This window comes from Poromitra crassiceps (assembly GCF_964638095.1).
Source record: "Poromitra crassiceps genome assembly, chromosome: 11".
Lineage (NCBI taxonomy): Eukaryota > Metazoa > Chordata > Actinopteri > Beryciformes > Melamphaidae > Poromitra > Poromitra crassiceps.
Genome location: NC_139643.1, coordinates 18,324,135 through 18,426,627, shown reverse-complemented (window position 1 = coordinate 18,426,627; position 102,493 = coordinate 18,324,135). Strand labels below are relative to the sequence as shown.

The 102,493-nt window shown below is 44.0% G+C and overlaps 1 protein-coding gene across 1 annotated transcript; it reads right to left on the bottom strand.

The window, feature by feature from the left end:
• Positions 1-33,875: 33,875 nt before the first annotated feature.
• LOC310785524 (H-2 class I histocompatibility antigen, Q10 alpha chain-like) lies at positions 33,876-100,696 on the bottom strand. The gene is made up of 10 exons (XM_083646643.1): positions 100,541-100,696; positions 98,270-98,542; positions 97,694-97,984; positions 96,393-96,677; positions 70,234-70,353; positions 70,051-70,110; positions 45,033-45,068; positions 44,648-44,691; positions 40,433-40,465; positions 33,876-38,790 (listed from the first exon to the last, which is right to left on the bottom strand). The coding sequence occupies exons 1-9, from the start codon at positions 100,605-100,607 to the stop codon at positions 40,436-40,438; spliced, it is 1,206 nt and encodes a 401-aa protein (XP_083502769.1). The 5' UTR covers positions 100,608-100,696; the 3' UTR covers positions 33,876-38,790; positions 40,433-40,435.
• Positions 100,697-102,493: the final 1,797 nt, after the last annotated feature.

The following is a 102,493-nucleotide window of genomic DNA, read 5'->3' as shown; positions in this document are numbered from 1 at the left end:
AATGTTGTGAAACACATCTTTCAATATTTCAGAAGCACATCAAATCTCAAAAGCAGAACTATGTAGTAAGCAGTGGACTTAACCTCCTGCCAGAAAACATTTGGTAGGAACAGGAAACGCTTATTTTCAAAGGATCGTTTTGGAATGAAACTCTCTGGGCAAGGACACGTACCAGAGGGCTGTACCACAAATGTTGTATAAGAAGATCCAGGATCTGTCCATTGATCTGGTTTGTCTAAACCAGATAATTGGCATCTAGCTGGATTTTAGTTAACTCGTACCCAGGTTTTGCTAATCAAGCTGAGAGCTCGTGCACATGAAAATGCCCGTGCACAGGAGCTCGTGCCCGCAAAAGAGGCGTGGTTTTTAACAACTGCCAATCCCAATGCAATATGGACTGCTAACTTCTACAGCGCCAGACACGCCTATTTCCTCATTCATTGAAACCGCAAATCGTGAAGCTTTACTACTGTATGTCAGAATAAAAATCCGCATTGGATATTATTAGCCTGTTCCTGAATGACTGTCTAAAGTTACTGCGCTGCTCTGTTTATTCTCAACAGAAAAACTCTGCCTACCTGCATCTCTCTCTCCTGCCCCCCTCATGTGTCGAGGAGGGCGAGCTACCGCTGCATGTAAACGGGAATATTAGTGGATTATTCATTTTACTCAGAATATTGTCATTTTCCGAATATGGGCAAAAACAGGAATATTGTGTGCATGTAAATGTAGTCATTGTGTTCCGATCTCTTTTACCCAATTTAGGTTTTCAAATGCGACCATTATCCAGATAACTTCTCTGGATACAGGTCGCATTTAAAAACCACGTGTAAATGGGGTGTTATAGAAGCGGCTGCACCGCTTACTAAAAATAAATCTATTTTGGAAGTTGAGAATCAGTTCAGAATCAATAGACCCTTTTCACGGGGGCCATTTTGTGTCGAAAAGGCAGGGTAAGCAAAACACTAATGAGGGTTTCCAACTTCCATGTTTGGAAGATGGAAACCATCATTACTGTTTTTTTTGCACCTGTGTTTCCCCTGCCTTTTTGACACAAAATGCCCCCAGTGAAAAGGTAGCCTGGTAAACCAGCCGGTCACGTGAACTCGCATTTCATTTTGTTCTGCGGGACCGTCTGGCCTCAAGCCCTAGGAGGGCTTTGCAAGAAACTGCAAAGCAGACAAGCCAATCAGCGACTGCGCTCAGTGCCATGTGATTGACAGTGCAAGTTGGCCAATTAGGGACAGACTAACGTAGTTGATGATACAGGCCGATGCTGTAGCAAACATGGCGGCTTCACTAGCAGTAACGTTAACATTAGCGTAAACACAACCATAAGTTATAGCAGAAATAGACTCAATAACAACAATTAAACAAGAGCAAGAGTATGGCTTTCTTCTTTTATGCAGTTTCTGGGCGGAAAATAAGTTTTCGCTATTCTTCCAACTGAATTTGGCAAAAATCATTTACAGCAGAATCAGCCATAACGCTACTTCGCTAGCTTGCTAATGTTGCTACATGCTAAAGTGGCTGGCTCTGCACTGAATAGCGCACTGTGATGACGTCACTTGTTTTGTTCTGCTGATTGGCTGAAGGCGTTTGTCAACGCAACTACTCCCGCCCATAGAGACACTGCATGAAATAGGTCACGCCCAGCATCATTTTCCTTGAATTAAACATAGCTAAAAGCTGTTGTGTGGTGGGCTGTGCAGACAACAAATGTTAAAAAATCGCCAGTTAAAGTTTTTTTGTACTCCTGAGTCCTGAGCAAAACAAGGAAGCCATTGAGAATTGGCAAGAAGAAAAATGTGGATCTAGCTGTCAAGAAGTAAGTTGGAGTGTTCATCTTCTGTATATACGATATTTTTGTGCAACACGCAACCATCCACGCGACATGGGAGAAGGCCAGGATTGGAGGGGGGGGTTCTGTTTTCCCCCGTCTTGGGCGTGGTTTCTGAATGATGACGCGTTGCGCAGTGTCTCTATGCTCCCGCCCCTGCAAGCACTGGGTGAAAGCTTCAGGCTAGACGGTCCCGCAGAACAAAATGAAATGTGAGTTCACGTGACCGGCTGGTTTAACAGGCTTGTGAAAAGGGTCTATTATGAATTATTATGAATGGATTTTTGGGAGACTGCTACTTCCATCAATCATGACCAACCAATCATCCCTTGTTAGCATCCCTTACATTCAGTCCTCAACTCTCCACCCTGATAGCTGATGTGTGGTGAGCGTTCTGGCTGCTGTGTATCACCCAGGTGGGTGCTACACATCGATGGTGGATGAGTTGATTCCCCCCTATATTTGAAGCACTTTTGAGTATGCAGGAAGGCGCTATATAAATGTAATAAATTATTATTATTTAAAACAACAAACAAACAAAAGGAAGGTGTTGGTGTATTCCTGAGGGAATCATGGTGGATACACTTTACAGAAATAGGTTTGTGAGCAGAACATTATAGGCCCTATCGTTGTACGGCGCTATCGTTTGCGCGCCTCTTATTGCTATCTTCTGCCTCCACCATCCAGTTTTGCGCTGTGATGACACAGGTGTAGGCGTGGCCCAGGCGTCTCGGTGGGCCTCTAGCCTATCATGTGTCTCGCACAAGTGTCATTTAGCGCTGTGGGGAAGATACCGTCGGTATGTGGCGAGCGCAAAGAGAGGTTTGGGAGTTGCCCGTTCCAAAATAGGCGTTCCAGCGCAATGTGTTAGAAAAAATCGCCTTGGGTGCTCTCAATTTTAACGCCAGGAAATAGCTGGTCTTAGCGCAAACGCAGACGTAGGCCTGAGCGCAGACAGTCTCCACATCTCCGTGCAGTGCAGGAAATCCTTGATTGGTTCCATTTACGCACGGCATGGATGTCACTCCACTCGCGCCTGCACACACTCTTCTCTCCTCGGAATGTCACATTGATTTTCAACTATTGCCTACATTGCAGAAAAAACACACCTTGATTTAAAAATGAGAATTCGTTTGTCATGGTTTTATTAGGCTACATAATTCCCGACCATACAGGTCTGTGGTGTAACATTAGATTACTTTAGGTAGGAGAGGGTAGGAGAAAATAAAAAGCAAATTTGATCTTTTCCAACCATTATACGTTTAATAGCACCGCAATAGCCCTCTCCACTTCCCTCGTCGGGGGGAGAGAGAGAGAGACACCCTCTCCCCATCAAGCAGACAGTGGCGGAAGCATGTGTCTTTATGTGCGCCAAGGGGAAAATGATGGGCTAAATTGGTGGGATTCGATGTATATATATATTAATAGAAACTAATAGAAAATAGCTGATTAATAAAATGTGTGCTGGTGGAACGAAATTCAACTTAAAATAGACCAGCATCACTCATCGCCGGCATATACTGCATGCGCAATTACGCATGCAGTATATGCCCGCAGCGGAGATGCAGGAGAAGAGAGCCCGAAAAGGAATAGGCTAAGCATACGTCCATACAGTCAGACGTTTGGGCAGCAGCCCTTTTTCAGCGTGTGAAATGGCAATAATACACAGGTGATTCACAGGTGGGCATGAGCACGTTATTTTATTTCTATGAGAGCCTCATCTCTCTCTCTCTCTCTCTCTCTCTCTCTCTCTCTCTCTCTCTCTCTCTCTCTCCATCTAGGCTATCTTTTCTCTGTCCCTCTTTCTCTCTCTCACTCTCCCTCTGAGTGAGGAGGAAGCTGCTGACGTGACGCTGTGGTTTTATTGGCATGACCACACCTCCACAATGCTTTTGGGCATAAACACGCCTATACGGAGACGTGCGCCGAGATGACGTGAGCGCAGCTGGCCGACACGCCCACAATTAGGGCTTTGCACGACGCTATTCCAGTGCAAAACGGGCGCTAACGCAAAGTGGGAAGATAGAGCCCTATGAGTTTGTGACCTGAACTGACTGGGAAAACCTTGGCAGAGTGAACCCAATGTGGCTACAGCAACTATAGTAATAATACCGTCACACTGTAAGGGGCTTAACCTCTATCAAGTTGTACTGGGCAGCTCTTAAAGGGGGACTAACCCCCCAGATATGTATCAGAACAGTGATTTGAAAATACCTATGGAAAAAACCAAGAAATGACATATGCTCTTGTCTATACTAAACTCTTTGGCTGTGTTCAAGTCAAGATTTTTTTTCGGAAATCAACGCCATTACAGTTTGCCTACCGCCTCAAAAATAATTTATTTGAGAGGGGCAATATCTTTATAAATATCAACAACTAGCCAACGCTGGTAGCCTGTATGGAAAACAGCGTTGCTCAAAATGGTTGAAAGTTATATCAATTTGGCATTCAGTGGCGAACTAGAAATTTAATTATTTTTGTCCCATATGTGTGTGCGTGGCAGCTGTATTTATCGATAAGAGCAAAGTGAAGTGAGGCTCGTTACCGCAGCACACAGCACAATAGGACAACCCCCCGCTCTGGGGTAACACAATGCGAGATTTCTCCACGTCATTCCCTCGTACAACTAGCGATAAACCGCGCAATGAAATCCGTTTTTAATTTGCGTTTTGGGGCTTTTCGTGATTCTTGTTAAAAGTTACTGCAGCGCAGGGCAGTGTCAGACCTCCATGTGAAGAGCTCCGCCCGCGCGTCCCCGCTGCCTGGAGCACAGCAGCTCGTGCTCGTGCTCTAAAAGGCAGGGTGCCTACGAGCTGCTCCCTGGCCGGCAGAAAGTGCTCCAGACTCGGTGTGATAATCCTGTAACAGCATTTGAGCTTATTCAGGTAAGATATTAATAATGTAATGACACATTCAGCGATAAACTGTCTACAATGAACACATATGTCAAATATGACAACGTGGTGTTAAGTATTTTAAGAGCACAGGAGCTACTTGCCTGATCAAATCCATTCCGCGCAGCAAAACACACACACAGCGAGTCAACCCCCCCCCCCCCCCCCAGTCGCTCTGCTCTGCTGACTTCATTTCCTGAAAAGTTGGCGTTGCTTGTACACAGTGACGATATTACAGTAGCCGATGTGTTTAGATCAGCTTTGTCACGTTGTCACGTCGTAGTATAGCATTATATTTTACATGTGCGCTATACTGCGATAAGATTTGTTTGTGGAAGGATGAAAGTGAGGCTCTCACTTTGATGCTGGGCTCTCGGAGCTGATTGCTGCAAACACACAATAAACCCCTCCCTCCCTCCGGGCAGTCAGTGCAGCAGCTCTGTGTCCCCAGCGAAAAGGGGCACAGAAGACCACCAGTCGTCCTTGAGAGGATTCCAGCATTCGTTGTCTCTCAACCTAATTATATGGAATTCTGGACAAAATCATATCTAGGCTATAAAAAATAAAAAATAAGATTTACATGAGACCAAATCTCATCATAGGGCCCCTTAGTATGAAAAAGGTTGGGAATGATTTACTTGCTATGTCCTTCCTTTTATGATTATAGTGGCATTTATTGATAGTATTGTGTTACATAGGAGTTGGTAGGAAAATAACAGGCGATTGTAATAAATTAACAGGTCAAGTGACATCATGGGAATAGGCTTGGAGTTGTGAGGAGCCGAAAGGGTACAGGGGGAGTAGTGGAGTAACTATCTTGAAATCCCATAGTCTTTGGTTCACCGTGATGTCACGACGTGTCAAATATCCCATTCATTTGAGAAAAGAAAAAAAAGCAGTGTTCCACCCTTATGCCAGATATGCTGCTGAAAAATGATACAAATGGTAAAATTGCAACAGTTTGGTGTCAAATGTGGAAATTTTGACCAGAATTCTTCACACATCACCCCCAAAGTCATATATATTGGTTAAAAGCTGAAAAAAAGTGTTTTGGGGGTTAGTTACACTTTAAGCACAATTTATGCTTTGTCTGTCGACACTTTTGAAACCGTCGCCGACAGAAATGAGGACTTTAGTCGACACTTTCAAGTGTCGGTGAGCAGTGTCTGCTACCTAGTGAAATTTCTAGTGTCGCTGACTACGTCACATAGTGTCGTGCAAGTGTGATTGGCTATATAGACGTCACGCGCTTGACTTCCTTGTTTTGGTTTTCACTGAAATGAAATTAATGAACGTATCCCCACTATTTTTATCAGCATGTCCTTGATGTATGACTTCGTGAAAATCACAAAGAACACCGTGAGAAACTTCCCAGAGAGAGAGGAGGTGAGTTGTGTGGTTGTGTGTCGTTATATGTGGCTGCAGCCAAGTAACCTATGTTACATCTTGCCTCCGACGTGGTTTCACTGGCAGTCTGTACTAGTTCTCTGTTTATAGCGTTCAAGTGTCACGTGACCGATGAGCCGAGGAGAGAAGCATAAATGCAGCGACATGGGCGACACTTTATTTATTGTCGGCGACCATGTGTTGAGCAGGGGCGGTTCTAGGCCTCCCAAAAAAATAGCCCACCCAAAAAAATAGAGGCAAAAAACTTTTTTTTTTTTTTATCCCTCTCCAAATCCATGGTGGTCATTAGTAGCAGTTTCTGACTACACTCAATGCGCTGTGTGCATGTTTCCCCCCCCCCTTTATGTTCTTAGGGTGGGCTGAGACAAAAATTTAGGGGGGTTCAGCCCACCCGAAAAGTTTCTAGAACCGCGGCTGCGCAGGCGCTCCCTCCTCCATCTATCTGCCTAATCCCACATCACTTCACACAGGTCACACACACAGTACAGCAGCGAAGTGGTCCTCCACAGTCCACACAATCGTTCTCCCCACTCATGATCAATGAAACTGAGGTGAGCATTGAGCAGTCAGAGTCGTTAGTAGTTACTTAATTAGCGCATATTGATATGCAAATTAGCACGTAACGTTGTCGTAGGCTAAACAAAAGAACTTGTCGCTATGTGCCTGCCAGACAAACAGGTGGACTGGAGGAAGGTAGGTAGGCTACCATGGCACCAGCCAGCCATGTCATGCTAGCTCGCAGTAAGCGGGTGTAAATGGATGTGATGTTTTTTGAGAAACATATGGGCATAAGTGACAAACATTTTCAAACGGGTCCCTTGTTATCTGAATGAAATTAAGCCCTTCAGAATCGCAAGTGGCTGCTTTACACAGCCTGTCTGATGTGATGATGACGATAGCTTAACATGCGTGCATGGCATCACTTATGTTTTGCTGTGATGTTAGTTCAGTATCTCAATAAAAGTTCTTACAGGCTTGTTATTTCCCTCTAAGGCAGGGATGTCAGAGATACGGCCCGCGGGCCGGATCCGGCCCACGGGCAGGTTTCATCCGGCCCGCGAGATGTTTTGGAATATTAAAAAATATATATATATATATATTATTATTATTATTAAATTCGCACCCCATTATCATGAACTACGTGTGGCTAATAAGCAAGCTAAGAGTTCATTCATAAGTTAATTAACCTGCACTACAAGGAAGTATGTCAGTAGGTCATCAGGTCTAAACAAAGCTGCCATGATGCCACGCTGGAATTGAATCGCGCATTCAGCTACCTACCAAAAAACAAAAGAATCAACAAGATCAGGCGCGGACTGCATAATCGGGCACGTCGGGCAAATGCCCGGTGGCCTGGCCTGGCCTGCAAAAAAAAAAAAAAAAAAAAAATTGTGCCCGCAGTCAGGCCAGTCACTGAACAGCAGGCCAGGCGCCGCCTACTGGTTTACTAGTGGTTTTATTACTTTATTCAGGATTAAAGTGGGTGCATCTCATTGTAAAATTGGACTTGGCCCAAATTGGGCTTCAAACGGCCCAAATCGGGCTTCAAACGGCCCAAATTGGGCTTCAAACGGCCCACATCTGGCTTCAAACGGCCCAAATTGAGCTTTAAACGGCCCAAATTTTTCTGACGCCGGCACGCGCGTCGGCCCGTATCGGCCTGGCCTGCTTGGTATCTAATGCCCGGCCTGAATTATGATCCCAGTCCGCCCCTGAACAAGATGCTGTCGAAAAAGAGAAATGTTGACACGGAATGCAAGCAGTTTCAAGAGAAATGGAAAGAGCAGTATTTCTTTTGTGAAGTAAATGGGTAAATGAGTCGAATTGATTTTAGTTAAAAAAAAATCCGGCCCCCATGAGGTCTCAGTTGAACAAATCCGGCCCTCTACCTAATATGAGTCTGACACCCCTGCTCTAAGGGAGTGCAAGGCAGATATTTAAACAGCCTTGTTTGTGTACAGTACCAGTGGCATGGGAGTAATAAAAAGGGATTAAGGACCAGGACCCCTGGTGGTCAGTAAGATGGGCTGGTTGAGCCAATGTTAAAATAATCTTTATTTATTATTTATTTTTGCTTTAAAACTATTTTTTAATTTTCTGCTTAAAGTTCATGAAAAAAGTGGCATTCTTGTTTTTTCACACAATAATTTCATAATACCATTTGTAATGCCACCGTTGTAGTGCTGTTCAAAATTAAAGTACATTTTCTCAGATTTATTGGTGTCTTTCTAGTCACACAATTTAATAGTCAGTGTTTCCCATACACTGATCTATTTGTGGTGGTACACCCTACATAGATTTTGACCCCCACAAATACTGCCACATATTAATTTCAACTAGTTGACTGCAAACTCCTGCTTTAGTGCTTACAGTATATTATTATCTTGTCGGAATATTATTCCAGCCAATAAGTTAGGAAGTTCCCTTTTGATTAAATTTTACTTTTGTTTTGCCTACAAAGCAAAATGTTACTTTACTTGAAACTCCCCTGAAGTGATTTTGGTATTATTTATGCAAGCATAATTCTACCATATAGTAACCTGTATGCAGAATATATATAGTATATATAGGGAAACAATTATTTTTTCATTGCTGTAAAACCACAGAACGGTAAAGAAGATATTGATGTGTGTAGTTCTTCATAGATCTAGTCTCTTCATTTTGATCTCAAAGTGCGCCAGTTTGATCCATTTTTACTTGAAACTGTACAAAATTTTCTTCCGGGGGGGCATGCCCCCGGACCCCCCTAGGGGTTCAGTGGTCCATGACCTTTGGGTGGGCTGAGCCCACCCAAAGCTCTGATGCTAAAACCGCCCCTGGTGTTGAGCGACATGTTCCAATAAGTATAAATTTGGCTTTAGTTGTGGATGTGTAAAATTGTATTAATGTGAAGAAGGGTGATGCTGGTAAAGGACCATGCAGACAAAAAACAAAAACACTATTCTATTTTGAAGGCTCTTACCCCACTCGCTGAAAACATACGTGTCAGATGCTCTGTGTTTCACTTCACAGGTGAAGTTACTAGAGTCAGTCTTTAATATCGCAACGCTCATCGTGAGCTGGTGGGTGTCGTCTCCATTTGGGCGAACGCCTGTGGAGTTCAACCCGTCCAGCTGAGTCAGCATACGGCCGTTCCTCCTGATCAGCATCTCGATCTCTTTTACGTAGAAAGCTGTGGCCATGCAGGTCAAGATGAGCTGGCCCTCAATTCCGGCCTTTGGCTTTGAAAACATGTGCACCTCTGGTGGAGCTGCAAAGACAACAAGGACAACTGAGTTACACTTCTTATATTGCTGTCACTACTACTACACCTAAAGCCAATAATGATACAAATACTAGTATTGATCATGTTTACTACAACAACAAATAATAATGATACTACGGATGGGACGATATATCAAAATTCAATATATTGCAATAAAAAGATGTGACAATATTAGTATGGTGGGTCAGATAAATGAATGGTAATATCAGCTCCATGTTATTCTGCTGTAGTAATCACTGATGAGACTCTTGACCATCACAGTTTCACATGCTCTCTATCTCATGGTGGCCAGGCAGCTGCAGGTACTGTAGCAGTAACTGTATGCCACATATCACTCTTATCAGATATTTGATAAACACCAACCATCACATGAAAAAGACAACCGTTTGAAGTTGATTGCTAATCAATTATCAATACTATTGCTATTACTACGACAGCTACTACACCTAAAGCCAATAATGAGACCCCCCAGGATTCCACGATTGCTAAATTTACTGCAAATGTGTCTGTCCCGCAGAATATGTGTATGATACAAAGACTCACATTAATGATAATACTACAACAAACAATGATACTAATGGCAAAAGCAAACACTACTACATCGTTCCTACACATTCCATTTCAAAATCACAGTCCAATGCCAAACTTGTATTATGGTGTTTGCTGATAGTGGCTGGATGATTTGGCCACATTATGGCGTACCACACCAGTTCAGGCAGAACACTGAAGTCATGAACATTTATCACCAGCTGTCCAATTCAACAGCTGACTCTCACCATCATTCACATTGAAACAAGTCAATGAGGCACTCTTTACAGTCTGACAGCTCACCCTGCTGGTAAGTGATGGCACTGCTGCTGTTGACCCAGTCCACCTCCCTAACCTCCTGCTGTTATCTGTTCACAGGATGCTTGTACAGACTATCTCCAAATTATAACTGTTTTGATGTGGTTTTCATATGATTAAAGATATGTCTGCCTTGTGGGGTTTAAGTCGCTCCCTGCAGAATCTCTCACATGCTGCCTGGATTCAGCCTTTTCCAACAATACAAGTGCATCAGCATTACTAGTGCTCTGAATGGTCCAATCTCCTTTGATGCAAGTGTCTCTGGCTGAACTATAGCTGAGACTACAAATATTATGATTACTGTAAGTAATGACAGTAGCTTTACAACTATATTAAAAACTAAAGAAGCTAAACAAATATGGATTAATACATACAGGCCTTTTTTAGCTGAATCAAGCCATATTTCCAGAGCACGGTGACCCACTGGACACAAAAATGCTGCAGGTAGCCTTTGGTCCTCCTCACCATCTGGTCCTCATCCCACTCCCTCTTGGTCGGTAGGCCATAGTTATCCGGGGCAATCCAGCATGAGTTGGCGTCATCAAAGGACAGGAAGTCATTTCCGTCGTAATTGTACATGTTCATGCCGCGGGTGAACTTGCTGGAGCCGTCAGGCTGGGTGTCAATCACACAGCCGACCCTCCACTGAAGAACATGGGTGTCTGAAACCAGATGGATTGGCAATTTCAGAGGTAAATACTGGCTAATAAAAAATTTAACTATACTGTGAAAATAATAAAAAATAAATAAGGAGAATAAATACAAATACATTCACATTTTTTAAATTGAGGAGATTTCTTTGGCATTTCCTCTTTTTTTGCTGTATCGAAAATGTTCCGAATCCTGAATTTTGACCCATTAAACCCCTAGTTCCTACGGTCAGATGTTACCCAAGATTCCATACTAATGTTGTTTCAATCATGGGAGACCAGAGGGTAAGGTTAATCAGCAAGCTTTATTAAAGTATGGCATGGCGATAAGATTCATGGCCTGAAACGGTATGGCACTAATTCTGATGGCGTGGCAGCATGGCGACTGATTCTTTGGCGTAGTGACTCCGTGGCAAGATGCCTCTCTTCTTGAGGCGGGAGGGCATCTGCTCGGGCTAGAATAGAGAACCCCCCCCCCCGTAGGGGATTCTTCGGGAGTCAATACATTGGTGGTGGACTGGGGAGGTGGGTGAGGTGAAACGCGGCTTCCAGAGAAGGGATAAGATCAGCTCAGGTGCAGCGGCCAGAGATCAGGGAAAGAGGACGATGGTGCGCCAGCGTGGCTATAAGTACTGCCGCGTCATAGCCTCGGCACTGACGACATTAACGCCGTCACCTAGGCAAGTGCGTCACGCTGGGATTACTGCACTTGTCGTCACGCTAGGATTACATGTGATGTGATGATGAGGTCGCTATGTCACTAGATTACATGTGGCACGAGGCAGCGTGTCTGGTCTTCATCTTGAAACTAGGTCGAGACCATCATTTCAATCATGAGAGACCAGAGGGTAAGGTTTCTCAGCAAGCTTTATTAAAGTATGGCATGGCGATAAGATTCATGGCCTGAAACGGTATGGCACTAATTCTGATGGCGTGGCAGCATGGCGACTGATTCTTTGGCGTAGTGACTCCGTGGCAAGATGCCTCTCTTCTTGAGGCGGGAGGGCATCTGCTCGGGCTAGAATAGAGAACCCCCCAAAAGAGAGAAACCTAAAAAGGCCAACCGGTCTGCTCGCCTCGCGATACAGCGGGCGCTGGGCGGAAGGTGAAGTTGTTTTGCCCCGTATGTACAACGCTACACGTAAACGAGTGACAAAGCAGCTGGAGGATGTGCCATTCTACTCTGCTACGATGGACATGTGGTCCAGCCGGACTATGGAGCCCTACATGAGTTTGACAGTGAAGCACTTGAGTCCTGGAACCTGAGTGAAGACCGTCTCGTTTGCATGACAACAGACAGCGGCTCCAATATCATAAAGGCTCTGCAACTGAATGAGTGGCCCAACCTACAGTGCTTTGGGCACAAACTGCACAACGCAATCAGTAAGTGTCTAAAATGGCAATGCATAGCTGCATCTGAACTGTAGTGCTTTAAAAACAAGTTACTGATTGCTAGATTAATGAAGCAATCAAGCCATAACCAACATAACCAAGACAGATGGTAAACATTAATTGTCACTTTATTAATCCCAAGGGGGAATTGATTTTTGCCTTAAGCCAGGTTTGCACTTTTATTCCCAATAGAGAAATTCACATTTGTTTGCTAATCTTTGAAATAAAAACAACATATTTGAAATAATTCCTTTGACTTTTGTAGTTTTACAAAAAAATCAAAATCGAAATCGAAAATCGGGTTTTGAGAGAAGAAATCGTCAATTTTATTTTTAGGCAAAATCGCACAGCCCTATGCTGCGCTATGACTTTAGACTCGCCCCTGCGCAACGAGCGACCTACGGCGGCTTACTGCTGGCGCTATAATTTCGGGGAGACCGCCACCAATGAAATGCGATGAAAGGGTGCTACTGCGCGGGTTTGCCTTTGCCATGCTGCTTAAGGCGGTTGCGTTTTTGGAACGTCCGTTTGAAGACGATGGATTTGGTTCCGGCTTCGTCACCGGCCATGACTCTGCATTCAGCTTAATCAGAGACATGACTTGATTTCAGCCTAGACAGTGGCAGTGGATTTGATTTCCAGTTTCGTCGACAGCGAGACTAAGCATTCAGCTTAGTCAGAGACAATGAATTTAATTTCTAGCCCCCTCAGCCGTATTGTGTTGCAAGGACCAGAACTGAATGAGTGGGCAGAGCTAAATGCGAATGCACCATGTGACTAGGCCTGCCATGAGCTGGATATTACGGGCCAATAATTTGTGGGGATGATCCCATGTAGGCCTTCTAAAGTGCCACTTGTGACCTGTCCTGCTTACGCGACGGAATGAATCAATGACGCTTAGGCTATTTAACACTTGAACTCTGGAAATCTTGGCCAGCAGGATAGCACGTTCAAATATTAGCAATTGTAGGCATGCATGAACTAACGCCCCTTCCGGCATACCTAGCATTATGGACGCTAGATGCTCGATTCGCTAAATGAATGGGATTAATGCCGGGATGCGATTAATGTCTTTTCTGAGGCAACCCGGTGCTGAAGCTGGCCTTGACACGTGATTGATACGGAGATAGAGGGACGCAGGAGGTCTCTCAGCCTGATTGATATGACTGACAATCCGCAAGCGGCAAGATACCGAGAAGCATTATTATTATGAATGATGCAAGGATGCGGTGACGCACGGTGTTGACGGCCCGGCGATGCCTGGAGAAGCCTGGACACCAATAATCGCCGAACGGATATTTTTAACTTGCAGCATTGTTACCGTGGAATGAGAGTAGGCCTATATGTGGAGCCGTATGCCGATGATGGGCATTGCCCCGCCGCACGGTTAAATATCCGAATCGTGGGCTACTGTGACCTCACTTGGTTTGCCATTTAATGAGGAGTATATTCAATGAGCAGCACGGCTTCTGTTAATTTGACTGGATGACTGGAGCATCTTGTTTTTTTGTTTTTTTAAAGTTTAACTCATTGAGTGCCAGCCACTTTTGGAGAACGGACGCTCCCAGTGCCAGAGTTTCAGAGCTTTTTTCAGTGATTTCTCGAGGCCCACAGAATATTGTGTGATATTACTATGTAAACAATGAACACGCAAAAAGAACGATGAGACTCTTTTCTATCATCAGCAAAAACAGGTTTATTGATATCATTTTCCGTTCTTTAGTTATCAGCCGGAGAAGATAGCTTGATTTAACAAAAAAGAGCCTTTTTTTTCTAGGAGCTGAGATAATGGCCCTTTTGTGAAATTAAACATTTCAAACACATCACTGACTCTGAAGCGTTTGCCAACCCTGTCCTGCTGCCTGGGTCTGTCTGGGTGTTGTGTGTGTGCTGCTCTGCGCCCCCCCCCCCCCCCCTCCCCTCCCCTCCCCTCCCCTCAACTGCACACTCCTCCGTATGGGAGGTGGCTCTCGCTGAGTTTGCTCTGCACTGTGAAGGGTGCGCGACATACAGCTTTTTTACAGCTTCCGCGTGTGTTTGTCACCGGCTCTTATGCTTCCAGTTGAGAATAAAAACAACTCCACGGCTGATCAAGGGAATGGGCTGTTGCAGCGGACATGGAGGAGCTCAATTGTGGGAGCAGATTGGCTGCTTCTGCTGCAGGCACATCTAACGTTAAAACGCTTCATGCATATCGATGCATACGGATGCGATGCGATTTCCGTTTCCCCAACGACTTGTTCTCTGTTTTTCTCTGCCTTTCTGTTAACCTGGAGAGCACTGTCGCCACCTAAGGGTTCTGTAAAATAGGTTATAGACCTCCAATAGCTACAATAGTTGTACCAGAGATGTATCAGGGATTGATCCACGTCCCACCGTCAAAAAACGCAATTGACGACAATCGTCGTCTTTGGCACTCTACGTCAGTATTTGAATTGACGACAGCTGTCATCAATGGCATTCAATGAGTTAAAACGGAATCTGGCTGTCATTAGGCATTGATTAACTGAATGCTATGCTAACTGATGCTTTGAACATCCATTTGCAATGATTCTGGCTGGCTATTAACTATTGTAAATTGTCGCAATGAATGTAATTTGAGCACGATGTGTGAATACATTTAATATGAATTGTTTAGGCCTAATTATTTAACACATTAGAGATGTGTGTAGTTCTTCATAGCTCCAGCCTCTCCATTTCGCTCTCGAATGCACCAGGTTATTTAATTTTGCGTTATTGGATGAAGAGACATTTAATGTAGCTCCGCCGTCTTTCTTTAGCTATAGGCGAGGATATAACGACCAGTTCAAGATTGTCAAGAGATCATTCATTCACTATGATAAATGCATTGCTACTTATGCCCAGCTCGTTTCCTTTGCGCCCGACGTGCGGACCGCAGGGAATGGTTAGATGATTGTTTTTGAAGCACGCCGAAATGATTTAAAATTAAGATTTGGTTGCTAAAATTATATGACACTGTTATGTATTTAAGAGGTGATTACATTACCGTTGCGCTCGACTGCTGTCCGGGACGCGCTCCGCGGGCATTCCCTGCGCTCGGGGCTGACGATGCTGCAAGCCGTCTCGGCTGGTATAGCATTTAATCGTGGGAGCCGAAATCCCCGACCACGTCGTGGAACTGCGCCTGCCTCGAACGTGGACGTGCTGAGAACGATGATCGAGCAGGACCTGCGCTTACGATGGCTTGATTAGCAGGATCAGAACAGCGGACGCTTGGAGACTGAATGGCTTGATGGCCCGAACAGAACAGGGCCGCGGATGGATGAGACTTGAAAATGAGGATTGCATGGCTGCGGCCAGCTCCGGGCCCGGAGCGCTCCCCACTTCGCCCCTCGCGAGACTGCGAGTTATTACCGTCCTCGCGCGGGCCCTGCTCGTCGACGAGATCCGCCGTCCGAGATGCACTCGGTGCCGCCGGAGCCTGCTGCCTGCTGCCGTCTGCCCCCCGTCTGATGAGCGCACGGGGCTGGCGGCTGGGAAGCCTGCTGCGTCCCGTACCCGGGCTGGGATGTTTCGTTGTGCATCTCCTCGTCGGCGCTGGATGTCCCGACCTCGAATTGGTACTGCGCCTCGAGGTCCTCGTCTTCGAAGCTCGACGTGCTGAGAGAGCGAACGGGGGTGAGTGGTACCGCGAACACGAATGGCTTGATGGCAGAATCGGAAGGAATGGGGCAGCTTGAGAATGGCGAAACACAGCTTTCAGAGAAGTGAAACGCGGCTTCCAGAGAAGGGATAAGATCAGCTCAGGTGCAGCGGCCAGAGATAAGGGAAAGAGGACGAATAGCCTGAATAGCCCGCCATTTCCTAATAAAATGGCGATCTTAAACTCGCACATTTTTTAACTGAATTTGGCAACGCGCAACTCGCCCCTTCCATGCAATGGAATGAAACGAAACTTGTAGCCTATGTTGGAAGTAGTGAAGTGTTTTTGATTGATTTGTTCATCCATCAAACCTTTTACTGACAGACTAACTGTAGCCTAAATATCTTACTTTATTTTGAGGTGCATTACATTGTCAGCCAGAAATTATTCCCACTTCAACTCTCTTTCTCCTGGGTGCACCTAACGTTAAAATGCACCAGATGACAATCCATCTTATTTGTCCTCAATCTGCATTGAAAATGTGTGAAAATTCACCTTCTTGCAACAGTTGTAGCCTAAGCTAGTGGTTTTCAAAGTGGGGTCCCCAGCAAAAAAGGGGGATTAATCTATGTTCACTATAATTCCATCCATAAGTAACACAATCACAGAATGTATGACTATTTTGGTCATGGGTTTCATATAATGTCTGATAAAACATCTAAATGCAAAACTCTTATCAGATGGGGGACCCTGGAACAAAATCTTATCTATATGGGGGTGCGTGGTGTAATTTGTGTGATTGAATTAAACTGAAATTAAGTTTGATGTTGCCTGCTGTAACAGTGTGGATCTATAAAGCGGTCTGTAGCCTAATGATTTCTATTGATCTTGTTTCCTTGAAGGAGACTGGTGCTGCTATTGAGATTACATTAGGTATAGGAGTGACATATTTGGGACCCGTTTCTGGCCTACCTTGATGAGGTTAGGGGCGGTGGGTGACTTGCTCAGCTGGTTGGCTTGGCCCCTTGTATGGGAACCCATATGCTTTTATAAGCATGTAAGCACCCTTATATGGGTGGTAGCACCATATTATAATTGTCAAGCAATAGTATGCTTTGCTTTGTTTTCCAGCTGTGTCTGAGCTTGTTTGTTTTGTTTTGTTTCTATGTTGTTAAAATCTGTCTTCAAACTGCAAAAGAGAAAGAAAAAAAAGCATCCTCCCCTATTGCCAAGCTCACCAGCCGCCACTCATATATATATATATATATATATATATATATATATGTATACATATACACATATGTCAGATGTCAGACACCCGCTGTTTTCAAAAATACCCCACATTAAAACATTTACAAATGTAATCTATCATTTTAACTTTGTGTATCATATTATCAGATTTCCCCCCCACATATTTTTACAAGACCACAATAATTACTTCTAATCCAGTCAGAAGTCCATTCTTCCAGAACTGAAAGTGAAGATCACAGACTTTTAGTTTCAATGTATTTATTTTGCGTCTTCACTGCCACCTATTTAATATGTAAGAGTGCACAGTAACCGTGAAAATAGTTTCCATTAAATGCAACAATGAGCTGTGTGGTAAAGTGCACGTTCAAATGCTTTAGCTGCTTTAACAGGAAAAAGATGACTGAGTAAACACACCTCAATCTCATGGTGTGAAATGTGAGACAACCAAGTGTGTTTTGCCAGTTTTGAACACAGACAGCAGGGGGCGGTAGATACACAGAGCTAAACTCAGAGGCCTCCTTCAAGTCCCTTCTTATAACACACTTTTTAGACTTGCTTCTAATACCTGATTCACTGCTTTATGTTCTTTTGTTTTTATATTTGTGTGCCTCTGGTTTTCCTGATCTTTACCGTTTAACAGTAACAATCACACTGACGTTAATAAATATTAGTATTTATTCATTTCAGTGTGATTTTCAGTCAACAAGTTTGTGATACTGTTTCGACCGCCTTTATCACTCCATGTCAAAAACATCCATGTCAGAAAAATCCTTCGGTAAGCTGTCCGGATACACAAATAACTGGACAAAGAGTGAATTTATGCCTCTGTCTGATGTCTTCAGCTTTCTGGAAAATCTCCCATTCAAATTGACAAAAGCCCGCCTCACCCAGGGGCGGAGCGACCCTATCAGCCCAGAGGGGGCGAAGCTCTTAGGGGGGCCCATGCCGCAGAAGAAAAATTTGCCTTTTTTGCATGTTTGAATCTGTTTTAGCCATATTTAGTGGAATATCTCATTTTAAACACACCAATGTTATTGTCTATTGATTGAATTCCTCTCACACTCACACCACTGACTTTATTAACACATTGAGTGCCACAGCGCTTCAGTAAAATTGTCTGGAGCCTGTGCCAGGTTCACTTCCATTCAGTTGAAAACAGCTATAGAATTTTTTCTATTAGGGCTATATTTTCATGGCTGGACTCTAATGAAACATTGGACACTCCTGCTTCTCTCAAAGAAGAAATTTTGTTTCTAGACAGTTCCATTATGAAATGACAGCCTCTGAAGGAAGAGCACTTTCAAGGGTTTTCTGCTGTTTTTTTTTACTTTTCGAGATAAACACACTTTTATGTAAACAAAGGTCACAGAATGAATTCTGCTTCAAGTGTGATAAAATGCTATACCTAAATGAAAGGTTGGAATGTCTACTTTACCTTGGGGGAGAAAGTATGTAAAAAGAATGTTTCATTTATTTTTTACAAATATTTGAATACAGCTTAGTCCAACTTCAAGATGCTCCTTTTTATGGCATCAAGGTGTATGTTGCAGGCCATCTCTCCATAAAGAAACATGATATCAACTTCTTTTTTTTTGATGATGAAAGTACACTTCCTAAGCTTTCATTTGGTGTGTAACAATCAAATATTCCACCACAACATTTCATGCAGTGTATTATTTTCTTCAAAAAAACCTTCAAAGTAGTTTCCAAATAAAACAAATTTTTATGCATAGTATTTTCATAATAGCCCACAGAATGAATTCTGCTTAGAGTTGAACAAAATGCAATACCTCAAACGAAAGGTTGGAAACTCAACTCAAGTCAATAATAAAAAGTATGTGAAAAGAATCTTCCATTTATTTTCTACAAATATTTGATTACAGCTTTTTTTTTTTTTTTTTTTTTTTCAAAAGAACCAACACATTTTATGAAAAAAGGGCATACACATGACTGATGCTATTACTGTGTTACAACTGCTACTATTCTTGTTACAGTAATGACACTGCTATTGGACGGCTTGACAACAGTCAGACAGCAGGCAGTTTGTGTTTGGAGGTAACGTTACTGTAGTCTTGAAGGACTGAATCCCGCTACAGCTTTCTCTCCAGTGTCTCTACTTTTCAACTGTCAAAGCAAATAAACATACTAAAGCTTGATGGACTGCCCACACACTCGTTGACACTAACTAAACTAAACTAAACACTGCATCACTGGCTGAAGCGGGGGTGGGGGGGTGGGGGGGGGGGTGGGGTGGGTCGGGGAAAGTATCACTGTGAGTGATACTCAAAGTAGCACGGGTACAGGCAGAGAGGTACGTGGTCACAGCCAGGGCAAACGTACTTGGTCTCTTTTCGGAGTCCCTTGGCTGCGCAGTGCGCACATTTTCGATACATTTTGGTTTTGGTGGCTGGGACTTCGACTGCCAGTGGCACATGTCCCGCGAAGTCCACATCCAGCCTCGCTGAAGCGGACCATTTGCGTGGGTGGACTGGTGTTCTTCCTGGAAGAGGAGGTTGGGGAGGGGCCGGAGGAGGAGGGGGATCTGCGGTCCAGGATTTGACCACAGACAGGATGAAGTCTTTCAGGGTTCTGCAGCTGGTCGTTGGGTTGCGTGCCCTGTAGACAATGAACGCATTGCTCATTGCGATCTGCATCAGGTACATGACAAACTTAGAGCTCCATTTTGCAGTCTTCCTGATGAAGGGGTAATAGGAGATCTTCTGGTCCAGGCGATCCACACCACTCATGTACTGGTTGTACTCCACCACGCATGCTGGCTTCCTCTGGGGGACTCTCTCACTGTTTCCTTTTTGTCTCACCTCCACAGTTGTCATCTCATCCTGGTGGAAGGTAGAAATCATCCGGACGATGCGTTTGTCTCGCCATGCCAGGACCATCACTGTGTCATTGTGACGAGCGCGGTGTTCACCTACTGCCAGGTCAGATGTGGTTACCTCGCGGATGGACGGCGGTTCTCCCCTGTTGACACGGAGTGTGCCAGCTGAGTGGATCTGGAGGCCGAGGAGAAGACGACACATTGACTCGCTGTTGTAGAAGTTGTCCATCCACAAGCGATATCCAAAACCCTCAAGGCCGGCAATCAGGAAGCGCACGGTGTCATGCAGGGTACTGTGAGTTCCACAGTATGGCTTCATGGCGTAGCAGTAACCATTGGCTGAATCACACAGAATGTAGCTTTTGATTCCGTACTTGGTGGGTTTGGCAGGATTGTATACACGGAAACGTAAACGTCCTCGAAAGTGCAGCATCCCTTCATCCACCGAGATGTTTTGTGACGGCTGGTACAGCTCCTTGAATTTGGAGAGGAGCAGATCAAGGACAAGACGAACCTTGTGGAGCCGGTCGCTGCCATCGACCTCCCGATTGTCGCTGAAGTGGAGAAACCGCCAAATGAGCTGGAACCTGTTGCGTGGCATTGTGCTCCCGAAGTATGGTGTTTCAAGCGCCACATCAACAGACCAATACTCTGCCCAACTCGGCTTCTTGATGATGCCAGTAAGGAAAAGCAATCCCAGAAACCGCTTCAGCTCCACCAGGGTCAGCGGTTGCCAGGCGTTTACCCTGGAGTATGGCAGACACAGCTCATCTATGACAGCAATACACTGTTCCGCGTACTTGTTGGTCTGATCGACAATGAGCAACAGCAGCTCGTCGCAGAGGAACAGTTCCACAAAGTCGACAGGCTTGTCGGACTGGACTGATGCTGCCGCACTGGGACCTGGCACTGCGGTGAATGGCAGCGTTTTGGGGCTCCAGTCAGCCATATCCCGCCAGCTCGGAGGATCCAGGGAGGGACGAGACTTGCCCGCTAAAACAATGAAATAAAAGGTTTTTCTTCAGACAATTGTGATATGTAAACAAGCTGTCTTTTTGACAAAATCCTATAATCTTCTCACCTCTTTTGCTTGAAGATGCCGGCAGATGCTGCTCTTCCTCCTCCTCCTCCTCCTCCTCCTCCTCCGACTCTTCTGTATAGTAAAAGTGAGTTTATAAAAATATATTGACATTTCTTTCCAAGTTTCCAAGTTTGTTTTCAATATCAGATGAATAATTGTAATTCTAAAATGGCCTTCATCTCACCATCACTGGAGGTCAAGCGCGCACGACGTGTGACGCTGGGGGGACGTGTGACGTCGTCGTCATCTTCCTCCGAGCTGTGCTCCAACTCTGAAATTGAATATTTTACATGGTATTATTAGTATGCTAACTAATTGCAGGATCGTTATTCTTACCAAGCTTTGTGTTGACGAAAATAAATTGATGAATAATAAAAGGTGTGTGGGTGTGTGTTTATTTTATTTTTTACATTTCTACCTCCTCTATTTTTCTCCTGCTTCTTTTTATTATTAGACATTACATTACATTACATTACGGCATTTGGCAGACGCTTTTATTCAAATCGACTTACAATATCAGAACTTACAATATCACATTTTTGTCAACAATCGAGAAGTCATCTATGCATACAATCGTCTGGCATTTACAGCTTTAGTAGTAATAGTTTCCTGTAAAGGATCAATAAAGTAGGCTATCTATATGTAGGTTCTAACCTCTGGAAGCCACCTCGTCCAAGAAGGTTCGCCTCTTAGGTCCAGGGCCAGGGGGCTGCCATTCCTCATCTCTGGCGTCGTCAGGAGATGATGAAGCGGTCTCCTCCGGCTCATCGGTGTCGGTTTCCGGGAGATCTCTCTCCCGAACAGCACGACTGAGAGCCTGTTGCAGTGTGAGCTGCCCAGGCCCTGGGCGCGGCCCACCACGTTTACGCTTGGCCTTGGGCATGACAGCTAAACTAACTAACGCTAGTCTAACTGTACACTAACGCTAATCTAAGACTAACGCTAGTCTAACGCTAGTCTAACACTAACGCTAGTCTAACAAAACAGACACACAAGACAGACAGACAGACAGAGACACACAGACACTTTTTTTTTTTTTTTTTTTACACAGATGCTATCTACCCTGACCTAACGCTAAATGATAAATGCTAAATCTAACACAGGCACACTCGCTAGCACACACTCACACACACCCGACACAACCCACCCACGCACTCACCTCACACCAAGCACTCGAATCCACTCACTACACAATCTCACAAACTAATCTACTAATCGCTATGTTACTAAATTCTACTAAATGCTACTAAATGCTATAAATCTATTCTCTGCTACTGCTACTGATACTGCTATTGCTACTGCTACTAACCACTCCTACTCTACAAGGAGGCTCTGAGCGCCCCAAGGTTTTAACGTGGCTGCGCTGCGCAGCTGCGATGCGATTTTTAAGGTGGCGCCGTGTGATCCCTTGAAGGGATTCATGCTCACTGGCTAGGTACAACCTTAAACAGCAGAATTATGGAATAATATGAATTATGATTTTAGGACGTCCACAGACGTCCTTGGCACTGAACGTTACTTTTTTTTAGGACGTCCACAGACGTCCTTGGCACTCAATGTGTTAAAAAAAAAAAAAAAAATTGACGGTGGGACGTGGATCAACGCCCCCCACGTCTCCTATAAAATTATTGGAGCCACCCAACGTGTACAACCCATTCCACCGACCCACTAAGTGGCGACAGTGCCCTCCAAACTAGAAAAAGCAGAGCCAAAACTGCAGGGGAACGCGCGATGAAACCATTCTCATACTGTAGAATGGATTGGCGAAAACGCTTTCGCTTTCGCGCGGATTGCTGGCGGTGAGGGATTGCAAATTTGCATAATAGATTACGGGTGGAACACACTTTGAAACACGCAGCATAAATAAGACCAGAATCGCAAAAGCTTCATCAAAGCTCTCAACCGAAACCGCAAGAAACGAGCGAGCCCATCCAGACCTCCTCAAAGAGCGGCCGCCAGCAGACAGGAGCAGCAGCAAAGCAGTGAGCCTGGTGACGCGAGGTTACAGCAGCAGAAACGAGCTTGTGACACGCCCGCTGCAGCCAAGAAGACACACACGGAGGGAGGAGTTTGAAGGAGAGGGGTGTTTCCTGCTGTTATGGAGGAAATAACTGTTCAAAACTATTGTTTAGATGTCTGACGTCTTACTGATGCCAAAAATGAATGGTTAAAGTGACTGTTCTATCGAATTTCACAAAAAGCCATTTATCTCAGAATAAATTTTCAGACGCTGAAACCATGCTGTATTCAACTGCTAATGCTTACATAACTACTAACTCTACAAACTAACTCTTTTAGACAGAGAAAGCACACATTCTATTAGTTCTTTTGAGATATTGTGTGTTCACAAAATCCTAACAGAAAATAATCCTCGGCTCTTGAAAGATGAGCCAGAATCCTCAAAAAAAAACCTTGGCAGAAGCTAACTACAGTATTGAAAAACGGCTGGCAGTGAATGTGTTAAGAGTAACTGACTTACAGTTTACCTAATTATCATTTCTATATTATTAGTTGTTAATTATCACTATAATTGGCCTATATAACAGCAAGCTTGGTTACTGACCTGTTTGTATATTTTATTGCCTCCTTTTTCCAGACCACACACAATCCTACTATTCCTGTCATAATGCTGTAAAGAGCCTATACTGCTGTACTGTACTGAAGAGAACTGACAACTAAACGGTTGAACTCCCATCTGTCTCCTGCCTCGTGTTTTTACGGACACCCCAGGGCGAGCACTATCCGTCCTATTCCTGAATCAGCCATATTCTGAACCCCCTATTCTTCACCGTGTTTGATCCATATTTGCGTGTATCCTCCTAACGTTAATAGCTCCGGTTAGCTTTAGCCGCTTTAGCTTAATCGATAAAATAGTTAACTTGGGTCGAAGTTATTTTCCTTGTGTAACAGGGAAATCCCGGAAAATTGAGTATTTTTGTTGAGTGAACTGAACTGCATTGAACTGGTAACATGGAAATCCCGAAGTGGAATAATTTTTGTTCTTTTATAAACTGAACTGAGGGAACTGGACTACTACTAGCCATTTAGTTCAACACAGTCTTGTGCTCCAATTATCTCACACACAAAAAATCATGTTGGCGGTTTCCTTTAGCCTACAAAATATAAAATATTGATGTAGAAAAAAAGGAAAATGTGCTGCACTTTCAATTTGATGTATGAAATGTAGGCCTATATGTAAAATGGAAACTGCTATAGCTGCTTACAAAATAAATAAATAAATATATGTATATATACTACACATATATCGGTGATCGGTAATCGGTAATCGGTGATCGGTCGATGATCGGTTGGGCAGATATTTCTCATAGGTGATCGGCAATCGGTGATCGGTGATCGGTCGATGATCGGTTGGGCAGATATTTCTCATAGGTGATCGGCAATCGGTGATCGGTGGCAAAAAACGTGATCGGTGCACCCCTAAAAGGGTTTGGATCCACGTCCCACCGTCAAAATTTTTTTTTTTTTTTTTGACGAGTTAACTCGTCCACGGCAGTCAACCGTTGTTGTTTTTTTGACGAGTTAACTTGTCCACGGCAGTGAACGTGTTAAGCATTTTTTGTCTGATAATAATATTTTAAGTCAAACTCAGTCAGGTTTTAGACAAGGGCATAGTACTGTAACTGCAGCTATATCGGTCACAAATGATAATATTACTGCTCTGGACGATAAAAAATCATGTGCTGCACTTTTTATTGATTTATCAAAAGCGTTTGATTCAGTGGATCATGGTCTTCTCCTTCAAAGGCTCAAACAGATTGGTTTTAGTGTCCCTGTGCTGAATTGGTTTCTAAACTATTTGACTGGGAGAACTCAATGTGTGTCTGTAGACAATTATAACTCTGCCCCCTCAATAGTAAAGACAGGGGTCCCTCAAGGATCCATTTTGGCTCCAATTTTATTTTCTATTTTTATTAATGATCTTGGTATTGGTTTAAATCCAGCAAAGGTGCACCTTTACGCGGACGACACCATCATTTACACCCTGGCACCTTCTCTAAGAGTGGCAATGGACTCTTTACAGACTGCCTTTAATTCACTGCAGTTGTCTCTTGTTAATTTAAAATTGGTTTTAAATGCAAAAAAGACCAAGTTTATGGTTTTTACATGTTCCCGTGCATCCCCTATTGACTGTATGGTTCGAACACTAGATGGTGCTCAACTAGAGAGGGTTAGTTCTTATAAATATCTTGGAATATGGCTTGATGACAAGCTGACTTTTGGTGTCCACATTGATAGCCTCTTAAAAAAACTTAGACCAAAGTTAGGTTTTTATTTTCGTTTAAAAAAATGTTTTCCTTTTGCTGCCAGAAAGAGGCTGGTACAAAGTACCTTTCTGTCAGTATTAGACTATGGTGATGTCATCTATATGCATGCTGCTTCTGCTGTTCTGAAAAAATTGGATGTAGTCTATCATGCTGCCCTGCGGTTTGTAACTGATGCAAATTTCCGCACACATCATTGTAAATTATATGAAATGGTTCAATGGACTTCTCTGAGGAGAAAAACCCACATGTTAATTTTTATTTTAAAAGCTTTATTAGGTAAGTTCCCTCTATATATTTCTAGTTTATTGACATATCGCCACAGCCAATTTAACACTCGGTCATCAGAGAAGATTATTCTCTTGGCCCCCAAAACCCGAACAGAGCTAGGTAAATCTTCCTTCTCCTTTCATGCACCATATGCCTGGAATGAGTTACAAGATGTTTTAAACATGAAATCTTTACCCCCTCTGGACATGTTTAAAAACACTCTAAAATCTGTTCTTATAGAACAATGTCATTGCATGTGAAATGTGCGAGTGTCAAGTTTCTTTTTAGCCTTTAATCCTTGTAGTCTGTGTCCCCGTTTGTATTCTTGTTTTTTGTTTTGTTTTACATGAAACCTTTTATTTTGCTGTCCATCTTGACCAGGACTCCCTGGCAGAAGAGATATTGTATCTCTATGGGACCTTCCTGGTTAAATAAAGGATAAATAAAAATAGATAAAATACACTAGGCTGCATTCAATAGCGGCTGGTGCATTTTTGTCCAGGGAGGGCTATGAAGTCAATATGATAATCATAAGGATTCTTCTCAATATCAATATCATATGTTTCACGTATGCAAAATCAGTGTTCATCTCATTGAACTGAATGGTGATGTCAAACAAACCTTATATTTTCAAATAATATTCTTGCCATACCTCATTTGATCAGTTTTTAAGTAACATTTGCTTGTCATCATCAATTTAGACAGCAAAAATGTCACTATTAAAATAACTTCATATCATCACGATCATATCATCACGATGATTCCACTGAAAGACAACAATAATAGGCTATTGAATTATCGTCCACTCCAGCCCTAAATCAAGCAAGTAGTAACGGACGTTACTAGCTACTAGAAACGTCTGAAAAAGACACAAGTGTATTTTCTTCCTCTGTCTGTAGCCTGTTGTTTAACTCATTCATGGCCAGTTTAGGACTGCCAATATTTAGCACAGGCCAAAGATTTTCATAATTGTTGGTCATCTTTCAAGACCCACAGTAAATTATCTATTAGCACCAGAGTGATTTGCAATACCTCAAAATGAAGATGTACGTCTCTGGGTTCACCAGGAAAAAAAAAGTGAGCTTTTAGCATGTTCTGTACTCTACTTATATCCATTTATATACACCCTGTTTTCACCCAAAAGGTCTCTCTGAGATGACAAACAGGAGAAAAGGCAATTTCTGTAAAATACACATTCTCAGGGAGAACTCGCTCTCAATTCTTTTATTTTGAACTGTATTGACATCAGACATGTAAATACTATTCGTTATGACACAAATGAAAAAAAAATATATATATATATATATATATATACACATGAAGTGCTTTTTTTTTACATTCAACAATACAGCAGTGTGAGTGAGTGTGCAGACAGACACACAGACAGACAGACAGACAGACAGACACACAGACAGACAGACAGACAGACAGACAGACACACCGACAGACAGACAGACAGACAGACAGACACACACACACACACACACACACACACACACACACACACACACACATGATCGCCCTTTTATCTTCGTTGCGTGATTTCTAACCCCACATAGGATAAGCAATAACCACGCCCTGTGGCGCCGGGATTGGCCAGGAGCAACACTGGAGGGCACGCAGCCCAGCGATTTCATGAACCAACTGAATAGCTCTTGAGAAGGACAGCGGGCTGCTGTGACTGCCGCTTCTGCCTTGTTAGCTGTTGTGTCCATGTCTCCCTGTCCTATCAGTATCCTCCCTGCTATTTGATCGTTCCCGTTTTCCCCTCGGCTATTCAACACGTCCTCACCGCCCTCTGGAGTCTGGATTACCCGTCAAACTGATCGATCATTTCCTCATTCCTCCGATGATCAAACACATCTCTCTGGATTACTTTCTCCCGTTTTCTCCCGGCTGGCACAGAGGAAGGCGACCAGCTCGTGCAGCGCGTAGTGGGGCGTTTCAATGGCGTTTATCCTGTCTGCAGAAGGAAGCGTTTATCCGTTTTCTGATTTTCCTCCTGCTCAATTTCAAAACAACAGCTGCGGTATGTGTTTGTTCACGTGTTGTCTTAGATGCTAGGGACCTGATACTATGTCACAGGCTGGGTAAGTGTTTGAACCTCGCGCTGCACTAATAAAACCAAAAACACGTCAAACACGTCTTTGGCGTGGATGGCTATTTCTGATAACACGTCAAAGACGTCTTTGGCGGTGAATGAGTTAATGGCGAGCTCAGGGTGATCTGTACCCTATACTACGAAGCTATCTTAACAGACCCGCGATCTGTCACTTTGATCTGGTTTGACTGAACAGGATCAAAGCTATCTAGTTTAAGGATACTACGACGCTGGTTTTCTACTCGATAACTGAAGCTGGAATCTGCCTGTGCACACGCACGTTTTTCGCTTGTGCACAGGCGCGCGTCCACGCGAAAGAGGTGCGCTAGCCAATCACATTATGAACAGCTGAGTTGATCCACGCCCACACCCATTTCCACACCCATTTCCTCGTTCAATGAAAGAGCAGTGTGATCAGTTTTAGCGGATATTTAATGTATCCGTGATTTAATGTCAGAATGAAAATCCGCGTTGGATATAGTCTGCTGAAGGGCTGTCTAAAGCAGCAGCTTGTATTCACATCAGTCATTTGATTTACTTTGATCAGCGATTTCTGTCTCCTACAACAGCAACACCAACGACCATAGATTTAGAAACGCATGCTCAATGAATAATGATCTCTATCACTCATTATGTGTGTGGTTGAACTGATCGAATAATTCATATATAAAATAGCCTAGTAGCTATAAAGCCTAATAGCCTAATATAAAAGAGAAAACTGCTGAACTGAATTGAGACGATGCGGGCATAGTTTTCATTGATAAAAACTAGCCTATTTTTGCTCATATATTGGCATACAGCCTACAGGACACAGTTCCAGCTGACATGCAAGAGTAGCCTGCATATTTAGTATTGGGGCTATCCCATATTTATCCCATATCTATATTATATGTATAGGCTTTTCTGGCATGTAGGAGAATATCACCCTCACTCCATTTGAGTCATGATATGCGCTGCGGTGATTAATAGTGATCATATTTCTCCACGCATCGTTCAGCTGTTAAGACATAAAGTGGTAAGTAGGCTTAATTTAATTATGTAACCTACAGAGCCACGAATGTTTTTCTTGTTCAATTCTCAGTTGACTGCAATCTATTTTTCATATGGCGATCTTATATGAATGGTGCGTGACTCCAGAGAGCCGATTATATGGGTCTGTCATGGATTTTGATCTTATCCTCTGAAGCTAACCTGGTCGGGACCAGGTTAGCTTTGCAGCGTGAGTTGCCATGGTGATTAGAAGTTAACTTGCTTTGTAGTACGGCTAAACCAGGTTCAAACTCAAACTTACTCGGATAAGGCATTAATCTAGCTATGTAGTACAGGCTACTGGTCCAAGCTCTTTCACTCGATGCTTCTCCTGTAAAGTCCGTCTCTCAAACGGCGTCGTTTTGAGTGACTTCACAAAATTTTCTTTCTCCATTCTTACAAAACGTCTTTTGTGTTTTATGGCAGTTGAAAACAAACTTCTTTGCTTCGCGCGCGTGCTGCAGCAAGACAACAAAGCCGTCGGCGTGGGACTGCTACTAGTGTTTATATATACTGCGTCGCTACCCATCTACGTAGCCTAGCCTACGTCACGACACTCACTCTACCTGACCCCTCCAGCTGGTCGCTAGATACGTGCGCCCAGAGCCCTCCCAAATCCCTTTGTTTTTGAGAGAGAACAGAGCATGTGCAACTACACAGATCCTGATACTTTAATGATCTGCACTGGTGGAAACCGGAAGTAAACCGGAAGTCCCCGGACGGCGTCCGTGGCAATTCGGTGCAAGAAAATATTGACCCAAAAACAGTAGCCTACACATGTAGATCATTATGAATCTACATATTTATTGCAGATTATATACATGTACTCACTATCTAATATTCACCTCGCTCATAAAAAAAAAATATATATATACGGTATATAACGTTTTATTTTCCCCTCCATGTGGGTATAGGTCACTGGTATAGGTGGGGCGGCGCCCTGGCGCCCTCTAGTGGCCGGCCGCCACTGGCTGCATTGTACTGTCAGATAGTTGGATAGTATAGTATAGTATAATCTTTATTCAGACAAAAGTCCATAGCACATAAATGTATCATACAATAACATACAACATGGGAAAAAGGTAAAAAAGAGATAAATAAAATAAAATACAATAGTGCAATAAAAGTAATAGTACACTCCTACCTAATCAGTAGCAAGTTGCTGAGCCAGTGCTTGCGCAGCCTGGATGTGACCCGGTAAGAACTCTTTATAGGGTTTGTTAGCGCCACTATAATGCTGTTGTTTGACACTTCCAGGCGCTGCATAAAATTGTACATGAGTCGCCTTAACAAAGCCTCACAGGTGGGCACATCAACAGAGGTAAACAGCTGACTAGCACTATGCCACCTGGGAACACGGAGAAGTAACCTCATGGCATCGTTGTATGCCACTTTAAGCCTTTGCATGCTTTTCACTCTGTAATGGGACCATAGATGAGCCGTATACAAGGGGGTGACATATGCTCTGAACAGTGCACATTTTACATTTACACAACACATAGAACATTTCCTTAAAAGCATAGCTTGAGCATATATTTTACGACACTGTCATTGGATGTGACTGTCATCCCTGAGATCCTCTGAGAGGATATGTCCAAGATATTTGAACTCCCTAGACACACCCAAAGCAGCATCTGAATATAAGTACAGTTCTATTCAATTTGGGACAAAAACAGACTATATAGGCTACTCATACTGAGAAAATAAATTATCCTGTCAACAGTCTGAAAGTTGAAGACGAAATAGTATAGAACCAAATGCACGCCCACTTCCAGTTTAGGCATACACACCGAGACATTTCTTCGGCCTTTATTTTCCCATAGACATTTCGTAAAAATGCCTATAAAAATAGTTTTACTAATAGTCAACCCAAACAATTCAGCTATATTTACAAACAGGAGAGTCCATAGAACATTTCACTCTCAGACCAAAACGTAAATAAACCGCGGATTAAAAAAAACCCTGACAGGCCTAAAAAAACAAAGCCCCTCAGACAGGGAGGCAACTTTAGCTTCTGTAAACAGCCTCCGTCCTCCACACCTCCACCTGGCCAAAGTTTCCATTATAACTTAAAGTTACTCCTAAACACCATTTCACTGGCACATTACAAGGAAACAAACGAATAAATTGCTGCGCCACGTTTTTCACTTCCTCTTTTATAAATGTCTGACTAAACACTGTCAACTCACCTCCTCCCGCCGGGTCGGAACCGAGCCACAGCTCCATCAGACACAGACAGAACCAGGCCCGGGGTGTCCGCGGGTCCATGGCTACATAGCGCTGTGATGTTAGTTTACAAGTCAAAACACGACAGTTTAGCAGAGTCCAGTCAGGTCGTGTTGACGGTGTTGTTGCGTCTTCGCGTCTTCGCGTCCACGGTCCTACTTCCCTACTGACGGAACATCCAATAAAATAATTCAGGGCAGGTTGCTAGCCAATGCTAGGCAGAATACATTGAAGTAGTTTGTCAGACAGAGCAGTAGCTGGGACTGCCTGGCTGGCTGGGAGTAACATCACATTAGGCTACATTACATTACATTGCATCAGATTACAGATTACATTATTAAATGACACAGTGGTTCTCAAACCTTTTCACATGAAGGACCTCTGATTCTGAACTGACACAAATTAGACCACGGACCCCATTTGATATGATTTGTCCCATGCCAGGGTCCCCATCTGATAAGATGTTTGCTTTTATTACAGAAAGTTTATTACATAATAGTCATACTTACAGTAGGCTAATAGGCTATAACCTATTACTGTATGACTATTATGGGTCATACACTTTGCAAAGTTTGGTGGTTTTCTCTTATTTGCTTCACATGACTTTGGAGAGAGAAGGGTCCGGTGTCTTGTCCTTGCAATGTGCATGCAATAAATATTAAAATTTGAAATATCAAAGTTAATTGGATGTTAGGCAATATCTGGAGGGGGAAATGTAAAAAAAAAAAGAAAAGAAAAAAGGAAGCTTAACTTGGCTTGTGCAACCTATAATTCGTCAATTATAAACGTCAGGGAGCACTTTATCTTCTGTAGAGCAGTGCTGTAGACCTAGTGGTCAAAAAAGGTGGATAAACTAATTTCGGTAACACTTTAATAATGGTGCACACATGTGCATTAATTGATGCTTAACTCATGATGAATCCTTTATTAATTAATCAGTTCTGGTCACATGACCAACCTTTCTGCAAAGTTTAGTGCAAATCCGTTCACAACTTTTTGAGATATCCTGCAGACAAACAGACGGACAAACGGGCGAAAACATGACCTCCCACGACGCCACTTTTTGACACAACAGCGGGCCTTCAGATATCATCATCATCATCAGTATACAAATGGGAGCTATAGGGCTCTGTCTGTTTCTCTGTCCCACTGTGATGTCATAAATCCCACTGTGACATCATCAGTGATGTCATAAATCCCACTGTGACATCATCAGTGATGTCATAAATCCCACTGTGACATCATCAGTGATCTCATAAATCCCAGTGCTGTCATAAATCCCACTGTGACATCATCAGTGATGTCATAAATCCCACTGTGACATCATCAGTGATGTCGAAAATCCCTCATAAATCCCACTGTGACATCATCAGTGATGTCATAAATCTGACATCATCAGTGATGCTGGTCTCATTAGCCACACAGCAGCCGAGCTGCGGGCAAGGCCGCGCAGTGGTCGAGCTGCGAATGCGAGCTGCGAATGCGAGCTGCAGGGCCAGCTTGGCGAGCTGCAGGGCCAGCTTGGCGAGCTGCAGGACGGGCGAGGCCGCGCAGCGGGCGAGCCTAGGAATCGAGTGCGTGTAACGCACGAGATCCCAAGTATATATATAGACTAGAACGACCACACCGCGGTTTATGCCTCCGCCATTAGTTCATTCTTAAGTCCAAATCGTCATTTGAGGCAAATTGGAAGAAATTCCGTCAAGGCGCTCCTGAGATGTTGCCTTAAAGAGCTTGGAAATTGGGTGTGTGAGGTCACAGTGACCTTGAACTTTGACCTTTAACCATCAAAATCTAATCAGTTCATCCTTGAGTCCAAGTTAATGAGGCAAATTTGATAAAATTCCGTCAAGGCATTCCTGAGATATCGCGTTAACAAGCTTGAAAATGGTGTTCGAAAGCTCACAGTGGCCTTGACCTTTGAACACTAAAATCTAATCAGTTCATGCTTGAGTCCAAGTCGATGTTTGAAGCACATTTGATGAAATTCCGTCAAGGCATTCCTGAGATATCGCGTTAACAAGCTTGAAAATGCCGTTCGAGAGGTCACAGTGACCTTGACCTTTGACCACCAAAATCTAATCAGTTCATCCTTGAGTCTAGGTCGATGTTCGAGGCAAATCTGATTAAATTCCATCAAGGCGTTCCTCAGATATTGCGCTAACGAACATCGGACGTACGGACGGACAACCTGGATCCGGATCGCCAGCGGAGGCATAAAAATGTAAGAGAGATATAATAAGACGAATCAGCGTGACGTCACTGCCACTCAGAAATACGTAACCCCGCAGCAGTTAACTAGTATGAGTTGTGCCAAACAAACTTTAATATCTCAAAAACTCATCACATCGCTTATATTTTGACATTCTGAGTGAGAGCAGAATTAGCTCAAGAGTTTGATGTATAATTATACATGTCGTGTTAAAGTTGTGTAAACTGTCGCATTTTTCAAATTGTAAAGCCGGCTAGAGTCAGACGCTCAAACTCACGCAGAGGGTTCCATTGCTGTTGCCACCCAGTGACGCGGTTTGTTTACCAAAATGCTGCTCGGCTGATCCCTCATATAGCCTATCAGTATCTGAGTAAGTAGTGGTAGTAATACTAGTATTATAGCACTATTAGAGTATAGTAGTAATAGTTATGAGATTAAATTTATCGTTTTATACTGTATTTCTAAGACTTGGATAGACCAATTATGTCACTAATTTATATTCACTGCTACGCATATTTCTTATTTTTAGTTCTATTCATATTTTATTATCTATCTATGCAGTAGGCTATAATGTCTATTTGTATGTTGTTGCTGCTGTAACAGAGGAATTTGCCCCTTGGGGATTAAGTAGCTACCTCAATTCTTCAGTTCAGTTTATCAAATCAAACGTCAATCCACATGATGCAATACTTTGCTTTATTAAAACCCATGAGCATAACATAACATAACATACCTTATTATACAATAATATTCCTGGTGTAATCAAATTCCTTACAATCTAAACCAGTGATTCTCAACCTTTTTCATAAAGAACCCTCATTTAGTCCACATTAGATCCACAGACCAACATTATTGATGAGATTTTGTCTCTCTGACCCAAATCTGAGAATATTTTCTGTTCAATTTGATTTTGTCCAAAATCCCACGACTGTATTGTAGGTAGAGAGATAACAGACAACTATGATCAAAACTATAATTCTTCTTAAATAGGCTAAGGGTTTTTAAGGCAGGTTTATTTTTTTTATAGTATATTATTCGGTAACCCTTTATTTTACAGGTGCCTAACTATGAGCATTGAGCACCAATGTAACTGTGTAATAATTACATTCGTTCTCCTCTCAAACTCTACAATGAAAGTCAGAAAGCCCTGGTGGCTGAGTGGTTAAAGCTGCGTGTTTTGCAATCAGAAGTTCAGTGGCTCGAATCCACCCCTGGATTTTAGCAATCTCTAATTACAAATAGTGTAATTAGAGATTAGGATACATTACATTGGTGTTCATGTCTAATTACAAATAGTTCATAGGTAACTACATGAACTATATGTAATTATACATGAACACTAATGTAATTACACAGTATTGGTGTACATATGTAGTTAGGGACCTGTAAAATAAAGTGTTACCGTATATTCCGCATGTCCTGATATCGCCGTGTTGGTGTTATTCCCAGATAGATATTTTTTCCTAGTATGGGCTGGGATGACCACGCCTGGAACTCATTTGATTGGGCGCCGCAATCATTTTTCTTATTTTAAAACATTAAGGTTAGGCAAGTACAACAATTTGGTTAGGGTGTGGTCGTGGTTAAAAAACGAAACACCTAACCCTAATCTCAACCACATCTTTTTTACTTGGCGCACATTTTCAGGAAGTCTTCTTCCGAGGAAGCAGTTGCGGCGACCAATCAAATGAGTTTGGGGCGTGGTCATCCCGGCCCATACTAGGAAGAAATTATGGTCTGGGAACAACACCAACACGGCGATATCAGGACTATTTGCTACACAGGCAATTCAAAGCACTTGAGATAAAATGGATTAAAAAAGCGTATGTCGAACCAAAAAGATTTCAATAAAAATATAAGGTTCATGTAAAAGAACAATAAGCAAAATCCATTACATTAGAAGAATCAAATCAAGTAAAATAGACAGATATATACCCCTCTAAGGAAACAAGTGGCGTTACTTTTATTTCCAGTCGCACTTTAGTGAGTGAATCCAACAATTCATCCATTTGCTGGGGACCACCTGGAACCCCCTCAAGGACCCCTGGTGGTCCCAGGACACCACTTTGAGAACCACACACATCTAAAACATGAAGTCATGTATGGTTCAAGCTCAACATGACAGAAAAATAAGGCACATATTTCCTTGAAGGCTTTAAACAGTAAGTAAACAGAATTAAACTGTAAAACAAAAACCATCAACATAAATCTTATATACTATACAAACACAAATGGATGAGACTAAGATCTTTTCCCTATTGTCTGTAGGTATTTGTTGCTTTCACACATTAAAACCATTTTGATTGGCTCCTGACTAGAGGGGAAATCCCACAAGTGACCACCACACCGCACGTGGGCAGCTGTTTCATTGTGTGGATCATTCAAACTTAATTCAATTGTATCGTCAAACCCAAAAAGGGAAAACTCATTAATATTTGATGTCATAATAGTAATGAAAAATGTCATACTGTGCAATCTTGAACATAATATGCCATCTTGATCAAAAGTTAAATGACTATGGTACAATTTCAAAACATTTCAAACATGTCTACAGTCCTAAATCTATTTGACCATTCCACAATCCAACAAGCCATTTAGAAAAAGATCACTTTCAGCTCAATAAGATCAGGATGAGAAGAATCATGAGAAAAATCACATATCTGCTAAAATATTACACTTTCTTTCCCTCATTTATAATTGTTCTATTCACAGTTTAGATACAGTAGATATGTCTTGTTTGTTTTGTCTCAGTTTACTGACAGTGCTTACTGTGCTCACTGGACTTGGCTGCACAGCACTGATAGTGCCTGACATGACTATGAGGACGTCCTCCTGCTCCAGTGGAAACACACAGGAGAGCAATGTCTCCAGAGCTCATCAATCACTTCAATATCCAATGTAAGCATGGTCAGGCCTAGACAGTGTAATATTGTTGCTGAATGATACTGATCAAACTGAATCACATCTAGGTTGCCCAGGTTTGAGCTCTATATACTATACACACATATGTACATGCACACACACAGACAGCATCCCGTTTTTAACAGGATGTAAATCAGGTAACCCTAAGAATGCAATCAGCGGCAATTGTACAATATAAAAAAAATATTAAATTGTTTTTCAATAAAAAGTGTCACCTTTAATAATAATAGATTGGATTTATATAGTGCGTTAAGGCACCCAAAGCGCTTTAAATGGAAATGGTAAATGGACTGTAAAGCACTTTTATCCAAAGCGCTTTACAATGTGCCTACATTCACCCATTCACACACCGAAGGCAGCAAGCTGCCACGCAGGGTGCTGGCACAGCCATCGGGAGCAATTTGAGGTTCAGTGTCTCTTGCCCAAGGACACTTCGACATGCGGACTGGAGGAGCCGGGGATCGAACCACCAACCTTCTGATTAGTGGACGACCCGCTCTACCTGCTGAGCCACAGCCTCCCCTTTACATATCAGAGTGTGTGTGTGTGTATGGGGAACTCAACTCATCCACCACAGATGTGTAGCAGCCACCTGAGTGATGCACGGCAGCCAGAACGCTCACCACACATCAGCATCACGGTGAAGAGTTGAGAACTGAATGAACCAATTAAGTAATGAGGGATGATTAGGTGGCCATGATGGAAGGCCTGTGTGGGAATTTAGCCAGGGCATCAGGGTTAAGACTCCAAAGGGCACCGGGGTTACACCCCTACTCTTGTGAAGAGTGCCGATGGGGTCTTTAATGACCACAGAGAGTCAGGACCTCGGTTTAACATCTCATTCGAAGGACGGTGCTCATTCACAGGACAGAGTCCCTGTCTCTGCCCTAGGGCATTGGGGAGACTATTCATGAAACCAGAGGGAAGAGCACCTCCTACTGGTCCTCCAACACCACCTCCAGCACCAGATGGTCTCCCATCCAAGGACTGACCACAGCCAGACCTGCTTAGCTTCCCCAGCAAGCCAGCGATGTGACGCAGGAGCCACGGTGCTGGATTTACACTGTTTTTCTCAATTTGGAAGAAGCTAAAGGGGTTGATGGGGTCTTTAATGACCACAGAGAGTCAGGACCTCGGTTTAAAGTCTCATCCGAAGGACGGTGCTCACTCACAGGACAGAGTAACTGTCTCTGCCCTGGGGCATTGGGGGAGATTACTCATGAAACCAGAGGGAAGAGCACCTCCTACTGGTCTGACTACAACCAGACCGGCTTAGCTTCCATAGCAAGCCAGTGATGTGACATGTTTATTATTATTTATTATTATGATGTATGTTTATTATTATTATGTTGAATTATGTTCTTTCGGGAGATTAACCTTTAAGTTATTGCATTTTCAAGAACGCACCCTTTCTTTTACAGTCAGTTTCAGACTAACTCTGGTAAACACCTCACAATGGCTGATTGGTTGCTGCTGCTGTCGGCCAATCAAGGTCCCGAATTGTGAGGACTTGGGTCTTCTAATTTATTCTATTTAACTAATTTAACTTTCATCAAAATTGAATCATCATGGGACAAAGGAATACTGGGAGTTTTGGGGGAAACTGGCCAACTTGCCTGTACATAGACATAAAACATGGACACCGAAATCAGCCCACTATATTAAGTGACTGTATGCTATTATGCATTATCCACACTTTTAATGCCAAATTAATAGCATTTATTATTACATGGCCAATAAATATGAAGTATCGCTAATTCAAAACAGATGACTATTGCCAGGTTTATTTTTGGAACTATTTCAGGTGAGAAACCACATCCACTGAGCAGTGATTTTGACCTGTACACAGTGAGTCCCACTACCTTCACTTCCGATAGAGACACTGCATGAAATAGGCCACACCCATCACAGGGGTAAAGCTCCGTTCATTTCCACACACCAGCGTCATTTTCATAGCTAGAAGCTGTTGTGTGGTGGGCTGCGCAGACAACAAATGTAAAAAAATTGCCAGTTAAAGTTTTTTTGTACTCCTGAGCAAAACAAGGAAGCCATTGAGAATTGGCGAGAAGAAAATGTGGATCTAGCTGTCAAGGAAGTAAGTTGGAGTGTTCATCTTCCGTATATACGATATTTTTGTGCAACACGCAACCATGCACGTGACATAGGAGAACGCCAGGATAGGAGGGCTTTCTGTTTTCCCCCGTCTTGGGCGTGGTTTCTGAATGATGACGCGCTCCGCAGTGTCTCTATGGAAACAGGGAAAGTAGTCCCTGCTAGTTCAGTAGTATTTTACGGTATATCATTTTGTGTAAAGATTTCTCTTTCTTTTTTATATATATATATATTATTTTTTTATCCAATTATTGTGATATCTGTAGGCCTACCTGTTGGTTCGAGACAAATAAAATTAAAATCAAATGAAAACAAAATCTCCTACATGAAGCTGGATGATTTTGGTGTCTATGTTCTCACACTGATCAACAGGCCAAAGTCTCCCAAAGTCTTCACACTGAAGAACACTGCTTTCAATTCTAATATAGGCACAGGTCAGCAGCAGCACTGCTTGTTTTCAGATGGCTCAGCTCAGCTTGGTGTTCTCAGATGGAGATGATGTTATTTTGGAGACAGTTCAGACCATCTGCGCTCCTCCGTTCTGCTTGGGGTCAGAGGCCGTTTCGGGCCTGCAAGTGGACAAAGGCATTATTTTCCACATACACACTGGAAAGATTAAAATAACTATCTGCCAACTATAAGAATGAGAAGTGTCCGTTTGTGAGTGAGTGAGCAGAGTGTAAAGAGCACCCGTGCGGGTGACCTGACGGAGCCAGATTTTTAAATTAGGTAATTGCCCTAATTACCTAATGATGTGATGACACTCAAGCAATGATGCCATCAGTGATGTTATCAGTGATGATGTCATCAGTGATGTCATCCTTCCTGGGTGAGCAGACTGGGTCGGTTTAATGCTGCATTCAAGTGGGCTCGTGTTTATAAATACATAAATACATCTGAACCTCATGTGGTGTTCACGACTTGGTATGTGGAATCTTTCTGAAAGATTCAAAGCTCACGACTTGTGACGTGTCTGTGACGTTTTCACAAAATGGAAAGTAAATAGACATTTTTCGCTGTATAGAGCTTTTAATAGTCATTGTATATGTCTGAGGAACAAACATGTTGATATTCTCAACAGTCTCATCTTGTTTCCTCTGTCATCATGCCTTTGCATTTCCTGCATGAACGTAGTTAGTCGCTCGCTAGCTAGTGGTAGCTACATTGTTAGCCTCGGTGGCTTCTAACTGCGCATGTTCACGACATGACCACTTGAATGCGAAGCATACGATACATCTGCAATATGTCATTTTGTAGGCGGCGCATGGTCTCGCCCCCCCCCATGGTCTTGATTGGGGAAAACACAAGCTACCCATAGAAAAATAACCAAATTAATCTAGATTATTAATGACACAACGACACCATGACATGACAACAACTCGACCGGCCACAGAATGCGCAAGATACATCATAGATATGACTCGTGACCCGTCTCTGACCTCGTTCCGGTGTTGCCTGTTGCTAATTTAGCCTTCCGACATTAAATGCTGTTGTAGCCCAGCGTCGTTGTAGAATACTTGGCTCGGGGCTGTAATGTAAATATGTGACATGAGTCACATGATTTTAGATGGGTCAAAGTAATATTTCCGGTGTATCTCTTTTCCTTCAAAAAGAGCTATTCTCTGCATTTTGGATTCATATTTCATCTCGTGGTGAGTACCCGAAGCACAACATGTATTTTGGCGCTGTGAGATGTGTGTTTTCAACACAGTCTCACAGACAATTGTAAAATAGCAACTTTTTGGACCAACGTTGCTATGTTACAATTTCGGCTCCAAAATTGTAAAATGGTAACGTTCTGAGATTTTAGGGTTAGGGTTAGGGTAGGGGGTTAGAAACGGAAAATCTCCGTAAACCATGCCCACCCCTGTAGAAACGTACGTTACCATTTTACAATTTCGGAGCCGAAATTGTAACATAGCAACGTTGGTCCAAAAAAGTTGCTATTTTACAATTTTTTTGGAGATCGGGATATGGGGGTTATGGCAATTGAGCGAAACTCCCGAAAAGTTGGCATATCCCTTTAACTAAAATACAGAGGTTACAGCCTGTCAAAGTGTTCATTCCTCAGGCAAAAGCTTTGGGCACCAGTTATTCCGTAAAATGACCATCAGTTATTTTAATGTCATGTACTGTACTTCACATGCTGTAGTTATGAATGAATGGATAAAAATAGCAGTTAAAGTAGGACATAGGTAGAAATGCTGTTACCCGTTAGTGGAACCTTGTCTTCCTTTCCTTTCCCTGTGAATCAAACAAACAAATGTCAGTGCTTTGATTTTACAGTCCATAAGTATTTGATTTTAGTCTATCTACACAGTGCAGTCCATAAGTATTTGATTTTAGTCTATCTCTCGTGAGGGAGAAATCCACAAACGCTACGGATCAGCCTCCTGAAAATCTGCGTAAACATCGGCGCGGCCTGTGGTCCTTCAGGCTAGAGCGAGGTGCTCGCCGCAGGTGAATGACGTGCAGCGCACAGGCCTCCTTGAGGCATCCTCCCTGCCCATGGTACGGCATGGTAGGATTGCCTTTTTCCGCGGGAGGTTCTGGTGAGACGAAGGAGGTGCCCGGCCTGGAATCACCCCACAGAGCCTTAGACCTCCATGCACCGAAGGTCTTGCAATACTGCGGTGTAGCACTAAACTCTATTGCAGCGGATTGGGTGTGATCAACCCTTCCGCGGGCAACGTTGCAGACAGAGTAGGAAGGCTGATCCGTGAGCAGCTGCTTCTGGGACGCGGGTCGGGGTCGTAATCGGCCTCGGCTGGGTCTACTGGGCGAGGGTGTATGATGTTGACAGACCCGAAACACCCCATGACCCCAGTTAACATCACTGATGACGCATCCCAGCGCATGCAGAAGTATGTACAGTATATTTGAACCTATCTACACAGTGCAGTCCATAAGTATTTGATTTTAGTCTATCTACACAGTGCAGTCCATAAGTATTTGATTGTACTCTATCTAGACAGTGCAGTCCATAAGTATTTGATTTTACTCTATCTAGACAGTGCAGTCACTAAGTATTTGATTTTAGTCTATCTACACAGTGCAGTCCATAAGTATTTGATTTTAGTCTATCTACACAGTGCAGTCCATAAGTATTTGATTTTAGTCTATCTACACAGTGCAGTCCATAAGTATTTGATTTTAGTCTATCTACACAGTGCAGTCCATAAGTATTTGATTTTAGTCTATCTACACAGTGCAGTCTTTGCAGTATAGTATTTGGACAGTGGCTTGGTTTGGCTCGGTACTCCAGGACACTGGATATTAAATAAAAAAATGTCAGCTCATGACTGACATCTTTGAGTCTATTTACGTTCATATCAGGTGACCTGTGTAGGAAGTGACGAAAGCCCTTTGTATATAATGCCCCATTTTAAAGGAGCAAAAGTAATTCACACAAAGTTAACTATAGTTATCATGAAATTGTAATATTTGGTTGCAAATATTTTCTGATCAGTGACTGGCTGAAGTCTGAAACCCACAGACTTCAGATGATACTCTGCCAGGCCTGTACTGCAGCCATCTTGTTTCTGGGGCTTTTTGCCTTCATTCAGCTCTTCAGAAAGCTAAAAGCTCATTCTCATTGTGCTCTGGTGATTGACTTGGCCAGTCAAGAACTGTCCTGCTGCGTGGTGAAGCATCGTCCATTTTGTTTTGATGCGTTCACTTGGATCTGAGCAGACGAGATGTTTCTGTATACATCCTGTTGCTGCCGCCAGCACTGACATCAACAATCAGAATTTTGTGTAAGCAAAACTCCTGCTTGAGAGTCTGCTGTCTAACTCCCTCTGGGACATGTGACCAAAAGTGAAAAATGTGGCTACACTTTACCAAGATAGACTCAGACAACACTGGTTGCAACATTTGTGATGTGTATTGCAAAGCTGGCCAGGGAAACACCTCAAACTTGAGGAAGCATGGTCAAACACAAGATATATTTAGCTAAATGCTGAAGACTGTAATGTGTTAGATAGCCTGAGGGTGAATGAAGCAGACACCGCACCACAGCTAACGTTAGCAGGACCTCCTCAGCTGTAACGTTAGCTGAAGTCTTGGAGGACGATGATGACGGAACTTGAGAGAGGCATCGACTTCTACAACATCAGGTAACGTTATTGAATTAGCTAGCATTAGCTGGATACGTTGTTTCACTGCCATTGTGGTTGTTGGATAACGGGGCTTTTCACTGTCTTGGCTGAGTTAGCTTTATAGCTTAGCATGTTTAGGAGCGTAACTAGCGTTGTTGTTAACGTTATATAATAATTATCATCAGCTCATGTGTCACAGACCGTGAGACGTGTTATTTAACGTTGCACTCTTGCTTCATTGCTAGGTCACCATGTGACAGTGACAGCTGCACAGGAGGAGACACGATTCACCCTGACAAAGAAAGCTTCTTCACGCAGCCAGAGAGTCAATGAGCATTCATTGTAAACGGGATGTTGCCCTTCTCAGCGGTGGAGATGGTTCAGGTTAGTCCTTAGGGACTTCTACAGAGGCACCATTGAAAGCCTGCTGACTGGCTGCTTCACCACCTGGTACGGGAACTGTACCACCATGGACCGCAGGGCGCTACGAAGAGTGAGGCGCGCGGCCCAGCACGTAACAGGATGTGAGCTGCCAGAACTGCAGGAACTGTATAACCAGCGGTGCCTCAGGAGGTCCCTGAAGATCATCAAAGACACAAACCATCCCCACAACAGCCTGTTCTCCCTGTTAACCTCAGGGAGGAGATACAGGGTCCCAAAAGCACGCACAAATCGCTTGAGGGACAGTTTCTTCCCGCAGGCCACGAGACTCCTTAACATACACAAATAGTGTAGTAGCTGTACTGTACCGTACTGTAGCTGCTACCATTATGTATGTCTAATGTTTAATTGTATGTTTAATTAGGCATATGCTATTTGCACCTGTGCAAACAGAACGTCGAATTTAAAATGTTTAAGTACGTCTAAACTATGCACATGACATGTGCACCTATGTGCAGTGAATATGCCACTGTCTCTGACTTGTCATCACTCTACTGCCTTATTGCTTGTTGTGTCTCTTGTTGTTTTTGCACTCATATGCCCTGTTATATTTATGTTGTAAACGGAGCCCACAGCACAAGAATTTCACACGTGATACTTGTACTACGGAGTGAGAATAAAAATCTTGAATCTTGAAGGTAAATTATTATTTTGCATAATGAGTGATAATGGGTGTGTTATTCATAGTAAGCTATGTTACTAACAATAAATTGTCATTTCTATTAAGATGTGCATAGCACTGACACTTCTTTCTATTGATAACACAAATAATTGATGAATCACGATGCCTTTTTTTATTTTCAGATACCACTCCATAAGCAGAAGAAACTTTCAGCACTTGGGGAGCTCTTCGAAAATGAAGACCAGACCTGCTGGAAGCTGTGTTGGACATCAGTGGCTCCTAGGTTTCCCCCCATTTCCCCAACCCCACTAAACTAACCTTGCTGCTAAAACTCTTGGTTTGGGAGGGGAGAGGTAGGGAGGAGTTTTATTTTGTCTGGTGCTAAATAAATAATGTTCTAAATAAAGAACAATTTTGAAATTGAGAAGTTTGGACTTTTTTTTTTACAACTGTAATTCTTTTTGTTATTAAGAGTGTGTAAAGTACCGAAAATGGTACCGTTTTGGGTACCGTACCGAATTCCAGGTACCGGTATCGTACCGGTATCGGTTCAAATGTGAACGTACCCATCCCTAGTGGCAAGTCAAATTTACTTGAAAGGGATAGAAAAGTAGGAAATACTGTATGTTATCCTGATATAAATCACAAAGGGAGGTGATTCCTTTGGATTTCCATAAAGAAAAGGGAGAGTCTAAAGAAGCAGGAAATAGACGTAAAGTTGAGGCAGAAGAGAAATTGAAATGACGTCAGAATTGATACCAGATTTGAAGAGAGGACAACTGTGTTTTTGTATAATGAGAGAGAGACATTGGAGGAACATAAAAGGGCAGAAAGAGATGTAGATGAAGTGCATGATTTGGCCTCAGGGCGTGTTCGCTGAATGGAACCAAAATATTAACTTATGAGAATTAGCTGCCGAATAGTAGTATAAGAAGTGTGGAAGCACAAGGCCACCAGCCAATTTGCATTCCTGTAGAGCAGAACCACTAATTCTCGGATGTTTACCAGACCAGATAAAAGTAGAAATCAACTTATTTAAAGACTGAAAAAATGACTTTGATAGAAACAATGGAATTGATTGGAATAAGTACATAAACTTTGGTAAAACGGTAATTTTGATAGTGTTTATTCTGCCGGTTAAAGTCAGAGGCAAACTGTTCCATCTCTGAAAGTCAGATTTGTCCGCATTGTCGTTTCCTCCTATGAAGAAACAGTTCAAACACAAATTAACAGTTGGACACATTTGCTCAGTGTTACACTTACAGGACTAAGCAGAGACACTTTGCTTTCATCCATCGGCAAATGACCTGTCAAGATATGAAGATTTATATAATCAATTAAAATGCTATGCATCTTTTTTCACTTGGGAAACAAACAAACACAACATATCTGAAGTCCATTCAGTATAGCCAAAATACAGAGGTTACAGCCTGTCAAAGTGTCACTCTTTTTTAAAGGCAAAAACGGCAGTTACCAGTTAAATGGAGCATGACTTGTTTTAATTGTATTGTATGTACTCAGTTAATTTGTGCAAGTTGGTGTCATATTATTAAAGTGGTAGACTTTTCATTTTGGAATTATTCACATTCTAGGGTTGTATATGAATGGATACAATTTGCAAGTAGAACACAGGTAGAAATTACATTACCAATTCGTTCGCACATCTCGTCTTCGCTGTCTATCACTGTGAATCAACCAAACAATCAATCAAACAAACAAACAGATGTTAGTCTACAGGAGGTATCATCTATTAATTCATCAATCTGGCTTTCTGCCCAGAACAGTGATATCAGGTCACAAAACAAATACCCTGCAGTGATCAAGTTGGCAGGTAGGTACTATATGACAGACAGGCAGTGGACATCACACCCCGACACACATGCACGCACACGCACGCGCACGCACACACACACACACACACACACACACACACACACACACACACACACACACACACACACACACACACACACACACACACAGGGCTCCACACTGCTGTCAATATATGACTATAATCTTTTAGGATCAATCTTCACAGTTGCTTGCTAAATAGCGGACTGGGGAGATCATTCAAATTAACGAGGAGCGTTTGATTTATGTTCAGGTGGGAGGGGCAGAATCAAACAGAAATTAATAAATAGTGAACGTTCTATTAATATTGAACAAACAAAAACAGTGGTCTGCACTCTGTCAGGTCCCCATTGGCGCACTCCACAAGTTTTAAGTCGATCGGACCAACGCTTCTCGAGATACGCGAAGGACAGAGAGACGCGCTAGTGTCATCATAGTGTACTGTAGATAGTCATTATGTGGACAAAATATTTGTGTTTTAATTATTAGCATTGAAAATAATTTAATATTTTTATTTATTTATGATTAACTCATTGAGTGCCAATGACGACGCCTGTCGTCAAAGTAATTAGTAACGTAGAGTGCCAAAGACGATAGCTGTCGTCAATTGCCTTTTTTGATGGTGGGACGTGGATCAAAGCCTTATGTATGTCCTGTACAAATATTGTAGCTATTGAAGCTGTATAACCTATTTTACGGACTCATCAGGTGGCGACAGTGCTCTCCAGATTAGAGAAATGTCCGGAATACAGCCTGAAAAAGCCCTGTGATCAAAGAAAAACCGCTCATGCTGCAGCCCAGAGCCATGTCGATTGCTCTGGCTGCAGCTGACGGTGCCTGCCAACAGAAGTCAATCCGCGCACACAACTGAGCTCCTCTGCCTCTGTCTGTCTGTCTGCATAGTTTCTTCACACGATTAGCCGCCAGAAAGGCAGCACCCGACGCCGAAGTGCCAAACCTTTCCCTGCAGTCCGGGTTGGCATTTCCTTGTCGCGCTGCCTGGGAGGCGGCGCACAAAAAGCACTCCGAAAATAGACGCTGGGTGCGTGAGGCTGTGTGTTACTAGTGTGGGGAGGAGTTTGCAGCTGAGGGGGGGAGAGGGGGGTGGGGCACGCAGGGCAGCACACAACTACACCACGTCACTACATCAGAAAATATTAGCTAGAGTCAGTGAATGTGCTTGAAATGCTTCATTTCACAAAAGGCTGAATATCTCAGCTTCTAGATGGAAATGCCTGTTTTTGCTGTTTTTGACCTATCTTCTCCGGCTGATAACTAAAGAACGGAAAATGGTATCAATAAACTTTTTTTTGCTGATGATACAATAGAGTCTCCTTGTTCTTTTTGCATGTTCGGTGTTTACATAGTAATATCACACAATATTCTGTGGGCCTCGAGAAATCACTGAAAACGCTCTGAAACTCTGGCACTGGGAGCGTCCGTTCTCCAAAAGTGGCTGGCACTCAATGAGTTAAGATTATTATGAGTATTATGGAGGGGGGCTTGAAGGACTACATTTCTTGGCAGAATAAAACATTTTTGTTAATCAATGTTGCATTTTTGTTGTTGCTCAAACCTTACCAGGTAGGCTATATGTACAGAAGTAACCATTATAGTTATGTAATTATGCAATGTTGAGAATATTGTTATATTTTGCACCTAACAAATGGTCCTTTCTTCTTAAGTAAGTAAGTAAGTAAGTAAGTAAAAGTTTATTTCTAAAGCACCCCTCTCAGCACGAATGCACAGAGTGCTGTACATAATATGTCAGTCAAAAACATTTAGGCCTATATGGCACTTAGGCATAATAGTAACATAACATGGAGGACTTACAGAGCAAAAGTAGGATAAAATCTTAAAAACAACATGCAAACATAAAACCAAGTACAAGAAGACAGTGAGGTGATGATCGGCCTAAGACTGCTCAAACGCCTGCTTAAATAAGTGCGTCTTCAAGTGACCCTTGACATACATGATCACCACCAACCAAGCCACAGCAATTGAAAGACAACAGAACAACAAGAAAACCTCCGATGACTCACTTTAACATGAACCCCTTTTTATCATCAACATGGCAGCAAACCCAACCTTCAAACTTTTACAGAAATAATCCATCTTTCAATTTATGTAAAGACTGTGGACATTGCTTGTTTTCTTAAGTCTACCCACATAACAAGTCTTAAGTCTACCCACATAACAAGTAAAGACTGTGGACTTTACATTGCTTGTTTCCTTAAAGGATGGCTTTTCCTGGTGAATATGAAGATCTATTAAATGTAGCGCACCTATGGAGTTGGAATCCGTTTAAATTTTTAAAATCGGTGGTTCCTACCCAGAGAAATCAAAGAAAACCCACTCTGTGCGGTGGGGTGGGGGTGGAGGGGAGGGGGTGCGGGACGCAGAAATCCTCCACTTCCCACAATGCACTGGGCTCGTGGTTTTCGAATAAGTCCACGCCCAGCCCGCAGGCCCTGGGGGCGCTTGGCTAAAAAACAACATTATTCACGCAATCTTGCTACCAAGGGCGTCGTTTTGGTCTCAAAGTTGGTAGGGTCGAGGACGGCATGAGGGGAGGCGGTGTCAATTTTTTTTTTTTTTTTTTTTTACCTTTTTTAGCCATATTTAGAGGAATATCTCATTTTAAATCAACATTAGGATTATTTATTTATTTATTAGTTTAGTTGTACAGGGACAGTGCACATCAATCAACATTGCTGCAAATGTGCCAGTTTTAGCTGGATAGCTAATTTTCAACTGCAGTCCCCTGGGCAAGGTGTTGATTGCTGGATAAAAACAGTAAAATCAAAAACAAAAAAACAACAACGACAAAAGACAAGCGATTAATAATAAGCAGTACATAATAAAAGCACAAGCACAAGCATAATCACAGCACAGCACAGGGTTAGGCTTCATGCATGCAGGCGAACAAGCAGATAAAAAAGTAGAGGACAGTGTAAATACAGGCAGTTAATAATAAGCCGCACATAGTAGAAGCATGCACAAGCAAGCGCATTACAGTACAAGCATAGGCTTCATACATGCAGGCAAACAGACGATGCAGCCGGGCAGACACACAAGCAGACAGACATGCGGCCAAACAACCATACAGATAGACAAAGCATCCAACATCATGACAAGAGAGGAGAAGAAGGGGGGGGGGGGGGGTTGAAAGTCAGATAGGCAATAACAATTATATGCAACATGTACAATTTAGCAACTTGCCTGACAGACATAGGTTAGTTGTGTTCACACACCTGATTGTCTTTTAACCATGTTTTCATGGTGTGTTTGAAAGATTTTAATGTGTTGATATTGCGAATGTGTGATGGTATGGAGTTCCAGAGGTGGACAGCTCTCACAGAGAAGGCTGACTGGCCAAATACACTTTTCCTGAGAGGTATGGTGAGGTTGCCTAATGCAGCAACAGATCTAGTGAGTCTGCTGCTCACTGAGAAAAAGTCATTAAGTGGAGGTGGAGCAAGACCATGGAGGATCTTGTATACCAGACAAGCATCACTGAGACTTGTGATGTTGTCCCAGCCATACTTGTCAAGAATATTGCAGTGGTGATGACGAAAGGGTTTGTTGTCAAGCACCTTGAGTGCCTGCTTGTAAACTGAATGAATTATACTGTTGTGATGTCATTATTCAGTATCTTCTCCTTTTCTCAATAACTTTCATGTCACCACCTGCTCAGCTCTCCTATCAGCATAATTGTAACTAACAAACACAAACTGTAGGTTTAGCCATCTAAAGTGATTATGGAAAAAATCTAAATCAAGATTAATTGAACTTTTTTGTCAGGAGGCAGCAGGGTGTGTGTCTTGTTTGTCTCTCTCCCTATGTGTTCCCCCTCCCCTGAGTGTTTCTGTACAGTGGGTGGAGTTCTGCACCTGGGCTCTGCAGCACGGCTGGCAGCAATCTACTAATCATCAGACTTCTGCTTAAATACCCCGACTCCTCCACCACTCATCGTCAGATTGTTCAGTCACCTACGCTACGTGGTAGCTAGTCCCAGCTCTGAGCTTTAATCTCTTTTGAATATCTCTCGAAGTTTCCTCGTGTTTTCCTGTGGACTGTTTTTGACGCCTGCCTATCCTCCTGTGCTCAGGTCGTATGGTTCCTCTCCCTGCTGTCAGCTGTCAGCAGAGTCCCGGGTTCGTCTCCGTCTTCACCTGCTGTAACTCTCTGCCACTGCCTGTCTGCCTGCCGCTCACTCCAGCCATCTACTGTATTTTTCAATAAACTCTGTTAAACTTGGAGGCTGTCTCTGTGTCTGCTCTTGGGTCCAAAATCCTTAAACTGTAACAGAACAATCTGACCAAAGTATGGACCCAGCAGACATAGAGCATTTCCGCTCTGCTCTAACCAACCAAGGCAGTTTACTGGAGGAACATGACACCCTGCTACGGAGGGTGGTGGACTCCCTACAGGACCTGACGGCCGGCTTGAGACAACTCACCGTCGCCCCACCCGCTGCCGCTCCTCCACCTAATGTGCCTCCAGCTCTGCTTGTCCAGGTTCCCGCTGCACCAGTCCTCGCTGCTCGAGAACCTCACTGCCCTACCCCAGAGCGTTACGCAGGAGATTTAGGAGCCTGTGGACGTTTCCTTTTTCAGTGCTCTTTCATTTTCTCAAAACAACCAGGTACTTTTTCTTCTGACCAGTCACGCATTGCTTACATTATGGGGTTGTTGTCTGGGAGGGCAGCACAGTGGGTCACAGCCCTGTGGGAGAGCCATAGCCTTGACCCAGTATGCACCTCTTTACCCTTTTTCACTGCCGAGCTCCGTAAAGTTTTTGACCACCCTGTTCGGGCGAAAGAGGCAGCTAGTAGAATTGTTTCTATGTGTCAAGGCTCCCGCTCGGTGGCTGAATTTTCAGTGGACTTCAGAATTCTTGCTTCTGAGAGCGGGTGGGCTGAGACCGCACTACGTGGTGTTTTTATTCATGGCCTGGCAGACCATGTTAAAGACGAACTTGCAGCACGTGATGAAACAAACAGCCTAGATGCCCTCATTTCCCTGTCTATCCACCTAGATAATCGGCTACGGGAGCGAGGTTCTCGCCCTGTGGTGCCGCCTGTCCCCATTCCACGCACTCAACCTCCTGTTCTCCGAGTCACCTCTGTTGCCCAGCCTCCTTCCAGCGAGCCTGTCAGCCTCTCCTCTCTGCCACTCTCCCCAGAAGAGCCAATGCAACTGGGAAGAGCACGGCTCACTTTAGCAGAGAGGCAGCGCCGCATGAGGGCAGGACTCTGTCTTTATTGCGGCCAGACCGGCCATCTCATCGCCTCATGTCCGCAGCTACCAAAAGACTAGGCTCATCAGTAGGGCTGGGTACCGAACTCGGTACTTTTACAGGCACCGACCGAAATACGTCGGTACTGCCCCGTACCAGTTCACATAAAAACGAACGGTACCTAATCTCAGTACTTGAACGCATCTGAGTAATAGAGAGTGGGTAAATTAGAAATTCCGACGGAACCTTAAGGCAACACGCGAGAGCGCGTTACGTCAGTACGTCGCACACCAACATCAACAAACAAGACCACCCGAAAATGTGACTACACTTTACCAAGATAGACTCAGACAACACTGGCTTGCAACATTTGTGATGTGAATTCCAAAGCTGGCCAGGGAAACACCTCAAACTTGAGGAAGCATGGTCAAACACAAGATATATTTAGCTAAATGCTGAAGACTGTAACGTCAGATAGGCTGAGGGTGAATGAAGCAGATAGCCTACCGCACCGCAGCTAACGTTAGCAGCACCTCCTCAGCTGTAACGTTGAGAGAGGCATCGACTTCTACAACATCAGGTAACGTTATTTAATTAGCTAGTGTTAGCTGGATAAGTTGTTTCACTGCCGTTGTGGTTGTTAGATAACGGGGCTTTTCACTGTCTTCACAACGACTGCAAACGTTACTACGTTAAACGTTAAACGCTAACGTTACTCTTGCTGCAGTAATTGTCAAGGGTTCAACAGAACGTATTTCCTCAGCCTGTATAGTAGCTATCAACATGAAATAAAAAGCATATGAGAGCTTAAACCCATGGCTTTTTATTTGGAAGGGTTACATTTGCCATAATCTTTATTAACATTTCTTAACACATTCACTGCCAGCCGTTTTTTTTTTACTGTAGGTAGCTTCTGCCAGAGGGGTTTTTTGAGGATTCTGGCTCATCTTTCAAGACCTGAGGATTCTTTTCTGCTAAGATTTTGTGAACACAAAATATCTAAAAAGAACTAATAGAATGTGTGCTTTCTCTGTCTAAAAGAGTTAGTTTGTAGAGTTAGTAGTTATGTAGGCATTAGCACTTGAATACAGCATGGTTTCAGCGTCTGAAAATTTAAGCTGAGATAAATAGCTTTTTGTGAAATTCGATAGAACAGTCACTTTAACCATTCATTTTTGGCATCAGTAAGACGTCAGACATCTAAACAATAGTTTTGAACAGTAATTTCCTCCATAACAGCAGGAAACACCCCTCTCCTTCAAACTCCTCCCTCCGTGTGTGTCTTCTTGGCTGCAGCGGGCGTGTCACAAGCTCGTTTCTGTTGCTGCTGCTGCTGTGCCTGTCTGCTGGCGGCCGCTGGGCAAGTCTGGATGGGCTCGCTCGTTTCTTGCGGTTTCGGTTGAGAGCTTTGATGAAGCTTTTGCGATTCTGGTCTTATTTATGCTGCGTGTTTCAAAGTGTGTTCCACCCGTAATCTATTATGCAAATTTGCAATCCCTCACCGCCAGCAATCAGCGCGAAAGCGAAAGCGTTTTCGCCAATCCATTCTACAGTATGAGAATGGTTTCATCGCGCGTTCCCCTGCAGTTTTGGCTCTGCTTTTTCTAGTTGGGAGAGCACTGTCGCCACTTAGTGGGTCGGTGGAATGGGTTGTACACGTTCGGTGGCTCCAATAATTTTATAGGAGACGTGGGGGGCGTTGATCCACGTCCCACCGCCAATTTTTTTTTTTTTTTTAAGACGAGATATCTCGTCATTGGCAGTCAACCGTTGGATTTTGTAAGCCGAGATATCTCGTCAATGGCAGTGAACGTGTTAAAATGCATTAGAATATTTTTATTTTTTGGGGTTAAAGATAAAACACTTTTTTAATGAACATTAGGGCAAATAATACGAAAAGCCAAAGGGTTAAGCTCTCAAATGCTTTTTATTTTATGTTTCTATGTGCTACAGAGCCTGAGATATGAAGGCTTTAGTGAATACCTCTCTCTGAGAAGTTTGGAACTGTAATTTTTTTTGTTATTAGAGCGTGTAAAGTACCGAAAATGGTACCGTTTTGGGTACCGTACCGAATTCCAGGTACCGGTATCGTACCGGTATCGGTTAAAATGTGAACGGTACCCATCCCTACTCATCAGTTGATGGAGGAGACCTGATGAGCCAAACCTCCATTTCCCCATCTGCCACTTCTCGTATGCAGTTTGATGCAGTGTTGCTCTGGCAACAGTGCTCCTTACCCCTGGTGGCCCTCGTGGATTCAGGTGCAGATGAGAACTTTATTGACTCTACACTTGTTACACAAAGTAAGATTTCTCTCGAACCTCTCTCTGTGCCCAAGATAGTCAATGCTCTGGATGGAAGATTTTTGGCAGAAATAACTCATCGTACAGCTCCTCTCTCTGTTACTGTCAGGTAACCACCGTGAGATTATTCAATTCTATGTCATCGTTTCTCCTAACATTCCTGTCGTATTAGGGCAACCATGGTTAAAGTTACACAACCCACACATTGACTGGTCTATGTGTTCAGTTTCTAACTGGAGTATTTTTTGTCATGCCCACTGTCTGAGATCTGCTCTACCTCCCTCATCTCAGTCTGTAGCTCCACCTCCCAAGCCCCCAGACCTGTCTTGTGTGCCTGCAGAATATCACGTGCTGGGAGAGGCCTTCAGCAAGCAACAGGCCCTTTCTCTCCCTCCTCATAGGCCGTATGACTGTGCTGTTAAATTGTTTCCAGATGCCCCCCTGCCCAGCAGCCGTCTCTTCAATATCTCTCGGCCGGAGCGGGAAGCCATGGAGAAGTACATCTACGAGTCGCTGGCAGCAGGTTTGATAAGGCCCTCCTCTTCACCTGTTGGGGCAGGTTTCTTTTTTGTGGCAAAGAAAGATGGCTCTCTACGTCCATGTATTGATTATCGTCATTTAAATGATATAACTGTGAAGAACAAGTATTCTCTACCTCTCCTGGACTCTGCTTTTGTACCTCTCCACACAGCTACTGTATTTTCCAAGCTGGACCTCCGTAATGCCTACCACCTCGTCCGCATTAAGGAGGGAGATGAGTGGAAGACGGCCTTTAACACATTCACTGCCAACAGTTTTTCCAATACAGTAGGTAGCTTCTGCCAAGGTTTTTTTTGAGGATTCTGGCTCATCTTTCAAGAGCCGAGGATTATTTTCTGCTAGGACTTTGTGAACACAAAATATCTCAAAAGAACTAATAGAATGTGTGCTTTCTCTGTCTAAAAGAGTTAGCTTTTATCATGTTCTGTTATGTAGGCATTAGCAGTTGAATACAGCATGGTTTCAGCGTCTGAGAAGGAAATCTGAGATAAATGCCTTTTTGTGAAATTCGATAGAACAGGCAGAACAGTCACTTTAACCATTTATTTTTGGCATCAGTGAGACATCAGACATCTAAACAATAGTTCTGAACAGTAATTTCCTCCAAAATAACAGCACCCCCACCCCCCTCTCCTTCAAACTCCTCCCTCCGTGGGTGTGTCTCTGGTGGCTGCAGCGTGTGTCACAGGCGAGTCTCTGCTGCCTGGCTCCTGGCGGCCGCTCGTCGGGCGAGTCTGGATCGGGCTCGTTCGTTTCTGGGTTTTCGGTTGTGAGCTGGGATGAAGCTGCGTGCGATTCTGGGCTTTCTGCTGTGTGTTTCAAAGTGTGTTGCACCCAGAGTCTATTTTTGGAATCCCCCACCGTTGTGCGCCAGCTCCCAGCGCGAAAGCGTTTTCGCCAGACCATTTTCATGAGAATGGTTTCCTCACGCTTTTTCCTGCTGTTTTTGCTCTGCTTTCTCTAGTCTGGAGAGCACTGTCGCCACTTAGTGGGTCGGTAAAATAGGTTATACACATTCAATAGCTCCCATATTTTTTTTGACGAGTTAACTCGTCGACGGCAGTCAACCGTTGTTGTTTTTTTGACGAGTTAACTCGTCGACGGCAGTGAACGTGTTAATACACCTTGTAACGACGCATTATGTAATAACTGCACATTATGTAATAAAATGCCAAAATGTAATAACATCTCACTTTCAATATGTAATAACGGCGCATTATGTAATAAAATGCGCAATATGTAATAAATCGCCTCAACGCAATATGTAATAGCGTTTGACGCATTTTGTAATAAATTTATTACATATTGCGCAGATTATTACATATTGCGGGGGTTGCACTTTTTTCTGGTTGGAAATGTAATAAGTGGCCGCATTATGTAACAAAATTAGAAAATGCACTGACTTTGTCATGGGGGGGGGGGGGGGGAGTAGGCTAATAAACATATTATGTGTCAAAACCAGTCAAGCAACTATATAGTTATTTTAGGCTACTTTATTTGATGTTATGGTAATTATTTTACTTATTGACTGTTCTACGTTAATGAGATACTGTGTTATACGGTGTTATGTTATGCTATTGTGTTATGTGGATATTTCATGCCTGAGTGCGAGCAACTATCTTGTCCCAATTTCCCCCCGGGGTGCATCAGTCCGGTAAAACCCGACTTGCATTTCAGTTCTGGCCTTTACAAGTGATAAACCCTCCTGGTTTGGCGTTTTACTGCGCAAAAGCGCAAAGTGCAGCACTTGCATACACGGAAATGATGTGGTTATGTTTTCGGTGCCGTCTGTCTGCCGAGGCCAGAAAGACGACAGACAGAAAAGCATCAAGCTCCTGCTGCTACTCATGAGAAGAAGAGGTCAGGCTATATCGATAAAACACATTTCTTGGATGATTGCATCATAGCCTTTGTTTTTGTTTGTTTTATTGCTGTTTAAATGTTATTTCTGAACGTAAATTCAAACCTGAACCGAATTAATTAATTAACAAGTGGTGAGGCTCTCCTCACTAACTTTGCACTTTAAGCACAGACAGCAGTGCATAATTATTTTGAAATAAACGTCAACAAAAATTATTTTAAAATTAAAAATTTGTTTGCTATAAATATTTTATGTATGTAAAAAATGATTAAATTGATCATTTTTCAATAGTTACATTTTGACTGGGTTTGTAAATATTCTATAAGGCCGGAATAGAGAGCGAGAGAGCGAGAGCGAGAGAGAGAGAGAGAGAGAGAGAGAGACTGTCCCCGGCTGGAGCTGTCCCCGAAAATGTCCCCGATTTTGGTCACAAAGTCAAATAATAATACTGGCAAGAAACTCGATAACAGAGCATTTGCGGCACCACAACGTGCCGTGGTTTTCCCAGGACCCAGCCGCCCGCAACTGAAGCGGCCCCAGAGGTGACGAATGAGAGGCGGCGTCTGCTTGCTGCTTTTGCTACCGTCCTTGTTTACCGGACCCCATTCAGCGGGTTATCCATCCCAGTTGTTTTGAATAATTAATTTGCAGAGAAGTCAGTAACGTTTGTATGTACACCAAACTCCATTGAAAAAAATGTCAGTTTTTAACATGATTGGCGATGGATCATTGTTATCTAGTCATTAGCCTACTCCCTAAATTGGCCTTCAGCCATCAAAACTTTGATAACCCCTGGTTTAAATTAACACAATTAATTGAATTGAAACCTTTATTTATCCCCGAGGGGAGATTCAGGCGTCTAAAAACAGCAACAGCAGCAGGGGTTAAAAATACAGAGCAGACAGAAAATAGTAGGAGATAAATAAAAACAGATAAAAACAATACAATTTAAAAAAATAAGTTATGTGCAAAGTCCGTGTTTTGTAAAGTGCAGGGCCATGGCCAATTACGGTCATATTTATCTCTAGATTACAATTTTAATCATTAAAATTGCCTTTTAGTATTAACTCATTGAGTGCCAGCCACTTTTGGAGAACGGACGCTCCCAGTGCCAGAGTTTCAGAGCGTTTTCAGTGATTTCTCGAGGCCCACAGAATATTGTGTGATATTACTATGTAAACACCGAACATGCACAAAGAACGATGAGACTCTATTGTATCAGCAGCAAAAAAAAGTTTATTGATATCATTTTCCGTTCTTTAGTTATCAGCCGGAGAAGATAGGTCAAAAACAGAAAAAATTGGCGTTTCCATCTAGAAGCTGAGATATTGAGCCTTTTGTGAAATATAGCATTTCAAGCAAATCACTGACTCTGAAGCTAATATTTTCTGACCTGAAACATCTGAACAGTAATTTCCTTCAATATAACAGCACCCCCACCCCCCCCCTCTACTGCAAACTCCTCCTCCGTGGGTGTGTCTCTGGTGGCTCTGCTCGCTCTGAGTGCTGCTTGTGTCAGGCGAGTCTCTGCTGCCTGGATGGCGGCCGCTCGTCGGGGCAGTCTGGATCGGGCTCGCTCGTTTCTGGGGTTTCGGTTGTGAGCTGGGATGAAGCTGCGTCCAAATCTGGGCTTTCTGCTGTCCTGCGTGCCCCACCCCCCTCCTCCTCCTCCGTGGGAGTGTCTCTGGGGCTCTGCTGCGTTTGCTCTCGCTCTGCTTTTGCTCTGTCTGCACTGAAAAGTGCGCTGCATCCCCCCGCTTTTTCACAGCCTGTCGCCGGCTCCCAGCTGAGAATAATGTAACTTTTCAGAAAGACGCTGGTGTCGGCAACTAAATCATATGGAGGGGCTATCGCAACGGAGACGGAGGGGCTCAATTGTGGCAGGCAGCAGATTGACTGCTGTTCACAGGCACAGCTAACGTTATGCTTCATGCATATCGATGCAATTTCCGTTTTCTCCTGGCCTTTCTCTAATCTGGAGAGCACTGTCGCCACCTAATGGGTCAGTAAAATAGGTTATACACATTCAACATGCCCCAAAATTTTACAGGAGATGGATCTGGCTTTGATCCACGTCCCACCGTCAAAAAACGCAATTGACGACTTTAGTCGTCATTGGCACTCAACGTTACTAAAGCAATTGACGACTAAAGTCGTCATTGGCACTCAATGAGTTAACATGATTTTTTTAATTATTTTGTCAGCATTTAATATTAAAATAGCAGTTAATATGGTCATGTGGCCATTGAATACTTGAAACTGGTGAGCGACACCCTAAACTCAAGGAAAGTGTTTACTGAGGTAATAAATCACTACTTTAATGTTTTTGTTTTGTGTAAATAAATTATCCACCAGTTGGTGATGTTAAAGAGAGAAGTTGTCCCTCTCTATGTTCCTGCCACTCTACACAATACACCAGTATTTCCTATGAATACTGGTCTAATTTGTGGTCAAATGTGCCAGATAACTAGTAACCATTGTAAACTGCTTCTTTTTCAATTGTTTCAAAATCACAAAGTTCTTCATAGATCTAGCCTCTTACTTTTGCTCTCAAAGTGCACCAGATTGATGCATTTTACTGTAAAATGTACACAATTTTCACTGCTGTGAAATAAATTGGAGCGGCCGAATAACAGAATTGTGCAGCCAAAAAACCCGTGCGTAATATCAGACAATTCATAAACGTCTCTGCAATCCTCAACTCTTAATGGATTTCCTATGTTTAAATGGCCCTGGCCTGTAATCTATGGATTGAGGCAGTAAATGCGGCTATGTCAACCACGCTTCTATGACTTGTAAAGGCCAGAACTGAAATGCAAGTCGGGGGGAAATTGGGACAAGATAGTTGCTCGCACTCAGGCATGAAATATCCACATAACACAATAGCATAACATAACACCGTATCACACAGTATCTCCTTAACGTAGAACAGTCAATAAGTAAAATAATTACCATAACATCAAATAAAGTAGCCTAAAATAACAACTATATATAGTTGCTTGACTGGTTTTGACACATGTTTATTAGCCTACTCCCCCCCCCCATGACAAAGTCAGTGCATTTTCTAATTTTGTTACATTTCCAACCAGAAAAAAGTGCAACCCCCGCAATATGTAATAATCTGCGCAATATGTAATAACTGTATTACAAAATGCGTCAAACGCTATTAGGTTACATATTGCGTTGAGGCGATTTCCTGGGTTTCGCTAACTTTTATAGGAGGTTTATTCATAACTACAGTGCTGAAGCAGCCCCCCTCACTCGGCTCACGTCCACCTCTGTTCCTTTCTCCTGGACTCCTGATGCTGACGCTGTTTTTGCTAAGTTTAAACGTCTGTTTACAACTGCACCTGTGTTACACCATCCTGAACCCTCTCTGCAGTTTGTAGTGGAGGTTGATGCCTCTGAGACGGGGGTGGGGGCCGTTCTCTCTCAGCGGGCCCTGAAAGACTCTAGGCTCCACCCATGTGCCTTCTTCTCCTGTACTCTAAACCCTGCGCAGCGCAACTATGATGTTGGGAATCGGGAGCTCTTGGCAGTCGTGTTGGCGCTGGATGAATGGAGGCACTGGCTGGAGGGGGCAGAGCATCCTTTCATAGTATGGACAGATCACAAGAACCTCTCTTACCTCCGCTCTGCCAAACGGCTAAACTCCCGCCAGGCCCGGTTGGCTTTATTTTTAGGGCGCTTCAACTACACCCTCACCTACCGCCCCAGCTCTCGTAACGGGAAGCCAGACGCCCTCTCCCACTTGGCTGAACCTGAGAGGCCAGATCTGGAGCACGAACCCATCCTCCCCCCCTCCTGTGTGGTGGGTGCTGCTACCTGGCAGGTCGAAACCCTGGTCCGTGAGGCTCAGCACGCCCAGTCTGACCCAGGTAATGGTCCACCTAATTGTCTTTTTGTCCCAGATACAGTCAGATCTCAAGTGCTTCAGTGGGGTCACACCTCGAGATTGGCTTGCCATCCAGGGATCCGCCGCACCCTGGACTTCATCCAGCGACGCTTTTGGTGGCCCACCATGTCTGCTGATACTAAGGCCTTCGTCTCCACCTGCTCCGTCTGTGCCCGCAGTAAAGCTTCTCACCAGCCTTTCGCCGGCTTGTTGCAGCCACTGCCCATTCCTCGCCGCCCTTGGTCGCACATAGCAGTGGATTTTGTCACCGGGTTGCCTCCATTAGAAGGTAATACAGTCATCCTTACTATAGTGGATCGTTTCTCTAAGGCTGTGCATTTTGTCCCTCTCCCTAAACTGCCCTCCTCTGCAGAGACTGCTGACCTGCTTGTGTTACACGTTTTTAAGCCCCATGGTCTCCCCCTAGACATTGTATCAGAGGGCCGCAGTTTACCTCAAGGGTCTGGAAGGCTTTCTGTGAGGCCATAGGGGCCACAGCCAGTCTCTCCTCCGGGTACCACCCCCAGTCCAATGGGCAGACTGAGCGGACCAATCAGGACCTGGGTGCGGCTTTAAGATGTGTCACCACTCGCCACTCGTCGGCTTGGAGCAAACAGCTGCCCTGGGTCGAATATGCACACAACTCCCTCACCAGTTCTGCTACCGGTATGTCACCTTTCATGGCCTCTCTGGGCTACCAACCACCCCTTTTTCCCAGTCAGGAGGATGACATTGCCGTCCCCTCGGTCCGGGCTAATCTCCGGCGTTGCCGCACGATTTGGAGAGAGGCTCGGGCAGCTCTTCTGCGAACCGCAGCCCGTAACCAGCGCCTGGCTGACCGTCACCGCACCCCGCCCCTCCCCTACCAGCCCGGTCAGAAGGTATGGTTGTCCTCCCGTGACCTTCCATTAAATATTGAGGCCCACAAATTGGCGCCCCATTTTGTCGGTCCATTTGAGGTGGATAAGATTATTAACCCCACTGCTGTCCGTCTAAAGTTGCCTGCCACTTTGAAGGTTCACCCCACTTTCCATGTGTCTCTACTGAAACCTGTGTCGTCCAGCCCGTTGTGCCCTCCGGCCGAGCCCCCTCCGCCCCCCCGGATCGTTGATGGCGGCCCAGTCTACACCGTAAGGCGGATCCTGGATTCACGCCGCCGTGGTCGTGGTTTTCAGTTTCTGGTCGATTGGGAGGGTTATGGGCCTGAGGAGCGGACCTGGATATCCCGAAGGTTGATATTGGACACTTCCCTGCTAAAGAATTTTTTCAGGGACCATCCCGACAAGCCTGGTAGGACGCCAGGAGGCGTCCGTTAAGGGGGGGGGTGCTGTCAGGAGGCAGCAGGGTGTGTGTTTTGTTTGTCTCTCTCCCTATGTGTTCCCCCTCCCCTGAGTGTTTCTGTACAGTGGGTGGAGTTCTGCACCTGGGCTCTGCAGCACGGCTGGCAGCAATCTTCTAATCATCAGACTCCTGCTTAAATACCCCGGCTCCTCCACCACTCGTCATCAGATTGTTCAGTCACCTACGCTACGTGGAAGCTAGTCCCAGCTCTGAGCTTTAATCTCTTTTGAATATCTCTCGAAGTTTCCTTGTGTTTTCCTGTGGACTGTTTTTGACGCCTGCCTATCCTCCTGTGCTCAGGTCGTATGGTTCCTCTCCCTGCTGTCAGCTGTGAGCAGAGTCCCGGGTTCGTCTCCGTCTTCACCTGCTGTAACTCTCTGCCACTGCCTGCCTGCCTGCCGCTCACTCCAGCCATCTATTTTTTCAATAAACTCTGTTAAACTTGGAGGCTGTCTCTGTGTCTGCTCTTGGGTCCAAAATCCTTAAACTGTAATTTTTTTTACCTCGATTAGGATTAAATTTGAAAAAATGACTGCATGGGCTGCAAATAAAAATATTTTTAAATAAATAATTATGAAAATAAATAAATACATTTTAATACATAAATAAATACACTAATAGGTATTTGGTTTCAAAAGTGCAAAGTCAGAACATGCTGTAGCCTACATTTCTTCCTCCTAAACCAGACCTTTTACAAGAAAAAAAGCAGCAGCATGTGTTTTGACTGTTTTGTGCTTTCCTGTGAAATACAGACAGGACACCTTTCCCTAGTCTTTAGCAGCTTCTTGCTCGCGTTTTGCAGGTTATATCGTTTCCAGCAGGGTTCACTACAGCTCACACAGTTTAACAGTAGAAAACACAGACAGGACAGGACACTTTTCTCTAGCAGCTTCTTGCTCGCGTTTGGCAGGTTAGCAGCAGCAGAGTTCACTACAGTTCACACAGTTTGATTTGATTTGATTTATTTATTTAGACGGGACAATGCAAAATTAATGAACACAATAACCATGGAACAGATAAAAACATCTGGAACATAATAAAAGTGTAAAAATCGCCGGATTTAGCACAAGGCTAGTTTCCATCCGTTGTCCCCGAAACATAAAACACAAAAACAGAATATATAAAACAACAAAACATAGACATCAAAGTGCTTTACACCCATAAGACAAGTATACATGTGCAAAACAGCAAAAAACAAGCAGCAGTAATACACTCAAAAAACACAACAGTATACATTAAAAATAAAAAAATAAAAAAAAGTTCAGAAATTTACCTTATTACCTGTGGCCACAGGACTGGTGGCTTTTCAGCCATTCCTTCAGTGAACCCTTAAAAGTGGCAAGTGAGGGACTTTCCCTTATGGGGACTGGCAGACTGTTCCACGTTTGGCTGCCTTTAACTGAGAGGACGTTCTGACCAAACGTGGTCAGTCTGCGCTGGACCTTGCAGTCGCCTCTAGTTTCAGACCTGGTGCCAAGTCCACTAGTTCTGTTTCTGTGAATGAATTCATTTATGGGCGGGGGAGCTAATCCATGAAGGCATTTGTAGAAAAAACACGCACTCTTTAAGACCTTGATATTCTCAAAGGTCAAAAAGCGGTGTTGTTCCAGAATGTTACAGTGGTGGTATGACAATGGTTTTCTAGCAAATACCTTGATGGCTCTATGGTAAAGTTGTTCAATGGGTTTTATGACAGTGGCACCTGTGAACGACCAGTTTGTGAAACAGTATTCAATGTGGGAGAATATCATGCAGTGAAGATACGATTTTGCTGCATCAGTGGTTAGGAAAGGTCGAATTTGTCTAAAATTAACTAGATTGAAATTAATTGTTCGTTTAACTTTTTTGATGTGTTTCTTGAAGGATAGGTTAGAGTCCAAGATGGCCCCGAGGTACTTGAACTGGGAGACTAGTTCCAGTTCCTCCCCATGATGTCGGCATGTTAGTGTGTGTGTGTGGGTGGGCGTTTGTTTGGTCATCAGCCAAATGAGCCAATCAAACGTGAGTTTGGGGGGGGGGGGGGGGGATTGGACTGGCCCATTCAGTGGTGAAAAACAGGGGTAAATGTAACTTTGAACATAATGCAAACTAATTTCACTCAATAATGGTAGGGTCAATTCTATCCTTGCAAAATATGGGAAGACAATCTAAATTACCTATATAACTGCACTCCAAAGATAATGCAAATAAGGTTGCTTAAAAGTTGGTAGGACAATTTGGACCCCCTGAAATGTTGGTCTTGACATGTCACAACCAACCCTATGCAAATCGACGCGCTTGCTTGCTACTACTCAACTTTACTTCGTTTGTTCATCAAACGATAATGGCAAGGGTTAAATGTGTAGTTAGCTCGTGCATGGCGAAGAAGAGGAGAGAAGCAGAGGAAACGGGCAAAGCGCTTATTTCGCATTGTTTCATAAAAGATTGAGCGCTACCTAGGTAGCTAGCCTAGGTAGCTAGCATTAGCATAGGGCTCCATTAGCTGGGACCTGCGAGTTTGCAGTAGTCATTTCAAAGAGGACTATCAACGTTCTTTTCTAGCCACGGAGACAGCTCAGAGTCGGAAAAGACTGAGGGAAGACTGCTTGCAATAAAAATCTACAGCTCTATGCCGATAGCTGCAATGTACATATTTTATTCTTTTTGATTTCGTTTTAAAATGGTTGATTTTACCTGTCATGTTTTCTTTCCACCGCATTTTTTTACATTAATTAATACACAGGACAAGATGTTACTATCCCTTGTGCCAAAATCCGAGGAAAAACACATTTAGAAGCCCAATCCAGAATAAAACAAGCTAACAGGCTAACAAACTAATAAACAAGACACAAATCACCAGTTACCTACCCTAGCCAACAGCAGTATGAAACATGTCATTGGGGTTTTCAAGTGGGCACCTTCCTTCACCGACGTTTCGTTAAGTTAGGCCCACGACACCTCAAGAAGGCTTAACGGTGTAATCCAGCGTCCTGGAAACACCCCCCTCCATGCTACCACCGCACAACTGCATATTACCTCACTATCTAAGCCTAGCTATCCAGGTCGGTTCGGTATGACATTCCTGACTACACCACCACTGTCAATGATTCAGCCCTGTTAATGCGGACCGTTAATCATGACCAACAACAAACAATCCCTAACTACACCACCACTGTCAATGATTCAGCCCTGTTGATGCGGACCGTTAATCATGACCAACAACAAACAATCCCTAACTACACCACCACCGTCAATGATTCAGCCCTGTTGATGCGGACCGTTAATCATGACCAACAACAAACAATCAATCTGACCTTAGCGAGCTCCCCAGCTAGCATGTTTCCTCCTTATCCACAGCCATTCACTTGCTCGTTCTGCTGCCTGAGACATGTTGCTAACCGCAAGTTTCAGGCTCCGTCCCCGAATGCCCAACTCAGTTAGTAAGGCAATAACGGACTTTGCCACAAAACCACGGCAGCCCACCTCTACAGGCCGCACTCGAGCCCTCCAACCTCGCTGCTCTGCCTCTGCTGCCATTTCAGCATACCTAGCTTTCTTGCGCTCATAAGCCTCCTCAACTCGATCTTCCCACGGGACTGTGAGTTCGATAAAATAAACTCTCTTCTCTACCTCAGACCACAGTAACAAGTCCGGACGTAGCCGGGTGCTAACTATATATGCTGGGATGACTAGCTGTTCATTCAAGTCAACCCTCATTTCCCAGGCTCCACCTACACTTAGCTGCCCTAACTTGTGCCTGACCTTAATTGGTCTAATCTTTTCTCCCTCACGTACAAATCTGATCTGTCTAGTCTCTTTGCTAGCAACTAGAGAATTTACTTCTAGCCGCTTTTCCTCAACTGCAGCTGCCAAACATTTCAACACCTGGTTGTGACGCCAGGTGTATCGCCCCTGGGAAAGACTGACCTTACACCCTGACAGTATATGCCTCAATGTACATACACTAGAACACAACGGGCAGGCACCATCCTCGCCCAACCACTGATTTAAGTTCTGGGGAGATGGCAGCACATCATAAGTAGCCCCTAGAATAAATCTAATTCTGCTGGCCTCCATGCTCCACAACTCTCTCCACTTCAACTTTCTCTTCTCTACACTCTCCCAGTTCACCCACTGCCCTTGCTTTGCCTGCGACACTGCCTTAGTACATCTTACTGCCTCCTCTTGCCTATGTACTTCTTCAACTACCATCTTCCTCTTTTCTATTACTGATGCCTTGTTCCACACAGGTTTCCCTATGCACAACCCTAAGCCTCCACGCCCATGCTGCACCTGACCTATGATATCCCTGTGTCTAAGAGCTGACTGTGCTTGCTGTACTGCCTCCTTTGGGTTCCACTTCCTCCCTGTTTTAACTGTGGGCGCTACACTCCTAACCACTGGATCCTTTGACTGAGTCAGAGTCATTTCCAGTCTAACCTTAGCACACTTGAACTCCTCTGTCAGGCTAGATAATGGCAATTCCAATATGCCTTTCCCATATAAGGCTACACTGCTTAGGCAGCGTGGGACTCCGAGCCATTTTCTAATGAATGAGTTAATCATCCTTTCTAGCTTTTCTACCTTTGAAAGGGGAACCTCATACACTGTCAGTGGCCACATCAACCGAGGCAACAATCCAAACTGCAAACACCACAACTTTAACTTTCCTGGGAGCCCTGACTTGTCTATACTTGAAATACCTTGAATCATTTCCTGCCTCACCTCCTCAAACTGTCCCTTATCACTGAGACTTGCATCATACCATCTTCCCAAACTCTTGACTGGTTTCTCTAACACTGTAGGCACCACCTCATCATTTATAACAAACTTCTTACCTACTACCCTCCCTTTAATGATTGAAATACTCCTGGACTTACTTGGCTTCACTTTCATTCTAGCCCACTGCAGATTACTATTTAACTTATCCAACAATCTGCTAGTACATGGAGCGGTTGACGTCATAGTCGTCATGTCATCCATGTATGCCCTAATTGGAGGGAGCCGCAGCCCTCCCTGCAGCCTTTCTCCACCCACTACCCATTTTGAAGCCCTAATAATGATCTCCATTGCCATGGTAAAAGCTAATGGGGAAATTGTACACCCTGCCATAATGCCTATCTCCAGCTGCTGCCAAGCTGTAGTGTACTCTGCTGTGGTAAAGCAGAGTTGAATATCTAAGAAGTAGGCTTTAACTAAGCTCTTTATACTACCTGGCACTCTAAAGAAATCAAAGGCCTCCCATAACAGACTATGCGGCACTGACCCGAAAGCATTAGCCAGGTCCAAGAATCTACATGCAGGTCTCTCTTCTCACGCCTAGCTGACTGGATTTGGTGCCAGATCATGCTGGTGTGCTCTAAGCACCCGGAGAAGCCGGGAATTCCAGCCTTTTGCACCGAAGTATCTATTAGCCTATTCTTTTCTAGATAACTAGACAGCCTCTGTGCCACAACACTAAAGAAAACCTTCCCTTCAACATTAAGTAGACTGATAGGTCTAAACTGACTTATCTCTAACGAGTCCCTTTCTTTAGGAATGAAGATTCCCCCTGCTCTACGCCACGCCTTAGGAATAACCTGCTTCTTCCAGACTACCTTCATCAGCTTCCATAGAAACTGCAACACATCTGGAGCACTCTTATACAGCCGGTAGGGGACTCCATTAGGACCCGGGGCTGAAGAGGCCCTTGCACGTCTCACTACTTCTTGAACTTCTTTCCACCTTGGTGGGCTATCATCACACTGGCTCTCTATTTCACCAATAGGTGGAATATCAGCTGGGACTGTCATCTCTCTAAACCTTTCCCTATCTTTGTGAACCTCCTCCAAATATTCCTCAAGCTTCTGCTTAGGTACCATAAGGCTACCATTCTTTTCCTTACTAAACAATGACTTCACAAATCTAAATGGATCCTTATAGAATGCTATTCTAGCTCTCTCTTTCTTTTTCCTATTTTTCCTAATGCTCTCTGCTCTTCTTAAAACTGCCAACCGATCCCTCACATCTGACTGCAAGCAATCAATGCCTTCCTTCTCAACCTCTGTAGCTTTCCTCCACTGCCTCTTAAGCTGTCTTCTCTCCTGGATAAGTCTATCTATCTCTTGTTGGCGCCTAGATTTAACTACCTCACCCTCTAGTTTCTTCCTTTTCTCAAAGACGCCAAACCTTTCCTTACCATAATCATAAATACAATCTCCCATTTTATCCAACTTACTCTCAGCAGTTCCTTTAAGCTTCTCTAACATCCTAACCAAATCACTATTGATATCTTCCCACTTCCTACTTTCCGCTGCACCTGGCCACTTAACTCTAGGCTTCTGACCGCTAATCTTCTCCCTTTTTGGCTGGCTGGCCTCTCTGCTTTCCTCGGTGCTAGGACCTGCCTCAACATCAGGGGTGCTGATGTCCTGCGAGCTGTGGGTTACTTCCTGTCGCTGGACTTCACCCGACTGACTTGATAAACTTCTTAAGAAATAATTATCAATGCGGGGTCCCTGTGTTCCCTCTACCAAGCACCTCTTCCTGCCTTGATGGATTCTAAGGCCCCTCAAAGTTGTTACCTTCTGCCAGCCACACAAGCAAACCTGACGCTTCTTTCCATCTACATCTGAACTAGTGGCTTCCACTGACATGTTTTCCCTACTCATAGTCAAGTCCGTTCCAGAGTCAATAACCGTGTCAACCATAGGTGAGTCATCTTCCGCCCCCGCTCTCGCAGACTCTAGGGGTGTTTTTTCATAATTCTGTTTCGTAGCAAGTTTGGGTGTAACCAATGGCCTATTGGCCTTGGCTACTGCCACAATGAGCAGCTAACCCATTGCAGCCCCGATGGGGTCTAATCCCTCCTGTCAGCTGTCTTTCCATGCTGTCACTAGGTCTTTCCCTAGTTGTCAGCTGCACTATTCACAACAGTCACTAGCCTAAGCTAGCTTTAGTATTAATTAATACACAGGACAAGATGTTACTATCCCTTGTGCCAAAATCCGAGGAAAAACACATTTAGAAGCCCAATCCAGAATAAAACAAGCTAACAGGCTAACAAACTAATAAACAAGACACAAATCACCAGTTACCTACCCTAGCCAACAGCAGTATGAAACATGTCATTGGGGTTTTCAAGTGGGCACCTTCCTTCACCGACGTTTCGTTAAGTTAGGCCCACGACACCTCAAGAAGGCTTAACGGTGTAATCCAGCGTCCTGGAAACACCCCCCTCCATGCTACCACCGCACAACTGCATATTACCTCACTATCTAAGCCTAGCTATCCAGGTCGGTTCGGTATGACATTCCTGACTACACCACCACTGTCAATGATTCAGCCCTGTTAATGCGGACCGTTAATCATGACCAACAACAAACAATCCCTAACTACACCACCACTGTCAATGATTCAGCCCTGTTGATGCGGACCGTTAAAATGGTTGATTTTACCTGTCATGTTTTCTTTCCACCGCATTTTTTTACATATTATAGGTTGGTGTGAAAATCAACAGCTCTGCATCCAATGTGTTTATACTTTGTTTTTACAACAGTAAAAAGTTCACGTTTCTTTGGTTAACACAGTAGTACTGATGCAGGTGCAGAAAGAATAGATGCCAGCAATAACTGCTCAAAGACCTCAAAGAATCTACTGCATCTAATGTAAATATCAACCTATTCGCTAGAGCTTTTACAACCCCATACCGGCATGACTGATTATAGTGGCAAATAACCAAAGCAGCATATATTTGAAATTTTAATACAGGTTCTGACAATATATAAACACTATGTAAAATATAATAAGATGTAGCCTACAGAAAATGAAAATGTATGTCTAGCAAATTCTAAGATTTCGAAAATGTTCTTCTATGTCATGGATTGTTTGCTGGAAGCCATGGTATTGTTTATCAGGTGAAGGGTACATGGATTGCCTGCACAACACGTTGGCAAAACAATACGACGACGATGCCTCCCTCTCTCGCACTGTAGAACCCACTGGAGGAAATGTCGATAGGCTATCAGGCGACACTGTCAGCAAAAAAACAAAGAAAAAACAGTATTAGAACGGCAAGCCTATTTTCAGTGTAACGTTTGACTTACATACAAATGTTCTGCTAAATATTATTATGCAAAAAACGATTGGTTATCATCATAATCTACTGCTAGCTATCAGGACTAACTTTACACAGACACCAAAACAGTATAGTAACGTATTGTTACACGTATCGTTGTATCGCTATGAAAAACATAATCACATAATTATTTAATTTATTCCCAGATGCCACTATTCTAAGACCAAAACAGTATAGTAATGTATTACACGTTCTGCTATTACAGTACTTACTCGATGCTGCTGGCCTTTGCTGTCTCTTCTAGTTTATTTTCCGTCTCCTCACAAAAGTTTCTAAAACCCAACGATCCATGGTCCAAAACTTTGATGCAACGTTACACATCCCTCTCGTTCCTCTGCATATTCTGCGACTTCTTCAAGAAGAAATTGGCCTCTCGCTGTAGCAGAGTGATCCATCGGAGCACATTTGCTGCAGCGGCACAATGCAGGATTTGTCCCCGGGACGGGCAGCCTCGGGGCCGGGCTGTGGTTTGTCTCCGGCGGCCTGTTCAACTGCCTCTCCTTCCATACGACGCAATTCCTCTGCACTGTAGTCTGGCTCATATGGCGTTCAGTAGCCCTGAATGTCAGAGTTTATTAGCACACTTTGGAAATCGTCTTCATCCATATCAAACTCTTCAATTTCACCAGGAATATTTCTTCAGTCATGGTTGAGCCATGGTGAGCTAGTTAGCTCCAGACCGATGCGGGGAGAAAAGATGGCTGACGGAGTGTTTTGATTTTGGAGCTGTGGAGGCGTGTGGAGTCCCCCTAGAGGCGGCACACACACAAAAGAGTTGTAGTTCTAATCGACAGCATTTCCGCATGTGTAACGCGCGGCCGTGACGCGGTCGTGACGTTAAACGCGTCAGAGCGGTGCTGTGTCGGTTCCATGTCGCTGTTCCGACCTCTCGCTGTTCCGACCTCCCCTCTCCCAGCCCCCATGCCTAAACCTAACCTCCCCCAGACCCTAACCCAAAACCTAACCTCTCCCACCCCCACGCCTAAACCTAACCTCCCCCAGACCCTAACCCAAAACCTAACCTCTCCCACCCCCCATGCCTAAACCTAAGGTCGGCATTGCGAGTGGTCGGCATAGCGGGTGGACACCGCTGTGTCAATGGGAATGAAAAGGCAGTACAGCCAAGAGGGTTTACTGAGGGGAGGTAAAGGCTGCCCGTCTACTCATACTACTGGCATTGTAAGGATACAAATCTGGTTGAAAACCGGTAAAGCCATCCTTTAAGTCTACCCACATAACAAGTTGTCTGTGGGCACCAAAGAGCAGCATTTAAAACATCTTTGAGCTTTGGTGTCGCATATTGTACGGTATTATGAGCTTCATTCCAAAATGGCAACCTATTTATTTTGGTGAAATTTTGTGAAACACATCTCTCAATATTTCAGAAGCACAGATGATTCAAATCTCGAAAGCAGAACTATTTACTAAGCAGTGGACTTAACTTCCTGCCAGAAAACATTTTGTAGGAACAGGAAACGCTTATTTCCAAAGGATGTAAATATAATTTTGTAATGAAACTCTCTGGGCAAGGACACGTACCAGGTGGTTGGACCAATACATCCAGGAGTGTGTGCTCCATTGGTCTTGGTCTCCTCCGTGCTGTGTAATAAAGGCAAAATATGTTAAACTCTTCATAAGCATTATGTTTATATTTTATTATTTTACAGTTCAGTCAAACAATATATTAGTTGAGAGAAGACTAGTGTTGTATTTTGCACCTACCAAATGATCTTCTCCTCAGCAATACAGCCAATCCACATAGAAGCCACATAATGATGGTCAAAGAAGCACCAACGCCACCTGCGATGATAGGTCCAGTGTTGTCAGTCTGAGCAGGGCGATCTAAAACACAGGAACAGTCACATCAGTCGCAGCACCTGGGTTAAAGGTTGTGTGTATTAGTGACATTGTTTAATCGCTGCATCACTACTGTGGGACACAAGTTTTCCAGGTAAAAACAATTGACTTAGAAAATAATTGCTACTTTGCGTTCCTACACATCAGTTTAGTTGTCATTTAGTTTGTTTGGTCCTAAAACATAGACATGTTTTTAAAACACAAAAACATAAAACACAAACACACATCTATAGGTGCACCTCACGCTCACACATCTCGCATCAAACACACAGTCACTTACACCCCATTTACACCTGCTTTTTAAATGTGACCTGTATCCGGATACGTTATGTGGATATTATCTGGGTAAGGGAAAATGCGTGCTAATTCAAGGTGTAAACGCATCGTGATCAAAATGTGATCAGATCTGCCAGACCACATTTGGGGGTAGTCTGGCTCACACTACGTTTACATGCACACAACAATATCAATCCAGTTGCATTTTCCAAATTTGGCCTTTTTCCGAATTTCGCATTTTCCGATTAAGACGTGGGTTATTCCAGTATTCTTCAGGTTTTAGGATCCTTTGATCATGTATACAGCGCATTCGGAATATGGTTTTTACTGCAGTTTGAGGCATGTTGCCTGTTTGCAGTCAGCTGATGTGTGCTAGAAAGCACTAGAAGAGGCGATATAATCATATAATCCATCATCTCTGGCATGCGAAAAGAAAAGCCCACATTTCTGATCGGGAGGAGATGAGAAACATCGATTTAAAGAGAGAGATATTTAAAGAGGGAGTGGTGTCCACGGAAGTCCAAAATGCTTGCGAGCCTGCAAGGTAATAAAGTAGGCTACTAGCCTACTTTTTATGAAAGACTTGGATGTGCAAATATCGCAACGCCAAACTTTCCAGCAGCAAGCTCATGAAATGGACCAGAATAGCGCTGCTCTGTTTATTCTCAACACAAAAACTCCTGCCTGCATCCCCCCCCCCCCCCTCATGTGTCGGGGAGGGCGAGCTACGGCTGCATGCAAACGGGAATATTAGTGGATTATTCATTTTAGTCGGAATATTGTCATTTTCCGAATATGGGCAAAAACAGGAATATTGTGTGCATGTAAATGTAGTCATTGTGTTCCGATCTCTTTCACCCAATTTAGGTTTTTAAATGCTACTGTACCATTATCCAGATAACTTCTCGGGATACAGGTCGCATTTAAAAACCACGTGTAAATGGGGTGTTATAGAAGCGGCTGCACCGCTTACTAAAAATAAATCTATTTTGGAAGTTGAGAATCAGTTCAGAATCAATAGACCCTTTTCACGGGGGCCATTTTGTGTCGAAAAGGCAGGGTAAGCAAAACACTAATGAGGGTTTCCAACTTCCATGTTTGGAAGATGGAAACCATCATTACTGTTTTGCTTGCACCTGTGTTTACTAGGGCTGCACCATATGAGGAAAAGCTGCGATGTGCGATAACACTGTTCAATATTGCGGTGACGATATGACCTGCGATAAATAAAAAAATGCTATAAACAAAAGTATTAATGGGTAGGGGTGCTCCGATCTGGCTAAGCCACGATCCGATCCGATTCCGATTCCTGGGGTCACGATCCGATTCCAGAATCGATTCTCGATTCCAGAATGTAGAATCGATTCTCAATTATGTAGTTTTATATTGCAATAACACACAAAGGTAAATCTAAGACAAAAAATTACAAATGTATTAATGCTGAACTTCAAATTCAACTTCTGAAGTATTACAGTGAGGGCCTAAATTCATTTTGCAATATGAGTGTGTTAATTTAAGCATACGTATCAGTAAGTGGCATGGGATTCTCAAAGCCTGTGTTGAGGGTCATACGAACAAAAATGCACTCTTGAAGCTAAAAAAAAATCCAAAACCAACAAGTTAATTATTTACATTTTTACTTCAATGTAGAACAGTCATTTCTTACACATGAGATTACTTTTAGCCTTTTAGTCATAACGATTATTGAAAGATATTCCATATTCCAGACTGAAATGTTATAACAGAAGTGGAGTATTGGCCAGAATTACATGAACATTTGGACACTTATTCAGCCGGTATCTTGCATGTTGCGTTCAGGTGCAATGTAAAAATATATATATATATATATATTTTTTTTTTATTGCGATAACACGTGACTTTTGCGATGTGTTCATCGCGCATTTTCATATCGCGATGATGATGAAAATACGATTAATCGTGCAGCCCTAGTGTTTCCCCTGCCTTTTTGACACAAAATGCCCCCAGTGAAAAGGTAGCCTGGTAAACCAGCCGGTCACGTGAACTCACATTTCATTTTGTTCTGCGGGACCGTCTGGCCTCAAGCGCTTTAGCAGAAACTGCAAAGCAGACAAGCCAATCAGTGACTGCGCTCAGTGTCATGTGATTGACAGCGCAAGTTGGCCAATTAGGGACAGACTGACGTAGTTGATGATACAGGCCGATGCTGTAGCAAACATGGCGGCTTCACTAGCAGTAACGTTAACATTAGCATAAACACAGCCATAAGTTATTGCAGAATTAGTCTCAATAACAACAATTAAACAAGAGTAAGAGTTAGGCACTTGCAGAGTTTCTCGGCGGAAAAAAGTAAGGTAAAGGTTTGTCTAATCGCTTGTGCAACTAGCCTATTTCAGAGATTACACTATTCAATTCCAGTTCCCATCTTTTTTTGCTGCCCCAATCTTTATCCCTTAAATCATGTTGTAATGCTTTGTAGAATTTTTTAATTATTTATTTCTTAAGTTTTTCTTCCTCCCCTCTTATAATGAGCTGTTCAATGTTTGATGGATCCCTTAATATGTTTTCCCATTCCTTGTTTTTCTGGAGATAATGTCTAACTTGTAAAAATGTATAATGGTCTTGGGCAGGTATATTAAATTCCTCACTGAGTTGTTCAAATGATTTTAAAGGTAAAGGTAAAGTCCCACTGATTGTCACACAATGTGTGAAATTTGTTCTCTGCATTTGACCCATCCCCTGGGGGAGCGGTGAGCGGCAGCAGCGCCACGCTCGGGAATCATATGGTGATCTAAACCCCCAAGTCCAACCCTTTGATGCTGAGTGCCAAGCAGGGAGGCAAATAGGTCCCATTTTTATAGTCTTTGGTATGACTCGGCCGGGGATCGAACTCACAACCTCCCAGTCTCAGGGCGGACACTCAAACCACAAGGCCACTGAGCTGGTTAAGACGTTTTCGCTATTCTTCCGACTGGATTTGGCAAAAATCATTTACAGCAGATTCAGCCATAACTCTACTTCGCCAGCTTGCTAATGTTGCTACATGCTTAAAGCAGGACTAAACCCCCCAGATTTCTGGCAGAACGGCATGCTGCTTGATTTGAAAAAACCTATGGGAAAAACCAAGAAATGACGTCTCCTCTTGTCTCACTAATACCAAAGAGCGTGGAAGGAAAGAGACGACACTCCGGCCATTTTTGGAAACAGAATGTGCCTCGCAGTGGTCAGCTGCGGTAGCGCTGGCCCCTATAATCAGCCTCTCTAAACAGTAACTCAATGGGAGAACACTCTAAACTTTGGGGATTCACATCTTTTCCGGGCGTACTGCAAATCTTGATTGAAGTGGTGTAGTGCAGGGATGTAAAACAACAACCATATTGTGGAAAATAAGCAAAATTTTTCGTTTTATTTTTTTCTATTTTTTTCAAGATAAATAGCTAATGAAAAGGACCCGAGGTTCAACTCCCGTTGAGTTACTGTTTAGAGAGGCTGATTATAGGGTCCAGCGCTACCGCAGCTGACCACTGCGAGGTTCTTTTGGCGCTGTCACGTTTCCAAAAATCAAAAATGGCGGAGGCTGCTGGGCGCTGATGTTGCAATGGGGCAATATGGAGCTGCCATTTCTTTCCATAAAAGTTCTTTGCTAATACTCTTTGGCTGTGCTCAGCTCAGGAATTTTTTTCCGGAAATCGACGCCATGACAGTTTTCTCACCGCCTCGAAAATAAGTTATTTGAGAGCTACAATATCTTTATAAATATCAACAACTAGCCAACGCTGGTGGCCTGTATGGAAACAGCGTTGCTCAAAATGGTTGAAAGTGATATCAATTTGGCCATTCAGTGGCAAACTAGAAATTGACTCCATTGACTCCCCATGTGTGTGTATGTAGTGTGTGGAAGTATCGTTAAAAGAGCCTAGTGACGCGAGCCTGGTTACCGCTAGGGCTGTCACTTTTTCCCAAAATAAAATTCGAACGAACTTTAATTGACAAAAATTAGTTTGAACATATCCGAAGTTAATTGGTTAATTTGCCCCCCCCTCCACCACCCCCCCTCGCTGCCGGCCTTTGCGGGAAGCAGCAGCCACCGGCTTAAATGAATGCCAACAACATTATTTCCACACATCATTTTATTTTTTCCTTTAACAGAACATACTTCAATGTATTTATTTTTGTTAATACAACATACTTCAATTTATTATTTTCGTTATTTTTGTTAATACAACATACTTCAATGTATTCGTTTCGTTATTTTCGTTAATACAACATACTTCAATGTAGCCTATTCGTTTCGTTATTTTCGTTAACACAACATAGCCTACTTCAATGTATTTATTTTCGTTAATACAACGAACATACTTCAATTTATTATTTTCGTTTAATACAACATTTGTAACATTCTTCCAGCAATAACTTTTTTAGCTGCTATGTTTATCTGATGAGTAGGCCTATGTTCTTTCCAACACTTCAAGTAGGCTCTAAAGTATCAATCAATGTGCTATAAAACACACAACACAAAGGGCTTTGAAGTAATATAGATATAATTCTTTCCTTATTTTGTTTGACATTTTTTTGCATCACTCCAGCAAACTAATTTCGTGCTTACCCAAAAGTAGCCGATTTATTTCATATTATTTGTTACAAACACAAGTCTGTTGACATTTTCTGGATCGAGTGCAGCTCTCTTTTTATTTACGATATTACCTGCCGTCGAGAACACCCGCTCAGAGCGGACAGACGTTCCAGGCACGCACAGGTATTTACGTGCCAGCTTTGCGAGTTGCGGGTATATATGCACTCTCTATCTCTCCACCAAATAAGTGGGTTTCGGTCTGCATCGAGAGGAGGCTCCTTCTTGAACGATCGCATCTCCTGCACCCCGCGTTCCCCTTGCTCATCGTCCTCCTGCCGGGAGTCACCCTCGGCCTCGCCCGATTTGTACAAGTCCCCAAAAAGGCTTCCCATCGCATCCAGGGCATCTTTGTTTCTCCCCCGTGCTGCTTGAGGTGGAGAATCGTCTTCGTCTTCCTCTCCCTCAATTTCGCTCAGCTCTCGTAATATACTATTACCGACTACATTTCTCTTTCCAGGTGAAAGATGGACTAAGCGCGAGAACCGGGGGTCCAGGAAAGCCGCTTTATTGAGAAGCATCCACTCGCTGGTCGTCTCTTTGTAGCGTGGTTGAAGATTTTCCGACATCTTGCCTGTGAAAATAATAATGAAATAAATTTAGCTCTATATCACAGGCCTTTTTTTTTTTTTTACGATGTTTCTAATCTTGTTCATTTTGAGATAGGCTATCAGTATTTTATTCGTCTTGGAAAATACGCATTGTTGTAATGTAATAAGGCATTGACTTATAAATGTAATAATAATTAAAAATGATAAGAAATAAAAGTCAAATAGCTACTCACTTCTCACTTCTTTGATAGCTGGTTTGTGTGATGGGTCAACAGTCTTCAGCTCAGATAGCATCACGTGCTGGAGAGGGAGGACAGCAGATGCGGTGGGATAGGACTCTGTGGAGAGGGCCTTAGTTGCGGTTTTAAAAGGATGCAGTATATCTTTGAGTTGATCAACCACAGTCCACTCAGTTGAGCTGAGTTCCAGATGAGACAACTTCTTTTCAAAAATGATGGCTGCCACTGGTAATTGCTGTTCAGACGCACGACATATCATGTCATAGGTGGTATTCCATCTGGTGACACAGTCATTTATGAGTTTGTTTTTGGGACATTGAAATTGTTCCTGCTTTTCTTCTAGCAGGCATGTGTGTGCTGGAGACCTTCCAAAATGAGCTGCAGTTTGCTTAAGTCTGGAAAGCGCTGTATCAACTGCTCTCACTTCAAGTCCCTTGCGCACGGCCAGGTTTAGCGTGTGGGCCATAAACGGTACATGGATGAACCCCAAGTTGTGTATGGCGTTGATGTAGTTCGCAGCATTGTCTGCGGCAACAGCTACAACCACTTCATGAGAGATGCCAAAGTGATCCAGTGTGCTGCTGATGCTGTCGGCAACATGGTCTGCATCGTGGCTTCCTTTCAACTCCTTAGTAGAGAGAACACAATTTTCAGCTTCCCACTTGTCTGAAATCCAGTGAGCTGTGACGGTCACATAACTATGTGTGGCCAGCGACGTCCACCCATCTGTGGTAAGAGAGAGTGTTTTTATGTCCTTGAGTATGGTCTTCACATTTTCCCGTGTAGTGTCGTACAGTTTCACTATGCACTTTGTGATTGTGGCACGACACGGGATTTTATACCGAGGCTCAAGTTCCTCCATGAGTCCCCGAAAACCTGCTCCCTCAACAACACTAACTGGCCGCATGTCTTTGCAATCTTCTCTGTGATCGCCTTTTTACGACCTTCTGCCAACACCCCTGAAGACGAGTAGTAGGCAGTGAGACGGGGTTGCACCGGTTCCACACTTGCAGGTCCATCTCCGCTTGCCGCTTGTGTGAGTAGTTCTGCTGCCTGAGTCGGGTGACTCACTTGCAGGTGTTGCCGCAGATTTGATGTCGTGCTCATGTAAATCAGCTGTCTTTTACAAAGTCGACACACAGCCTTATCTCTGTTTGTTTTGCCATCTACGGTGTAAAATCCAAAATGTTTCCACACACTGCTCCTAAAATGAGTAGGTGTTGTGATTGTCCGGCGTGTCCGCTCCTGGCTTTCTTCCTCTGCATCTTCGTCCGCCTCCATTTTGTCTTGTCTCTCTCATCAAACCGCATCAAACGGATCAAACAGCATGTCATGTCATGTCAGGTGGTCCGCATAGGTCAAGCTGTTAGAGCGGAGCGCCCTCTGTTGGATCATCAATGAATAATATAAAAAATAATCCCCAACGCCAAAAAAACAATGTTTTATTTTTATTTTTATATATAATAATTCGAACTAGAGCCCGACCTTATCGGCCGATATCAGCATTTTCAGATATATCGGTATCGGCGTGCACGTTTGCCGACGGACGCCGATATAACCACTTTTTTTAGAGACCATAAAATGTATTAAACAATGCTGTGGGTGTCTACTAGCATTGTTTGTCCAGCAGAGGGTGCACTGACTCCATTACTGACTGTAGCAAATGTAGTGACGAGGGGTGTGTGCTCTCCTCAGCAGAGCATGAACCGAAGCGGTGCGGCACAGATGCACTGAGATAGCCGCAGCTCAGCTGATTACAAAGACCTCACGGTAAGTTAACATTAGTTTGTGAAATACATGCTGGAACAATGACCCCATCATTAATTTCCCCTTTCAATAATGTTGCCCCATGTGCCTGAAAACCGCCATGTCACTCAGTTTATCACAAAGCACTTGTAGTTTGTCAGCAGCCCATTGAAAGGCATGCTAACGTTAGCTAAGCCTCCCGCAAGGTAACACGCATCAGGGCAAATTAAATGCAGGCTGCAGCCCATCAGATAACATTGCCAGGATAGTCTGTTGTGTGTTGATAATGATTTCACGCTACCTTACCGTACCATGCATTGCAGGAAAGTAGCGTTAGATATACGTCCCCATTATTTACTCTCCATGAAAACGAGCGTAATTCATAGCTACTTAACGTTAAATGCCTTGTCAGTGGATGTGTACATGTTTTCACATGCTGATGGCTTCTTACCAAAAACACGTTAGTTTTTTTGTCCACAATAAATAAGATTATCGATGTGTGAGTTGTGTTTGTTTTGAGCATGTATTCACATGAAACTGTTTTGTTCAGTACGTCCTCAAAGCAAATAATTCCAGTCGTATTTATTTAGTTTACCACCGTCGCCCCTGAATCTGTATAGCGAATAACATGGCTGACGCTGCAGACTGTCCTGAATCGGTCTCATGAGTTGTGACTGTTAACGTTATACAGTAGTAAATTAGATACGTGTGAGTAGCGCTCCGTTTGTTTTGAGCATGTTTTCATTCATATGAAACTGTTTTGTTCAGTACGCCCTCAAACCGAACAATTTCAGTCATTGCATTACAAAGTTTTCTACCGTCGCCCTGGCCCTGAATCTGTATAGCAAATAACACGGCTGATGCGGTTATCAAAATGTCACAACAACCGAGTTGTGACCATAAAGTAAACCTTATACACAAACATTAGCAGCCAAATATTGCTGAAGATGACATGTTTTGAAATTAACAAGAAAAAATGAAGAAAACAACTTTTATTTTTTATTTTTTTGACCAATCCATTGAAATACAGGCCCTAAATATAAATAGGAAAATCAAATAATTAAGATTAAGCTATTTTGAATAGTACAGAATAGAACAGAACACATGCACTGGAAACTAGTTTGGTTCCAGCTCAAATATAATATATAATTCAGTTAGAAATGACCATTTTTATTTATGTATATATTTATTTTTTACAGATGGCTCAAGGTGGAAAAAGCATGGTGTGGGAACACTTCACCAAGGACGTATCTGGAAAATGATCCCAGGTCAAAGCAAATTGACAAGTTGATCATGGAAATGATCGCTACTGATACCCTGCCTTATGCAGTTGTGGAGGGTTCTGGCTTTAAAAGATTAATGGCCAAGGTAGAGCCCAGATACCCTTTGAAAACGGAGAAGTATTTCCGCACTGAGAAAATGCACCAAATTTACTCTCAAGTTGTAGCAAAAATAAGCCAACTTCTCTCTGTGGAAAATGCAGGACACAGCATTTCCTTTACCACTGACTGTTGGTCTGGATCTAATGAATCGCTAATGAGCTTGACTGCTCATTTCATCGACAAGAACTGGAATAGAGTGATGCTTGTGTTGAATGTGAGGGCCATGGAGGGGTCCCACACAGGGGACTATATCAAGCAGCTCTTCCTGTCCATGCTTCATGAATGGAACATCGACACCCAGCGTGTCCTCCTGGTGCTAAGGGACAGCGGTGCAAACATGATAAAAGGAATGAAGCTTGCAGAGCTGCCTGACCTGAGCTGCAGTGCTCATACACTTCAACTGGTCATCACTGAAGGCCTCAACTCCCAGAGGGTGGTGGGGGATCTACTGGCCAGACTAAAAAAAATAGCCACACACTTTAACCACTCAGTTCTTGCACAGCAACGGCTCTCGGTCATACAGAAGGAGGTTGGTGTCCCTACACATTCCATAATCCAGGCTGTGCCAACCAGGTGGAACTCCACACTACACATGCTTCAGAGGATGGTGGAACAAAAGAGAGCAATCACAGTCTATTCAACTGATCATGGGCATTTTACATGTCCAACTGCGGAAGAGTGGGATGTAGCAGCCAACCTGGTGGAGACCCTGACACCACTGGAAGAGATAACGAAAGAGATGAGCAAATCAGACTCCTCTGCCTCCTGCATTATACCCTCTGTAGCAGTGCTGAGGGGTCTGCTGGAGTCACAGGGACCCACCAGTAGAGGAATTCAGACACTGAGAAAGACTATGCTGGAGGCCCTGCAGAAGAGGTTATCCAAGGTGCAGGAGCAAAAACAGGTGGTCCAGCATGTCTGCTCGACCCACGCTACAAGGAGCGGCCCTTGTCACAAGAGACACTAGCCCAAGCCAAAGCCTGGCTGAGGGAGGAGGCAGAGAATACTCCACCTGACACAACAGCAGCAGAAACCATCTGTGATGATGATGACGACGACGAGGAAGATCCCAAAAGGCAGAGAGTGGAGGACCAGGGCGCCCACAGTCTTCTAGACACTCTGTATGAAACAATGCTGCTCAACCATGAAGGGAGTCAGGCACCCGAGGGGATCCTTGAAGAGATTGAGAGATACTTGAGGGAACATGTCATAGACAGAAAAAAAGGAAACCCACTTGAGTGGTGGAAGAACAACAGTAGCCGCTTCCTGGGCCTATCAGGCCAGGCCAGGAGATACCTCTGCTGCCCACCCTCCTCTGTGCCAAGTGAGAGAGTGTTCAGCACGATCGGCAACATTTATGATGACAAACGGAGTTCCCTCAAAGGAGAAAATGCAGAAAAGCTGTGCTTCCTGCATTACAACATACCACTGGTGGATTGGAAGTATTAGGAGGACAGTAGGACTGGGAAGGGCTTGTTCAAAAGAAAGTGTTTTAATTTTATGCTCATCCATTTGTTTATAGGCTTGCCCCACATAACACATTTCCACATTCGTAGTTAACACATTTATTGTATTATTTTATTTATTAATGTTATTATTTATTTCTTAAAGATGGCATTGGTTACAACATAGAAAAGCTGTGCTTCCGGCATAAACCTGCCGCTGTTGGATTGGCACCTGCCGCTGTTGGATTGGCAGTGTTGTAGTGGTTTTATATTGTTTAAAAGATGTTACAATGTGGAAAAGATGTGTTTCCACCATAAACCTGCCTAAAGATGTTTCTATTCTTATTGTTGGAGAATAAAGTTTAATTTTAAACTACATTATCCTGATGCCAATAGATATCTTTGCCACATGTTTGCTAACCATATTTTTACTGATCAGTACTGCAAAAAAAGTGTGTTTATGTATATATTACGCATATGTAAAGAATATCGGCCGATATATCGGTTATCGGTAATTTTTTATTCCCTAAAATCGGTATCGGATCGGTTTCAAAAATCTCATATCGGTCGGGCTCTAATTCGAACAGTCAATTTACATATCGAACACGAACCCCTCCCCCACATTCGAACTTGCATTCGAATTTCGAATGAAAAGTGACAGCCCTAGTTACCGCAGCACAGCACAATAGGACAAACATCCCGCTCTCAACACGCTCATGTAATCACAATGCGAGATTTCTCCACGTTATGCCCTTGTCCAACTTGCCATATAGACCGCTATTAAGTTCCTTTTTAATTTTCGTTTCTCCCTTTTTTGTGATTCTTGACAAAAGTTGTACTGCACCTCTGACTTTTCCTCTCGAGCGCAGGGCAGAGCTGCAGAGCTCCCTCCTCCTCCTCCTCTGCTCAATCCATTCCAGTCTGTCCAAACTTAATACCGATCTAATCTCAGTATGAGATGCAGGGAAATATATATTAGTAGCCGATGTGTTTAGAGCAGCATTGTCACGTTGTCACGTCGTAGTATAGCGTTATATTTTACATGTGTGCTAAACTGCGATGAGATTTGTTTGCGGAAATGATGGCGGGGATGAAAGTCGCTGCCACACAGCAGAGGAGGAGGAGGGGAGGCTCACTTTGGTGCGGGCTCGGAGCTATACTGCAAACACACATTCTCACCCCTCCCTCCCTCCTCCTCCTCTCTCTCTCGGCACAATCAAGTGGTTGAGTAGTTCTCAATGTGGGGCCAGGGGACCACCAGTGGTCCTTGAGAGGATTCCAGGATTCTCTGTTATCTCTCAACCTAATATATATGGAATTCTGGACAAAATCATATCTAGGCTACATAAAAATAAAAAATAAAATCAGATTTGCATCTGAGAGACCAAATCTCATCATATGGGGGTCCATTGCCACAATGTGAACTAAATTAGGGCTCCTTAGTATGAAAAAGGTTGGGAATGATTTACAGCAACACAATGCCATTTTCTTCCTTTTATGATAATAGTGGCGTTTATTGATAGTATTGTGTTACATCACCACATGGCCATCTTGGTAGGAAAATAACAGGTGATTGTAATCAATTAACAGGTGATTAACAGGTCAAGTTACACAAACAGCCAATGAGCTGTGCGTATTGTAGCGCCATATTGGTAGGAAAATGCTTGTGACATCATGGGAATAGGCTTGAGTTGTGAGGAGCCGGGAAAGGGTACAGGGGGAGTAACTATCTTGAAATCCCATAGTCTTTGGTTCATCGTGACGTCACGACGTATCAAATCTCCCATTCATTTGAGGGCAAAAAAAAGCAGTGTTCAACCCATAGAGGGCACTTATGCGGCTGAAAATGATACAAATGGTACAATGGCAACAGTTTGGTCTCAAATGTGGAAATTTTGACCAGAATTCTTCACACACCACCCCCAAAGTCATATTGGTTAAAAGCTGAAAAAAAGTGTTTTGGGGTTTAGTCCTGCTTTAAGTGGCTGCTTCTGCACTGAACAGCGCACTGCGATGACGTCACCTGTTTTGTTCTAGTCAAGTCAAGTCATTTATTTGTATAGCCCTAATTCACAAGCATGTCCCAGAGGGCTTCACAGAAAATATGTCAAGCTAATTCTAGCTGACACAACAGTAGCAAATTACAGTAGTAATTAGGGATGTTCATCAATTATCGAAAATCGATAATTGATCGTTAAGGAATTGAATCAATCATGTGGAAATTTTATCGATTATTGTTAATATTATTATTTTTTTTTTATTTTTTTGTTGGACTAGGTTTGGGTGGAATTCGTTCCTCCTCGCCCCACTCCATTGCACAGCCGACTAACGTGAGGTGGAGCTTCATATAGTCTCTAGTTTTCTGGCTGGGCACGGGCCTTTGTGCCAACAAAACTGTTTTAAACATGGGAAATTCACACCGGCATGCGCCAGGGACAGCAGAGTGTTGGAGAGGAGACACATTGAAATAAAGAGTTCATTGAGGAGAACACGTTGTCTTTCGTATTTTCTGCCATAGGCATTCATTTTGTAAAATATATATATATATATATATATATTATTAATATGATCGATAATCGATAATTGATCGTTAATTTTCCCGGTTTTCGATTATGGAATTTTTTCAAGGGAGGGGGGAGAGCGGGGGGGGGGGGGGGATGGGGGGGTGTGGGGAGGAGAGAGCATGGAAAGGAAGGAGGTGGGGGGGAATGGGAAATGTGGGGGAGGAGAGAACAGGGAGGGAGAGGTGGGGAAGGAGCAGGGGAAGGGGGAAAGAGAAAGAGAATGGGTGCCACGCTTTAGAATAGAATGGATGCCATGCTTTAGAACAGTGGGGGGGAGAGTTCAGGAAGGGGAGGAGGTGGGGAGGGAGAGCAGGGGGAGTATGAGAGAGAGTATGTGGAGACAACAGGGAAAGGAGGGGATGCCATGCTTTAGAGTATAATGAGTGGCATGCTTTAGAACACGTGTCAAACTCAAGGCCCGGGGGCCAGATCCGGCCCAGCACCTCATTTTATGTGGCCCGCGAGAGCTAGCAAAGAATACAATTTGCGCAATACAATTATTCGCAATATGGCTTAAAATAGCTATTGTTAAATGGAATAATAGTTGTAGGCTACTAGTTGCCTGTTTGCCATTGTTTTCCCTATAATTCTGCTTTCAGAGCTAGTTCACCTCCGGCAGCTCAAAAAATTCAAAGTCAAATGTAATCTGCTCCTCCAGTTCTATACAGCCATCCTTGAAAGCATCCTCACCTCATCCATAACTGTCTGGTACGGCAATTTGGACAGTCACTCACGCAACAAACGAATAATAAAAAAAGCTTCAAAAATCATAGGTACCCCACTCCCATCACTACCACTCTCTCTACCATAAACGGACAATCACAAGAGCACAAAAATAGTTTCTGACCCATCTCACCCAGCCAATCACCTGTTCCAACTGTTGCCCTCTGGACGGCGCTACAGATCCATTTCCACCAAAACAACCCGATTCAAAAACAGTTTTTTCCCCACTGCCATCAGGTTTCTGAACTCCACTCACCTCTGAAATATCACTGCATACCTCTCCAGCAATGTATATGTTGAATGTTCTGTATTTATGTTGCCATATGTCTGTCTATGTACTGTAATGTCTTATGCTGACACAATATTCATGTGCTTAACAATTGCTGTACCGAAAGCAAATTCTGCCGACTTTGTTGTGCAGTCCTTAATAAATGAATCTGAATCTAGTTATTAAGTATTAAGTTATGACTAAACTAGAATGACCGCAACGGAGACTTATGCATCCACCATTAGTTCATTCTTGAGTCCAAATCGCCATTTGTAGGCAAATTGGAAGAAATTCCGTCAAGGCGCTCCTGAGATGTTGCGTTACAGAGCTTGGAAATTGGGTGTGTGAGGTCACAGTGACCTTGAACTTTGACCACCAAAATGTAATCAGTTCATCCATAAGTCCAAGTGGACGTTTGAGGCAAATTCGAAGAAATTCCATCAAGACATTCCTGAGATATCGCGTTGACAAGCTTGAAAATGGCATTCGAGAGGTCACAGTGACCTTGACCTTTGATAACCAAAATGGAATCAGTTCATCCTTGCGTCCAAGTCGATGTTTGAGCCAAATCAGAAGAAATTCTATCAAGCCGTTCTTGAGATATTGCGTTAACCACCAACTTGGCGATGGCGTTCGTGAGGTCACAGTGACCTTGAAGTTTGACCACGAAAAACTAATCAGTTCATCCTCACCCCCCACCCCCCCCTGATTTTTTATCCCCCATTAGTGCTGATTCATTTATTTATCCTGGTTGCTACTCCACCCTCTGTCGATCTGGGGAGAGCCGAAACTGGCTCCATGCTTCCTCCGAGACATGGGCAGTTAGCCAGTCGCTTCTTTCTTCTTTTCACCTGACAGGGGAAGCTTCACCGGTAGGACATAGCACGTGGGAGGTTCACGCTATTCCAACCAGTTCCATTCCCTCTGAACAGGTGCCCTTAACACTTTGAGTGCCAGCCACTTTTGGAGAACGGACCTCCCAGTGCCAGAGTTTCAGAGCGTTTTCAGTGATTTCTCGAGGCCCACAGAATATTGTGTGATATTACTATGTAAACACTGAACACGCACAAATAACGATGAGACTCTCTTCTATCACCTGCAAAAAAAAGTTTATTGATCCCATTTTCCGTTCTTTAGTTATGAGCCGGAGAAGATAGCTTGATTTGACCAAAAACAGCCACTTTTTTTCTAGAACCTGAGATATTCAGCCTTTTGTGAAAGGAAGCATTTCAAGCACATCATTGACTCATTGCTAATATTTTCTGATGTAATGACACCTCAAAAATAATTTCCTTCAATAAAAGAGTGAAAACAAAGGAATTTTGTTTGGCCAAATAATATTTTTTAGCTGCAACCAGCAGCGCTGGCCCCTGCGTGCGCTGCTGGTTGCAGCTTCTTGCTGGTCTTGATTTACTGCTGGTGGGCATCAGATATTCTAGCTTGCGTTTGCTAATCCTGTCCTGCTGTCTGGGTGTTGTATGCTGCTCTGCCTGCTCTGCGTGCTCTGCGTGCCCCCCACCCCCTCAACTGCACACTCCTCCTTCTGGGAGTGTCTCTGGGGCTTTCTGCTGCCTGCGTTTGCTCTGCACTGACAAGTCCGCTACATCCAGCTTTTTTACAGCCGCGTGTATTTGTCACCAGCTCCCATGCTTCCAGTTGAGAATAATAACAACTCCACGGCTGATCATGCGAATGGGCTGTCGCAGCGGACACGGAGGTGCTCAATTGTGACAGCAGATTGGCTGCTGCAGGGGCACAGCTAACGTTATGCTTCAATGAAGCAGCTGCATACGGACGGATGCGATGCGATTTCCTTTTCCCCAACGACTTCTTCTGTGTGTTTTACTCCACTTTCTCTCATCTGGAGTGCGCTGTCGCCACCTAAGGGTTCTGTAAAATAGGTTAGACACATTCAATAGCTCTCATATTGTAAGAGGCGATGTAAGAGGCTTAGATCGACACCCCCCCCCCCCCGTCAAAAAAACAATTTCGAGTTATTGACGCCATTTGGCGTCGCTGGCAGCCTACGTTAAATTTCTAATGACGCCATATGGCGTCGCTGGCACTCAATGTGTTAACGACCAGAGGAGGAACCACATTAGCAACCGGGATATTGCATGTTTTGGTGAAGGGGGTTCCTATATGAAGGAAACCCCCGGGAGGCACGGGGAGAACATGCAAACTCCACACAGAAAGGCCCTTTTGACGACCCCACCCGGGCGGTGGGCACTTGAGGACATGCGGACGGGCACGCATTCCTTCAGCGGTGACAGCGCTTACCACTGCACCCAGGGCCCGAAATTAACTTTTTGACCCACCGGCCAGTGGCGGGTAGATGGAAAAAATCTACCCGCCAAGCATATTTCTTACCGGCCAAAAAAAAAACGCATTTTTGTGTCACATATATCCATATATATACATTTTTTTCTGTACATTTCAAGTAGATAAGGTATTACGTTGAAGAATACACACTTAAATAAGAGGTAATAAGAGTACAATTTGAAGCAAATTATTTTAATATATTGATTGTTGATTAATCAATACATGTCAAGTCAATCTTGTTACTTGTTGTAACCTAATATTAAAAATCAGACTCCTCACTCTCTACCCTCTTTGCAGGATTTAACAGAACAGAAGTACATTTGAAGGTTTTGTAAACATAAAACTCCTCAGACTCCTCGTCCTCTCTCTACTTCTCCTCTTTGCAGGATTTAACAGAACATAAATACATTTGAAGGTTTTGTAAACATAAAACTCCTCAGACTCCTCACTCTCTCTCTGAGTCTCTCTACTTCTCCTCTTTGCAGGATTTAACAGAACATAATACAATGTGAAGGTTCATCAGAGTCCACAATCTCCACCCTCTTTGCCCGGTCACGTCCGTCCATAAAGTCCGCTACTACTCCTACTCCTACATCCCAGTCTTGCCTTCTTTCCAATGGCATGTACAGTCCGAAACAGCATCTTCATTTTCGTGCTGGTCTGCTCTGACATGGCTTCTAGCCTAGCCAGCCACAGAGGGTCTTGAGAGGAGAGGCTCAGATTGAATCCGGGACACAGACATGCAGCCAATGTGACACTGGCTCTGTTCATGGTCACGAACGGCTTCCAACTTCATTGATTTACTACCGATGACAAACGTGTTGTTTCTATTTTTCTTTTTGGCATAATTGCGGCACACGGAACAATTCATCACTACAGCCCCAGCTTCATACTGTAGCCAGTCTCTTGAAACACCGCTATCGCCAAACTTCCACTCCTCTCGAAACTTTCTTTTGTTGGGCTCTCGCTGCCGCTTCATCATTTTCGTTGGAGAAAGCCGCGGTGGGTTTTCTTTTTAGCGGCCGGCTTACTCCCTCGATATGGTTCCACATTGTAACCTATTTAACGTTAAATCAAGCTAACGTTAGCTTAGCTAGCAGGCGGACCGGCGTAACGGTAGCTCCCTGCAGATGGCCACGGCCAGTCAGCACAGAAGAGTAGCGGATGTGACGTCAGTAAACAAGCCAAAACAAGCCCTAGGAGCAAGGAGAGGGGGCTGCAATAAAGGCGACTGTCGTAAGACCAAAACACACCGCAGTTTTAATTATTTTACATGACTATTTTGTTACCCGCCACGTGGCGGACAGCCCTTTTATGTCACTCGCCAAAGCTAAAATATGCCCGCCAATGGCGGGTGGCGGGCTCTAATTTCGGGCCCTGACTGCACCACCGTACCCCCCCACCTAATCAGTTCATCCTTGAGTCGAAGTCGATGTTTGAGGCAAATGTGATGAAACTCCGTCAAGGCATTTCTGAAATGTTGCGCTAACAAGCTTGAAAATGGCGTTCGAGAGGTCACAGTGACCTTGACCTTTGACCACCAAAATGTAATCAGTTCATCCTTGAGTCCAAGTCGATGTTTGAGACAAGTTTGATGAAATTCCGTGAAGGCATTCGTGAGATATCGCGTTAACAAGCTGGAAAATGGTGTTTGAGTGGTCACAGTGACCTTGACCTTTGACCACAAAAATCGAATCGGTTCATCCTTGAGTCCAAGTCGATGTTTGAGACAAGTTTGATTAAATTCCATCAAGGCATTCCTGAGATATCACGTTAACAAGCTTGAAAATGGCGTTCGAGAGGTCACAGTGACCTTGACCTTTGACCTTTAACCACCAAAATGTAATCAGTTCATCCTTGAGTCCAAGTCGATGTTTGAGACAAATTTGATGAAATTCCGTGAAGGCATTTGTGAGATATCGCGTTAACAAGCTTGAAAATGGCATTCGAGAGGTCAACAGTGACCTTGACCTTTGACCACCAAAATCTAATCAGATCATCCTTGAGTCTAAGTCGATGTTTGAGGCAAATTTGATGAAATTCCGTCAAGGCGTTCCTCAGATATCGCGTTAACGAACATCGTACGGACGGACATACGTACGGACGGACATACGTACGGACGGACGGACGGACAACCCGGATCCATAATGCCTCCGGCCTGGCTATCGCCGGCGGAGGCATAAAAATTATAATAACCGAATCAGAGGCAATTATGAAATATTCTAACACATAGGCTAGATACATTTATATTGTGTTATATTTACAACCGGCCCTTTGAGGGCAACCATAATGCTGATGTGGCCCGAGGTGAAATTGAGTTTGACCCCCCTGCTTTAGAGTGTGAGAGAGGAGAGAGCAGGAAAAGGTTCAAGATTCAAGATTCAAGATTTTTATTGTCACTCCATGGTACAAGTATCACGTGTGAAATTCTTGTGCTGTGGACTCCGTTTACAACATAGTGCAAATAGTACAAATATAACAAATATAACAGGGCATATGGGTGCAAAAACAACAAGAGACACAACAAGCATAAGGCAGTATAGTGATAAGACAAGTCAGAGACAGTGGCATATTCACTGCACATAGGTGCACGTGTCGGTTGCATACTTTAGACGTGCTTAAACATTTTAAATTCTGAGTATTTGACATACAGGTGCAAATAACATATTCCTTATTAAACATACAATTAAACTCGGCACTTTAAATTCGGCGTATTTGACATACAGGTGCAAATAGCATATTCCTTATTAAACATACAATTAAACGTTAGACATACGTAGTGGTAGCAGCTACAGTACGGTACAGTGCGGCTACTACACTATTTGTGTATGTTAAGGAGTCTCGTGGCCTGCGGGAAGAAACTGTTCCTCAAGCGATTTGTGCGTGCTTTCGGAACCCTGTATCTTCTCCCTGAGGGTAGCAGGGAGAACAGGCTGTTGTGGGGATGGTTTGTGTCTTTGATGATCTTCAGGGACCTCCTGAGGCACCGCTGTTTATACAGTTCATGCAGATCTGGCAACTCACATTCTGTTACGTGCTGGGCCGCGCGTCTCACTCTCCGTAGCGCCCTGCGGTCCATGGTGGTACAGTTCCCGTACCAGGTGGTGAAGCCGCCAGTCAGCAGGCTTTCAATGGTGCCTCTGTAGAAGTCCCTGAGGATTTCTTTCCTTAGCCCGAATTTCTTCAGGCGCTTGAGTCCGTGTATTCGCTGTTGGGCCTTTTTGACGACAGTGGCGGTGTGGCCGGCCCATGTCAGGTCCTGGTGGATATTGACTCCCAGGTACTTGAAGCTGTCCACCCTTTCCACCACTGTGCCGTTGATGGTGATTGGGGGGTGTGCGCCCCCCCCCCTCCTGTAGTCTACAATGATCTCCTTGGTCTTGGAGACGTTCAGAGAGAGGTGGTTGTCCTGGCACCATTGTTCCAGGGCCCCCACCTCCTCTCTGTAGGCCGTCTCGTCGCTCCCCGAGATCAGCCCCACGACTGCTGTGTCGTCTGCAAACCTCACGATGGTGTTAGAGGTTTGAGTCGCCACGCAGTCGTGGGTGTAGAGGTCATACCAGAAGGGGCTGGAGACGCACCCCTGGGGCGCTCCTATGCTGATGGTCAGTGGGGAGGAGGTGAGGTTGCCCACCCTCACCACCTGGCGGCGGTCTGTCAGGAAATCCAGGATCCAGTCGCACATTGCTGTGTTAAGTCCCAGGTCCTTGAGCTTGCATACCAGCCTGGAGGGTACTATGGTGTTGAATGCTGAGCTGTAGTCCACGAACAGCATTCTTACGTAAGTGTCCTTCCCCTCCAGGTGGGACAGGGCGGTGTGGAGCACGTGTGCTACTGCATCCGCTGTGCTCCTGTTGGGCCGGTATGCGAATTGTAGCGGGTCGTGGTCCGGGGGGAGTGTGGGGCGGATCTTTGATATGACCAGCTTTTCAAAGCACTTGCTGGCTATTGGTGTGAGGGCTATTGGGCGCCAGTCGTTGAGGCTGGTCACTTTCTGCTGCTTGGGAATGGGGATGATTGTCGCTGCTTTGAAGCAGGAGGGAACTCGTCGGAGGGAGAGAGACTGGTTGAAAATGTCTGTGTATACGCCTGCCAGCTGGTGGGCGCAGGCCTTGAGGACCCGCCCGGGGATGCCGTCCGGGCCGGCCGCCTTGCGAGGGTTGATACGCAGGAACGACCGGCGCACCTCCTCCTCAGTGATGGTGAGAGGGCGGTCTGGGTCTGTGGGGGGGGGTGGGGGGGGTTGGTGGTTAGGTGGGGATGGGAGGGGGTGCTGAGGGGTGGGGGGGAGGGGGGAAGAGGGGAGGTGGGGGGGAGAGGAGGGGTGGTGGGGGGGCAGAGGGGGGGAGTGGTGGTGGTGGGGGAGAGGAGGGGAGGGGTGGTGGGGGGAGAGAGGTGGCAGGGGGGGGAGGAGGAGGTGGCAGGGGGGGGAGAAGAGGAGGGGTGGTGTGGGGAGAGAGGTGGCAGGGGGGGGAGGAGAGGAGGGGGGGAGGGTTGGGAGGAGAGGAGGAGGGAGGGGGGGGTGGTGGGGGGGGTGATGGGGGGGAGGAGAGGAGGAGAGGGGTGGGAGAGGAGGAGAGGGGTGGGAGAGGAGGGGGGGAGGAGGGGAGGCGCTCTGGCAGAGGGGTCGAACCTGGCGTAGAACGCGTTGAGTTCGTCTGGCAGGGTGGGTGACTCGTTGTTGTTTTGCTGTTTTGCCCCTTTAAAGTCAGTGGCAGCGTGGAGTCCTCTCCACAGGTGTTTGGGGTTGTTTGAGTCCAGTTTTGCTTCCAGCTGCCTGCCATATTCTCTCCGTGCTCTTTTTAAAGTGCTTCGGAGGGCATATCTTGTCTGTTTGTATTCCTCTGGTGTTCCGGAGTTGAAGGCGGTGGTCCTGGCGTGGAGGGCTGCCCGGACGTCACTATTGATCCAGGGCTTCTGGTTTGGCATTATTTTGATTATTTTTTGGGGGATTATGTCCTCTGTGCATTTTTGAATGAAGCCTGTTACTGTGTCTGCATACTCGTCCAGGTCTCCTGCAGCCTTGAACTCTTCCCATGCTGTTTGGTCGAAGCAGTCTCTCAGAATGTCCTCTGATTGGTCTGACCAGCAGTGGGTGGTTCGGAAGGCCGGGGGGTGTCGCTTGAGCTGTTGTTGATACCTGGGAACGAGCAGGATGGAGGCGTGGTCCGATCTGCCAAAGGGGGGGCGGGGGGTCGCCTTGTAGCAGTGTTTAATGTTCGTGTAACACTGGTCTAGTGTGCGTTCTCCCCTTGTGTGGAAGTTGATGTGCTGATGGAGTGAAGGCATGCGCTTCCTCAGGTTGACTCTGTTGAAGTCGCCTGCCAGTATCATTGCTGTTTCCGGTTGTTTCAGCTCCTGTGCGCTGATCGCGCGGTGGAGTTCTTTGGCTGCGTTTATCGCGCTGGCCTGGGGGGGAATATATACTGCAGCAAGAGTGACTGACGTGAATTCACGGGGACTATAATGCGGTACACATTGGAGCATAATGTATTCCAGGTCCGCTGTGCAGTGCGTTTCGATGTTGGTGGTATTCGTGCACCAGTTATTGTTTACCATCAGACAGACGCCGCCGCCTCTTGCTTTCCCAGAGCGCTCTTGGTCTCTATCCGCTCTGTGTATACTGAAGCCTGGGATAGCGATGGCCTGATCCGTAGTGTCGGCTGAAAGCCAGGTCTCAGTCAAACATATAACGTTGCATCTCGCTATGTCCTTTTGAAACTGTGCCCGTGCTCTCAGTTCACATAACTTATTTTCCAGTGATTGAACATTAGCCAGCAGAATGCTGGGCAGAGGTGGCTTATGCGCTCTCCTTCTCTGTCGTGCAAGAAGACCCCCTCTATTTCCTCTCTTTTGCCGTTTAAGTTCAGGGTATTCAGAGAGGTCGGGAGCCGTCCAGTTTTGTTTGGGGTGTTTTTGCGCATTTCTGATGTCTAGCAGCGCTCCCCTGTTGTACCTACGTACGGTGGTAGGCCTACTGCTGGTGCCGTCGTTGTTGTTGAAGCTGCTGTTGTCGCTGTTGTCGTTGTCCTCCATTGCTGGTGGTCCCTTTGGGGGGGGGGGGGGGGGGGCGCAGTGGGAACAATAGCGCGATCGCCCGGCGGTAATCCACGCTGTAATCCAAGCTGTTGTTGTTTTCCCTTTGCTAAAAAAGTGCACTTACGCTACTATGTACACTGTATAAAAGACACTGATATATACACTAGATATTTACAAAGCGAATAGAAGTAACGAAATTATAAACAAAACGAAATTACTCTAAAAAAAGACCTATTTCTCTACGAAGTTCACGGAGCTCCACAGCCGGTCGCCTCTCTCTCTAGGCGCCCCTCCTCCAAGGGGAGAGAAAATCAGACAATCTGTCTACTCTAGACATTAACCAGAACTAACTAGGACACAGGGAATCTAGCCAATCTACAGCCTAGTCTGACCTGTCCTATTCTGCTCTAGTCTGATTTTAGCCTGAACACTATAACAGATCTACAGCCTATAGTTAGGCTGTAGCTAATCTATCGCCTAACCTAAGCTATTCTAACCTATCGGCAACCCTCGACCAGTGATGAGAGCACCGATGCCCCCCACCCCGGCCCCCGCCCCCACACACATAAGGCATGGGAGAGAAGGCCAGGCCGGGACACAGCGGCACCCCCCTCACCCCCAGTGCGCGCAAGGAAACCTTTCCACCACATGGATTGCCTCAGTGACTTGTCGGCTGAGGAAGAACCTTGTGAGGGCCGATGTACTGTAGGGGTCCAGCTGTGGACCCCATCTGGGGACCCAGATCTGCTGATTGGCAGAAGGCGTTTGTCAACGCAACTACTCCCGCCCCTGCTCCCGCCCCTGCAAGCACTGGGTGAAAGCTTCAGGCCAGATGGTCCCGCAGAACAAAATGAAATGTGAGTTCACGTGACCGGCTGGTTTACCAGGTTAGTGAAAAGGGTCTATTATGAATTATTATGAATGGATTTTTGGGAGACTGCTACTTCCAGCAATCATGGCCAACCACTCATCCCTTCTTAGTTAATTGGCACATTCAGTCTTCAACTCTCCACCATGATAGCTGATGTGTGGTGAGCGTTCTGGCAGCTGTGCATCACCCAGGTGGGTGCTACACATCGATGGTGGATGAGTTGATTCCCCCCTATATTTTAGCACTTTTGAGTATGCAGGAAGGCGCTATATAAATGTAATAAATTATTATTATTTAAAACAACAAAATTCCTGAGGGAATCATGGTGGATACACTTTACAGAAATGGGTTTGTGAGCAGAACATTATGAGTTTGTGACCTGAACTGACTGGGAAAACCTGGGCAGAGTGAACCGAATGAGGCTACAGCAACTATAGTAATAATACCGTCACACTGTAAGGGGCTTAACCTCTATCAGGTTGTACTGGGCAGCTCTTAAGCCCAATTTATGCTGTGTCTGGCGACACTTTTGAAAGCGTCGCAGACAGAAATGAGGACTTGAGTCGACACTTTCAGGTGTCGGCGAGCAGTGTCTGCTTGTGACATTTCTAGTGTCGCTGACTACGTCACATAGTGACTCTTGCAAGTGTGATTGGCTATATAGACGGCACGCACTTGACTTCCTTGTTTTGGTTTTCGCTGAAATGAAATGAATGAACGTGTCCCCCCACTATTTTTATCAGCATGTCCTTGATGTATGACTTTCTGAAAATCACAAAGAACACCGTGACCAACTTCCCAGAGAGAGAGGTGAGTTGTGTGGTTGTGTGTCGTTATATGTGGCTGCAGTACGGCAACCATTTTAGGGCATCCTCGTCAGTCAGAGTATAGGCTATCGTTCCTCAGTCTAAAGCGTTGTCAGTTGTCATGTCTCCTATAGTAAACCGTCGAGTGTGCTCTGAAACACCTTCAGTCCTCACACGAAAACGCTGTCATTCCTCCTGCCTCACTAAAAACGTTGTGGATCCTCCTGCAGACTAGCTGTCAGACATCACTCAAACTAGCTGTCAGGCATCACTCCTCACATCTCACACAAAAACGTTGTCGATCCTCCTGCAGACTAGTTGTCAAGACATCACTCAAACTAGCTGTCAGGCATCACGCCTCACACAAAAACGTTGTCGATCGTCCTGCAGACTAGTTGTCAGACATCACTCAAACTAGCTGTCAGGCATCACGCCTCACGTCTCACACAAAAACGTTGTGGATCCTCCTGCAGACTAGTTGTCAGACATCACTCAAACTAGCTGTCAGGCATCACTCCTCACGTCTCACACAAAAACGTTGTGGATCCTCCTGCAGACTAGTTGTCAGACATCACTCAAACTAGCTGTCAGGCATCACGCCTCACGTCTCACACAAAAACGTTGTCGATCGTCCTGCAGACTAGTTGTCAAGCATCACTCAAACTAGCTGTCAGGCATCACATGAAAACGCTGTCATTCGTTGTTTTTGGTTGTTCTTCCGTGTGGGGAAAGAATGCCTGTGAAGTTAGCAACAATTTTTTACAACTTCACTTCCGGTTGAATGCTGTTGCCTTTCAAAATAAAAGCACGCGTTTTTTTAATATTTACAATAGATTAAAGTAGTAATCTATCCTACCCATAGATTCATATATATATGTCATATATATATGTCTTCCAAGAGGCCATAACCAAGGCTATTGGAGAAGTCAAATGTGTTCTGCACACACCCTACATTGTTTGGATATCTTATGCCTGATGGAACAACAGTTTACCATTAAATAATTAAATAAGCTTTCCCATTCAATAAAGAAGTATCCTAGGAATCTACCTTAAAGCCATTTAACTTTTTATGTGTAATTTACATGTGTCCAAATTTAGCCTTCCGGTCTTTGTGTTGAAAGAATTTCAAGAAATATAAATATATATATCTAAATATATATATAGTCTATTGTCAATTAAAATAGATGTCCCTCTTAGTGTTACTATGTTAATTCTATTGGGTCTCATAGATTACTACTTTAATCTATTGTAAATATTAAAAAAAACCGCATGCTTTTATTTTGAAAGGCAAAAGCATTCAACCGGAAGTGAAGTTGTAAAAAATTGTTGCTAACTTCACAGGCATTCTTTCCCCACACGGAAGAACAACCAAAAACAACGAATGACAGCGTTTTCATGTGATGCCTGACAGCTAGTTTGAGTGATGCTTGACAACTAGTCTGCAGGACGATCGACAACGTTTTTGTGTGAGACGTGAGGCGTGATGCCTGACAGCTAGTTTGAGTGATGTCTGACAACTAGTCTGCAGGACGATCAACAACGTTTTTGTGTGAGGCGTGATGCCTGACAGCTAGTTTGAGTGATGTCTGACAACTAGTCTGCAGGACGATCGACAACGTTTTTGTGTGAGACGTGAGGAGTGATGCCTGACAGCTAGTTTGAGTGATGTCTGACAGCTAGTCTGCAGGACGATCGACAACGTTTTTAGTGAGGCAGGAGGAATGACAGCGTTTTCGTGTGAGGACTGAAGGTGTTTCAGAGCACACTCGACGGTTTACTATAGGAGACATGTCAACTGACAACGCTTTAGACTGAGGAACGATAGCCTATACTCTGACTGACGAGGATGCCCTAAAATGGTTGCCGTACTGCAGCCAAGTAACCTATGTTACATCTTGCCTCCGACATGGTTTCACTGGCAGTCTGCACTAGTTCTCTGTTTATAGCGTTCAAGTGTCACGTGACCGTTGAGCCGAGGAGAGAAGCATAAATGCAGCAACATGAGCGACACTTTATTTATTGTCGGTGACCATGTGTTGAGTGACACTTTCCAATAAGTATAAATTAGGCTTTAGTTGTGGATGTGTAAAATTGTATTAATGTAAAGAAGGATGATGCTGGTAAAGGACCATGCAGACAAAAACAACAACAACAAAACACTATTCTATTTTGAAGGCTCTTACCCCACTGCATGAAACGGTACATGCCAGATGCTGTGTGTTTCACTTCACAGGTGAAGTGAGCAGAGTCACTCTTTAATATCTCAACGCTCATCGTGAGCTGGTGGGTGTCGTCTCCATTTGGGCGAACGCCTGTGGACATCAACCCGTCCAGCTGCGTCAAGAGGCGGCCGTTCCTCCTGATCAGCATCTCGATGTCTTTTACGTAGAAACCTGTGGCCATGCAGGTCAAGATGAAGTGGTGCTCAATTCTGCCCTGCTTTGAAAACATGTGCACCTCTGGTGGAGCTGCAAAGACAACAAAAGAGACAACTGAGTTAGCATAGCTGTACCTGGTGGCCAGGCAGCTGCAGGTAGCAGTAACTGTATGCCACATATCACTGTTATCAGATATTTGATAAACACCAACCATCACATGAAAAAGACAAACTGTTTGAAGTTGATTGCTAATCACTTATCAATAATATTGCTATTACTACAACAGCTACTACACCTAAAGCCAATAATGAGATCTCCCAGGATTCCACGAATGCTGAATTTACTGCAAATGTGTCTGTCCGTCCCGCAGAATATGTGTATGATACAAAGACTCACATTAATGATACAATGAATTAATTAATTAATACATTAATGATCATACTACAACAAACAATGATACTAATGGCAAAAGCAAACACTACTACATCATTGTGACACATTCCATTTCAAAATCACAGTCCAATGCCGAACTTGTATTATGGTGTTTGTTGATAGTGGCTGGATGATTTGGCCACATTATGGCGTACCACACCAGTTCAGGCAGAACACTGAATTCATGAACGTTTATCACCAACTGTCCAATTCAACAGCTGACTCTCACCATCATTCACATTGAAACAAGTCAATGAGGCGCTCTTTACAGTCTGACAGCTCACCCTGCTGGTTAAGTGATGCAACTGCTGCTCTTGACCCAGTCCACCTCCCCAACCTCCTGCTGTCATCTGTTCACAGGATGCTTGTACAGACTATCTCCAAATTATAACTGTTTTGATGTGGTTTCCATATGATTAAAGATATGTCTGCCTTGTGGGGTTTATGTTGCTCCCTGCAGAATCTCTCTCATGCTGCCTGGATTCAGCCTTTTCCAACAATACAAGTGCATCAGCATTACTAGTGCTATGACTTGTCCAATCTCCTTTGATGCAAGTGTCTCTGACTGAACTATAGCTGAGACTACAAATATTATGATTACTGTAAGTAATGACAGTAGCTTTACAACTATATTAAAAACTAAAGAAGCTAAACAAATATGGATTAATACATACAGGCTCTTTTGAGCTGAAACCAGCCATATTGCTGGAACTTGTCGAGCCATTCGACACACTCTTGCACCAGGTAGCCTTTGATATACTCGTTCAGCATCTGGTCCTCATCCCACTTCCTCTTCGTCGGTAGGCCATAGTTATCCGGGGCAATCCAGCGTGAGTTGGTGTCATCAAAGGACAGGAAGACATTTCCATCGTAATTGTACATCCACATGCCGCGGGTGAACCTGCTAGAGCCGCCAGGCTGGGTGTCGACCTCACAGCCGACCCTCCACTGAAGAACATGGGTGTCTGAAACCAGATTGGCAATTTCAGAGGTAAATACCAGATTGGCAATTGGCTAATGGAAAAATAATCAAATAGGCAATTGGCTAATGGAAAAATAATCAAATAAAATAAGTAAAATAAATGGAAATAAATTACTTATTTTAAAATCAAGGACATTTCTTTGGCGTTTCATAATTTGTTGCTGTATCGAAAATGTACCAAACCCTGAATTTTGAACGGTGAAACGGTTTCTACAGTCAGATGTTACCCAAGATTCCATACTAATGTTGTTTGTTTAACAGATCATACCCGTGTCATTCTGCATCATTCGTGCCTTCAGGATGTCGATGTTGACTTTAAACCACTGCTCCTTTTTCTGGCCGGACCGTGTGCCTTTATCCCAGTAGTCTGCAGGCAGCTTCTCCTTCATCCAGGCCTGTTTGGGAACCTTCTTCTGGCTCGTGCTGTCATAGTAGTCGATCATCCGGTTGTCCAGGAGACCCATGGCTGTGAACTGGTGGATGCCAGGGAGCTGGACGTCCTTGGAGAAGGCCGTGTAGATGTAGGCGAGGGAATGTATCTCTGAGAGTCACAGAGAGGGAGACAGACAGACAGACAGACAGGGAGACACACACACAGACAGACAGACAGACAAACAGGGAGACAGACAGACAGACAGACAGACAGACAATCATTCATATATGGAACAACACTGGGAATGAAAGCATGTATTTAAAGGATAGAACTGGTATAATCTTAGTTTTGACAACAATGTCTCATTACTTTTACTTACTTGGAAACAGTATGACATCATGCTGTACCAAGAAGCGCAAATTTAAAAAATCCTAAATAAATCCACCCCTTCCACCAAATAACAGCCTCTCTCTCCTTAAGCGCCCGGCATGGTTTTGCGCAGCCACGACTTGGAGCCTTGCTGCCGAAGAGCGGCGACAGCGAGACTGTGCATACTCGAACGTACCTCGTTCAAAACACGTCCAAAACGTTATCGTGTCGTTTCCCAAGAACTTGCAATCATGTCGGTGGGGGGACATTTTATTGTCCCTCCATTTCAAAACTCATTCCGGTGAGCCTGCAGAAGGCTTTGCTAGATGAGGGACAAGCACATTAAATGAGGAAATGGCATTTCCTCATTCCTCACAACAATGAGTTGACGGCGCTAGACGAGTGACATTTTCGAGGAGCTGCACGCCCCCTACGCCCAGCTGCGCCGATAGGACGCCCAGCTGCGGCGACCCCCTCGGCGCAGTCAGCGCCGTCGATTTCGCACACACACACACACACACACACAGTGTAGCTTGCCATACCTTGGCTTTGGCTGAAATGACGCCACTGCTTGAACCCCTAATAAACCAGTACAAAAACAATAGGGTTCCAGCCCCGCCCCTTCTGGGGTGAACCCCTAATTATCAAACAAAGCCTACAAAATTCAAAGAGCCAATAGGAGGGACCAGCCTAGCAACATTTTGGGAAACAAACCGTGTCACTGGTAGGGCTTTCACACCGGCAGGGCTCCGTGCCGGTTCCGGTTCCAGAACCCTAATCTGAACTGGCCGGCGCGTTCAGACCGAAAAAATAATTGGTTCAGAACCTGAAAAGTTGGTTCTCAGCGGAACCAAAAAATTGTTGGTTTTCCTTGGGAACCGTGACATCATCAGTGGGCGTGTCTCATTCTAGGCTGTGAAAACGAGCAGGAAGGAGAAGAAGGCAGTGACAACACAGAGAAAAATAATTTGCAGTGGTCTGCTGAGGAAACCAAATGTTTAGTGGCGATTTGGGCATCTACCGAATCTCAAGAAAAGCTAGAAAGCAGTACAAGAAAGAGCAAGTCATATGCCGAACTTGCAGAAGAGAGGACCAAGGCTGGGTTCACTCGAACGCCAGACCAAATAATTATTAAACTTAAAAAAATAAAAAATAAACTGAAGAAGGACTACCGAATAATGTCCTCCCACTTTGGTTCCGCTTAAACTGGTGTGAACACGGGCTGGTTCGCCAGAAAGCACCAAGGTTCTGAGACTCCAGAACGGAGCCGGAGCCAGAACCAGAACCGTGTCTGTCTGAAAGGGCTACCAGGTGGCAACAGCAATGAGCCCAAGTGGCGCGCGCCCAAGTGGCGCGAGGCTTGTGTTTCTGACTCTACTCCTGCGACAGGTCACACAACTTTAACACGACATGCATATTATATTATACATCAAACTCTTGAGCTAATTCTGCTCTCACTCAGAATGTCAAAATATAAGCGATGTGATGTATAGTTTTTGAGATATTAACGTTTGTTTGGCACAACTCAAACTATTAACTGCCGCAGGGTTCCGCATTTCTGGGTGGCAAGTGACGTCACGGCTGATTGTCCTATTTCTAAGGATGTGTGAACCAGAATTGTGTTTTTTCCTCTCTCTCGGTATGAGATACATTTTTTAAACGGATAAAAACATGTTTTAAACTTCCCATTTGACAATTTAAAGTAAAATTATCAAACGAAATACAAATTTCAAAAGACGCCATAGCTGTGCATTTTTACTTTCACTTACGTGAAGAGGCATGAAAGTCTTAACTTACCGCCGTTTACAGTCAGCATTGTCCCAAACAGGACCAAATATGAGATGAAATCATGGATGAAATCCATGTTGAGCACAGAGCAGAGCAGCAGACTACATTCATGTTGTGAAAGTCGGTATTTTGCAGATCAGGTCCGTCTCTTTCCGCTTCTCTGCTGCCTCGACTTCGTGTGTGCCGTCATGTGTGCCGTCAGCAGCAATTTCTGAGCAGGAATTTCTGACTTCCGATCAGGATTTTTCAGAATAAACGCTGTCATGAAAAATCGATAAAATACACAAATTGAAGTGATGTCACACAAATTGAATAAATACAAATATATGTAAATATATGTATTTGAAAAAACTAATTTTACACCCTAGGGCCACAGAGTCAGAACAGAACATAAGCCCATTTTGAAATATTGTTCAAAAACTCAAATTTTAATGTGTTGGGGAAAATTCAGTGCAGTCATGTACATGCCTAACTAGTGGCTTTAACGCACATCCCCAACGCATTAACATTTGAATTTTTGAACAATATTTCAAAATGGGCTCATTTTACTGTTTGGTGTGGCCGTAGGCTGTAAAATGTGTTTTCTCAAATATCAACAAGAGTTTACACATATTTGGGTTAGCAACTAGTTAGGCATGATAGAGGGACTCTACCATTTCAAAAATGGGCTCATTTTACTGTTCTGTTGTAATGTGTGTGTCTGCCTCATTGATATGGGCAGACATTTCACAAGCCCATGAGCAGAAGTGGCTACTTTTCACATAACAACATCGTCCATCATTGTGCATATTAATGGGAACCCTTAGGCTACTTGATAATCTCTCCTATTGATGTCTTCCGAGAGGCAAATCAGGTGAGAGGCACGGTCACCTATTGACCAGCGTGAAGTGGTCAGCAGGAGTTTTCTGTACACAGTCTCCTTTGTATTTGTTCTGCTTGTCTATTTTCATTCAAACATTAAACTAGAGGTTCATCTTAGTGTTCTTATGTTCATTATGTTGGGTGTCATACGTACATTTCTAATTCAATTTGTATTGTAAAAAACAAACTTTATCATGCTTTTATTTTGAAGACAAAATCACTAACCCGGAAGTGAAATTCCTGCTGGCCGGAGAAAATTCCTGCTTACTTCACGCTCGTGACTTCGCCCCGCAGCACGTAATTACGACGCATTCAGGTGCTGCTCGTAAAACCGACCACTTGTGCTGCATCCTCTCACAGGTTTCAAAAGTTAAATTACAGACTAGGACTTTTTTGGTGCTGCTTGGAATTCCATGCATTAGCAATTTAACCACCAAAATAGAGACATGAAAATGTAAATATTTTTTATTGAGCAAAGTTACTGCTAATGGTAAAATAAACAATATACGGATACCAACTGTGTCTATTAAAGCAGCTTGTTAAAAATTGGTGAGTGTTGGTGTGAGTGTGATTAGTTATGTTGTTATTATTGTATGTTTTTAATTCCATATTGTTTCTTTTTTATGTCTTATAATTGGACACACCTTCACCAAGAAAGGAGGCACTATTGATTGAACAGTGAGTGAGATCACCCATGTGTAGTCTTTTATACTTTGTAGTGATTTTAGAACAACCTAGATAAACTAATTAGTACGTCCATTCATGGTTGAAGTAGGGCTCATTGTGAAATCAGCTCTTGAATAATTTAATCTCTGGGCTTTCATAACAGACAAGTTTACAAATGGAAAAGGATCACTTGAACGCACCGCACCGTTAACGCTGTTATTTTTTTCATGACCAAATTCAATGTATGATGATCAGCAGGCTTGGGCTAAATTGGCTAATCAGGACACAAAAAAGGTAACTCTAATCCCTTACAGTTACAGAAAAAAATATGTAATCAAGATTACAGTTACATTTAGTTTAAAAAAGAAGAAAAGGGGGGATTACTAGCAGGATTACAATTTAAAATAGCCTACATTTAGTGTAGGCTATATTCTA

Coding starts and splice junctions, on each gene's coding strand:
- LOC310785524 (XM_083646643.1), bottom strand. CDS start 100,607: ATGGATTTCATCCATGATTTCATCTCATATTTGGTCCTGTTTGGGACA. Junction 98,543..100,540: donor AATGCTGACTGTAAACGGCG/GTAAGTTAAGAC, acceptor TGTGACTCTCAG/AGATACATTCCCTCGCCTAC. Junction 96,678..97,693: donor GTTTCAGCTCAAAAGAGCCT/GTATGTATTAAT, acceptor TTGTCTTTGCAG/CTCCACCAGAGGTGCACATG.